Below are 144,179 nucleotides of genomic sequence, written 5' to 3'. Positions count from 1 at the left end.
AATAATAATGTAGAAAAAAAACTTTATTATCAATCTTCGTTTAATTAAATTTTCTCATAGAACACTAATTTGAACGCACCGGAATGTTTTTACCAGTTTCAAGTTTAAGTGTGTACCTAATATTATTATCTAGTCAATTGTTTGTTTTTCTGCTTTTCATACACCGTTACATGTTACATTCCAAAAAATTAGGACTTGTGATTTGAAATTTGTATTAATAGTCCTATAATATTATGTTTAAATATTGATCGTTGCTATTTTCCAGGTAAACCAGTAAAGCACAAGAACACATTAACCCGCTCACTATATCTCAGATTTTAGTTAAAATTCAAATTTAAATGCGCTTCATACAATGTTTTTTTTTAAACAATTAGATGTTTTGAATTTATTTTTTTTATAAATTCTCTACATTTTTTTTTTTTACTAGATAAATATAAAAACGTTTTTTCCAGAAAATGTTCTACATTTTAATCTAAAAAAAAAAAACAAAAATGATTTTTTTATATTATACATAATATATTTATTAACATACGAATTGTTCGATAATATGATTTGAGATAGTTTAAATTTCCAATGCCGCGGTTATTTCGTGTACATCTCAACCGTTACGGGCTTCACGAGCGATAATTAAATTCTTCAGGGAGACTTAATTAAAGCTAGCTTCGCAGTAGACAGCCGGACACGGTTTAGCCACCCGTTCCCCGTAGGATTCGCTTAACGGTATAGACAATCGTTTTCAGCCTTCTGGTCAACAGCGCAGCGGTAAGTCGAGTAGACGTGCGTTACAACAAGACAAATGTATATATATATATATATATATATATATATATTGTATACACAATGTAATAATACATTTTTTATGCTACGAATCCACCGAGCGATCAGACTAAACACCTTACTTGATACTACCCGTGGCTTTTCGTGGTTGTCACTCATTTTCTTTCGTGGCATGCGGAAACCTAAGGCTCTGGATGCGTAATTTATCGCCGTTGGCAAATGCTGAATATGCAAACGGGATTACAATGTTACAAGAGTTTGAGCTTTGGTAAGCATTTGGCGGACGTCAAAAAATTACGCTCAGAACTTTATCGCAGTCGACGGTGGCGTCTGCTCCGGAATATTATTATAATATTTGCTAGTCGGCGGGCGGGCGTATATATTACTCAGGCTATAACCCTGCTGCTGGCATCAAGCCATCCTGGTCTTAACCCTATCCCCGTCTCAACTCTTTCAACACTATATCCTTTATTTTGCTACTCTCCCTCTCCTCTATCCCTCGCTGGTCCGTAATGTAATCACTGTTTTACGTATGCAAAGTCTAGTAAATGGTGCGTGGGACGTATACTGCGGTAGTGTTGTTAACGGTGGTATATAATATAAAACATGTCGATTGTTGGTTTTAGATTTACGTGCAAAATTTATAATTCCCATTTATGGAAAAACGTCGGTTTTTGCTATTTTAAATGAATTTGGTAATAACAAAACTTGATGAACTTTGTTTTAAACAAACATTTAATTAATTTCACCGAAAAAAAAAATAGGAAAATTTGTATTTAAATTATTACAGATGGTTTACTTAAGTTGCATACATAACAAATGTCTAAAGTGAACGTTGATAATAGGATTAATGAGACATCCGACCCAATTCCCATATATATGCCTATTCCTGACTGGCCACTTCGGCCTTGCTCGGGTTAAAAAGTATTTTCCGAAAGAACGAAGTAATAAAATATTTTCGAGTACTTCAACAACTATTTCGACCCGAGAGTTTAATAATTAAACCCTCTCGAAAAATTGAACCGTAGTCATTCCACGAAGTCAACGCTAAACGATACTGATTTAATCACAGACGCCGTTTGTGTAAACGGGTCGCCGATTTTTGAACACAAAGAATGGGAAAAATTTAATTAAACTAATCTAAATTTAATCGTGTCGCACGACCTTTGCACTCTAACCTATATAGGGGTCGTACCGCCGTTATATATTTAGCTGAGTAAGCCTATATACGCCCTCTTATACCGGAGTATTCATTATATTTAAAAAAAAACCCGAAATATTCTCGTCTAGTCGTGTCGCTATGCACGTGTGGGTACATAACTAGCGCGCGGTCAATAAATAATACGATATTTGTACAACGCTAACGAATAATTATTGTATTCGGCACGAAGGTGACAGCCGACGGCCTAGTGGATGTATTATAATATGTGTGTGTGTAGGTGGCGACCAGAAAGTATAGGATGTGATGACGATACATGACAGATAACGGGATGAAGGAACGGGGGGTGGGGCGAAGGGAGAATCGTAACAATAATTTATAGCCTTTCGGTTGCAAAACTCTTGCCTAGGCCGAGGGCCATGCGACACACATAACCGGATTATTGGTCATATCCGCGTGTCGCCCGTCATTTATCACCATATTGTGTGAGTGTGCACGGCTTGTGCTGTGCTGTCTGTCTGTGTTATGTGTGTATGGCGTGTACGACTAACAGTCTCCGCACCCCGTTCCCATCCGGTCGTATCCCCGAACGGTTCAATAGCGTCCTTTTGTTGTTATCTCTGCCGGTCGGGATCGGCGATTTGAATATTTCATTAACACTGTATCGGGGCACCCAAAACGATACACCTACCTATACTCGCCTACCCTCCCTTTGGAAACTTTGTTCCCTCACCGGCTCGTTTTACCGTTATTATGATATTATATACAACCCATACCGTGTAAAACCCACCCCGATTCTCTAGATAATCGTACCCGCTATTGACAGTGGCGAAATATCGTCTCATTTATATATAATTATGTACGCTATCGCAGAGGTCGGTCCATTAAAATATAATATACACGGTGTTATTTATTACGTTCTTGGTGTGGTTTTTAAATAATACATTTTTTAAGGTTTATATTCTCTCTCTCTCTCTCTCTCTCTCTCACTCACTGTTTTTTTTCTTTAGTGGCACCGGCGACAGCGACTTTTCTCAAGAGCCATAGCGCCGCCGGCACAATGGATTTTGATTTACTTGATAATAATCTAAAGTAAATGGACCTTGAATGCTTTAACGGGATAAGGGACGGCACGGCAAAATTTATACCCAACGTGAAATGTGCGTTTGACAATATCAATACCGTTTATTGTTCGAGTAATTAAATTCCGAGTTCTCGCACACACGTACTATACACTTCAGTGTACTATGTATGTTGTAGCCGAGTAAATGGAAAATTCAATTCTGTCCTTTGTCAAGTATAAATTACTCCCGTCACAAGATGCTGTACCGTTATAATTATTATTTACCTGATAAATTTAACATAGGGTTTTTTTTAACAGACTATTACCGTTTGACATATTTGTCACTGACGCGATGGTGTAGAATTTTGAGCTTAAAATCTAGTGTGAACTGATTACAATTGTAATGAAAAGACTTTATTGATAGTTATATTTTTTGCCAGTTCAAAAAATTGATTCATAACGTGTTCAATCCGTTATTTTATTTGTTTATAAAAAAATGTAAAAACTATTGTTACAAAACGTTAAGTAATTGTTCATACATTTTTTGTATTTGGATGGAATTTCACACCCAAATCTCTCTTTCCCGTTGTATCGTCACTGCGATCAGTCGTTGATCCTCATATTAGTTATTATATTTCATACTACGGGTCCAGGGTTCTCAGTAGAAATGCCTATATTGTTATTAGAGGTCTATAGCGATTAAAAGGGATCCGTGGAAATTCTAAGCTACACAGCTTACACAGCCTCGGCTGAATGTATAGTATGCCCGTGTTGCAGCAATGAGATGTGATACACCTAATTGCCAGCTGCAGCCGGTCAGCCGTGGTGAAGATCCACTAAATTACGCAAAAACAATACAAAACGGGCCAACGGTCCCGTACACTATCGAAACCTCGCCGGTTTTATTAATTATAAGCGATTTCGTTTTGGCGGGACTGTTAAAACTGGATTTGCGAAACACCAACAGTGTAATTAAACGGGTGCCGGCAGAAATAGTGGTGTGCTACAATTTATAATATATTGTGTACAGTTATTGCATTTGTAGCTGCGTTGAATTGTTTTAATAATAACACACCGTTTTTCTAATAGCGCGTTCGAAAGATTATCGACATACTTTACGGATAATTCGAAATGCGTTCAAAATATCGTTTCTTCATTATTTTCAATTTTTTTTTAATTTTATGAAAAAACACGTCTTGTCTCATTATGCGCTTAATACTTCACTAAAGTAAAACTCATATAAACCCGAGAGTACAATTTAAACTAAATTGACGAAAGTTTTATTCGTTCAAAACATTCATTATTTTGACAACGGGGTTTTTCACTTTTCGGTGACATTATTTAAAACGACAGGATATCACAAGGATAATTGACACTCTCGGTATACAATTTATTTCTCATGCTCGTGGTCGTTTCTGTAGAGGTGTGATTTATTACCATTGGGTACGTAGAGTGAGGGGAGACAGAAAATAAGAAAGGACTAGGGTTTAAAAAAAAAATACGTGTGGATGTTGTATTATAGTTTCTAGGAGGTAGAATTTGTTTCAAATTATCTAACCTGAGTTTTAGTATGTTTAACGTGGAATTTTTTCGATTTAAAACAGGTTAATACATATTGTATGTTATGTAATATTAGTGTACTATAATAATAATTACAACAATATTTTCATATTATCGTATTTCAACGTGCATGCAGAATGACTTTGAAAAAATATTAGGTTATATAACAAAATCACATAATGAAATGTAAATAAAAAAGATAAAATAACCACCGTCGATGGAAACACAAATGCCATGATTATTTGACATAAATATCACGGTGTCAAGAAAACATTTATGGTTAACCATTGACCCAACTGAAAGGTCAGCTTTTTATAACATGTATATGTTCCATATTATTATATTATTATCAATGTATAATATAACAGTTATTGTAAGAATGGTAAGATCCAAGATGTGTATTTTACACGATGTAAGAATTATTATACTTGGTGAATATAAATAAAATTAAATAGTATATTAGAATTTTTAACTCTAAAATTGGATCATTTATAAAACGTTATAAAATGCTGTTCCGAACGTATTATATTTTAATAACTAATATTATAGTGATTTCCGTTATAAGTGTAAACTTTACATGGTGCATGTTGTAAAATAGTACTATGTATTTTAAAACTTTTAGAGTTATTTGAGGATACTAATTTTATCGAAGTACGTTTTTTTTTTACGAGATACATTTCATTAAAGTCCTTACAAATCATTTAGCCTCATTTATAATAATAATATAATAATCCTCCAAATTTGGATAATCTAAGTTTATACGATACGGATAATTCTATCACTAACAAAAATTGCACATAGTACTCCCAGGCAGCAAAAAATTGCTCTTTTTTAAAAATTATTTTCGATGGTTTTATTGAAAGTTTATTACTATTTTCAAAAAAGTTTTTGTCCCGAGTTTTAAAGTTTCAAACATGAATTTACAAAATATATTTAAAATATAACAATTTTATCAACTTTACTACAACATTTTTTTTTAGAAATATTTTATTTTTTTGAAAAACTATGTTTTATAAAATGTTTTAGCTCAAATACTAACGTTCTTAACTGTTTGATATTATTTAGAAAAAGTAATAATTTTCCAATATTACTGGAATCAATACGCCGGTCTCAGGTATTAGCTATTTTATGGTATTTGTGTCATTTTCAATCAGGGAAAAATTTAATGGCGGCAATATAGATAGAATAATAGCTAGGCGATATTACCGATGGCTCGTAATCGACACTTGCGTCGACCCAGTAACGGCAGCGGCACATAATAATATTATATTATACGGTTGCTAAGAAACAACGTTGGGTATATTACGTTCCCGACACTCGGACTCTTTAATTGAGAACGATATTTTTCACTTGAACATTGTACCTTTTGTCCGCAGCCGACGCCGCGCTGTAGCCTGGGTTTATTTTTATGATGCCAAAATGTAAAACGACCGCGTTGACTAGGTCTCAACAGCTGGACCAAATGACTAGGAAAAACGGTTACAAACCGACAATGTACGAGGCCCACGGCGTGTACAGGGGACACTGGAAAAATGACATGAAAAACGGTAAGACCCGGCCGGCAAAATACACAAAAATACACAATTAAAAACACAAGCAAAATATTAAAATCGTCGACCGTGTTGCAGGCAAAGGAACCATGATCTACAACAACAGCACCGTGTACGTAGGGGATTGGCGGGACAACAAAAGACACGGCGTGGGAGTGCTGACGAAACGGTTAAGTGATTGCGATGTAATGATCTACGAGGGAGAATGGTTTAACAATCAATTCGTACGTATGAAATCCGTAAAAAATCTAAAAAGGCTATTGCCGTTTGTGCGCTATATCCATTGGTTCTTTGGTAACTTGGAAATCTTTTGGCAAACGACGACACCTCACAGCAGTGCTTAAGTATCTAATTCGAGATTAATTTCTGGCAATACTGCGGGTCAACAACTTTGCGAATACACAATCAAATTTATAGCGGCGCCTCACTGCATCGAGCCAAAAACTGTAAACAATTTATTAATTATTACACTGCCGTCATAAACTCTTAAAACAATTACTGTTAGACGCATTGAGAATTTGGCACGTTGTCAACTGAAAATTAATTTCGCTCGCCCAAAATTATGCACGCTACTGGTACTCTATCTAATTCGTCCTGTAAGTCAATACAGGACAATTCGATGCGATGATAACATTTTTCGCAAACTTGATGACCGTAGATTGATTTTTTTATCGTTTCATTATTATTGTTTCTAAAAGTGAACTTGTATAAAACAAACTTCCTCGGATCGGGTTGTCCTCGACGTTATACATTTTCAATTTATTGTTCTCACGCGATATAAAAAAGTAACTTTTTTCCGAGGTCAATTAATTGAAAATGCAGACTATTGTTAGAAACTTTTTTATTTAAATAAAATAGGTCAGTATTGTAAAAAAAAAAACAATATATCACAACACAATGTCTTATAACGTAACATGATTACAGGAAAGGGTTTTTATACTATACAAAACTATTTGTTTTATTAATAAAAAATACTTTTTAAAATAGATTAAAGGTCGGTGGTATGGCAAAAATGGAATTTACGAAGGAGAGTACATGCCAGGGACAAAATTAAAATGTGGTTACGGGACAATGAGATGGAACGATGGGTCTGTGTACAGCGGATTTTGGAGTAATAATAAATACCACGGGAAAGGACTGTTGGTGGAAGGTTGGGCTGCCCTCTTATCAGTTAGTCTCTTAAATATAAAAATATATTTTTTAAGATGTCTTTAGCTAATGGAAACTACTATGATGGATATTGGAACTACGGGTTGAAACACGGAAAAGGGATTTACATGTATAGGAACAGAGGACAAAAAATGGACGGTGTTTGGGTTGACGGAGTGCCCAAAGTCAGCACAATAATAGATTTTCAAAGACAAAACGCTCTTATATTGCCGACCATTTACCCAATACCTAAGGTAATGATAATATAAATTCAGTTTAGTATCAATATATTATAGATTTATTTATTATTTTTTATGTATAATAGATATCCTCTTGTGACTTGGAAGTTCTAGATAATATGTATAAAACCGTACAATCCAATGTTCTTGATCTACTGTAAGAAGACTTTCTTGTTCATCGTTACAGTATAAAGCTATAAAGGTTACCATATTATAATATATCAAATGTTATTTTATTTTCTCACTTAACGTTATAAATTATTACATTAATAATTTTAACAACATTTCTTATTGTATAAAAAATACTATATTAATATTTAATAGGATCCCACTACAGGTTATTATTTAACATCAAAATACAGGTAATATATACATATTTGAACAAAAAGCTATTTCAAATATTGAATTTTGATGATATCATCATTTTTAGGTCTAGTTTTAATAGCCTGCTCACCAGAAGATAAAATTATTTTAAACATACATAATTTTTTATGTGTAATACATTTTTGTTTTGCGAGGAAGACTTTCTACAGTGCGCATTAATCTTAATTTTAGATTACCGTTAAATTACACCAACAATTTTAATGAAATCGTGTAGTATTCAAAATTGTATTTACGACATAATATAAAAAATGGATTTTTGAAACTCAGAGATCAATTTGACCTGTAGGTTCTTTCACACAAATAAATCATAATTAAAGTCCAAACTCTACAAGGCAATATCCTTATGACACATTTTCGAGAGAAATAAACCCATCGACATCCGAACCCCTTTTATTGAAATTTTAGCACAAAGAAAACTATACTATACCTAACACATAGTAATTTATAACTGTAAATATTTTCAAACAAAATAATTGGAATTAAGTAATTAGTGGAAAATATAAAAAGTATTATATGATCTAAAAATGTTGTATTTCCTTCCAAAAATATGAAGTAAAAATTGTTTAATGAAATATTATGTTTGTTGTTGGGTGGATAAGTAGCAGCAGAAGGCTTTTTTGAATTTATATTTAAGACCATGTAGGTATGGCGTTCTCTAAAAATAATTTGTATTTTTATTAACATTTTTTTCTTTATTTACAATCTATACAAAATATGTATAATTATCAAGTCTAATGACAAAGATACAGTAACAATAATGTAAGAATAGGAAGGCTCTCAGCAGTGCCACCTGACCAGAATAAAAAATAATTTATAATATCTTTTTGGATTGAAATAATATTTATTTTAATGTTGCACAAATATTTTTATAATATTTAAATATTTTTTAAAATAAAATATTTTTAAAATCTGATACAACTTTGGGATACGATTATAAAACAAATTTTTCTACTGACTAGGAATGGAGAGACGCTGTTTGGCTAACTATTGCTAAAATGTTATAAATTGGTTGAAGTTTATATAGGACTTTTTGAAATATTTATGCAGTTTACAGTTACACCTATACTTAAAAATCGGCCTTTATGTTTAGAAGGAGAGCAGAGAAGAGGCAGACAAATATTTATCCTATATTTGAAAAAAAATAATCTTGTTTTGTACGGTATTATAAAATATTAATATATTTAATATATATATATATATATATACTAATTCTACTATAACAATTTTGTCAATATGTGCAACTTGACGAGAGTTTTTGTTAATGTTGTATTGACATATTAAAGTCCACCGTAGAAACGATTACTACACTATTGCAAAGATATGATTTTACTTGGGTTGATGCTGGAGGACGGAGACTCGATTAATACTATATGTAGTACAAAATATTACGTATCGTAAAAGAAGAAGTAATATACTGGTTATGAAAGTTCGAAGGGAGCAAATTAAGCTACAAACCCGGCGCTCACCCGTTCGGGGCAGATTTAGTCGACAGAAGTTACGCTATAAAATATACGTCCGAACCGCAGTGTGCACATCCGAAATCCCCTAAAGTATACAAGCGTTTGCCGTGTAATCCCTCAGAATTGTACTTATTGTCTACGGCCAAATTAGTATTGTTACACATATATTCATAATGCAATAGGAATGTGACCCTGGATTTGGCTGTTGGCTTGCGCTATATTATTTATGGCCACCTTATATAGATGGCACTTATATATAAATACCTTTACCGTGGCTACAAGATAAGGGCGCGGGACACTGTATATAAAGGACAATGCGGGCTAGCGGAGTACGCGACGGTGCAACGAAAATCCAGATAAAAGCTGAAATATTAAGGCCGACGCGTTTCTGAAACGTTCGAAATTAATAAATAAACGTTATTTATAATACCACCACGTCAAAACGAAATCCCCTCGTGTATCCCCACATTATAACAACACTGGGTGGTATTAATTATTAAATAGCCACTTATTTTTCGGTGAATCCGAAAGAAATTAAATGCAAATCACGTGCGCTGTAAACTCAAAATCGGTAAAACACCGATGCCGGAACGACGACGATAAAAATTAATACGGAAGGGTTAACGCTATCGTGTTTTAGAGGTAGCAGCTGTTAGTAGCCTGTATCGTCCACAGAATAATATTATATATAAAATTCGGAAACAACAAAAAAAAAACCTCTATCACCTTAATGTGAAATTTAAATAGTTACCACTCTAAGTTCTGGAAAAAGAAACTACAACGTACACAAAATATAGCCTATAAATAATGCTGAATTTGTATGAACTATATGCACTATAATATATTAACAATATGTACACCATTAAATCCGGCACCACGTTATATAGTACATATTATTATAGTCTTCATGCGTGTAAAACTTTTAGTGATAAGTAAGCGTTTTTCTTTTATTACAGTACGAGTACACTGTACAACATTAATATATTAGGAAAACGGTCCATTTGTCTGTTTACTTCATAAACAAGATAATGTACACACACCACAATAGTCGCATCTCTCCTTTAAATATGTACTAAAAAAAGAAAAATGTCTGCTTTCTGCAGCAATGAGTAAGCGAACATCTTCATGTGTGTAGCATTAGTACAAACGACTGTGCATAAATGTCGAAACCAGAAATGGTTCAAGAAATTAGCCAAAATTGTACTAAGGGTTTCAGAACAGCTATTTGCCACTTGAACTTACAATTAGTTGACCAAAATGTAGTTCGTACGAATGAGTTTTATGGGTATCAGCATAGGACATGGCCATCCGTAAATAAAATATACTTTTCGACCATTTATAAAATAAGACTCAAGTATTTTTATAGTTTATTAGGATACGGATATATGTGTAATATAATATATAAATATAGTTTAAAAAAACTAAAAAACACGCTTATAAATAGTAAAATAAACTAAAAAGTAGAAAATAATTTTCAATATAGAAATCAATTAATAAAAAATAAAGGCGCTTTTCAAGAACTGATATATGTATTACCCCACGCTTTTTTCACAATAATACTATTTATTTTTTATTAATTGATTTCTATATTGAAAATTATTTTCTACTTTTTAGTTTATTTTACTATTTAAGCGTGTTTTTTAGATTTTTTAAACTATATTTATTTATTTTCCACTTTTTAGTTCGATGTGCTTTAAAATCGTGTGTTTTTAATTCTAGTACATACGTGTCACTATTACTTGAAAACTTCAGGTAAACAACAATGAATACACGCATGTACGTTCGGTTGCCTATCTCTTTTAGTTACATAGTTACATAGTTACATACAAACATACATACAAGTGAAGCTAATATAAGCGTGTTAAAAATATTTGTATCATACAACACAATAGGTCCTAAACGTTGTATGGTTTTTAATTAATAAATACCCGTTACTGATCGTATGCAAACGGAATGGCACGTATATGCTTAATGCTTATGTATATATGTTTTAGTAATGTAATAAATAATTCTTAAGGGCCGGGATGGTTTGTCATTAAACTTGTCAGAGAAGCACGGACAGTTTCAATCATTCGCAATACTTTTTTTTTAATTCCTCCCAATTATTCATTGTTGATACCATTTAAAAATTAAGGACGAAAAATAGCTTTTCGTCACGTCCGTGCGCTTAAGTCAATTAATCATTTACGATTTGCCGAAAGCGAAAAATAAATCGCTCTTCAATAACCGTTTACCAAGACATTTCCCGTCCCCTTCTTCCACACTCTCTCCCACGCTTTGGCGAGATAACCAATTAATTTCAAAAAAACGTTGACGAAATCCCGAGGCGCCATTGTGTTTTCCTCCGTTTTATAATTAGTTTTAACGGTCCGCAGAAGTTTTAATTAAATTAGATTTCCTATCGGGAGGTGAAGTGTGTACTATGAATGTGTTGTGTATATGTACAGCAAATACGGAATTTACCTTTAGCCAGAATTTTACCCCCAAACTGTGATAAACAATAACAAAAACAATGTAGTAGCCGACAGCTATGTTATTTTAGAAGATCCTTTATTTTTCCTCTAAATTATTTGCCCAATAGCTATTAGTTACGAGTTTAATTCGGTTCTTGCGCTTTCATATTGTTTTCAATAACCATCGCATCGGAGGGCCAACAGAGCAGCATACAAAACTTAGGTTTATAATATGTATGTAGACGATATAGATGTATGGACAGAGTACTTGTTTGTCTGTGTTGTAACTTGTACATTGGTTTGGGTTTAATATGTAAACCCTCTAACCAAATTAGGTTTTCATCTTACTTATTCTTAATGGCCTAATTTAATTTTTATGTTGTGTTTTCCCGTATTATTTATTCAAACGACTGTATTTAACTAAAAAAAAAACAAAGCAATTCAACGTATTTATCGCTATTCTAGATCTCTCTATGGTTATACGGACGAAATCTACAATTATGCCCGATTTCTTGATTTTACTTGAATAACTATATGATACGATTTGACATAATATTATTTATGTTAATTATTGTTATAGTTCAATATAACAAGCCTATATATATGTGTGTGTCTAATAATGCGGAAGGAAATAATATTTTGTAGCCGGTATGTGGGCGTGTCAATAGTAATTGTTTTTATACTTCAAATTCATACAGTTGATATTATCGGAAATAGATGACCTAACCTAATCTAACCTATGCATTATGGTAAATAAATTAATTGTTTACTGGAGTGCACAAAATAGTATTATTACAGCCCGTCAGTATATATCTATGATCTCGGCATATGTGGCATCTGTGGCATATCGAGCCAATTAAATTATGTCTGCGTATGGATTGCGATGCATCATTTGTGTTCATCCTATGTATATTGTACGCATTATGCACTAGGTTATACCCAAGTTGATAGTACATTATATGAGAAATACCTAATTAAAAATCTACACACATAACCCGGTATGCTCGCGTTCGAATTGATTCTCATCATTACATTGTCCGCCATCGCAAACACAAGTGTTATTGTGGTACACAGCAAATTACAGAGCGGAAATAATTTACAACCATAATTCGGAACAGGATAGTATTTACCAAAGACAATCTGCCGCATAATAGTGTTGCTAATTGATAACACACAACCCACACGGAAATGTATGGAGTTACAGCACAATAATAGTGCTGTATTTATTCAATGTACATTGTTACTGCAATAAGAATACAATTATTGTAAATAGAGTTAGCTTTGTTAATAATATATAATAAAAATAAATAAATAAATTTAGTAAAGTGTCACCTTAGAAATATAAGCGTTTTTTTTTTTAGTTAATTTAGAATTGTTAATTAGAATTTAATTAAGAAATATATATATACATATATCTGGGTTTAACAGTACAGTTCTTGTCTCTAACATGTTTGGACGTTTCGCTTGTATGCGGTCGTTACTCGCTTATCTCTATATAGTTGCCATTATTTGTAATTTTAATTTCGTGTATGAAGTTCAATAATAATCTTTTACTTGACATATCGTGCGTTTTTTTGAATATTACACATTATTTACCTTCTCTGATCATGACCGTATCTCGTCAATTAAATATGCCCAAACATGTGGCTCGAATAGCAATTCTACAAATTACTATTTTCTTAAAAATGTTATTCAAAACGGCAATAATAAATTGCCGTAGACACAAGGATTTACTGATTGCATTTCCAAAATAACAAACAAATTAAAAATAAAAACGGTAAATAAATCAAATATATTATATTATAATATTAGATCATTATTACGAAGTCAGAAATATAAAATACCAGAAATGCAAATATCAGGTGTATATGAAATCCCGCATGTGTATGTGACAAGTCTATAGTAGCCGAATATACAGAAAAAATATAACATTAAGTTTGATAAGGCAAAAATATTAAACAAAGAAGCTAACTTCGGAAAAAGGATGGTTAATGAAGCAATAGAAATTTAAAAATGTTCATAAAATTTCAATATAGAAGATGATTGGAAAATGAGCAATACATGAAAATCAATTAACAGAAAATAAGAAAGAGAGAAATCAAATTCAACCGATCATTGTTGAAATAAATAAAAATTGCAGATGTAGAGTAAAGTCACGACAGTAGTACGGTGACAATCGCTCCGAAGATTGAGTCTGGACGAATCCGAAACGTCAGCACAAATTTGGGGACATGGAAATTACCCACATAATTTTTTTATCCATTAAAACAATTACACATTTATTAAGTATTGGATTTTTGCAATACAACGACAACCGCGAAAAAACATACCAGGGGGATTGAGATATGAATTTTTACTTGACCGACCCAGGGGTGTACTTCCAGGTTTATGACTCTTATACATGGTCCGCTGCTCGGGACAAACTTAATGAGGGTCAGTTTTTATGTCATGTACGCATAACGATATAAGTAAATATATATAGACCACATACATGCAAATATAAGATATGTATATATAGATATGTTGTATATGGTTTCATTGACCTGTACTTTCGATGCAACCTTGCGTGTACATATCAACGTCGTTTGTCGCAGACGTAATTTCGTCGTGTGTCGTCCACGTGAACGCATTGTCAAAATATTTTTCCTTATGAAATTTTGCCCGCTAATTTAAAGTGATTCGATCAGTGAACAGGAAAAAAGAAACGCGAAAGTTGTTGGCGAAGACGAGCCGAAAATATGTCCTTTTTATGTTGCTCGTATGTGTACGTATATATATGTACAGAACATTCTTGCATTCCCCTTCCCCACCCCCTTTACATACAACGGCTTTCGAACGGTCGTACAACGGTTTTCAATAGGCACTGGTGCTGTCGGACAAAAAAAAAAATAAATATATATATATATATATATTTATTTATTTCTCGTCTCATTCACTCGAATCAGTGGACTGTAAACACATTGTCCCCTATCTGATGCATTCCATCCTGGATCTGTAGTGCCACCGGGAAATACTTTCCCGGGGGATATACCAAATTTTATCTTATTCGCATAGACCGGTCTTGGTTTGGCCACATTTCCCAAATTGAGTTGTTCCGGTCAACCGAAGAGTTTTTTTTTCGAATAAAAATAACAGCATTAGCATAAGGATTTCTTTTATTTATATGTCAATATAGTTTTACTTTTTATTTTTCGAAAATAGGTTATTTATTACTCGTATTATTTATTTTATTTCAATATATCGACGGTTAAATGGCAAAAGGGTTTAAGCGATAGTTTTTATAGTTTTCAGACTTAAAAATCGTTTTTGATGATTTTATTATTTATTTTTCCAAATAGCAATAACCTGAATAAAACCTAATATTGTTCATTGTATGTATTAAAAAACAAATAAATCCTAATATTGTCGTTTAGACCCTATATTTTGATCAGGAAAAGTATAAAGTATTGTTTATACCGCAAACTTAAAATTCAAATTATTTGTCAAATAATGTTCACAGCTTTTTTTGCGTATGCGCATTGGCTGAATACAACAAATTTTTCTCCATCCAATAGTATGCGCAATGCTTTTGACCCTTTTGTCGTTTATAACCGTCGATGTATGATTACCATTTTTTTTTTAATACAACACTATTATTTATAATCTATAATACATTTGTACCGTGTTAAATTATTGTACCATTCTCATTGGACAAGTATGTTTGGGTTATCCCAAGAGCATGATATACACTCGTAATCATTTGTCCGCGAAAAATGGTTTTGTGGAGGACAAGTATGCGGGGACGGTATTAACAGTAACCGTATAACATTTGTATAATGGATAGAGAAGAACTTAAGTTTTTTGATAACTTAAACACAATCAAAATTATTCATTCATAAAGATTCATTTTTTCCTCTTTTTTTATTTGTTTATAAAAAAATATTAAGTATAAATACCAAAAAGAAATAAAAAAACTACGGCATAAATTATATTTACTGTTAATATTAGATTCACATACTTGTCCCGCGCAAAGCAGTTTTAATTGTATTTATCTTAAAGAAATGATTGGGATTGTCTAAATTAAGTTCTAAATTAAGATTTTGCGAACAATTGCCTATTCTTTACTCCTTAGAAATGGCCGGTGTGGCGTCCTCTTAAGATATGGTAGCTACGTTTTTTATTTCTATTACCGTAAATAGTTTTGTGTCGATCAAGTGATTTTCCAGTTGAGGCGATTGTTTGTAGACACATTTTACTTTTCTTTCATGTATTCCTTTGTCAGCCTGTTGGCAAACATTCAAGACATTACGTCCGTTTCAAATAAAAAGTACCTACTGTCACTTCTGTAATGTAATTTGTTGGTTTACTTTTACAACTTGGCAAACGAATTCCCTTCGATTTTTGATTTTTTGATTTCAAAAATATTAAAAAAACGACGTTTTTGACAAGCCAAACTAACCTGGTGTTGGGGGGACTTTAGACGAAAATAAAATAATAACGGTGTTTAAGAACATAACGCAGCAGCAGAAGAAACTAGTTACTTATTACCTATAAGACATATTGTTATAAAATAACTGTTGTTGTTTGGTCAAAATTGGTCTTTGTTTAAAATATAAAATTGTAAATAAATCTTTTCGAATTTTCAGTAATGGATGTTAGTGCAATACTGACTTATAATTTAAATATATTTAACGTTAGTAGTTTAAAAACAATTATTTAAACGATTTCGGGGTAAAAGTGCAGGTTAAAATAATCTATACAATAAGATTAGATTTAAATTAAATAAACTAAAAATATTGGTTCGAGAAAGTTGAATTTTCGAATTATAATAGTTTTTTTTTATTTAATACATTCACTGCAAACATTATTTGAAGTTCAAAAACAAATGCGTTCATTTTAAATGTGTATTTATTTACCATTTCATCGATAATGGGAAAAAGAGATTTGTTTTTGAAGTAAAATGTTAATTTAGAAAATACATAACGATTGTAATTTATTTAATCTCTGCTATGTTGTAAAACATAATATTGAGACAAGAAATAAATTGTAGTTTTTAGAAATTTGTTTAAAATATATATTTATATAAAAGTTGAAGTTAAATATTAATACACATTTGAGTAAATGTATTTTGTAATAGTAATATGGTTTTCTTAGAAACTAATATTTTATTTGCTCGATAACAACATTAATTATTATATTGTCAACAGTGGAACTATATATGTATACTTTTAATACATAATGTATAATGGGCGATATTCAATAGAGCTGTCCTAGAATCAAACACAGGGGTTAAAATCCAGAAAAATACAGCAGTAACCATAGTGGTATAATATGCTGATGATATTATGATCGCAGCTAAATCAGAAGCAAATTTAAAAACGATAACATCAGACTTGATAGAAAAAAGTAAGGATATGGGATTAATAATCAATGAAAGTACAACAAAGTACATGATATTATCACGCAGAACCCACAACCAAACGGAATTAGTAGTAGGACAAATGCGGTTTGAAAGAGTAGAAACTTTTAAGTACCTTGAGTAGGACTGGACGCCACCAATGGTGGACACAATGAAGTACAAAGAAGAGTAACTGCAACTAATAGATGTTTTGGAATGCTAAAACCCCTTTTTAAATCTAGAATCCTCTCAAAAAAGTTAAAAATAACAATGTATAAAGTACTTGTTAGGCCTATTGCGTTGTACGCATGTAAGGCATGACCCTCAACAAAAAATGATGAAAAAAAGTTAGCAATATTTGAAAGGAAAGCACTAAGACAAATATTCGGCCCTAAAAAGAATGAGGAAACCAATGCATATGAACGTAGAACTAATGATGACTTAAATGAACTGTACAACCAACCGGGCATAGTAGCAGTAATGAAGAGCAAAAGAATTGGATGGGCAGGACATGTCTGGCGCGCTGAAGAAAAACTATTAAATAAAATAACCTCATGGAAACCAAACAAAACGAGACCCCTGGGCCGACCGAGACAACGATGGCGTGACCGAGTATCAAGACCTAAGGTTGATAGGAGTAGAGAATCTGGAAGAGATGGCAAGAGATAGAGAACGGTAGGGGGAGGTGGAAGTTGCGGCAAAGGGCCATAATGGCCTATATTAAGCACAAAAAAAAAATTCAATAGAGAGGGTTTTTGTACTTGTATAGAAAACCCACCATTAATGTAAATACACAAATAATGCGATGTATTGTATTTTTTTATCAGTTATTAGAGTCTTCAATACGGTATTTTGTAAGAAATTATACAATATATTTTTTATTTTACAACTGTATAATGACATGATTATAATCATACTAAATGTTATACTTACTATTTCCTCAGAAGTCAAATTCTAGGTTAAGTTCTGGGATACTAGGAATATCGCAGTGATAATATATAAGTATTTTAACAGTCGTTTTAAAATTTACTTTGATATTAAAAAAAATTATACGTTTTTATTCCGAAAATCTTGCAAAATCAATCATATTCATTTACTTGAGAAAACAGGATTTCAGCCTTATCCAATTGTAAATAAGTTGAAAAAATGTAAAAAAAGTCAAAACTATGTATACGTGTATATTTTCTACGATGATTTTATACTACCTTTAATAATCTCTCTTCGGTAACGTTTTGTATATTTTAATGATGATAAAAATCATGGGGATATTAATATCGAAGACTTTTTGACTGTGCGTCAAATTTCAATCTTAAAAAGTAATAGAAATTTAAAAAATATAACACGATTTACATTACACGCTGTTAGTTTTTTCCCCACTCGAAAACCACCCTCTAAAATAGTATATTTTTATGACGACGGGGTTTTCGAGGGACACAAGTGCCGGATGAACAGAATTCGCCAAAAAGCACGTGCATTGTGGAAACGGCAAGCCGTCAACAGGGCACACGTTCGTCACCTTACGGCTTTGCCCAGAAGTCTGTTTGTGTGAATATATTTCTCCGACGCATCTGTATCATCTCGATTTCGCTCAAGATAGTTTCCGACAGCACTTTACTCGGTAGACCGCTGAGTCAAATGTTGTTACACTTGTAACATGGTGTTTATGCTGTACTTACTTTATAACGTTTGGTAAGTGTAACTACTGGAAAAGCAAAACCGACTCGACGGTGAACAACAATGTAAAACCGGATTATGCGCGTTATAATATAATATTGAGATACGTCCCATGCAAGTATTGTTGAGTGCCGAGTATTATAAATATTTGACTTACAGATTGAATACGTGTTATTTATTTATTATAGGTTCTCGGGAAAGTCTCTGATGCGCGCTCACGCGTCTACATGAGTTCAATAATGAAATTCTCGTAGGCTCGAGGCGCCTGGAAATAAATAAACGGAAATAAATCTCCTAACCGTAGTGAGGAAAACCCCCGTAATCTACCTCCGAACTTCCAGTGATGAGATCAATCTCGGCGTTGCGATGCAGAACACGTGCTGTGTGTAAATCAAATTGCAGGCTAGTAAACAATGATAATAATTATTGTCATCGTCGAAGCGCATCTCAATCGACGCAGAGCTCTGATTGTCGTTGCTATTAAAGTACAAGCGGTAATCGGTAGGAAGGGTACCTATATTACCCCGCGGCTGTCTTCTGGGCCGCAGGTATGCGAAAAAGGTATAATAACAATAATGATCGCGTTTCTTTAACAGCCGCACAACGGTTTGGAGTGCGCGTGACACGAATAATTTCCGAGTAGAAAGCATTAGCAATATTATTTTATACATGCTAAAGAGCGGACATTTTAATCCGGCCCCTGCCCGCCAAAATACCCCATCGAGCGGGTTAGAACGGATTTGGAATTTAAAAAAAAAACAGTATGGCCTGCAACACGTGTAAACCATCCGACCACGAAAAACTCCTCCTCTCTCATATCATTTTTATTGTGATTTTTGCGCGTGAACTGCTTTCTCAAATCTCTATTCCCAACAAGTTTCCTATTACTTTTAAACTCCATGTTAGAACCGTTAGAAACGCGCTCACAGAATGGATTACCACAATTGTATAACAATATACTTTGGGTTTAAACGTTTAATTTTAATAATAACTTTCAAATTGGTTTTCACGACAGCAGTTTAAAAAAAAAAAATTATAAAACATGATTTGATATAGTACTTAGGTATCAAATTAAATCTACTAAAACAACAACGACCAAATTAAACGCGGTATGTTTTGATAGAACAACTAGAATTGTGTCACTAGATATTAAAATATTCTCCAAGAATGCTTAAATATTGTGTAATTTCCCTTCCACGCCATGATTGGTTGTTTCATACGTACTTTTAAGTAATATATAGTTGAACCATTTTTAGCGAGAAATATAAACATTTATACTAGTGTGGCTTTGATTTTTTTGGCAATGTTTTTATTTTAAGTTTGAACTAAAAAAACTTGCCATTTTTGTAAAAAAGTGTTTTAGAACTTTTAACAGATATTGTTATTGTAAATTCAAACAAGCGGGTTTCTAAAGTTATAAATTATTAAAAAGGCAATATTTGTTTTCTCACATTCTTTTTCTATTTTGACAGTACATACCTATGTAATACTGGATACGATCCAAGATGTTTATGACAGATATTTTTTATTAAAAGGCATATCAACAACTGCCGACCAAGTTTTCTTAACTTTCAAAGTTTTCACTTGACAGCATTTCGTTAAAAAATTACGATCGAGTTGAAAAATTATTTTTGATTCACGTAGATGGTGTTTTGTATTGACAAACAAAAGAAAACATTATAGATTGAATGTATATTTTAATTTTGAATGTATATTCTAATTTCGAGTTGTTAGGAAATAGTAATTATATATGCTATTATGGTGTTAATGAATTTTCATTCTAAACTATATTAGATATCTGATTTATGTTGAACATTGTTAGAAATATTTATTAAAACCGTTTTACCGCTATTCATGTTTTAATTTTTGGAATAATAATATAATTTTTAACATAGTGATTTATATGACTGGAATCCATTGTTAATTTATTAATTTATTGACGTGGTGTCCAATGCCACAAAATATATAATTATTGAAAAATTGTCTCCCGTGGCTTCTCGTTTGGCGAGCCCATAAATCATACTATCGTTAAAGTTTCATTGCTACAGCCTAGATATACAAGTATACATAATTAAATTGCTATCAACATAATTATACTAAGCATAGAAGCGAAATTTCATATATACTGTTGAAACATTTCAAAATATTTTGGACAAATAAATCTTAAAAAAAAATTTAAATCTATTTATTTTATTTTACGAAGTAAGATAAATTTCTATAGCCACTAAAACAACATAAAGGAAACACTAAAATACCGTTATTTAGTAAATTGGTGCAATTCAATAAATTGGACACAATGTAATTAGTAATAAATGCAATCAGAAAAATATTATTTTTTAAATGTATATACTGCTTGTAGCTTTTATAGGCTTTATTATAAAAATAATATTATTACAACCCGAGGTTATCATCGAAACTGAATTATAAAGATTGCGGTATTTGTTAAAAATTGAAAATTCAACAAACTGACTTGTGGCTTATAAATTATATATTATAAATTATAATATATTAAAAACGGAATTTATTTTGGTATTCAAAAACTTGATTTTTATTTTTTTAAACTCATGGAAAGTTATAATTTCTCATTTTAAGAACATTCAAGTTTATACATTTTGCAACTAAAGTAAAGACGTATGTTAAAGAGTTGAGTGATTGACGATTTCATAGACAGAGCAGATATTATATATTTTTGTATTGTTATCGATTTAATTATTTATGACCATACACGGTAGATGGATACACAAAGAAGAGTTAATTAATTATTTAGAATCTCGGACAAGAAGTCTGATTGAAACGCTTGAGGGAAATTCCGAATGTAGTTAGGAAAGGCTAAGCCACATTAAGACATTAGATTAAACCCTTATTTTTGTCATTGTTTTTTAATAATATATATATATATATATATATATATATATATTTTCGCCCTCTCTTACGTTCCAAACTTAATCTTAAACTCAAAACACTCATCTACAAAACTCTTCTCTTTCCACTATGGTATTACGGTATCCAAATCTGGGGCTGTGCCGCTCCATCTAACATCCAAAAAATCCAGTCATTTCAATCCATTTGCCTACGCACACTCACAAACTCCCCTTGGTATGTTTCTAATAAAACCCTTCATTCTGATCTCCAAATCAGTTATGTAAACAATATCGCCAAAACTGCCTACCAAAAACTTCATAATAAATTCATCTCTCACCCTAACCCTAATATACGCTACCTCTATTCTAATCATATCCCTGATAATCCACCAAGAAGATTAAAAAGGAAATGGTGTAGAGACCTCCTATAAATTATAAAATAAAAAAAATTCAAAATAAAAATTAGATAAACTAACTGAAAATTTAAAGTAGGGTAGCTCCATTGGGTGCCCCCCTACTGCATGTTATTCAAGCTATACTATTAATTTTCTTTTTGTACTGTTCACCCATTGACTGTTGTGCATATATTTTGTATAGATGTAAATATAATATAATAAAGACATTTTCTAAAAAAAAAAAAATATATTTATTTTTTTTATGCATATTGTGCTTTAACATACGCATTTTTTATAATGACAGTAACGCTAGTCGGAAATTAAAACTTCTATTAGATAAAACAGACATTTAGACTCGCCATGTAAACGTTAAAGTGCTTGGAATCTATAAATTTACATTACAATGAATAAAGTTAATGAATAGGTAGTGGAAAAAACCGGGATTGGTTTTTAACGAAAAAGAATGGCTCGAGTCGACGCGACGGTGATGTTTACATTTCGAGTATTATTTGTACCGACCGTTCATGAGCTTTAACGCGTGTGTCTATGTTTGCTCTTACATTAAGAGTAAGCACATATTATATATATTAAAAAAAAAACGTCAAAGTCAAACAACAATCATTGAAATTGGAATAGACCGTCCGTAAGAAAACAATATACTCCGCTTTACATTATAATAATATACGTCTCATAAAACATCAATGAGACAAAATGATTGTATTTTCATTTTCTCGTTTGCCTTATTTGTGCCGACCGAATGACTAAGCTTTGTATTACAATAATAAGAAGTCGAGATGCTCATTGTATAGGTACACCTAAGATCTTTTTGTTTAATAATATATAAATGCACGTGTACACTGCGTTTTTCAATTTTTAATATTTTTTCAATTAGCAAAGTATTTTTTTCTTTTTACCTCTAAAAGACGATGACAATCACTTCGAAAATGGACTCCGGAATGAGTCCGAAACGTTAGCACAAATTTGAATACACGGGTTCATCTTAAAATGATCCACATATTTTAATGAAGACATAAAATATTAATTAGTTATTTTACTTTTTAGCTCAAATTAAATACGTAATTTGATTAATCACCAGGAGATGTGTTAAATTTAAATAGTCTATCCATTAAAAATCAATAAGCATTGATATGTATTTGTTTTTAAAGAAATGTTCGACAAATTGCATTCAGCCATGAATGGTTGTTCACATAATAAATTGGATTTTGGTCTCCGGTTGAACTAAGTATTGTTTCGTTTCTTTTTTTAAAATATAAAATAAATTCAATTTTTTTAAAGAACTTCGTAAAACAAAAAACTAAAATGAACGTAAATTACAAATTTGTCGATAATTGGAAAATATAAAATATTACTGAAACAATATTATAACTGTTGACTGTTATTTACTTTTTGAATGCTAAAACTATAACCGCAAGGACAATGGTATAGAATTCGGGTTTGTTTTATTGAATGCCAAACATATATCATTTCTTGTAATCTAATATGCATTATATTATGTTAAAGTTGCATACTTTCGGAATAAATGAATATATCTGTATCTGTTTCTGCAGAATGCAAATCCATGAAATGAGCTTTAAGGTTAGCCGTTCAGCTAGCGTGAGTGTAAGGATTTAAAGGTCCCTATTAATAGCCAGAACGTTCACAGATATTGTTATATAGTATTGTATAGTATTGTTGGTGGCTGATGAGGTGGGACAAGTTGAATTTTGTGGTCAATCGTTTAACGCAGTTTTGGTTATCCTCGTGGTTACGGCAGACGTAATCCTAACGGTCGCAGTAATCTTGTCTTTAGAGCAGTCGCAAAAGTTTAGCATTTAAATTAACGTTTCGGATGATCAATTAAAACTTTCAGAACTCTGTATTAAAATTAACTGTGAGTGCCATCTTCTAAAGGTTTTCATTTTCAATTTTCGAGTTAGCTAACTGACAAACAAACAAACAAACTAGTTTGAGATTTTTTTTTTGGTATATTATCGCAAATGTCAGATTTAATAATATTATGCTTATTAAAAAAAATAATGTTACCTTAGGAAAGCCACGGGTTTATGGTATAAATATATCTCACAGTTTAATCAAAACCTAAATATGTATTAATACAAGTATCCAAGAATTGTACGCCATATTGCCTATCGATAACAGATCCATGTGAGGTCTACATAATAATATACTCAAGTACGACGATCATTATGAAGTACCACTTAGTACCCTTTATACAATATGAGATGCGTGTTGGTATCGCATATTCGAATCTCCATATCTTTAATCATGAACTTAGCAAAAACGCTTGCTAGTGATCCTACCAACGAATATTATAGTATGTACAAATATTGTTGATAATAAAAGTCTACCACCTCATTCCTTGGTAACTTCATTCATCAAGTAGTTATCGAGTATTTAAAATTTAATTAAAACTATTACTAATACAAGGCGATGTAAATTGTATATATCCATCGTAGTCATTTTGGATCCCTTTAGATTATATTCACTAACTCATAGAGAGAGAGAACTGAAACGAGACATCGTGTATAACAATACAGTAATGTGATCACTAACACCGGCTTAGGGGAGGGGGCGATTGCCAATTTAAAAAATCAATTTATGTGAAACGGAGAACAACAGCAACTTACTATGACAAGAAAGGCAAAAAAAAAGGGCTGTTTTTTATTTAATTTTTTTCGCACCATGGTTCATCAGCGGGAGGAGTTTTGTTTCATCCAAAAGAAGACTCTCCGAGCTTTATGCAATTTATATATAAGCCACGTCAGACTTAAGTAAGCACATCTCTGTTTAGATTGAGTTACATTTGCATTATCAACAGATCCGTTTTGATGTATTTGTTTTAAACCATCCAATTTTCCACGTCTAACGCCCGGCTAAAGACCGGTATTGTTAAAATAATACCGAGATAATTAAATTTTTGTTTGAAAATAAAAAAATGTAAATTTTATAAATAAATAAAATCACTATATTACATAAGTCCATCTTAAATATTTTCTTTTAGTATACAATTGGTATTATATATTTTATATTGTTTCAGTTATATATATGTATATATATAATTATGATATTTATGTATGTATATTCGAATGTATATATTTTTTTTATCCTGGTGTCATCATCAGGTCGACGAAGTATTTTGCACTCAGTCGTTCACTCGCTTCTTTTTGTTTGGCCATAGTCACTTCTCTGGAATCATTACGTGCGACAATTGTACGCCCTGAAAACATATAATAAACTTTATTAGAAAAAAACAGTGTGCTTTGCATAATGTTCTTCAAGAAAATGTATAAGAGTTCAAGGGATAATAAAATATCGCAAATTAGTTTATGTAACAGACAGTTTTTTTTGTTGTTATTTAAATGTATTCCGGAGAAAATATAGTAATTTTATAGTTAATAAAAACTACTATACGTGTTGTCGGCAAACAAGTTCAGAGAATCGACAAATCTAAAATCAAAGCATTGGTTTCTTTTATTTTGAAACTGTTTCGATTATGATGTGTTGATTTTTGTCTGGGATTCGTTTGCCTTGGACGTTAAACGCTTAACTAGGTAGGTATCAATGATGAACGGAACAACGGCTTTTATCAAAATCTAGACACGACTCAGACTCGGTAACAATTATTGCAGATGCAGTTTGGCTGAACTCGGAAATCCGTGCTGGGAACTGCTGGGAATTGAGATTTTGATTGGTAATCGTCAAAACGTGTTTCGAGCGATAAACTGTGAAAAATTACGATTGGCCGCGTTAATCGGAAACAACTGAGTCGCCACCGCAGTCGTTAGTGAGAGTTTGTGTATGCTGTGTGGTGTGTACGATGAGAATTGACTTCAGCCTATTCAATTCTCCTGTCTGCCTTCGGCCCCTTTGTTTATCTCTCTAGCTTTTTCCCCGTCAGTTGTGATATTTTCTCGTGCACGACACACGTTAAAGACGACCATAATGGCTGATAATCGAATTTGAAACTGACTTGAAACGAAAATATTATTTTTTTTTTCCATTTACTATGGGATTTTGTATTATTTGCACGAGCTGATTTCCTTTGTACGACTGCAATCACAGACAAAGGTAAATTACTTCAAACAAAACACTCGCGTAACGTATAATAATTAGGTATGTTATTATTGTATAGTGTAGATAGTAAAGGAAAAACGTCTATCCTTAGACAATATACCTAATTGAAATTCGTGCAAAATTTTTCATATAATAATAATGATAATAATGGACAATGGCGAAGAAACATTTTGGATATACATTTTATTTTTGGGAAAAAACCATAAAATAAAATGATAGCTGTGAACCAAAAGAGTATAAGTATTTTCGTTTTAAGTACAAATCTCGGCCATATCATTAAATATGCGAAATACTTTAATCGTATAAAGAGGTTAAATGTTTGCTCTCAATGTCGGGCTATTTGATTTATTAAATTTGATGTCAAAGCCGTTAAAATGATAAAAAAACTAATGGTAGAACTTTAATTTACCGATTTTATACACATTTTTTCTTTTCTGATAAAAAATCGTACAATAATTATTAGATAAAGGGACTAATAACAAAAATAATTATTAGTCTTCAAGCGCTGTATTTTAATGCGATTTTTATAAGGCGAGTTAATATATTATGTAAATCTAATGGAATGTTGTTGGATCAGAGACAGCAGTGTACAGTTGGTGGCCCAAATGTTTACAAGACTTTTCACTTAACGTTTTTTCCCCTCAAAACATAGGCTCACGTATAAGTACTTTTATTTTTGCGTCATCAACTAAATAATGCATTTGTCTTGCGGAGTAGGTCCGTGATATAATATTTTAAGACTCTCCGCCATATATATACCAGTCCTATAGGAGTATTAATACACAAATCAAGACCGATAAGCAAGTATGTGCTCATATTATCTGTCACGTACTTCGATGTACATCATAGAAGTAATATTACAAAAAATGATTGCGAGCAGTCGATATGGCAAAGTGCACATTTTTTAAAGTGTATATCTCGTTCGACGATCGTATACGAACGCATCTCATGCGCTGAACACGTGTTGGTGGTGTGAGCTTAAGACGATTTTCACTTAGGATGTGGGGACTTATAGGTTTATTGCCTCGCAAAGTGACTAATGAGAGTGGGAATCGTTGTTGTGTGCGAGCCAGCGATGAGCTTGCCCGGCAAAGGTTTTTGTCATGAATGCTTAAGCTTCTTAGGCCTGTCCTATATATGGAGTAAGAGTATTATACTTTTTCGCTGGGGTTTTATGGAAATTACTCGACCGACGACCAAAAGAAATAAAAGATAAATAAGAAAAAATAACGAACGAATTTTGGTCCTAGTGCGCGCGAGTTTGACGTCGCTTTGCTGTACACGGCGATGTAAAAAGAACGTTAGGTAATATGTCATTATAATATGTATATTTTATAATATATATCATGAATTCATTACGAGCCTTATTCCCATAATTCATTTTTAACAACCCCAGGCCTTGGCGTTGGCTCTATAAATCGTGTCTTTTAATCCTTTTAAGGCCATATTTTTTGTTGTTAATGGTGAAAAGGGTCGGAAGAGCGGACCAATGGTAAAGCCGTAAAAAAATAATAACAGCTCAAAAAGAACACTTGTTAAATTATCCGTTAAGAAACCGTTTTAGTATTGATATATTTTATCCACTGTATGAACTACTACACGACGATTATCAAAATTAAAATTTGTTATCACATACAATATACTAATTGTATAAGACCGGAGAATAGTATCAACGAAACCGTTATATTATTTTATTTGGGGTTATATTATTAGCCCCAAAGTTAATAATATAATATTATCTTATTCGTAACTATAAAACGCGGTCGTTAAACTTTCTTTAAGTTAATATTGGCTATATATTTGTGTTGAGCCCGTTGATATGTTATTAATGCTGTTATATAGTTTTAATATTTGTATGACATCGTTATATTCTTCGCGAAAACAACGAATATTGTACTCTGATCATTGGCATTTGACATGTTTTATGTTTTCGACACGACTATATTGGACGTGACCGTTTGTTTTATTTTTTTTAATATTATTTCACCGAGGCGGGGATTAAAAAAACTAAACAATGCGTCTGCTTTCCGTACTTGAAACTGACAGGCAAACCGTACCTAGAAATTCAATTTCAATAGCCGACGGGAGACCGTCGTCGCGCTTCGGGAGCATTATATTATTTTAGTCTCGACTGCGACTGAGCTTTTAAAAACGAGATGGCGGTAAGTACGGCAAGGAGCGATGGCGAAACATAAAATCACAGTTACATTAGCGTCTAAGCAGAAAATTCACGTCACGTGCACAGGTACTTGTGTCAATATTCAAAGCTCGACCGTGTCGCCTCTCCGGCAACACCAATACGCCTTAAAAAAAAAAACCCGTCATCAGTATTCAACGACCGACGACGGTGGCGGTGGCGGTGCCGTAGAAGAGACCCAACCCTCATAAAAAGACCAAAAGAAATATCACCGCGAAACGTATGGGGTTGGGTTGTTGACGGGCTCGGGATAGTGGTTACACAAAAAGGATGTATATTTGTCCTGTGCATACATTTTTTTTTTATCACGTCTGTAAGCCTAGCGATGTCCGAAGACTTTGCGTTTGGGATAATAAAAATTCCGTTTACATAGTATCGCATCTGAAAACTCGGTCACGTCACTCGGCTACGTAATTCTGATTTATGGACGAGACGATAGGCGTCGGTGTAATGACGGTTCCAAGTGAACGGCGTGGGCAAAGTGGGGAAGGTGAAGCCGAAAGTGGGGAGGGCAAACGATAGAGCGTTTCCGAATATGCCAAGGTTCGAAGGTTATTATTTGGCCCGCGACTTTATGCGAACATCTCTTTTTCCTCCTCGTGTCAAACTGCCACGGGGTAAAACAATAACGCACACGTGGTCTATGCAATTTCCAGGAGATAAATAATGATGCTACACGGTGTTGTAAACTACGGGACGGGAAACTATACACACATCAGACGGCAACGATAATAGTAGCACGGTTAAAATTGAACGTTCGGTGAAAGTTGATTTTCTCTACGAATATGTTTTCAATTATTATACCCTCGAGATAACTTCAAAGGTACACAATGTTGATTTTCCTAAGGAATATCGTCGGACCTCTGCTAAAAGTTTATTGGCGAGTGTCGTTTGAATGTGAAAACGCGGTGTGTCAAGAAGGTGGCTTTCGGTTGGTGTATAACGGTCAAAGACTAAATTTACAAGTTAAGGATTTGGGTATTTAGTTTTAAACGATTCTTGTTTAGTTTCTCACATTCAAATATAGTGTGACGGGGATTAGAAAGTTTTCGGGGTTCGAGAAGAAATTGTTGGGAGTATTTTGATCCTAGGCGATTAAACTTCTTTATTCAGCATTACTAAGGTCACTGATAAAGTATGGTCCGCAAGTTTGAATCCCCATCATAAAGGTGTAACCGTTCGAATGAAACATATTTAAAGCCTCTCTCTGCTTAATTTGTTGTGTAGAAGGTGGGATTTGGACTTACTCGGGTTTTGTTATTTTAATAGGAGAGTTAATAAAGTTTGAATCGCTTAGTAGTTTAGTAGTAGTAAAAGTTTACCAATGATCTTTACATTTCAAAGTTACCATACGATGAAATGAATTTGTTAGAATCTTCACAATGGCTACTGCACTTCCACCTTAACATTTATTCAAGTACCTGATCCCTTAAATTATAAGTTACAATAGGTTTTGTTTATAAAAAAAAACATTGGTATTAAAATAATGCTTAATGGAATTTATGAATGCATGTAGATTTTATTTAATTTCGAGTATCATGTTAAATCATTTATTAAACAGATCGTTTTTTATTAAAGCTAATAAATAAATTTAAAAACCTTATATTTTTGGTCGAATCATTTTGTTACATACTATCATCTGTTTAAAAGCTATACATAAAGTGACTTTATTTTACAATCTAATTAATATTTATAACGCAATTGTTTTATTGAACCTATATTTATATACATTTGACCAGAAATTAATTTTCACTGTTACAAGAAATATGTCCAATAAATCAACATGCATAATATTTTTAAAAATTTTAAAGTGATGCTATATTGTTAATATAAACAGTTATTTAAAAGTTTTCCAAGAATTGTCTTATATTTTGAATACTTGCAAGTACCAAATGATTATGGTGGTCAGGATGATGATGTATACCGAAAGTTCAATCGAAATACTTTTAGCAGAGTCAACGCTATCTCGAGGGACTGGGTATCGTTTGACGATCAAAACATGTAATATGTTTAGAGACGCTTCCATGCAGTTCGGTGAACGCTATCGAGTAGATAAAAAAGACACGCGAAATGGTTCGTAACCATTGCAATGCCTCGAAAAGCCAAACCGAGCTACTTAAGTGTGTTGACAAACTACGGTAAAAAGAAAATCTAATGTTAGTAAAACCGCTTACTGTCCCTAATATCCAATTTTTAGATTTATTTATTTTTCATCGGCTAATTTGTTAACTGAGTAGTATACAACTTGAAAAACTTTTTTAGCACGCCTTTGAGAAACCCAACAAATAAAGTGTGAAAGTAGTATGGCAATTGGCCCGATGATTCTGGCAAAAAACCTTTCAGTCAAGTATAGACCACAAGCTAAAGGAAATATTCCTATGAATCGAACGGAGTTAATATGTGAGTGTCCTGTGCATACACTTTCTTTGGTATTAAACATGATTAGTACCAAATTTGGTTTTCTTTGGACCAAATCTAACCGTAGTGATATTTAAAGACTTTGTCGGCCATTTAGGAAAATAATAATCCCGTAATAAAATAATATTAATAATGTGATTTCAAATAAACTACTTAAAGGTTTTATTTAGTGATCTTTATTTCGATCATACATAAATAAACCACATTACATATAATGTACCATTTATTATATGACAGCCATAATTATTATCATAAGGGTTAAAACTGATATTCTTTCGCCAAAGAAAGTAACGCGAAAGCCTAACTACCGAAACTACTTAGTTTACTTAAGCTACCACAGCGAATTGTCGACAATATAGAACGCACAAAAGAAATGGCTGTGTAATAAATTTTCTATCTGAAATATGCCACTAACATTGTATTTCGCCACAATGGAATTTAACTTCATCTACAACGAAATGAAATAAATCGACTCCAAAATAAAAACAAAATAAACTTGCCAAATACATTGTGATTTAATTGCGAAATGGATGTAGAATTTCTCAGTTATATACGAATCGTAGTGCACATGTCATGATAGTTATTAAAATGTCTTGAAGTTGTAGACTCGACTGTGTTATTACAATGAATTGTATTTCCTGATTGTGTGTCGCGGAAAGCCGCTGTCGTGTACATTCGAAAGCTGGTGGACGAATAACATGCATTTGCGTGTCCCACCCATTCGATGTCCAATTTAGAATCCCACGTCGAATGAAGGTAAGTAATTCAAACGCTGCTGGGTCGATAACAATAAATTATTTAAATTTTCCTATACGTTGTGACCAAAATCAAGGGTTAACACAGGGTTTTGTTGAAATTACAACATTAGTTGACTGTTTTCGGCATTTGTATTTTTCGTTCAGGAAAAAACAATTCAACGTTATATTTATAATGATACAGTGTAATAGTTAGTGTAGTATATTATTATTTGTTTTTTTTTTTTCAAACAGGTGATCTTTTATGGAAATTATATTTTATGTGACGGTTCATTTTTTAAACGAAAAAATTAATCCGTTCCGTGTGAAGAAACGTCCCCCCCTCACTGTCTCTCTCTGTAACGACGCACAGATTCGTCTGGGGATTACGTCTAAGGATTAGTTCCGTCTAATTAAACATCCCGCTTGTTAATTGAAAAATAAAATAAATAATCGTTGAAAACACTACGGGATATCCCCCACCTAGAAAAAATATTTAGTTAAAAAAATTAGCTGCTCGTTAATAGTATATTTTACGGGTGATTTTAGATTTATTTTGAATTTTTTTACTTATTAACTCTTAGAAGGAAACACTCTTAATAGAATATGATATTATATTATCTTTTGTGTTTGCTATACCGATAGTCAATGAATTAGTCTTTAGAGAATATTAGCGCTTGAGCTTATGTGCGAGTGTGTAAACAGCACACACGGACAAATAACCAAAAATACATCCGAAGGGTAAAGAGGGAAAAAAAAATATATATAAGAAGAAGAAAATCGTAAGAATCAACCCTAAAATGTAATCGAGGTTGGCTGCGGGTAAAGATTTAACCGGAAAATAAAAGTAAAAGTACAAGTTTATCGCAACGGTAGGAAACAAAACTCAATTTCGAGATTTTAGTTATTGATTTTTGTTTTTCTTTTAGCCTTTATCATTTCTTATTAGATTAACGTCCATGTGCCGCACGCAGCACGATAAAAGTGCACTTCAAAAATTGCAGGTTTCTTACATCTGTTCGGTATTTTTCCTTTTACTTTTGTAATTTTAACCGAAAACCCAATCGTACAGAAGTTTATGTTTTTTTTGTTTATACAACAAGATCTCGAAGAAAATAACCAGTCATTGTTTTTACTTTTTTTAACAGTTTAAATCTTTTTCTCGGGACTAAGATTGTTTCCAGGTTTTATCATTGTTATTCACAGAAAATTAAACTGGTAAAATACCTCTGTAATAAAACATATATTACACTTATTTTTGTTTTACTCGTGCCTTATAAAAAAATATGTTTTCGATTAAAAACGAAAGTATTCAATTTTTTTTACATTTTTATAAAACAATATTTCATTTGCAAGCAGAACAATCTCAAAATAACAATGTCGAGACTAAAACACTTTGGTCGGAAAATGAAAAGTAAATAATATGATATCTTCTTTGATGTTGTTTTTAACGTTTAATATTATTTTAATCCAATACAAAACTGGGAACAGCATTGCTTGTTAAAGAACAATATATTATTTTGCGTTATTCATACAAGAGTACTGCGAATAAACATTCACTCTATACTAATATTGTAATACGGCACCTTTTTTTTTAAATTGTATTTCTTGTAACTTGGAAATAATAACGAATGTCGTTAGTATCGAAAACGATCCCCCCCAACACATAATTATTATTAGCGTTGAGTTACCAGTCGCTGTTTTAGCGCATTTCAATTCCACGTGCCTGTCTAGTAATATAGTATTCAAACGTGTGAAGCTACACGATCAGGTTACATGAAAATAATGATGAACCAAAAAAAAAAAAAAAATGAAAACTGAACCATCTCGTCTTCACTGTAGAAAAATTACTAAATAAAATATCTGACGGTGGCTGTGAGTATGTACATCTGTCAATATACATAAACAAGGTAGGCACGCGGCAGACAAACGCAATATTGTCACACGAATGCTGTGCAGAAAACAATATGAGTAATAAATTCGAAATATTACATTTTGTGACGAATTTAGTCATGCAAAGCACGAGAACGTTGTCGAACATCAATATTATACTTCAAAAGCTTTCAGTTGCGGAAAAATGAAATTCATAAAATACATCTCTAGAATATGACATTGTATTTATCGTTGATAATATTGTATAAGAGGGTTTTTTATACAATAATGTTTTATTAGCGCGGGGAAACACTCCGTTTCTGATTAATGTCAGATACGCGGTCTGGTGTCGTTTCCAATAAAAATGGTAGCATTGAAAATAAAAATCGGTTTAGTACCTATACGGAAAAGCTAATATCTTTATATTGGGTTGAATATAAATGATTTATATGCGCGCAACCTCTGTCATACCTAATGGCGGTTTGTCTTGTGAAAGTAATACAAGTATTATTATTATGTACAGCGACACCAGCAGAGTTACTAACAGCTAATATTTTTAAGTTTACCGCAAAAACATATTACCGCGAATATATCACTATATTTGCATAAAGATTTTGAATTCAATTATTTTAAGATAAACATGTGGTGTTAATTGTTATATGCAAATTACTGCACTCAGAGAATTAAACTAGAAGACGGTTGACGCTTTCATATGCCCAGAGTCAAGCTGCAGTAGGAAAAGTGTTATGTTTAATTTTCTGTGTGAATTAACCACAATATCGAATTTCTCAACGCATAGCAAGTAGAGACGACGAGACTAGGCATTTATTTTAATGTAGAGTCCAGTCTAATATAACTGACACCCTAATACCCATAGCTATCATAGACAGTTCGCATAGACATTGAGATTTGAAGGTTAATTACATTTTACATAACAATAATATTTTAAAAAAACGATAATATTTTCTAACTTTTATCACAATATCTTTGAAGCTGTCAAAATATTAGTATACTTGATTTCGGTGGGAAATAAAACACAAGTGTTTTAATAATATTTTCCAATTATTATTCATGAATTACTTTCAACAATACATACAAATATTATACTCGTAAGAAGTCATTTTGGCCAAAACTAAATTAAATAACATTTCGAAAATATTAATATTTTTAAACTGCTAAATGAGATACATTTCGAATTCGAGAGGTACATGCGGTCTTTGTTTAATATTAATGCCTATGCGTATATTAAATATAAATTGGCTTTTTCTAATATCTCTATTTTAATCGTAGTCAGATATTAAAGATTACAATTATTTCTATACCAAAATATATTAATACATTTGAAAATCATAAATTGTATAATTTCATAAATAACGCAATTGTATTACAAGGAAATGTGTTTAGTATGAATATTTTAAATTTGTATGTTCATAAATATTAATCTTTATTGTTAAAAAATACGATCGGTTGTCTTAATCTCAAGGGAAGAATAATTTTTATGCGTAGATATCGCTTTAGCTGTATGTGGCTCGACGGAGAGACAGCTGTCTTGTTTGATCGTCCCCGTGGACCTTTTTGAATGTAAAGGTACTCTTTTATTGACATTAAATAATAAAAGTTAAGATACACTTATTTAAAAAGTTATAATAGATGCGTATTATATTTTTTGGGCTATAAATAAGATAAAAAGATAAAAACCAACCCAGAAAAGTTAGTACTTAGTTAAAAAAAAGGAAGAAATTTATGAATAAAATAAATAATGAATAAACTTTTGGGATAATTAACTAACAAAAAAAAAAAAATGAATTAGTATAAGCAATTGTGTTGGTGCGTTAAAAATTAAACCATCGAGTAAATATTTTAATCCATTTACTCTCAATCTCATTTTCTTTAACTAAAATCTGTACCTGCTTAAAAATTACTTAAAAACTAAAATCATTAAAAAAAAGTGTTTATTATTCTGTTGAACTATTGAAACCGTACAAACATATTATATTAAAAAACTTGTTATTAGACCTTAGAGAATTATTATTGAACATTATAATATTATATTGCATTACAAATCCATTTGATTTTCGGGTTTATTTCCATGACAGAAACACAACGTTTGGTTTTATCAATATAAATACCTATATTATATAGCAAGATATTATTCTGTACATTTTAGATCACATCATTATATTTTATATTCGACGATGAATCTCATCCATATGAATAATTGCATAACATATTATTTTATACAGAAATTATGTTTGTAGTGTGATTTATGGAGGAAGGTATAATTCATAATGTATGATTGAAAAAAGGAAAATAAATAAATCGTGGTCGGTCTATGCGAATGTCTGATTCAGAATTATGTTTTATGTTCAATCGATGTACTACTTACATTGCACATGGCGATTTTTCCGTCAGCGTTGCATCGCTGCGTTGTGTCGCCTGTAGAAGGTAACGGTGCTGTTGTCTGTCCCTGTTTGTACAGCTGCCATCCTTTGACGTAAAGGTCGCCGGCAAACACAATTCGACCGCCACCCTGTACCGAGTGTCTACGCCTGATCATCTGCCACCTGCCAAAGCACAAGCATACAATTTTAGCTAGATCTGCTAAACATAGTAATAAATATAAAGCAGAAAAAACTCAGTATTGTTATATTCAATGAAAGACAAAAAAGTTATAGTAAATTAGAATTAGAATATGACATGTTGCATGCATAGGTGTGGACTGTAGTAAGTGACGTTTTTTTAAGCAACTGAGTTATGTATACTTAATATGTGCAATTAGGCATATGAATACTTAAAATCGAATATTTAAATACTGCTACAGACACAGTGGGTACAAAAAACGAGTTGTCCGAACAAATAAAAACCGTTTTAAGACCCAAAAACGGAGGAAACTCCGAAAAAACTGACTATGGTTTCAGACCCTTAAACTGAAACCCAAACGCAATTTCACACCGGTAAAATCCAGAAACCGTTTTCTATCCTGAACTCCAACCTTAAAAATATTATTCCCCGCTTTGACTCTCTGTAGGACAAGTCAAGTTTGTTAAATTCATAGGTTAATTATGTCGCATTATGCATTTATAAACTCTTTTCCTGTGAAATTGTAATAAAGTACACTATGCCGTTGATATAGCAATGAAGTTAACACGAATCAAATTCGTATGATAATCCTGTACAATTTTTGGGCATAAACCTCAAGACAAAAAAACAGTTTAAGCTAAAACGTTGTTTTTACTAGGTATTCTATAAGAGGAGTTTTAGATAAATGTGGATAATTTTCCATCCACTAAAATCTGATAATTTAAAAATTTATATGTTTGGTGATTGTTATTTTACCACGTGATGAGCCTGTATACTCTGGATTTTTGTCCTTGATCTCTGAGTACTCTGGCTAGACCCAGGACCGACTCCCTGTGTTCCATTTTGACCGCCATAGCTCTTTTGAAATAAAACAACGCTTCGGTCGTACGATCTGAAAAATAACATATAATGATATTACAACACTAATAGATTTCAAAATTATATTATAAATCAAGAACTTATTAAGATTGAGTAATTTGTCTTATATTTCTTGTTGATGCAATTTTACTTAAAAATTTAAAAGAAAAAGTGTACATCATTTCTTTTAAGATTTAGTATTCTTAAAAATCAAGTAAATGCATATATGCTATAATATATCAACCGACCGGTTAGGTATTAATATATTATATTTTCATATGGTTTAATTGAATAATTTAAACTTTGCTTAGCTTTAAAGCTTTTAATGTTAATTCTATTTTTTTTCAGTTGAATATTTATAAACTATGAATCACTACATAGATATCGATTTTGGTAGAAATCTACGGGGAGAACAAGATGGCGACCATATAGTTTTTTTTAATCATGATACGACGTGATCTTCAAACAAATTTTCGCTTGGTAGTCTGACGCAAGCTCTACATTATATATTATTTAGAAACCGTATAGTAAAGGTTTTCTCGGAAAAGATAATAGTAACCCTCGGAACAAAACAAGTAGGTAGTGTGTATATACAGCAAACGGTATTCACTGTCATTGGATTCGCATCATGTTCAAAGTAATAAGGCTCAATCGTGGGAGAACAGAGGAATACGCAAACATTGAATTTTAAACTATTATGTATATGTGCACTGTGTAAATACCATAGTGAAATTCAACGGTGAAATTTAACTTTATCAATATCGCTGAGGCAATATTGTTAACTAAGAATCATTAATGTTTAATATTGAGTTGGAAACACAAGTTAACAGTTCCGGTTACTGTAACAGTAGTGTGGGCACAAAATGACTAACTTAAAACAAATTCTGTAACTTTAATGCACCATGAGAGATCCATTGATACTGGTATCATTATAAGGAAGTCATAGTAAGTATGTCAAAGCAAAATATATATTTTCATACGTTTAGTGATTTCTGTTAATTAAAAATGTAGGTTTTTATTTTAATGATGCTATTATGCTGCTTTAAAAACGTTGTTTTTTAAATTTAAGTTGAATTAAGTGTAATTATTAATCGAATCGGTTATTAAATCATTTTTTAAATGTAGCATATTATTATGTTATTACTCTCATAACCATATTGAAATCGATACGAAAATACAACATGAAGTAATTGTAGCAAATAAAAGGAAATAAGGGGAAACCAGTAAATAAGAGATAGAGAATAGTGATTGATAGGTAAGAAATACAGTAAATCAAGATAAGAGATATTTGATCATAATGTACTATGAATACAGCTACGCTATACAAAGCATTGTGTCCACCATGTATGAGATCAAAGACCGAGCAAACTTACTTTTTTGTATTCTTGTGCATGCTCATTGCTCGATAACTAGTGCGCAGGTGTGGGTACTGCAAGCACAAGCGTAATAGTACAACTAATGTAAGTTTTCTCGACCACTGATCTCATAGATGGTGGATTTAAGGCTTAGTACAGAATAGCACTATGGTCTGAGGATTAGGAATAGCTGCAAAACACATTCTATGTTTTCTTTATTTCAGATGCATACTGGCGCTTATTATTATTTTTTTTCAATATTATACTTACGGTTGTCGTGAAGCCATTGAGCGTAGCGAGCTTGATGGTCGGGGTTTTTGGGATGGTAAGTCGCTACGAACTGCAACAGTCGCCCGGTTTGGGTTCCAGTGTGCATTTTGGCCAGCAACAAATAAGCGGCGGTGTAACCACTGTTCAACTTCAGGCACCGTTCCAGCATGGCTACCGCGTCTTTGGTGCGATTCATTAACCTATAAAGATAATAATAGTTGACATGGTTTATTCGCGGACTAACACTCTGCAGTAATATTGATAATACGAACCTGTAAACCTGACCCAAGTTGTAATGTGCATTAACGTGACCCGGAGAGTAGCGAATAGCTGATAAGAAATGATGTTCAGCATCTTTGGATCTCTCCATCAATGTCCCCAAATTGTTGTGCGCGCTAGCGTAAGATGGCCACAGTCTAAATAACAAACAATAATCGAAGTGTGAATAAAAAATACTTATTTTTGATGATAACCAAAAATAATAAAATAGAAATACAAAATAATAATAATTATTAATCTGGTCTTTTTTCCAAGTAGGTAAATTGGCTTGTATTTTAAGATTTAACACAAGTAAACAACTAGAGGACGCTTCTCTCTTTTATTACTACTTAATGAAATACATATTTAATGTGATGCTTTTTTTACTTAGTCTAATAACACGTTTTCAAAAAAAAATGTGTTTATAATAAATTATTAACTGCTGACACTAGGTTATAAATTATACTTTATAATAAATTCTCAGCGGGTATAAATATTACATTCCAATTACGGCTAGGAGGTCGGTATGACTACAGATTTGCCAAGTAGGTATTATGACAGGTTGTCTACTACACCTGACACGAGTTAACTTAAAAAAGTAAGAGAAAGCGTAAGGTCCCTCGAGAGAGGGCAACAACGTGCCGAGATTTCGTTCGCGTATCGTTCAAATGAGATTTTTTATTTTTTTTAATTCAAATATAACGCGTTGGAGTTTTTTCTTCGAATTTTATAATTATATTTATTTAACTTTTTTTTAGCAATTTTTGAAAGTTATCGCACGAACGCAAGATACTTCATTATTATGTAATTGGGTTCGGTCGTGCGGATCAAAGGGGATTTAAGCTAAGAGTACTAAACATCCAATAGCTTAATTTATTATTAAGTGACTCTTGCAGGCATATTGCCTCGAAGGTGTGAAAATTGTTAATGTGGTATAACATAAGAACGTGGTATATTTTACCACGATAATCTTTACAGGCGACTGTGTATCCTCTTCCCTAACGTTGCAATAATTATTGAAAACAATTTCCCTTTCTCTATGGCGACCCGGTCGTTATTAAATGCCTTAAAAATCATAGTATGTACGGTTATGATAGTGAAAATGGTGACATGTTTTTTATTTGAAACAATTATCCCTCAAAAGGTATTATTTTAGATTTTGTTTTAATATATATTAAATTAAATTTATTCAATTAAAAATTGAAAATTAACTAAGATTCCGTTTATAATATATTAATCCACTATTGATTGGTTTGGATAAGAGGGCCGATAGGGGAGCGGAGCTATAGTGGTTTAGTGGGTTTTGTGTGTACACACTTCGGAGTTGATTTGTGCTATGTCGACAAACATTTTCTACGTGATAATAATTACAGTTTACCGTATTGTTTGTTCATAATTTTCTATATATTTTTTTAAATATAACGAGCCGTCACGATGATAAAATATGCAACGTCAAAGGAATAAATAATAATAAAAAAAAAAGAATAAAATAACAGAGAGGTCTGCATTCAACACTTTACTTTAGTCGCAGTACACGCGGACAAGTTGACAACTCGAAGAAAATCGATTTGTCTCGCTGTTTGTCCCTCCTAATGGAAAAAGTGTCATCGGCGGAATCCAATTTTGGGCTCGTCACAATACTGTACTGTTTTTTTACCGCCACCGTATGTTGACACACTTCTTCGCGGTGAAAAAAAAAAGAAAATATATAAAAAAAATTTACCTCTTTACACTTGTTTGCATAACCGCAGTGTGTGTCACACCAATTCGACTATCGTTTTTTGATCTCCTCCGCGCGAACGAGTGGCGTTAAGGGACGTTGTAAAATTAAACTCTCTTTTTCATTTCTTCCCCCTTTGCACTGACGGCATACGCTACAGGCCGGGGCACACATGTCCCATTCATATTGGTTTTCTTTGGCCATAATATAATCAGTTGAACGACAAGACGTAGCAACGTCGTTACTATGATAAGTGACAGTGACGCGGCGAAGGGTATAATCCAATATCAGCGGCGCATTTCGATGGCCGACTATATGTGTGTACTGTACCTATATATACATGGCCCGAGTTCGAACGTCGTGTAAGGTGTTTGGAAAATGCCCGCTCCTCTACGCCAGGTACTTCACGCTCGGCCGACGTTTCAGGTTTTAACGCAAAGCTTTTTGCTTATTTATTATTATTATTACTTTTTTTCATCACCGCGAGAGTGATGGATGACGCACGGCAATTTCAAAGGCTAACTCATAATACGAGTAAGTCTTTTTTTATTTATATATATATATTTTTTTTTACGCTTCTTCGAGTCGATATACATGCTACTAGGTACGATGCGCGTTGACTGAACGCTTTCACGTACACACTCCCGTGAACACGATGAATAAACAGTCCGGTAATATGTTTATAATGTAAGTGCGTATGTGTGTGTGTCTGACCTACACCAGTTGGTCCTTTTGGTGTGGGAAGGGGAGGGATTCATGGATTGGTTTTTTATACCGAAAAATATTGCTAAAAAACCCGTTTCGAATAGCGTCCATTAAATGTATTCGATTTGAGAATATTCGATACGCTGTGGCTATTATTTTCTTCTAAATTAAAATCCTTTTCTAGATTAAATAGATTACATGTTGTTTCGAATGTAAACACCAGAATATGATAAATCTTATTTATCCGTCAAAGGTTAGAAACTTAAATAATCGGGTTAAAATATTATTTTTATGTTAATACAACTTGATCCTGTATCATATTATCAAACTATGACTATATAACGCATAAAACATGTATTAAACTTACACAATTTTTTGAATTTCATGCGCTCACATTATTCATGGAAAAGAAAATAATTACTTATGGCTTAATAATTAGTGTAAAGACTTGAACTAAAATCTAAAAATCATACGTTTCACTCACTTACAATCAGTTGTTAATATTTATTTTTATTTGTATGGCTTATTATGGGCTGCCTATACATTTTGGATAGCTTAACTAAAACGAAAGAAGTCTTATTTTAATAATGCTTTTCAACTTTTAATGAGTTTTGGGAAAATCAAATATGTTTAAAGTGTTTAGTTAATATTTATCCGATGAATAAAAAATGAAAACATAAAAGACTTCGTGGTTAAAATTGCTTTTTTTATTACAATCTTTTTTACGTATTATACAGGGTATATTACAATGATCTAAACATTTATAAAATCTTCAGATCATACATCCTATATAGTTTAGAAGAACTAAAACTTACTAGTTCAATGACGATATGGTTACCTGTACGAAATTATATTTTGTGTTTTAATCAATTAATTAATATAATTGGATTATCAAAAATGTATAATAATAAAAAGAAATTAATTCAATACGTATTATTTGAATAAATGGAAATACGATATATTAGAGAAATGAAAATAACTACTTGTAATACATACAAATGTACTGTAAAATGTAATCAGTGTAGTCGTGCAAGCGTTTTTAAATATGTATTTGTCGCTGGTTATGTTGTATAACTGATTACATAAAGTTTTGCCAGTCGGCTTAAAATATAAAAAACTGCGCCTGTAATATATTCGTTTTCTTCGCAAATGATAAAAAAAGGCCGGTTTTTAGAGAAAAATTATAATATTTCATATATATATGTATATATTAAATGGAAATTGTATGCGTAATAATATATCCATGGGGATCTATTTTGTCTCTCTTTTAAGTATTTCCAGTCAAATACTATTCAGTTATTTTTTTTGTTTCATAACAACACACAGAACACCACCCATTTCTGTGGTATAGTAAAAAGTTGGAAGTGGTAAATGTAAAAATATTTTTTAGCTCAAGTGTGTTTTTTCACGTTTTTCGATTTTCGCACATATCAATACACTTTAAAACAAAAACACTGTTGTTGCCGCTTTACACTTACGATATACGTTTTTGCCCTAGTACTTTGACTTTTTACTACACGCCATCAAAACGGTTAGAAATTCATTGTCAACCTCTCAGCCCTCGCAATGTGCTTTGTGCACTTTACCGGTATTTGCATAATTGAAACAATTTGCCGGCAATATAAAAATTATTCACAGGTTTTTTTTTTGTTCGGTTATCACAAAATACAAAATTAAAATTCTTTGAAAAAAAATAAAATTCTCTGTATGTTAACAATAAGCCGTTTTTGGGAGAAATTACATAACTATTAGAAAGCCTGAAAACAGAAGAGTGGTAAAATTTGAGATTATAGGAACATGAAAGTAAAAAAAAAATTGAATTGTATAATAATAATGCTGTAAGCTATGTACAATATAGAGTAAAAATATTATTTAACTATAGACAAATTTAAGAAAAATGTATTTTTTAAATCTTATAGTATTCTAAGGTGTTAAAATGAAAAAAAAAGCTTGTCAGAACTTATAAGAGTTGTACGTTTTAATATTTTGGTATTAAATTACAAATTAGCTGAAATAAGATAAAATTACAATTACCGTCTAGGCACAATAGTTAACCTTCGAGCGGGCGCGCGGGCAGTTTTTACACCGCACATTTGAAAAATTCGCGCCCATTCGTTAATAGTTCCATTCAGCTAACCTAACTCGTTAGGTATTCTCTAATTACTTATTTAGACGTAAGATAGTGCAATCGTTACAATTTTAATGCATTCGGGCCAGTTGCTGTTTAGCTTTAAACTTGAGTGTCCAAGTGCGGTGTAAATACCGCCACGCGCCTATTGTTGTTTGAAACTAAACAGTAGCTGGCCCAAACGTGTTGAAACTACAACGACTGCACTATCTTTCGTCCAAAATAAGTAATTAAAGAATACCTATTGGTTAGGTTAGTTTTATGGAATTATTAATGAATGTGCGCCAATTTTTCAAATGTGCGGTGTAAAAACCGCCGCGCGCCCGCTCGAAGGTGAGACAATAGCTGTGATCCTTCAATATTATTTAAACATGTTCTATAACTTTTTTATTCATAACTAAGGTATTATTAATATAGTTTATTGAAAAAACTATAAGGTTTACGTAATATAAATATTAATAAATAAAAAAGTTATCTTTCCTATTTTTTTTTGTTATAAAATCTAATACGCCGTCCATTTATCCCTTATAATATTATTTATGCTTTACAATATAATATGTAGTTTGATTAGAAGTTTTTACGAACAACGTCGCTGTTTAGCTTTTTTCCATTTAAAGTATATTATTGAAGTAATGGCATTACTTGCCGATACTGGAAAAGCAAAACAAACATCCAGTTGAACTTGTATTCGGCGTTTAAGGAAGGGAAGTTAATCTTACTGCCAGAGGTTTTTTTTGTACATATACTCTGGTATAAATCTTGCGTGAGCTGTCTGCTCGTGAATTTTAAGTAGTAGGGTTTCCCTGCATTGACTTAAATTTAAGTTAAAAAGCCGTGTTGATCTATTGGAAATCGTATAAAACTCATGAACTGTATTTACGTGTTGTGTTTTAAAACAGTCAAAAGTAATATAAATGCAAATATATATTATTACATCGAATCGGAAAAAACGATATTAAATAAATTGTAAAATAAAAAAAATTCCCAACAAATAATTTGTCATCATTATTTCTCGACTAGTATATGCTTGTTCCGATGGCAGTATCATCTTCATTCTTCATTCGGATGTCGTATGAACCTACTATACATGCTTCAATTTGGTGCTTGATGATTTATAAAGATTATATACATAAATGTTATATCCTTGTGGGTAGGGGAGAAAGAATACTACCAAGGTCTTCGCTCCTGTCGTAAAAGGCAACTAACGCGACGCGACGTAGAGCCCTTCGACAAGTGGCCTTCTGACAGGTCACTTCTTCTTGTGACACACCTTCTCCGGCCCCCAATTAGCACCCAGTGATACTAGTCGGTTCGCAGTCGTAGGGGATCCCCTTCGGGGCTAACCACTAAAGCCAAGGAACATACATAAATGTCAGAAAATGTATAGACAATGTAACGGGTACACTTGACACCCTGTTACCACTGGCCCTAAAACATGCTTACTGAGCATTTGTCAATAAGACAATAGGTAGGAGAGACAGAGAACACACAGGACAATAGCCTCCGCGTTGACCCCGACAATCAGTTGAGACCTGACCATCACTGAACCGTGATCGACTACAAATTAGCCCTCATATAACTTACATAGTTTTATCACGCTTTGACGCCGTTTACTCTTATCCCTCATCGTGTGTGTTCGCTCAACTACGCTTCTCCAGAACTGGCTGACAATCTCTATAGTTTTACCCTATAAATAAATAGTTATAGTTGCTTACTTAAGAGTTACGTCATTTAAAGGTACGACCGCTCGTTTAGCCCCTCGTGCGGTACATATAAATTTTTAAAGGGGACTTTGGGTTTTATTTAAGCGTAGACACGGGTAAGCTTCCCGTTCTCGATCCGAGATCCGCTCATTTAATCCTAATTCCTATCGGCGACCGTCCAGTCTAGTTTAGCCAACTAGGCGAGCAGGCTCGTTAATCCACACTTTTGTATGAGTGTCCTTCTCTTTTTTATATGTTACTACCTGATGTCATTGCGGCAATGTGTCGAATATAGTCTATATCCGATGGTGTCACCGGACAGTTTATACATGTTTGCACCAATATGAATAAGTATCTGGTATAGTAATAGCGCAGTGGCGGAAATAAGGAATCTAGTAGTCAACAAACAAGAATGGAAACAAGTTATCGAACCTAATAAATCTGCAGGATATGACCAACAGTTAAACTCTAAAAAAACGAAAACCTGGAAGCTAACATTTTCGAGAATAAAATACTGCCTAAATTCCTATTTTGGCTTTTATAAAAACAATTGTGTTATACATAACCCTGTAATATTGTATGCGGGCCATTAAGAGACCCGATCACCCGAGTACCAGGATGATTGGTTCACTGACAATACGTTCATTTTGTATAAGGTCGAGATATTTTAATGGCACATGGTCGATGGCCTTGAATGATTATAGAATTTTGGACATATCGCCTAGGCACCGATTATTGAGTTAATAACTTAGTCGAAACACTCAAGTGATTTATTTCGGCTTCGAGCTGTGTTTTATAACTGCTTCGGTTTTGCACGGCTGTAATATTGTGTTTTGGACGTCTTAAACCTTGGTTTGCGCGGCTTTGAAATCCACCGAAACGGATTAATTAAAATCGTGATAATTTCTTTGTATCCGCGCGTTCCGTCTCGAGTGAAATACATTTGAAAATAGAAAATTCCCGACGATTATTATTTCCTCGACAAATTCCATTTCCTCTAAAACGCGAAAAAGCACGCACTGAGCGTACTATGCCGTCAGATATACACACACACACAGGCACATACATTTATATATATAGTTTACGCATAGTTGACAAGTAAAACGAGCAAGGCAGTAAACAAAGTTTAGACGGTGGCGGCGTGCATTCTATTTCATCGTCTTGACGTGTGTAGCCGAGACCGTGGCATGTTGCGAAATGACACGTAATTTTAAGCATGAACGCTCTTTCCATTTTACAATAACCTCCTCGTTTCCCGACGTGCTTCTGAGCTTTGGCCTCACCGTGCTTTTACACAGCACCGAGAGCTGCATTATAGCTGTAGTATAGTCTGCGACAATAATTAAACACCACGGGTACCTTGATAGACAATAGCAACAGCCCCACAGCTTCTTTGCAGTTACATTTTAAAAAACATACAACCAGACGCAATCTAAAAACCCAATGTAACATATTATAAAACTTGACTTTCTGTGCGCGCGCAAGTCTCGTTATGAAAGCTTATTGTAACAAGGCGCAACGCATAGTGCAATACTGCTAGTACCGCTGAAATAAGTACTACAATCTAGCTTGTAATACTTATACAAGTAAACGCTACTATTGCTCGAGTTGACGTGAATGTAGTTACACTACACGTTTTATGTTTATCATACACTTTGATACAACGAACATAATGTTATTGGCGTAAGGGAATCGTTCAAAAGTAATTCGTTTGATCACGGGGCAGTTGTAAACCAAGTGCGTTGAGTGCACAGTTTAATCAATTATTAACAAGTCGAGGCAATTCTATGCAATTGTGTATTTATAACATTTGATTGGTAGCGATAGGATTCGTAGCATTTGATTGGTATTCAGTGTAACAAAAGAGGCGCAGGTGTGTTACACATCAGAGGCAGAGTCCGAATAAAGCGACATTTGCAGGGCGAACGTAGCGTTTAATAAGTGGTCGGCTTCGTCGGCGGGTCGGTTCATGAAATCTCATCGATCGGGATGCACCGTGTTTTGTCCAATCAACCCTGGTAAGTTTGTGTGTGGATAAAGAAAGTTTCGCGAGATTCGGGCGTGGCGAAGATTGAGTTGCTATTAAGTTGATGATAGGCCACAAACCCGGTGTAACGACCTGACGAGCACTTAACATCTGGTGGCTAATGAAGACTCCGACCATCAGCGCCGCCGCCGCCACTATTCCTTCTACTCCTCTCCCACGGGGACCTGTACTCTATATTTACTTAAATCAACACGAGACCGTATAAATCATTCCGGGGCGCTATATACTTTTAATCCCATAGATACGCACGTCCGGAAATTGTATGTACGACGTTCTCTAATAATGTGTGTATAGAAGGATATTCGATAGATCCGTCGTCGTTTTTTTACCGCGTGTCTGTACGAATAGAAAAAAGAAAATAAATACCAAAAATCCGGCCGACGTCCGCGACTGTGTCAAAAGTAAAAACTCATCTAAGGGCACGAAAAAAGTATTTTCAAAAGTAAAAAATAATAATGGAAAAAAAATAAGAAGAAAGGGAAAATAATGAAATGGGTGTGACATTTTCCCAAACAAAGTTTCGCTTCTTTCAATTACTCGGTAATTTGAAATGTAAAATATGTATAATATATTTATATAATATAACTATATATCATATATAATGAAATACGTTGTAAGAAGTTAACATTACCAGAGAAACAATTTGACACACAAGGACCGAGAACAAGGTAAATCTAGTGACTATTTCACCAAAAACGAATTTATATCGTGCATTCTTTTCCAATGATAACTTTTCCTATTTGTTCTTGGTTTAAAATTGTTATTTAACTTTTTAAGGTGATTTAAAAAAAAACTAATGAACATCCCTTACAAGTACACTTGGAAATACAATTTCGGTATCTTATAGTTAAAATAAATTGTGGTTTGTACCAATTTGTAAGTTTTGATATAAACACCCAATAACTTCGCAGAAAGTTATCGCATCATGTCAATATTTGTATTGACACTTATTTAAAGTGCGCTTATGGTTAAATTATAAGATTTTGTACGTTTATAGATTTCTTAATTTTGTTTTCTTACTTATGCTTCTTTGGCTTAGTAAAATGTAATACTAATATAAAACTCTAAATCAATGACACAAAAAACATAAAATAGTTTGACATCTATTGAAGTCTTAAACAAAAAAAAAAAAATCCAGACGTTTATCTTAGCTTCGATGCGAAGCTGAAAAGTAATTGGTTTTACAACGTGTTTTTTTTTTATCAACTTATATACACAAGATTTTTGAAATTAAAATCCTATTAGACGGTTGGCATTATCGACTTCGCGAGCAGCTTTATGCCACCGTGTGGTGTGAAACAAACTTATGTGATAACTGATAATGTTTAACGGGTCTGAAAAAAATGGAGGCGAAACAGTATTGCATTGACTTGAAGGTATTATTTGATATTTATCCATTTTTTATTACATAATATCATCTTTGTAAAAAGCGGACTAACCAATTATTAATAAAAACGTTTAGAAAATATAATGACAATCGACGATAAAAACTAGACAATTGTTTTATGTGAAACGGTCGGTTTTTAATGAGGGTTTGGAGAAATGTTTAAGATAGCAGCCAAAACGGTCTGCGGTGGTTTATGTCTGTCAGTGAAAACTTTCCTCTTTTTCTCGCTGTATTTATTTTTAAGTGGCTTCTAATGGATTTCTCTTGCTTTTCCGGAACAACCGTTTCATCAACAAAACATTAGGTCTTGAATGTTTTTCTCCGGCACAACGTACATTTCGCGGGCCGAATACGATATCGACCTCGAGGTTTTTATCCGTTTCCGGTGAACTATGGCAGTGACAGGAAGATGAGATGTAGCTGGAAGGTTTTAAAAAGCATCACGCGGCGACCCGAGTTATTTGGTACGATTTTCTTTGTTTCGTTTGTCTTAAACGTGCAGCTATGGCCGTCGTAATACGTGTACATGTACATATATTCCTAGACCCGGGTAGTAGTATCATTTACATATTCGTATTTACATTTATGACACGGGTGCCAGGTGTACGGCAGAACATCGTTACGGGTTTGTTATGCAGCATGCCCGCCTCGCAGTCGTGGCACGGCCCAGTCGAACAGTGTATAAAATATTACCCGGATTAGAATTTCAAACGGAATGGCTTTAACCTCGCTCCGGTTAACCTTAACCTAACCACGTCGACCGTTCGCCGAAAAGTATGCACACAAATGAAGGGTCCGATGTAAGAACTGGCTTATCTTCATATTTTGAAGTTGTTCAGGACGGCCAAAAGAAAATCCATTTACCCCTATTGGCGGGAGGAAATGCGTTTTTTAATATCTTTGCAGGTTTTGATAAAAAGTGGAGATGCCGTCTCTTGCACCGGACACTTCAAGTTGTCGGCGTTATTTATTAAAATATTTCAACGTTTTGGCTTCGATGAGGTTTTTGTATGAAATTATATACAAAAACGTGGGACTACATTAACCAGCTGGACGTTTGATACAACGGAATTGAAACCGAAATATTGTACAACCGCCTAAATGTATGTAAATTTTTCGATCTGCAAACTAACGCAAAAAAATATTAACAAAATAAAAGCTTTGCTTGAGTTGTGTGACGAACAGTTAACCAACATATGCTAACCTTTATATCGAGCCGTCTAGTTTTAAAACTAGCTAAAAACAATTTTTGAAAATTTTTACAAACAACAAATAATTTCTTCGGGCGGGTGACTTTAAAACCAATCAAGATTTCCCAACACAGTTTGAGTTAGTTACAATCTTTATTTGATATTCATTAATAATAATTTTACAAAACATGTAATATAGTGTAACCACTTAAAAAAACACGTTTTCAAAATGTCTTTTAGCTGGTTTTAAAACTACCAAAAATTCAATACCCGATCAACATACATAACAAAACTCAATACCGCTTGTCAGTTGTCAAAATAACTAGACAAATTGACTGTTAATTGTATAGTACATATTGGAAGTTTTTTTTAGCCAATATTATTTTTGTCTCCTCTTTCTTTTATAGTAGCGTAAGAGCATTTAACCTTCAAAAACAACGGTATACTATAAACGATAGTTATACCATCTCGCTATCGGTGTCGTACGGTGCTTAATTGTACAAAAAAAACCAACCCGACGAACGACGATGGCCGGAAGTTTTAAAAACCGTTTTGTAAATATTTAAAACTTTATATATAAAAAAAAACATATTAGAAAAGTTTCGGTATTGCAAACCGAAGCGTTTAATAATCAAGCGGAATCCGTCTCTATTGTTCGGACGTTTTTATGGTCAGTTAACTCGGAGGACGAGAAGGAGAAACTTTTATATTGAAAAATCGGATGGCGGTCTTTGATTGTGATTAAGAGCTGTTTTTTTGCCCTCTTTTCGCTAACGTTTATATTAAATAAATCCAAACAGCCCCGGGGATGAAGGGAGGAACTCAGACGTCCGTGACTTGGGCGAGGTAAATGTAAAAAGGAACTCTTCATCAAAAATAAACGAACCGTTTCGGGTTATGGCCCGTAGTGATCGTTTAAATTCTCGACGAGACGACAAAACCGACTTGGGGGTAAAGACGGCGGCATAAAGTAAATGAAAGTTTGAATAACTGACGGCAAAGTAACGAAGGTCGTGTCGTCGACCTGAACATTTAAAATTACAGCCGATAGCCCTGTTACACAGCTACCGCACGTGACGAGCAACGTCCATAGCGATTGTTTGGCCAACCGACTTAAAGTATACACAAAAATCGTGTAACTTTTTCACAGCTTCATAACATTTTAGGGACAAACGTGGCACGTTAAACAACCAACCGACGTTAGACGGCGTTCGTTAAAATGTTTGGGAATATTTTATAAGCAGTCATCAGGATTTTGACAGGATCCGGTCTGGTCACGCATAGAGACATGAGCGATAACTAATAAGAACTGTTAAAGATCCGATTAAAAAAAAAAACATAACATTGGCTGCGCTTAAAATTGGAAAAAAAAAATATTTAAGCAGTGGAGCGAAATACAGTAGATAGATATAACAGATTATAGGAAATTGGTTTGGAGAGCAGTTCTCGAGAAAACAGAAACACACTAGAAAAATAAGAAAAAGAATAGGTATTTATGTATATTTTGGTTTGTATGTATGCGAATCAACGTTGTAACAACAAATTAAAAATGGAATCTGCTCTTATGTATTAATAAGTTGAAATACCGAATGCCGCAATTGCGGTGTGAGTGTTGTATAAAGCCTATCTCACAATGATATTATAGATTTCTTAATTTTTTTTCTCTTTTGCCTTTGATCCGTTTTTTTGGAAAAACCGTGGGCGCTTTGTCTGTTAGAAATAATTAGCATGCCGTCTATATTATATATTATTATAATATAGTAGTTAATAGTATACTGTTATTTTTATAGCTAATGGCGACAGCTCGGCGATGGTGTTAATATAATTATTGTCTATATTATACTTAAGTTCTACGCTGCCGCTACATTTTTATGATGGTGCGCATCTAAAAACGCTTTTGTTTTTTGGCTGACCCTAATAATAATATGTTTTACCACCACAAAAAAAAAAAAATAAAGGCTCGTCGAACTTTTATGTATTTTCCGTCAACCCTCTGAAAACAAAGTATACAGGGTGATATTTTTTAAAGTGGTCAAACTCAATATGTGTTTTCATACAATTTGATCTCAATTTTTCACAAACTTTTATAAATTTGACTCCATCCAAAATTAATTATTTGTATATTAGCTTTTGGAACTTGTAGTAGTGTATAGGATTAGTTTTATCTGCTCGCACTAATCAACCACACTTCCCCTTGTCATGACTTTCAAAATAACTATCCAAAACTGGTTGTCGACCATTCAACATTTTCAGTAAATTATTCTTAACTTGAATAGTTTTTAAACTATACACGTTAGGTACCATTCAAGTTTTAAAAGTTGATATAAAAATACAATTAATTTGAAAGGTAGTTAAAAACATAAAAGTTTGTGAAAATTTGAGATAACGTTGTAAAAAATTTCAAATTAAATCTTACAAGATATCGAATGAACCGCTTTAAAAATTCTACCCTGTATACAATCTACATGCTTACAGCTACAATAAAAAAAACAGCACTGCAATGGCGCAATATCCGGCTATATTGCACCTATACATGTATACATAAACGCTAAAATGTTATTGTTATTATTATTCATACGCCCGCGCTATTTATAATGTATGTTTGTATGTGTATTTTTTTTTATGTTCCAATTTTTTTATTGTAGGTATAAGCATACTATTATTGATCAATACCATAATATTAATGGTTAAAAATGTTGCATACCGACCGCCGAGTGTTCGGAAATTCATCATCTCTCGGCCAACTACAATTTGTTTTGTACCTGCCGTGTACTCATAACATACCTACATTGTGGTAACTAGTAAGTATTGAACATATTATAATAATTGTTATTATTATACTTTTTACGTTGGAGCGGCGATTGCGGCGGTTTAGCAGCGACTCCCGCCGGTTTTTGATAGCCCGGGTAATAAAAAATAAAAATAATATTTATAACTTGGATTTGCCTACTTTCGGCTGCCATACTACTTATACACCTTACTAACACTTATACAATATAGTGTGTATACTAAAGTACACAGGACGTAAACGAGAAAATTGCTCGTTCGCGTTATGATCGGAAAAATAAAACCGTTAAGAAAATAACCTATTTCGGATTATGTCGCGTTTGAAATAGGTACCTATTGCATATAAAATGTATATTGTGTATCGACCTCGACTAACGCAAAAACTTTATTATTTTTATTTTTATTAAAATTTATATTGTGTCTGGTAAAAATGATTTTCGGGAATGTATCTCCGAGACTGGTAAAAATGTTTATAAAATACCTACTATATATTATTATGTAGGTACAATATATTTGTTGACATTATAATATGGTATTATTTTATATGCACCGTGGTAGTCGTTATTATATATTTTTCTCAAACTATCTATTCGAAATACGTTTATAACAGTATTATACAATGTTTAAATTTGATTCAGGGACCGTTTACTCGGTCTCTTATACTCCATTTGGCACAATGTAATAATGCGTCGATTCAATTTACGTGAAAATATTTGTAAGTATTAAAGAATTTTAGTTATTTGTATTACACAAAAGCCAGGAAACCAGCAAGAATGTACATTTTTTTATTTTGCGTAGATAAAATAGTTTTAACGGTAACAGTATTATATTATGTCTCGGTGCATTATCTAAATTCCGTCTTAGCCCTGAGACGGGTTTTTTGATGAGAGATACCGTTCAATTTGTCAAACCGTTTAAACGGAGTTGACATATTCATTTCAAAACTTACACACGTGTATAATATTATTACCGTGTAAAATTATTCCCCCTTTTTTTATCATGTACCTGCAAATAGGATTTCTTCTGATTTATTACAGCGGTGACGGCGGCGGCAGGGAAGTTGACAGAGAGAATGAAATAACACTGAAGCACGAGTGTCAAAAAAAAAAGAAAAAGAATATCGGTTGACGTCCGTTGCGCCGGTTGTTCGCATGCAATGTTTTAAAATACAAACTTGCCTGATGTGTATGAATTTCTATTTCATTTGCCCTCTTGAAAACACACACACACATTTATATATTATAGTACTGTACAATTGTATAGTAAACCCGGCGGAAAAGAATAATTGTTTTCGGGACTCTCACTGAATACTGATGTGTAAAAGCGTAGGAACGAAAACGAAAATCATGAGATCCAATATGAGATAATAATATTATTATAGATATAAAATACCGTTAAATCTCTAAAAACAGTTACAGTGTATTTTTAGAAAAATAATTAAAAATAATATACAAATTTGCTAATAACTGTATTATAAAAAAAATAATACAACAATAATGGTTCTGGATCGATTACTTTTTAATAATGTACAATTGCTTCTGTAATGATTTTATTTTCAGGATAAGAGATTATTTTTCAAAAAAAATGTATTGCTATTCGTTACTAAAATAATTAAAACAAAAAAAAGCTCTAAATAAAATCACCAAGTGAAAATGTGTTAATATATTCAGTAGTTGAAGTACATTTTTGCAGTTTTTGCCCATCATTAAATAATTTAATGGTTGACAAAGTTATAATTATCCTTTTTATATTTTGAAAGAAATGCCGTTACTCTTATGGTATATGATACCAAAAAAAAAAAAAATGAAAAAAGTTAAAATAAGAACCACCCTAGTTTATAAATATACCTATGTACCTAACCGGTCATAATCGGACACACGCGTTATTACAAACTCATGATTTCTTTTTTGTTTACTTAAAAAAAAGGTTGTTTATTGTTTTATACAAATATGATAGTATACCGGTGTGATCCGAATAAAAATAATATAAATATATTTAAAGTTTTGTTTAGAAGTTTCCTAACGGTTTAAACTAATGGTTTGGATAAAGTGAACAAATATAAACTTTAGGATTTGCCCGGCGAATATCAGATAGACCATTAGAATATGTCGCTGGATAACAAATGTACACATAAGCCATCACTGAAATATAGTAGAAAGCGTTCTGATAAAGGTACATCATGTAAATTTGAAAGAAGTAAAAATAATAGTAGGTAGACATTTCCATTCCCTAAAAAAAGGATAAAATGACATTCCATACTAATATCGCTCGGATCGTGTGTATTAGAATAAGAATTATAATATAACTCATCAGCTATAGTTTTAAAATAATTGTGTATTGTACACATAATATTATACTATATTATATGCACATTGCACTTATTAATGTTTACAGTGCATTTGTAAAGGAAACATTATACTGCGTTAAGTGCAGTCCGTATTAAATGCATAATATATAAGTTAGTTCAGCCACACAAACCGTAGCTGTGTACATCAGATTTGTGTCTAGGTTATTATTATACGAAGTATACAGCAATAACGTTACGATGCTTAAGTATATATTTTGCACACGTACTATGGCGCAGATAACACACACATTCAGAATGTACGAATAATATTCATGCCAATTATACAGGCTTAACTCGATTTCCTTTTACCGCAGACACGACCCTTATTACAAAAGTGTTTTCAATTAATTATTATAGTATATATAATATAAATTTAGGTAAGTGAGCCGAGTAGGTACGTTTGAAAATCTACTTTCAAAAACATAGTAGATATAATGCGCAATGGGTTAATTGAATTTATTGTAATTTAATTATGTTGCCATAATAGTCGGTAAATAATAATATTATTATTATGATGCGGGAAATTTAATTATAGAATACTAAATTAACGAACACGATTTTATTAATTTGTCCAAGCAAACGGGTCAACCCTCGACACTATAACCGCACCAATAATAAACAACCCTTAATAATATATTAACAATTGATTATCGCAACGCAATTAATCAATTTTTTTTAGTATCTCTAACGTCGCTTTGTCTGTACTGTTACTCAACTCCAATTCAACCAGATTAGTACCCAAACTATTTTGCTTATTCAATTTGTGTAATTCTTTTTAATTAGCTTGTATACTAAACGTTTTTACGATGTCCCTCGTCGAGATAATAATATCACTCGTGAGATAATAAATTTAGGATTTTAATGCCAAAGTTTCCTCGACCCTTTTAGGTACTTCAATGCAATACGTAACATATTATACGTATCGCATGCTGTAATCCATTTGCTAGTTGATAATGGAATACCTATTGTATTGCATCAGACTTTCTATCTCGTAGGTACCTAAAGATTTTCCATAGTCTATCTTACCTCGACTTGATCTCACTCAGATCTTCTATTTGAGGTTTTCTATAATGATCAATGTAAATCCCTTAATACACTTGGCCGCTAATACGTATTGGGAAACGTCTATCAAGTTAAACAATAAATTCCTTCAATACAAATGAATTGGGAATTTCGAAAAAGGCTCATATCGAAAAATAAAAGTTGTTGAGGAAACTCAAAAAACTGATTTTCTTTTTAATTATGTTAAATAGGATGTTTTTTTAATCACAATAGAAAACAGATTTGGGCCTTTTTCGCTCATAAAATATCGATCTATATGTGTAAATGAAGAAAACGCGGAAAAATCAATTTTGATCAAAACTCAAGATGGTCCCTTTTCGAAATGTACAATTCAAATATTTAAAATCAATTATCCGTCCGTGGTAATTGATTTGGAGAGGCTCGAAGTGTGCTAGAGGAATAGTCTACCGACTTTGGAAATTTAGAACTGCGGCTCAAAATTTACATTTGTTGTAAGCTGCTCAAGAATAATCAGGTCGTCAAGTATAACTGCAAAACACGCCGTGTGACAAAAAAATAATAATATTGTTTGTTCACGGTTTACGCACTTCAAAGGTGTAACTATGCATAATTAATCAAAGCAAACAAATAATCCTATTTTCAGCGATGTCGTCAACAAATTGGTCATTAAGCATTAACTTGTCTCGTTCATAATTTCAGTTTATATTTCCCATGTAACTTTTTCCCGTGTACTTTGTAATTTTGTTTCACCGTACTTTTACCACCACTTGCGGGTGTTTCTTGTATTATAAAAAAAAAAAATAAAAAAAATAATTTTTCGTCGCGAGCTTGTTTGTAGCTTCTTTTTTTACAATTTTCTTGTTAAAGAATGCAAAACAAATTTTCTCACATACCACCAAGGAGATCGCTATTGTATGTACATAATAAATATAAATAGAAAAACATGACTAGGCTGACTGTGGTGTCTCGATGCGGAAAACCACTGCACTGCAGGCAGTCAGTGTGCCACGGCGAAGTGTGTTTATGTGTGTATGTGCGTGGTGAAGACGTAGACCGTATCTCGGATGGTCGATAAGGAGATTGTTTGCCAACAGGAAATGAACATTACTTGTGCAGGGAGTGTGTTAAGTTCTCTAGAAGACGGTAGGCGGTAGGCCACCGACGATGAAACTCATATTACATATTATTATTTTTACTCGAATACACTTTTTAGCGGTGGCGCCGAACGCGTGTTTTGCCGTTGTTCCGTTTACGCACAGTTCGTAGGTATTTAAAACAACATCAAGAAGTTATGTAATTTACATACAAATGAAGAACAAACCACTAAAAAACAAACTAACATAATGTCGACACAAGTCAAACATCGCGTGTTCCTCAGTGCTCCTATCCGGTTTTTGACTAATTCTGTAGCAGTGTAGTGTATTCACTGAACAGTGGCGGTTGTGGATAAATAGATTTAAGTACATTCAAGGTGAAGGAGCTGCCAATTTTTAGTGTAATCTTTACCGGGACATAAAAGGATTGTTTTTATGGAAGGTAATGAACTCAAAATATACTACGAGTCACAAAAACGAATAGTCGAGGGAAATACGAGCGAGCATTATTTTTAAAGCATTAACAAGAGAATCCTTTAAGTTTTTTAATTCAATTAGGCTATAAAAACCAAGTACTCTAAATTGAATACGACGCCTTACGAATAGCTGTCAAATTAGGACTAGTTAATACTGATGAAATTATGATTATTGCATGGCCTGTGTCTAAAAAGCAAATCTAAGAAAATTAATTTAATTTAATAACTGCAATATTAATAATTGAATTTGCAATATACACAAGTTCCAAGATAACAGATAAATAAATATATTGTATAAGTATATATTGAGTATACGCGCCATACGGTTTATCGTAGCATTAATACAGCAGTTAGACCCGCCAAATATAAGTTAAAATTTTAATCTTAATTATCCTAAAATATACTCACTACAGAGTACGTTTTGATATAATAAAATTAAATTTTGCCACAAACGCAAAAAAACGTACGTGGTTCTTAATCGGTGACTTTTTTTCTGTCTAAGAAATTCAGTAACCAGAGGATAGAAGAGTAAGAGAGATATATTTCTCCAGGACATAACAAAATTATAATAATATAGTCTAATGACTAGTGCGTTGAGTTCAATGCATTGTTGGCGAATCATTTAAGGTATTTTTAAAGAAAAAAAAAACTGGTATATTTTTTAATTACTTTTCGAGAACAAATAAAACCCAAAGTAAGATGCAAAAACCAAAAACTATTATACTAACTCCTGTGATGAGGAAACCTGAGGTCTAAAAATGTGATTAGCTCCAACCCTTATCGGTCGATCATACTTGTACTTAGTACACAATTTACTAGACACTAGATAGAGGTCTAAATCGTGTTAGGAATTTTATTAAAAATGCAATATTAAGATTAATTTCGTAGTAATGAGTAACGTTGGAATTCGAAACAAATATTTTAAACTTTTCAAAGGGTCGCCGCCCCCCTTCGTCGATTGCACGCGCCGATAAAGCATTCGCAAGGCGGATGTCGGATTGAAAACTATTTACTGACTCTCTTCGGGTAGAAAAGTTACCGAAACTCGATGAACAATCAAGATAACGCGAGACGAATGAGGCCCAATTAAAATATTATCTTTGATATTCATAGTAATTATTATTATACGACGGAGATACGATACGACGACAGGAAACAATTTAACGAATTCCGCAGTCAATAAATCTTGCCGCTCATTTCCGAAGCCATTAGCTGTATTATACTACTTAAACGGCGATCTCGAGAATATAATATAATATAATTATTTTATTTGTGTGCACGCACAATTAGTACAATATTCGCAGCAAAAGTTTAGAAAACGAATATAAATAAAATTCATTTTCTCTAATAAAAAGAAAAACTTTTAAAATCTAGCTTCGTGTCTAGTGTAATTATATGGATTTTGTTCTACTTATTGTTGTCAACCCTACAATTAAACGGAATGTAATATTATGTCGTCAAATTATATAAAATGATTATGATTTCATTTTGTTTTACGAAGACAATAAGGATACTACATTAGAGTTAAATGTATTTTAGATACAAACGTGACATTCTGTGAAATTGTAAATTGTCCTTCAAAAATAACTGTTACGTGTAGTCATATTTTCTAGTCGTTAAATAGAATTTGAAAATATTTCTTCTTTATAAAAAAAAATATATAATATTTGAGTAGTTAATTTAAAAAAAGTAAGTTACCGTTAAGAAAGTTGGAGTTCTGAGTTAGAGTTAAGAAAAAGAAAAATAAGACTTGAAAAAGGGAATAGTTATATTGAAAATATTTTACTTTGATGTTTTTTGAATGTTAAAATAAAAATAAATTGTATTGTATAAAAAAAAAATTCGATTCTTAAACAGTTTATTTTCAAAAATGTGTTTTTTAAAAAACCTACAGATCTGGGAAAAAATGTAGATTATTAAATCGTAATAATCTAGTTACAATTTTTTTAAAAGTAGGATATTATATGACTATACCTAAACCTATTTTTTATCGTAAAATGTTTTAAAGTAAATTTGTTTATCTGTATTTTGATCAGCTCGTAAAGCTATTTAGGATATTGGTATATTTAAGAACGGTGGCCCTCTTTGGCCATAAGCCCATTGTTCTGTAGCAAAATGGCCCAGTCTGACTACTAATCTTAACCTTATCTTATCTTTTATAATATTCATTATCATTATTACTAATATAAATAGTCATTATCCACGGTAGACTAGTAGTAGAACTTTAATTTCTAATACAATCGTTTTCTTTGATCAACTGCTTTGTTGCACGTCTAACAAAAAAATGTAGAATAAGTTCGAACAATACAAACATACTGTCGTGGATTCGAACGAACTACCGTTGTGTCGGTTTTAAATGTTCTAGGTACAATATAATATAGAATATGGTCTTCGCACCGACCGTGTTGTTAATGTACAATACTATAATGCGCGCAGTAATTAATTAGAGACATAACTCTTGAAGTCTGAACTTGTTGCGTTGTTCGGGCCGGGCTCAAGAAAGTTTTATCTCTGTATTCACGCGCCACGGGAAAGCGCAGATCGTTGAATATATAACGGCCATTTGAATAAAAACTATAGTTTGTAAAATAATAATAAAGTTAATAGTGTAAACGATTACACGACACGACGAGGTAGTCGAAGAAAAACGGCGGCTTTTAAAGCAAAACCGCCGAGCTGTGGTGTACTATGTTCTTATTATTATTATAGTGTGTAGGATAAGGGCGAAACAAAAACCGTGTAATTTATACTCGGCGCCGAAGTTTTCGTTAGGTACAATATCATCCCGATGGAGAGCCTATATTTATATTATATTTTAACATGTCACGCATAACAGTGGCAGTTTATCTTGCGCTTTGTGCACGTTTTAACCTTTAACAGAAAAACAAACAATGCTCGGATCCATTGTCATAAATATTGCCTGCCCTCTCGGTGTATCTCGGCAATAAAACTCGCTTTTTTTAATACTCGGCCATCTTTGTGAAAAATAACCAAAGATAAAAACAGAAGGGACGCCGTCGAGATATAACCGCCGTTTACGCTGCGTCTTGCAATAATAATATTAATTGTTTTTTTTTTTCGGAGTCAACAGTTTTTGTAAACGTCACACGTTGTACTTAAAACGGCTTTCGTGGCGGTAACAGGTAGCGGCGCTAAGGCTTTTCGCAAATAAACCCATATTGTACACACGCATATAATAATATTTAACAGCAAAACATGTCACACGGCAAGCAATTATGCAATAGGAAAAATACAGAAACACATTTTGTTGCCCGTCAACGCCCACAGATAGCAGCTTCATGATCCGGTGTTTTCGTCTTTCTTTGCTGTCACGGCAACAAAACTATGTATTCCGGGGTCACTTTGTTAATAACGTTTATTTTAATATTATTATCATTATATTATTACTACCTTTTAACGAGCCCGGTCTCGGTGTGCCTGGCCTGCTTAATTAATACTTTCGGTTAAGGTTTCGGCGTAAACCGCGGTTGGCTCGTGACACGTCTTATCGCTGTCATAAAAAAAACGCGACGACCGAAATACCATTTAATTGGGAAACCGATCTTGTGTAGTAATTAAAATGCAACTCACCTTAGAGCTTCCCTGTAATGGTGTACAGCCGTCTGCGTATCCCCTATATCCCTGCGGTAGTTCGCCCAGTTGTAGTGCATTTTGGCGTTGTGCGGCAACGTTTTCAAACCCGCTCTGAAAAACCACATCGAGCCGATTATACCGCGGACGAAGTCAGATTTTTTAGTTGATAATAACAGTGTTTGCACACTCACTTGATGATCGTCGGCCTTGACAGCCAATCGCTATTTCTCAACACGGTCCTGGCGACGAACGCGGCCAGCGTGAGTCCGACAAGGCATTTGGCCGTCACAAACAGCCAACGGGACGACTTCTTGTTGTTCAACAGTGTTTGAAGACCATAAACACACCATAAGACCAACCCCATGCTGCGAAAAACAATAATATATAAGGCAACGTCAAAACGATTATAATCGATAACGACGAGAGAAAAGTAAAATACTTTGGTGTGCGATACGTGACAGAACGATGACGTTTAGGGTGAAAGTAATATGAATTTTATATATGAAATCGTTGGAGGGCGCAGCAATGATGTATGGACGTCTATGTTAGCGCAATGACTGAGAGCTGTAATTGTTACCTTGGTATGTATAGTATTCTTTCGGCCACTACAAATCCGACAGTGATCAGAAGATTGGAAGCAGGAATATAAGGAACAACGAGAAGAAGTGCGGCCAACACCTGGGCACCGTATTTTTGATTCTGAAAAATATAAAAAGCATACTATTATCATTATGTAATACAAATTGACCATTTACAATTTAATTGGAAAAACACGAACATGTTATATTATAATATAGTTGCTCGTCGTTTTATGTTTACCCGTTCAATAAGTCATGTCAACATGCGAATCAAAAAATGAAAAAAACCTAACAATAGCTTAGAAGGTATTTGTAACTCGAATGGAATGATGAATCAACAAATCTAATATGATACCATGATGATATAAATCCGTAACCGTATTAAAATATAAAATATATAGGTATAATGATGTCGGGTAGTCGGGAGAGCAGAAGGGGACAAAAAATGCAATTTTATGTTCATTGCTGCGTAGTCGATCCGGTGGCTAGATAGTTAGTTTTATTTACTTTTTTTTTTACCAATACTACCTACAGTAATATACTCGTACATCATTTTGTTACCGGCAAACCCGTAAATCTTGTTATTATCCGGATGTGGTATAAAAATAACGTATCGCGCTTGACAAGATAAATAACAAAACATATTTCGCCATTAAAAATTGGTTTGAATCGAATAGTGATATTTATGACGATATTAATTTAATACATTATTATTATTATTATGTGCACTGTATTCAGGAACGGATACGAGATAAATCCGTTAAGCTCGCAACACCACCTTATTCATGTTCGAACCATATTATATATTTCGCTTTATTCGTAAACATTATACTTAATTAAATCCGTAATGTATACAATGATGCCGCGGGTGGCTTCGCCTTATGTGTTATTACATTACATTAACGGTACTAGGTCAAGTTTGTTTACTCTAGTTCGGTATGGCTAAAAAGGTCAGATTCCAATATTACCTACTCAGATACCAGTAAAAATAGTCGAATTTGGTTTTAAAACTAGTGTAATGTATTTAATATTTATGAAAATAATGAAACATAATAAGATATTAACGATTTAGTAAGGACTTACAATTTAATAAAAATTGTACTTCAGTATATCTGCAAACGTTATCGAGCGACCAATCAATGTTTATGAGTTGATGATTACATAAAAATTGTCGGTTAGTAAATTAAAATTGTATAACCGTACTTAATTATATACTATAACATACTACAGTTTAAAACTTTATTTGGCTTATGATCCTAATGCTTTTGGATACTAGCTTAGTCGATTGTCTAAATCAAAATATTAAGAATATAAAGTAGGAAAATAAGGTGTGACAGTGTTCTTAAGGAAGGTCGCTAAATTCTCTGTATCAGTCGCTCTAAGCATGTAACTGTATACAGTCTACAGAATTTAAAAGAAATAACCACTTCATATTTTCTAGCTAGAATCTTAAATGTATTTGTCTAGCATTTGGATAAGTACCAATATTATTTAAAACCGCCAAATCAAAAACAACTTAATATAAATTATGACATAAATGTGCGTGTATACATATATATCCGCGGTTTACAATACGCAATTAAATAATGGTGTATTTTATAAAAAAAAAACCCTGTGTGGCTTTAGAATTAATATTTCATATTCATCGTTTTATACGATACATAATGAAAATATAATTATACACGGTAACAAAAAAAAAAGTGTGGTTTCGATTGGTTAAAAAAAACCGATGGAATAAAAATATTATTATCGAAACGTTCTGCCTCGATGTATGCAATACAATAGGCTTTTTTGTATATTTTTTACCAATTCCATATACAAAAACCGACAATATTATTATAATTTACTGCCTTCGAAAGGTATGTCCCTCGAGTATGGAATTATTATTATTTTATAAAATTATATACCCATATATGTGTAGTAAAATTTTGTACCAAAAACATCACACGACCGCCTTGTGTTCCTAGTAGTAAATATGAGTCATTTGGGAATCGAAACGGGAACGTGGCGATGAAGGCACTCTAATCGAAGAGGGGGGGGGGGTCCAAATGGCATGTGTGTACTGTGAGTGCATGGGTCACCGCCTTTCGCGTTGTCAATAATGAATAAAATACGCGCGTACCACGTACAGTACATATATAATATAAATACATTACTTTTACGCCCACATCACATACATATGGGCTCGATAGCGTGTTGTTCGTTTGTTTAATTACCGCAACTAGGGCCCTGATAATAACATATATACTTAGGAGCTAATACAAACGGTATACAAGGCTATTCGCGGTTCTGTCACTCGCCCAACACGGAATCGAACACGGACCCGTTCGGCTCGATCGTTTATTAAAACATCAGCTAGTACTAACAACATAGTGTACTATGTGACATATGCATTTAGATATTGTACAATATACATGCGAATGTTATGTACGGTCGAGTGGTGACCTATGATGTTTACGCGGGCACTATATCTTTGCCAAAAATGTTTCGGCCAAAATGTTAACGAGCCCCAGTCGACCTTTAGGCTGGCTTATCATCGGCCAAACGGTGTTCAACCTCCAAACCGATTGTGCATAAAATGCCGGTATCCGTGACTTGACCGGCACCGGGAATTTATTATTGGCACCCGGCAGAATCGCCACCGACCAAGGACGGAAGTCATAACTCAAGAGGGTGCAGCACCGTTCCTCCGGCATCTTCGCGGAAATTCCTGTTGGCACTGTTCGTGCGATCACACCCGACATTAATTACGGTCGCATTATCTCAGGCCATCGCTATGATATTAGCGGCTGTAGGACCTAAGTTTGGTTTTTACCCGCCGCCGTAAATCGCATTTTACAGAGGCACACGGACGAGCTTCCTAAAAGTTACCCACTACAGCCTTGGTGCAGATAAGGTGGTGGTATGTATTGTCGGCAATATACGTGAATTCATGGAAGGGTGTTTAATGTCGAGACACCGTGTAATATATTGAAATATACGCACACACACACACACACACACACGATACATACAAACGCACACATACAAATTTTATGTTTTCCGTTACCCGAATATGACCGTTTAGAGACTACATCGAACGTTTATGGATTTTATTTATGACCGTTTACATTTTAATATATTGCTCGGAGTAGGAATATACAATGCGCTATTTTTTTTTATATATCTGTATAATAAATTCATACACACATACATGTATACATATAGAGAGAGAAAGTTTAGACATACACGTTTGTGATCTTAGTGTAACGAGTACTCTTTAACCCTTCGCGATCGAGCCGCGAGCGAAATATAATATAATATTATGTAAGCGTAGTTGATTGAGGGACCTATACACTAGCATTTATAAAGACGCTTTGTTTAGGCATTCTTCAATAAATCTTAACTTAAAAATAAAATTTGACAAATCATATATTAACACAGCAAAGAGCAGGGGCGGTTCTAGGACTCAAATTTCGCATGGGGCAAGAGTATAATTTTGAGTTTGCTGTATTTTCCAATTAAAACTACAATAATAATAAAATAATTAATGTTTATTTAATTAATAATATTAAATTAAATGAGTAATTTTTCATACTGTAATTGAACTAAATAGGTTTGGCTAAATATTGTGTACAATATGTAGGTATAACTTTTTTTATAACTGTAAAATGTTCAAAGGAGAGTGACTTCATACAATAGACTCACTGCGTATACGTCATCGATACGGAAACTCATTGTGATATTATATTTTCCAACTAATAAAAAATGAAAATGACAAAAATAACGAATCGGCGAGCTTGCCGGCGCTTATTGATTTAAATTTTACCTGTATAATGTATTAAACGCAACTATTGTAATGTCCAAATCTCACGCCATAAAATACTTTCAACTAGTCGTTTGTACATAACGTAATTTGTATTGGGCAGCTGGCTATGTTATTTACAAGTTATGTACCTAATAATAGGTAGTACGTATTATAATAAATTGATGCGCTTCGCGATTGTCACGATACCATACACTTGCGTTTCATATTATGTAGTAGTAATATAATTGGTTTTGTTTTATTTTAGTATATACACGGGTTGTTGACGTGTCCGGCAGTAAAAGTCCGGTAAATGGCATAGGTAGATACTTTTAGAAGACAAAAAACGGTCTACTTAGCCGAGTCTATGAATATATGTACTCACGTCCATGTCCATCAGTATCTTGCACGTAACACAAAACAAGAACGCCGCTACAAGACAGGTTCCTAAGTTTCTGACGTCATTCACGGACGTGACCAATGGCAGAGAGTTCATTTGCCAGTCGTGGCTGAGCGCCGACGGACACAACATCAGCCACAAGTTAAACACCGCCACGTAGCTGTAACTCAGGAACCTGAAAAACAGCAAAATTAATAATATTATTAAAAAAATTATTTTTCCGCTACACGGATCAAACTTGATTGATTTTCAAAAATATTCACTCCTTTCCCTCCCTTCCTAACTATATCTGCAATCTCCTAACCACCACTCCATTTATCGCATTTTTTAAATTTATAATGATCCGGTAATAACCTGATAGTCATCTGGTAATAACTACTGGTAGGTATTTATCAAAGCGCATATTTTGAAACAAACGTCAATTTATGAATTTTATAAACTTTTCAAATTAAAATTTATTTTTTAAAAATGTTGACTGGTTAATAACTAAAACACCAAGTTATTAACACAAAAACGTAAAAATTGTAATCTAAAACCGATTATTGACCAGCAAAATATTCTATTAAAAACGTTAAATTAAAAAATTGAATTAACTATTTCTGTTACCATTTCAAGTTCAAAAATCAATATCCTTCTGGAATACCAATAAAAAAAGTTAAACGTTAACTTTAGAAATTGTATAACAACGTAAAATGACATGAGCAAATATGTTTTCAAAATGGAAAATATTTTCCAACAAAATTATTTTGTACAATACTATATTTAGACATATAGTCATTAACAATGGGAATTGTGACTGGACGAATTAGTTTAGTAGTTTAACTTTTATATAATATATTCACAAAACCAGGATCAATCTATATTACGACTTACTAATGAACCGACAAAAAAAGCTAATTTTTGTTTGTGTCGACAGTATAATTTTGCGAGGGAAAATGTCGATACAATCAGAGAAAATGTGAACTCGCAATACTGCCAAAAGGCGTTTAAGCGTTGCGGTAAAAAACGATGTAACGCGGTAAGGTAACGTCTGCACGTTACAACTAGATCCGTAATGCGGTCTAATGGTTAGTGTACTAGGACTTTACTCTTTCGCTCTCTTTATTTTTATTTTCCTACCTCTTCGCCCACTTGACTCACTACACACAATCGTACACACTCCGACGCGCGCATTTACCAATATTCGAGACACGTGCAACAAGATAAGTAATTTCTTACTCTGGTCTGAAGACATTATATAGCGGCGTGTGTAATACATTCGACGAAAATTCAAAGAAAGAGAGAGAAGGTGAGTTGGCAAAAGTCAGCCACCAGACTGCAAAGGAAATTTTTCAGCTTTTAACACGACATAAATTAGGTAGGAAACGTATTTAAAATAAATTGGCTTTTTTTTTTCACTTAAATATTATAGTTTTGTTTGGGATCAACGAAAAGCGAACGCGAGGGCCATGTTTATTTGATCTCAATAGTTTAAGCCATCCCGTCGGCAACTAAAGAAAACGAGCTCGAATCCAATTCCAATTGACCTGTTTCAAAGGCAACGTTTATATTTTAAACATAAGCTGAGCTTTTAAAATAAGTTTACCTTGTGGAGGTACGTCTAAAAAAAAGCACATTTTTTCTTTTATCAGAAAAAGAATACGTTAAGTCTTACTCTTATTGATTCACTTAAAGCTGTCGTTTTAAATATATGTCTACGTTATATCGGTACACTCGTAGCATTAGAAACCAGCGATCTACACTTATCGTCTACGCCAGCAGTCATTTTTCCGATCACTTCCAAGTGACTGCATACAAATTAGTTTACATAAACGTAAAACTGGTATAAATAGTACAGCTTTCTATATTAAAGGGCCTTTATATCTAGGCATTTTTGGCCGAAAACAATTCGTTCTAATTTTAACCGAATTCTGAAACGCGTAATTCGACAACACGTTTTGAAAATACATCAACTTGAATATCATTAAAAAAATCGGTAAAGAACTTTAAAACCCACAATTTTTAAAATCGGAACAGTTATTTAACCAAAAATGTTTTTTTAGAATAGCGCCACGATCGATGACTTGTAAATGTTATGAAGAATTCAAATGTTTTTTTTAAAACTTAAATCGGAGTATTCTTAGGAATTATATTTATTCCTTAATTATATTTAAATAAAGTTTAGAACTTATGATCTTAGTTAAACTAGTTCGCAGTGAATTAAGCTTATTGAAAATGTCAACAGATGTTTTGTCGAAACAAAATTCATTTGAACTGACTCAATTTTTAACGAATTTTTAAGATTGGATCTGATTTAAAAATGTTTAACGTTTTAGTTAGAACTTTTTGACTATTTTACGTTGAATAAATAAAAACCCCACATTAAATTTTTAAAACCCTTATAATTAGTATATGCTATTTTATTTGAGTTTTGAGTTGTAACAATTTCTGTAGTTGAGACTTGAGTAATAGTTTTAATAGTTTGTATTTAATAAATGCATTTTAGAATTTTAAACATGTTTTACTAGCCTTAACTATATTTATTAAAGGGTTAAACAATGTATTTTAATACACTTAATTGCTTAAGTCTCTCTAATTGGGATTTCCCCGAGTGATATTATTTGTACCTTGGGTTTAAATGGTCAATGCGCAGTATACCTACTTTTTAGCCCAACCTCACTAACTTTGGCAATCATTGCCCTTGGCTCGCTCCCAAAATACTAATAGCGTATCCACAAGTCGTTAAGTTGCATTTTTGTCGTTTCGCAAGTAGAGTATTTGGAAAGTTTCGACATAAAATATATAATACCAATTTTCACAATCGGTCCAAACTAGTCGAACCCACAGAAGTCTTGTTGGGTTCGACAAAAAATACTATAAATGTCCTATTGAAATACCATTGATTTATGATCAATTTAATAAATTAACTTTTTTTGATGTAATAGTTTTTAGTGGTTTCCACTTAAATGTTATTTCTTGTTAAAATCATGCACGTGCGAAATGTGTACATTTGGTGTTATTTGCTGTTTATAAAAGTTTGAATACATATTAATAGCTATTCCGAGTATCATTAAAAGTTTATTTGTTGAAGGAATAATATATAAATTATCCAAAACAGAAAATTCGATTGAAACGTTCGTTATGCTAAACATACTTCATAATATGTTGATTCAAAGGCTCGAGTAGGTTTTAACTTTGACACGTTTAGCACGCATGAAAGGTTAAATTCGTAACATAAGTGGAAACTTCTCGTTTTTATTTTATACCAATATTAGGATAAATACGCCAACTAACATCAAGCCTCTTGGTAAGAACAACATGGCCTTTTAGTCATTTGTTTTCAATCTGAAAGACGTACATTTAATAAAAGCCTCAGGATGATTACATGAGTCGCAAGGAATTATTGTATTAGTAAGTGATAAAATCGAATTCAATTATATTAAACATTTCGACGCATAACTGTAGATTGTAAAATATACACGTTATAAAGAATTTAGACCTAATAAAAAGCTACAGTGACGGATAGGGTAGCTCGGAGAGAGAGATTATTTATTTACATAAAAATAGAATTTATTTATTACACTTAGAATGTGATGATCCCAACATGAATAATTATTTTAGTAAGTAATAGAAATGTTTATTATACATTTAATTGTTATATTATTTGTTAATATTGTAAAGTCAATAGTCATAGGACAATACGCGACGTCAAAAACCTCATTAAAACTAACTTTTGTTAATCAAGAGCCTTTTTTCAATTTAATAATCGATCAAATATGAATGAGTACCGCAAATACACCTATGTGATCCGTGTCAACACATTTACCGAAGAAAGTTTTGAACTTTTGGTGGGTTCAAAATAGTTATGTTACGTTTTACGTAGGTACCATAAATTACCTTAGTCATAGTACTGAATAGCAGAAATGTTAATTTCGATGGCGCCAAGGTAACGCATTACTTATGCATACCTGTTCATTTTTTTGATTTCGACAATCGTATTCAAATTGCATTACCCTTAACAAGAGTTTCATCTACTGTACCTAAGGTCTTCAATTAGTATTGTCAATCGGAATTAGATAGACAACAATAGGTTGCAAATTGTATAGGGAAACCCCCTTAACCTATAGTCGAGCATGTATAGCCTCGTGTATTGATGTTGGATAAATTTTGATTTTTTTTAAAGCTAGAAAGACACACATACATTAAAATATTCTGCAATTAAGCGCAAGTCAATTATTAAATGAAAACAATAAATAAATGTTCCACTTATTAAGTTTGCCGCGTTAAATAAGTGTTTAATATAACTTATTTTATGCGATTTTAACTTGTGTAATTTTAACATTTTAATAGGATTATTTAAAAATAAAACAAAAATTAACATGGATAAGCCAAAGGTCTATATAATAATAATAAGTGTTTTTGATAATATGCTCACAGGTGTTTGTGTATTTTATCATATAATAAGATTATCGTTAATTGCGTGACCTAATTAGTGAACTAGACTTTGTAGTAGGCTAAACTTTGTAAGTAGCTTAGTCAAAGTAAAAACGTATAGTGTATATTATTATGACCCCTAATTTAGTTCGCGACCATGAAACTGCAGATTAATTAAGTACTACCTTGATAAGACATGTGCACATTTATTAAAGTTATATTGTGCACATATTTGATGGAAATTAATTTTGATTGGAAAATGATAGTGTAAGCCGTAAGGTAATAATTATTATTTCAACAATAACTGTATCTACAAATAAAGGCCATAAACTTATTTAGTAACGATGATAATGATAATAGTAATATAAATATTTTTAACAAACTATGTATGGAAATACTTTTTTAGGTTTTATCTATTGCACTTTGCAGTCTTCGGCTTCAGAAAGCATGGAACACAAATATATTGCTCATATACATTTTCACTTTACGTATTTTGATTAGAATTCAATTGGCTAAATTTGGGCAAAATATGTTTGATGAACGATTTATGATTTATAGATCCGACTACATGATGATTTCAGGCAACGGTTAAGAAGTAAAATATATAAAAACCGCATTTATTACAAGTCGTGAAATGAATATGTTTTGGTTGCGGCTAATGACTTATTTACAGTTGTTGGTAAAATATTTAGCAACCGATTTGCTCCATTCGAAAACCATTTATAGATAAACTGTTCGGTAAAAACATCACGATCGGTTAGAATAGAAGTGTTAACGGACTGTTTTTTTTTAATGGATCGATGGCGGTCTAAACGACCAGTGGTATTGGGTGTGTGCTTTGCTACGCTCTTTGTCAGTTTCCCTTCTGCTCCGGTGCGAAATAATCGTTTTTTACCGTTTACAAAAACAACCGAGGCCGATATTGTTTAGCATTTAAAACAAAATGCATAATGAATTCGGTCGGCAACCGTGCCGGCGACAGTATAATGGTGCTGCCGGTGTACTGTGTGTGTACACCCGGCAAGTGGCATTTCCGGTTTTTTGGGGGTCGACGTTTACTTTTGCACGAGGTAAATTTACCAGTGTATCAGTAGCTGCTGGCAACGAACAAACAAAATATAACCCCTACGGCGGGCTGGAATTCCCTTGTCGCCTCCACAACCACCGGACAACAATGATAACTGCTAGGGCTGCTCGGTCGGGCCGGCGTTAAATTTATCGGCCGACAGAATATCTCCGTATAAACGGGTTCTAAAATATGTCCGTTTTGAACATTCCAAAACATGGTATAGCGAGATCAAGGCTTGCCGGATGCCCAGCCATAGGGTACATGTCTCCCCTCCTCGCACGCGCTATTTCTTCGCCACCACGACCACCGTTTAATATTAACTACCGCCGTATAGGGGTGAGCTACAAGATATACACTATAAATTATTCGACATCCAGCCATTTAACGGGGCTCGGTCGAAAAGCAAACAATGTAATGTGGTCCTTGCATAGTTTTACCACACCAAAACGATTCGGCACGCCGAAATCCTCCGGACCCCGCCGACACGTTATTATAATATTATGCTGCGACCGAAAATCATTTAACAATTATACCGTTAGTAATTCGCGAATTAGTTACTCCAAACATGTATGGCGTTTAACGACTCGCGATAATGTTAGTTGTACCACCACGAAACGCTCTACCCCGTCTTCTTCTATAATCATATTCGGTCAGTCGCCATACACGGGGAAACACAGGGAGTCAAAACGGGTACAAAACCGAGACCCCATACGTGATTTAAAATGTAATTCTTCAACCAGGCTCTCCACTTGAGAGCTTATTGATGCGTATCGTCACTATAAATATGTCAGCCATATAATAATTTAGGTCACTGAAAGCCAAAAAATTATTAGTATAGGTATGTCCCGAACACGTCTTTTTTTTTTTAAGTTACCTTTTAAAATAATAATAATTATTTTATTGTGAAAAAGTGTTTGTGATTATTTAATATAAGTTATAATAAAGATTTTATTTGAATCATTTTCTGCTAAAACAGCATTTCGGTTATAAATTATCATTAAAAAAAATGTTTAATTAAACAATAAGTCTTGGCAACAAAGGCCATTGACTAACGAGTTAACGAGTTATATTCGGTATTATTAATGGTAATTTTCAAACTATAAATTACAAGTCGATTAGATGATTGTAGTGACCGTCATGCAATCATCATGAATTATAAAAATATATATGTTAGAGCCTCGTGACCGATAATAAATTACAACTTGACGTTGTGTTATGCAAAACGTGTTTGTGTTTTTAATATCGGTGGCCTCCCAATTAAAAAGCAATTAGTAACATTTTTGTAATTTTTTTTTGTAAAATACATGTATAGACTATCATTATATCAAAACATTTTGTGCAATTTGTACGCCGTTATATTATATAACTATAATATTTTATCACATGCCGGAGAATTAAAAATTAAAAACATTTTTTGCACACTAAACTCAATAATAAAGCTGCAATTACTATATATAATATTTTTTTAAATTAATGTAACGCGTTTTTTGTGTACAGTTGTAAAAAAAAAATATTCATAATCATATTAGTATACCGTGTCTTTAGTATGCATTTGACGTTTGCTCATAGATACGAATCCATGTTGGAAGGGTGGTACACTCGAAAAGAGAATACTATACATCACTCGGCCCACCCGTTCTGGCAAATTTAACAGTGTCTGTCCCATTAATTATAATATTATTATGTTCAAGCGGTGCAATGTCGAGTCAATTTCCAAAGCTAATAACGCCGATTCGGTCATAAAGCACTTTTGGATTATTTTCTTTGTTCGCTCACCGGTAACACTACATCTCTTCATATATCCCAACGATTAGGCTGATCGCCGACCTAACCAAACTTGTGGTTCATCCAACGCAACGGTCAAAACACTTTTAACAACAGAGTATAGTAAAACGCCGTTAGCTCGAGCAAAGTGTATTTGAGCGAAGGCCATAAGTCACATACATCGTCCACTTAACAATTATTATGTTATGTTATACACTGGGTGCCTGAAATTGTTTTGGCAACAGATTTTAAATAAGATTTCTATGTAAAAATATTGTCATCGATGCGTGCGACGCTCTGAATATACCGCAGTAATCGAAAAAGCTTACAACAATGTTGCGCTACCATAACGTTCCGCGAATTAACTTGTGGGCGAGGTGAAGTTTTTGAACTTATATATATATACTTATTTACTATAGCTTTATGTGGTTTGTCGGCGGTTTACGTTGCAGACTTTCCACGATTTTGACACGCTCGGTTTGCTGAACCATTTGGCACTTACACCGGTTATACTATGCAACAAATTTTCCTAGAAACTTTTTGGTAAAATTACCGCACCACCCCGCATGACCCTTGGTGAAGGGTTTGTTCTAGGTAGTATACTTTTACATTTTCTTATAATAACATAAAACTATTTTAAAAAGTAAAAAAAACCGCATAGTGAATGAAATCGAAAAATCTTCTGTCCGGATGTTCAATGGAGTCTTAATTACATAATGAAATATAATATTATGTATAACATTTTTTTTTTTTTTAGAAAAAATGATACATAAATAGACTTAATGAAAGTTGGTTAAGTATAAAAAAAGAATAATAATTTAAATATGCACAGTATACGCGTGATTTATTGAAATATTTGTATCAATATTTGGTTTCATGCCCATGCATGATTTTTAAATATTTTTACAATATTAAAAGCATTAAAAAAAGTTTTAGCAATTATTACAACTTACTATTATTGCTTCAAATATACTGATTTGTATGGCTTAAGCACAGTAAGAAATTTGCAATGTATAATGTTGTAAGATTTTTGAGTATAACTATATTTTTAATACATGTATACTTATTTACTTTTTTAATATGATCAATATTAAAATATAATTTTTAGTACTTCATTAGTATATTTTTATAATCCATTTAAGAAAAAATAAATTCATAATTGAAAATCCGCTTATAGGTTAAGTTGATCGGTTTACATCTAAAAAAACCTTATGTATTAAAAAAAATGTTAACTCGAATATGTTTTAACGAGCATGTAACGTATATGAGCTCTCATTATGTTTCAATTTTACATTGTATTCGATATTTTTTTCTTTTTGCATTGTTCGAAAGTCAAACATGATGACGACGTTAATTAAGTGCAAGTATAGAATTAACTTTGTAATTTTGACGGAGCGGTATCAGAACAGTGTTATGAAACATTTTCTTTACTCCTCATCTCACTCTTTATTTTTATATGACTTTTTATTTTTTTATTATGTTATATGACTCAATTAACGATGTACGAGTACTTGGATTGGAGATTAAAAATTAGAATATAGTAATAAAACTATATTCAAAGATAAACTTTTTACTTTTCCAGATTCCTACGCTTACCTGAAATTCACATCAAAGTGTTTGACAATAATTCAATCACTTTGATATCTAATATTTGTTTTGGCCTACTTTGGAAACTTCTTGCTGTTCCCGAGTTGTTCAGCGATACATTTCAAAACCTATCTATACCTCTTATACTTTAATAGCGACTATTTGTAGCAATATTTTATTTACTAGTAACATATTAAAGCTTTTTTGGAAAAAAAATGTATGTGGATTATATAATAATGCGGTTTTTATAGGTAGTAAAAAATGATTTATTACATCTCTATTGCGCTAAACAATGTGGTGTTTGCTAAAATAAACGTTTTTTTTTGTTACGTTATTTAAACATTTATTGGATAACACTTTTTCCCCTCTGTGTAATACTTCATTAGTAATGGGTTGCTCTCTATTACTCCCGTAAATATTTAGTATTTTACGACCATAGCACGCTGCTACTCGGTAAAGTACCTAAAAAACAAATATCACAAAGTTGAACGATAAATTTCCAATTATTAAAAAGGATTTAAACACTAAAAAATGTAATTAGACATTATAAGAGAGCAACTTGTGTAGAAGATCGCTCATGTGACTTTACCAATTATTATAAATAGTGTAGTGTGTATAATTAGCGACGTTTTTTTAAGTTAAATAAAATTAATTATTAGTGTACAGTGTACACTGTACATATTATTATGTTTTATAGTTGAACACTTTACAAAAAGCAATAGCTAAAGAGAGTTTTCTTTGTTATTTAATATAATATTAAAGACTTTGTGGCTTCAATGACATTTAAGGGCTTCTTCCTGGATAAAAAACCACCCTTAGTAGTTTCAACAACATCAAATGAAGGTTTTTTAAATTATTTAACATTATAATATGATATTTTATCTTACGCAATTAACGTAGTCACGTTATTTGTATGAAAACGAACAAAAAGTATTGATTTTTTATGTAACAATATTTTTTTATTGGAATGACAGAAAGTGTCGAGTGTGGTAGTAAACTCCACACAAGTATATTGTGCTTACAGAAAGAAATATATAATATTATATATTATATTATCCTTTTTTATTAAAATGGGGTGTACATCATACCACATCAACTTATCGGTTATGAATTTGTAACCTCATAATGTTAACTCAATACTAATAAAATTCTTGTTTTATGTTTATCGCGTGTTTAAGAAAGCAATTTATAGTTTTCGTTTATACAGTTTTTATGTGACTCCCATAAAAACTGGACATAAAATTACTTTGAAGCGAGATAAAATCAATGAATTAAACATGTGCGCTCACTTGTTTATATATGTATACTCTTGAGTACAGAGTTTTTTTTTCGTAATGTAGCCCTTCGTAAGGGGTTCTATACTATTGATACTTCGTCACTTCACACTTGGGATATCAAGCAATAATACTTGATTTTATTTTTTTAGATTTAGAGGTAGGCATTAGTACTTTTTGATACGAATACAGGGTAATCATATACTTACTTACTTTTTAAATTAAGACAAATTTACTGAACATTTTGAATGGTCGATAAACAGTTTTTGATAATTATTCTTAAAGTCGTTTAAGTTTAATGTTTAGGATGGGAGAAAGGATGGTGAGTAGTACTATTTTTATCTTCACGCATTACCCAACCGCACTTCCCCTCCCGCATTAAACTTAAATAACTTAAAGGATTTATTTTATATTACTTAGAACTATTATTGTTTTGTTTTATATAGTATTTGAAGACAATAAAAGCGTGTACACAGGTACTCACTGAAGTGTAAACTTTAGGGTCGACCGAGCGCGATGCGCAGACTTTATAGAACAATCACGGTACAATATGATTTACTATGATCATTATCATTATCTGTATAGTAAAATAATCACGTTGTGCCGTTTTAATTTTAGTATGTTTCGCTGGAGTTATTCAAAGGAAAATCATATATATTATATTATTATGATAATCTAATTAACGACCGTATGCATTTATATGTAAATCGGGGAGACTGTTAACACACATGTAAGTCTTTTATATAAAGCATCGTACGGTTTTCGAATAGAATAGAAAATAGTATGTGCACACTCATCCCTTTGAATTTATAGTTGTTATCAAAAGCTAATTGGTTTTGCAGAAATTATACAAACAGTTTTTAAAAATGTTTTACAGCGTTAGAACTTAAACATTTTTCCGCTTGACAATTATTATGTGATAAAGTTTTTGTCAGTCATTTAACATTTAAACCAATACTTTTTAACTCAATACCTAGTGGACCAAGAAAAATTGAAAATATTGGTTTATTAAATCAAGTTTTTTAATAAGCTTGTTGGTTTAAACGTTCACGTCCCTAACACATATACCTTGTAGTCATCTTATAATAATTATTCTTTTGTAGTTCAGAAAATTCTACATCACTTATTTTATTTGCGTAATGCTTATGTAAAAAAACAATCCTCGCAGAGCTAAAATCGAAAAATTATCAATGTTAAGGTAAAAAAATCTAACAAATACAGAACATATAAAAATGTATAATGGTTATGTTACAAAAAGTGAGATTGTCCCTTTTAGACCAACTATTTGTAATACATATGTAAAAGACTATTGCAGACTATTAGTCGTGAGATATCATAAATGATTACGTCCAAAAGTCAAAATATAATTTTGAATATTAAATGGGATAAAGTGGTCAGAATACATTGTTGTTAAAGTTTGATCATTATATAACTCATTACGTACAATTTCAATTAGACTTTGCTCGTTTTTTTTCTGATTCATAAAATAACAAGTAATAGGCAACATCAATTTAACGTGGCGAGATTAGTTGAGTGCAGAAAGTATAGCAAATAAAATATGTTATGCTTTTAGCAGATTATAATAATTAATAATATCATCAATAGTACCTGACTCGTGAGCTGTCATGGAATGCGGCGGGATTGTCTGGCTCGGTGAATTTCGGCAAGCTGCCCTGGAGCATGTACAACCGAAACGCCAACAGCACCGCCGTCTGCAAAGTTTTCGGTAAGTAGACGTCAAATTATATTCTGCGACATACTTAGGGAAGAGTATAATAATAATAATAATCACGGACGAGCGGGAAAACGGGCTTGGCGGTGGTGAGAAGTCGTTTCGGCTCAACAATACTATACTTGGACGGGCTTGCCCGCAACAGCCACAGTTTGTCTCAGCGCCTTTTCCACTTGGGAAATGTTATTATAGTGTAATACCGACGTGTTATTATTATTATTATTATGGTCATTGTTGTTAATATACAACATATTTTACAGTCGAGTAAACCGCAAGTTTGATAGAAAAATATTTTGTTTTTAAAATTGTATTTATGTTTTTTTTATTCATAATGAAATACAATATATTATCACTCAATGTGTGTATAATGAAAAATAAATTGATGACTCTATTTTTAAAAAATTATGTATTTCGTCTATAAAGACTACTGTATAATATAAAGGGTCTGCCTGTCAAACAATATAATATAGTACAATACAATCTATACAATACTTACAGCAAATACAGTTTGAGCAGCCCTTTTGGTAAATGATCTATATTCTTCTGTGTGTCTGTGTTCCATAAATGATCTAAACACGGAAAAGAATAAATAGCTTAAAAAATGGTTATGAGTGTAAAGAAGGTTTGGAACGGCTATAAAACTGGATATAATTCCATGGTTTTTAAGAGCATGGAAAAAAATGATCATAGTTCTTCTTATACAATTATTTTATAAATGTTTATTGAAGTATAATTTTTTTAGTCAATTCATGTACCGTAATATTTTTAGATACATTTCCAGAGTGAATTCCATTAATTTTTGTAAAACGATATAAATTTAGAATTTTCCTTTCAAAAACAAACATTTAATTAAAATTTGTAAAACTATTTCACCTTAACCTAAGCTAGTTCAAATTTAATTAAAAAAATACTATGTTCAATTTTCAGCAACAATAATTGTTCGCTGTTTGCACTATCATAAACAATACATATGTCATGTACAAAATTATATATATATATATTTATATATGCAAGTGTAATACTCAGAAACCAGAATATTTAATAAAAATCATTGGTTTTGTTTTGTTGATACGACGATTTAATTATGGTTTGAATGGGTTTAATCTCGCTTTTCAGAATCAATACACGTCTCTATATGCATGTATCATATACTATGGGTATAAACGCATTGTTTAAAATAATTAATATATAAGCGTTCGTATTAACAGACTACAATAAACTATCCAAATTAATCTGGTTAATATAAATCTGCAGAGCTAGGTTACCTAAATTTGATATATTTTCTTTTGTTCAAGAACAACCTAACCTAACCTACCAATACGATTCAATAGGGCCCAATCATTTATTTTCACTAGTGTACAAGCATGATAAGTAAATATACATATTTTGTTGCGTTTTCAAAAACATAAGACTATTCTTTCTCCCGTTTAGTTCTGTTTCAAAATTAAAATAATACATAAAATGTATTCTATACAGCTGTATATCAAATTATTATTGTGTCCATACTTTAATATTAATATGTTATACATTAATATTGTATATTATTTTTAGTCTTATACATTTCACTTAACGATAATATAGAGGAGAACAAAGTATAAACTGTCGAAAGAACTACAATATAAATAAACTACCTTCGACACAATAGGGTTATTGATAGGTAAAAAAAAAAAATGTTGCACTTAAATAAAATCAATAACGTTGAGTCGAATGAAAATATTTGCGAAACTACTTCTGTTGGCCGATACAAAAGCCTTTAGGCCTTAACTGAATGAATCAGCAATATTTAATAAACCCAATTTTAGTACATACTTGTGGAGGAAGTAAAAAAAAACACAAAAGGAGAGAAGTTCCGTCTCGAGTGAAGAGAAAATAGTTGACTTATCGGATTTCACAGGGACAGAATATAATAAAACCGTTGTTACTCATTGTGTATACTTACTTTCTGATGTGACTCCACGACGAATAAACGTCATAAGCCAAGTTTACCAAAAGCACCATCAGTCCCGTTTCCTTAGCTAGCATCGATAATGCTGCAAACGTACAGCTGAGCAGCACTTGTTCTTTGCATTTCCACTGTATACTATAATATGATCACAATTATTAAATTCCATGTATGTGGATACTTCTAGAATAGGTACATATGGAAATAATTTTCATTGAGATTATACCATAACTATGAGTTATGTAAATAATAAATATTAGCTAATGTTGAAAGTATAAAACTAAGACCATCTTATATTTTCAGTTTTATCGAATAAGAACAATATGGGAAAAAAGTGTTCGATTACAAAATGTTAACATATTTATACATTTTATCAAATAATTGTTTTGAATTATGCCCACTACAAAAGTCTTAGCACAAAATATATCTTTACTTCATCAAATATGACTTACTTTATGATGAACAGTAAAACAATAAAAGGTATATTAGGACATAATTTATGAGATGTCCAAGCAGTGAATTAAAAAAGTATGTATCTTATCTTGTATTCTATCGATTTTTCAAAATAATTATTTTCTAGGATAATTAATAGATGAGATTTAAATACAATGTCAGTTCAGGGTAGTCGTTTTCTCGTTTTACTCTGTTTTTATTTAGCTATATTGATTATAGTGTGGCTACTGGCTTTGCGTAATACCTTGTCAGTGTCGAAATACTTCGAACCAACGTATTTTGTTAACTAGAATTTGTTGTAAAAAAATACTATACACACTATAACGCGGCTTACCGCGGTGTTACGGGGGCTCTAGGATTTTCTGGAAACCGCTACGACATTTGCATTTTCCCAAATTCGGTTTGTGCTATACGGTTAGGTTAACTCGAGACCCGACGGCAACAGCTGTGTGCCTGCATGTATATCCTTACCATTTGTTATCGCAAATACCTAAGCGGCGTTTGCGGAATACACCGAACACGAGTGAAGAGAGTGAGCCACCATCAATCATCCGTTTTACCCAAAACCGGGTTTATCCGCGGGCGAAATGGGGCAAGGCGACTACGCAGAGGGAACGGACTAAAAAAATATTGTGCAAGAGTGTGCAGATCTTATGTATGCATATAACGAACAAATACTTAGGGCGTCGGGCTTCCGTTGAGAAACGCTATACACATAAATATATACCATGATTATCCGGCGACCCCGGTGGACACACTAATGATACACGGTAAACGCCACCTCCGCCTCCCCTTAAACGGCTCATTCGCTCTCTCCATCCAGTCTAATCTCCGGCGACCACGATGACAAATGATCATCGGCATATATCCACCTGGTGTACGTCTCACGCGGGCTAAGGAGGCGCTCAAAAATGCTGCTCACTACTTGTTTTGGGCGCTTAAAATAAATGCCCGACAATTTACCGGTACTATAATAATATATTATAAGCGGGCCAGCAGCTGCTAATTCCGCATACCGCGACCAGGCTATCATTCATGTATAATCGTACACGGCGGAGGAGAGACAAGCGAAAAAAAATAATGGCCGTCCTCCGTTTAATTATTCAAATAAAAATAAAATGGAAGGTACCTAGCTTGTTTTGTATGTCAGAGAAAAAAATCGACGTCATCGGGATTAGGCTCACGGTCCCGTTATATTATTATACTATAAAATGGCCGACGTGAAATGCATTACAAAACAAAAAAAAAATGAAAAAAAGGCTAGTTATACGAAACGATTTTTTGCTTTGATATACGCGACACATGGGTACGCGCCCACATAAAAAAAAAAAATTACCTAGCGGAGATCTGTAGAAAAATAATAATAAATGTACGAACCCCGGGATTTTATTTATTTTTATTTTTTACTGTTCAAACAAGGTACATATATAATTAATTGGTGACAGCGAGGTGAAAAATGTACCGGCAAAATAGATTTATGTCCCTATAATATTACCACCCAGTATGCGCCAATCATGCGTTACCGGACCCACAAAACGATTGCCAACCGTTTAAGACATCGAAAATTTGCCTGTCTGCTTGTTTACCGATTATAATTAATTTAGAGAATCTGTTTGAAATGCCACGCATCAAAACACCGAAAATTGTATCGGCTAATATATTCGCACACTATTTTCGCAGGGTAAATCATAATAATCCGACAGAAATGCATATAAACTGTATGTAAATCAGTTAGATCATCACAATATACAATGTATATCGTGTCAGTATGTTATTTATTACTTTTTATAGCGCTCTCTATAAAGTTTCTATACTTTACCATTAAAGACTTGAGATATTTTAGGAGTTATTATCCGATCGACTTTGGACTCGATCAGTATAATATGATTAATTATAGACAGTTTTTTTCCGATCGGTTATACAAGGATCCAGTTCTGGGAAATACAATTGATCACAAACAAGGATTCATTATTGTTCGGCAAACCCAACACGGTATTAATTATGTTAATAACAACTTTGGGGTGTAATCAATTGTAATATGAAGGTTCATCCCTTTATTGTCTCACTTATATATGAAACCGTTAAAATATAAAATATTTCGGTTGCTCGAAGAACGTAATTTTTTTTTCAAAGGCAACACTTTGTTAACAAAACGACTGTGTATTTTAATTAAGTAAATGATATCCCTTTGAAGGTCTTTAAAAAATATACAGGTCCTATTAATTTCTTTTAATTACTTTTTTTTAATGAACACTGTCACCCTGAAAAATATGAAAAGTTTAAAAATAGGACTAACAAGGTACAAAAATGATGGTGATATTTTGTAATTTGTTTTTTTATAATTATTTTTACTCTTGAGTGTAAACCTCGTTTATTTCAAAAACGATTTACTGAATCTATATTTAATAATTCTTTGTGATATCAAATTTTTTTTAACGTCTATGGTTAACTTGAATAATTACCGTTCAACCATTTATTACTAATATTTAATATACTAAATTTTCAATTGTGTATGTTATCGTTTGCATGTTTAACATTCTTTTATATATATATTGGAAATATCTAGACATTATTAAAGCTATATTATAACTGAGCCGTTTAGACGAAGAAAAAAATATTCTTACAATAACATCCAAATATTTTTAATTTTTATAATGGATAGCCGAACAAATACATTTCAGTTTTCACCCACAAACAAGTACGAAAATTAAACACTGTGGTTATGAAATCGTGTTGCGATTCTAATTTAAATATTAAAATTATACAGCAATAATAAGGACTAGAGAGGGCAAATATATGGTAGGCCTAGAATGTTTGAACAATTAAGTCTGCTTAATACTCACTCGTGATAGGTTAAAAACGATAGTAAGAAAAATAAACAGGCCAACACGTCAGCTCTTCCGACGATCCCAGTGACCTGAAACAGTTTAAAGTTGCAATTAATATAGAGACATCTAGTTTTGATTATTAGGTAAATATATTTTGTGCATTATAATTGTATAAGGTTCTGTGTTCCCCAGCAGTACCTATATATTTAATTATTACAACTGCCGCGATTAACGTCCACTAAGTTATTTCTGTTGTAAGTGTTTAGGTAATTTTAATTTGACTACATACTAAACAAAATCGGGTCGTTTACAAGTTTTTTGAAGAAGAACTAGCGCTAAAAACTTAAATTGTTATAACATAAGAAGGAAAATGATAAAATACTTTTGTATACTTATATACCGAACTCAATGCATGTAGACTTCACGACTTTTTTGATTATTATGTTGTAGCGGTTAAGCGTTCGAACTCTGCTTAGGAATTTTGACAAACAATTGGTTTTGAAATTTCTCGAATCGATAAAAATAAAATGCCAGTTATAAAATGTAAAAACTTTAATGGACATAATGAAATGCTCGAGTAAATCATTTTAAAGTATATACACTTATAGTTTGTACTTTTAGGCGAGTTGGTTTTATTTCAAGCAGAAAGTTATGAAGAGTAGAACTAATGGTTGCTCGCCGTCGCCGATAAACTTTGAGCACGACGTCGCGTCAATAACTTTCTTCTAAATTTGATTGATGGCCATCGCTTTCCTTGAACGTCTTCTAATCCCATTGTCAAATCGACGGTTGTGTTTTCGTAGGTTTGCCGTTGTTGTGTTCGGCTCGTTTTTGGCACATATACACACGGATTAAATTCGATGGCCCACGGCCGCGTTAATGTGATTAAACCGTACCGTCGTCCCCTTTCTTATTTCAATCCGCGTCTTTGGGTTTGAGGTTTTCGCGGGCGGCGCGCTCAAGGGAAATCACCGAACGATTCATTGTTAACTTACAAAAGCCGATGAAAATAGAAGAAGACAAGGGGAAAAAACTCATTTTGGAGTGTGTGTTCCGGCGGAGGGGAAACCATGTATGGCGGGGGCAAAGGGACGTACAATTAAAACGATAAACGCCACTGGGGTACCCCACGCTATTCCGTGTCAATACCAAAGGTGGTGGCGGTACTGCTGCTGCCGAAATTATCTTTGCCGTCTCTGTGTGTCTTTACTACTGCAGCAGTTGTTCGTGCTACCGTAGCTTCGAGACAATGGCCGTTGACAATGACGACAACAACTTTTAATTAAACCCACCTCCGGTATATCTACATGCCAACGGTTGACCGGGGGCGAATGTGTATATATTTATTTATATATAACATACGAGCACGTGTAACGATGGATCTTAAGTGCGCGAGTGAGTATAGAAAGCATTTATGTGGGTATCGGATATAATAGACCGTTGTGCCGTTAAGGGGTTGTTTTTAGTAACAAAAAATATACATACGTATAACAGAACAACGTTTTTCAAATGGTCTTAAACATATTATTTCAGCCTATTTTCTCGAACCCTTATCGTCATTGAATTTACAATTTTTACATTAATTAATAATTATAATAGACAATAGTATCATTTGTTTCAATTTCTATAACAATGCAACTTAATTTGTAAAAAAATATAGTCACCTATGACTAAGGTCATATCTATCAGCTGGTAAAATTAAAATACTATTTATGTAAATGTACATTTTAAGTTTATCAGCTGATAGGTCCTTAGTCATAGGTGTGGTATTTTTTTATCGACTAAATTGCTTTGTTATAGAAATTGAAACGAATGATAATATTATAATTATTAATTAATGTAAAAGTTGTAAATTCAATAACGATAAGGATTCGAAACTGTAAAGAATATAATATTAAAATAAATACACAAGGCTAAAGTTGTTTGCTCTACCAAAGATTGTCATGTACCAGAAAAACAAAGGAAATGGACAAAAAGGCCGTAAGCTGACTGGGAAAATAGCAAAGCGGTGTTCGGGTTTCGTAAAACTTTTTGATCATTCATTGTTTTTTATATAAGAACGCAATAAAAAGGTATCAAAAAGCCGGTCAAGTACCCTAGTCGGATGTATATCATTTGAAAGACTTTAAGGTAAACCTTTTTTTTTTCTATAATAATGGCATTACACAAAAACAAAAGCCCATATAAGCTCACATAAATATTAGTATACGTACATTACATTCTGTTGTTTTCATTCGACTTCGCTCATTTGGAAAAAAAATAATTTATTACTAAATTTAGTACTCTGATACTACCATGATCATTAACGACTACTTATAAAAACAATTTTTAATTTTAAATTATGATCTTTTTATCCCGAGATGTCAACAATCAGAGTTTTTAACGCTTCATGGTTGTTTTATAATAAAATAAGTAGATACGAACTGTAGAAATAAATACAAAATTAAATAGGTACATTCAGACGAGCAAATTTGTATAATATTAAAAAAAAATCTTTAGCTTATTTTTTAATACTAACAAAGTACCTGTAAAATTTCTAAAATAAGACTTCTGTTTTTAACAACTAAATACATATATGTTATAACATATGTTATCCAGGGCGATTCGTTAAGGATATATGTGTATATTACAATTTTGTAGTTTGATTTTTATCAATTGGCAACAAAAAAAAAATTAATGTCTTCTTATAAATTAAAGAATCCTAACGTCAAATCGTAAAAAAAAATAACACTTTAAAAATATCGTTTAAAATAAGTGTATTTCATAACTCTTTTCTTTTTTTGTATTTGACATTTTAAAATCGAAATGAAAAACAAAGTTAAGCAAACATAAGCGAGATTACTGATTAACATGTAAACTGCTGTCTTCATTCTCCATGACGGTTCAGTTAAGTTGTTAGTATAATTTCTCGAGTATTTTTAGACGGGTACAGTTGCAAAAATTATCGAACGTGTAATATCACCATTATTATCACCATGTATATTAGACTTAAAATGATATAGTCGAGTTTTACCGTAATATTATCGAGTAAAGTAATACAATAATATAATATTAATGTGTAAGTGGCACATTCAAAATAGATTGTTTCTTCTTATTGAAAAAACTATTATAATATCTGACGTTGTGCTCTGCGGTTAACAACGCTTCGAATTTCTCGAAAACTAATATTGACAATCAGAAACAGCCAACGCCATAACAAGAATATAACGCGTACAGTGGCCCCTCGGATCACGATAGATCTTAGCAACTGTCGAATAGCGTTGGCGCGCATGAAATCAGAAATGTGTAAAACCGATTACATCATGCAAATGCGTTCGCTGCAACGGTCGATATTATATGGAGCGACTGTTGTATGTATTTGCTAATGGCACTGTTGAATATGTATGAAACGCGCAGGGCTCCATTCTTGCTTTGGCGGGTACGAAAAACCATCTCTGATTTATGAATTCATAGAATCATATTATACCCGGTTGGGTTTTCCCCAGAGGACTCTGCCAGTGAGTCCTGTCCGTGTTATCCTGTTCTTGGCCGAGACGGTAAAGTATATACAAGGTGTGTGTGTGTAATTTTTTGGTTTGAATGGCAATAACGAGTAACGATGACTATTATTACTGACACGACTCGTGTCTTTGACTTTTGGAACAATTAACCTTTATCCCTAGACCCGGCCCGAGTTTTTATACTTGTGTTTCTATATTAGTACGATAATTACTACATTGTTAATCGTTTTTTTCTTACCGCTTCGGTGTGTATAGGGTGGACGGCAAACATGACACCGGCCAGTAATCCGTACATGTGTTGTAACCCGGCGACGGATATGCAAAGCCGAGCGAACAGCACACTACACAGCCCGTGAAGGACAACGTTGACCAGATGAAACCACACGGGTTCCAGACCAAACAAATAATGGTTTAACCTGAAACACACAAACAATTATCGGTATTATAGTATATATATATATATACTATTTTTTTGTTTTATATTTTATAAAAATAACATCTGTTATTGAACTTAAAGTCTACAAAGAGTATTAAATATATTTGAATTCCTATACGAACGTAATTTTATTAGGTTAATATTATTTTGTTTAAACCGCATAATATAGATCCTTAACAGCAAATCATAATATAAATGTATCAAAAGAATATAGTAAAAATATTAAATTTTTTGGATGCTGTATTAGGGGTTTGGATTTTATTTAAAATAACTAAAACTTAAAAAATGTTTAATTATAATGCAATTAAATACTAGATAGGTATAATTTAAAATACACATTCTACTTATTGTTAGTTATAAAATATTGTATTTCTCAATAAATATTCACAGAAACAACGCATTAGGCTTTTAATAAAAATAATAATATAATGTTTTATTAGTTTTGCATTTTTTAATTTTGAGTAATTTAATAAAACCTCGACCATATTAATGCAGTATACAAGTTATTAAGTTCTTTGACTCTTGATTATTTCACATTCCATTATCGCTTTAACTACTTATTATAAAAAAGGTCTCGAGTTTATAATTTTTATGCACTCGCTTTTATAATAAAAGCTAGCCTGGTGGAAAAGTAACCCGTAGGATAATCCGACCCAATTTGAGTATGTTTTTATTTGATCGAATTATTATATTACAAATAATTGTCAGTAATTGATTTAACGAAGTTTTGAATAATTATAAACGGGTTTTTTGTTTGTGTCCAACCAAATTACGCGTAATCTGATAAGCTCGATAAGAAGTCGGTGCGCGAAATCTAGGCATGGGTCGCGACCAAGTCACCGGTGCCAAACTTTTTAAACTTATAATTAAAACAGCGAGATTATACTCTCTTTCTCTCTTTGGGAATAATTAAAACCGGGAGTTGTACCCGGAAAAAGCTAAATTCTAGTGGAGGAGTTTTATTCTAACGAGCGATTATCCTCAAGTTAATTTGAATAAACCTTGCGCGAGGAATATAGATTGCACCGAGATCCGCAAGTGCCTGTATTCACTTCTCGGATTTCTTTAATGAAGTCGTTTTAAAACTTTTCCCATCACGTCAACGACGGCCAGCGAACAGCTTTAGCAACAATTCGCTGATAACCATAACATAACACTGCGTATTGCGTAAATCGATTATTTCACCGGATACCTTTTCCTTTAGTGTAGTAACTGGTTAAGTTGGTCGGTTATATCTGAGCACTGATTTTGTAGACCAATATTTACTATCGGGTCGCTTTGGTTTAAATTAAATCTTCATTGTTAACCTATCACTATCATCGTTTTATTCATGATGACCTGGGGGTAATGTAATATATTACATAATATAATAGTAATAAGTTGTAGCACATTAAAGTTGTGCAGAATTCAAAATACCCATAGATCATGTGGTTTCTGTTAAACTGCAGTATTTTATTTTTATAATAATTCTGATTTTATAATTTTATTAGTATTTAAAAAAACAACAACTTATGTTAATCACGTGGAATTACATTTTTAGTTAAAAAATAATCAGCAGTTTGGCTATTTTATTTTATAATTTGGGATATCAAATCAGAGCGTTAAGCTGTTATTTCTGTTATAACAGAGTGTGAATAGTTCTATACCTTATACCTTTAGGCTTTATGATTCTCCAATGCATGACAATTTAAAATTAAACGTCAACAATAAAGATAAAGTATACATTATTAAATTATTAATATTTTAATTTTTCTTACACGTTATAATATTTTAACTTTAATACGAAGCTTAAAAATACTAGATGGAAACGAGAACGAGCTACTCGGCATTTACAGATACGATCAAGAGTTCAACGTGTACATTATTTACGGGAAAATCTTGGTATTTTACAAATCTGTTTTACCTACAATTGGCTAACTAGTAATAACTCGAATTTTTATCATAAGTAATTAAATTGAACCAAGCGAAGCTGATCAAAAACTATTTTTTTGTGCTTTGTTTATCACTTCATTTACTTATCGTAAATATTTTTACAACTTAATGTTTGTTTTACCAATCTCGTTTTATTTAACATAAGCGGGAGCCTGGATTCTGGAAAAGGGGATTCGAAGTGCGACTGTTTTCCGTTGCTTACCGTGCCAGACGGGTAGCCATTTCTTTAAGCAAATGTTTGCAAATACGTTTTTTAGAAAGGTTCAATACTCTATATTGTAGACATAGGATGAGGTCATGTGTGCTTAAGGCGTTTCTACAAAACTCGTACGTTCGATTTATAATTGTGTCGACCCAACCGGTCTGCTGTTTGCTCGTGTCCGGATAGCTTTGAAGTTTTCTCTACATATGCGATGGCTATTTGTTAAGAGGGCGTCACGTCACTATTGACGTCCCGGGAAATGCACTTTCCCGGCAAAACTAAGCGGTTCTAGCACATGTGTACCAATAAATAGAATTAAACATAAAAAGAATATAATATACATGTTTACATAAGTGATTTTCGATGAAATATTTTACAACGAAAACGTAAGCTTTTGAAATAGAAAGGTCAACGTCCTATAGCTTGGTTCTGCACAACAAATTCTTTATCTCCTCTTTTGGCTCTTGGTTAGGTCGAAGCTGTTCAGTTTCCCGGTAACGTACATCTTAAGAAACACATGTTTCCGACGTACGACCTTTTTCTAAACGACTTCTCGGTAAACTATCGAAATCTGCCATCGGTTTATCTTAGCTTTTTATTTAAACGGACGTAAACATTTTAGTTCGATGTCGAGTTTTATCGAATAATTTCCTATGCTTTACCCATTCTCGTTATAAATACCACGTTAGGATTTAAAATATGTTTTTCACATGACCTTATGATCGGAATTTGTAATGGTATTACGTTGTGTCAGAATATTTATATTGAATAAGTTTTCATAAACTAAATATTATTAGGTATAAAGTCTCGAAGACATTGATGACTACCATATTATAATATTATCACACACGACCGTGATCGCGTTTTTCTTTGATCCAAGTCAATAAACCGCTTCGGTGGCACTTTACACACACAGCGATCGTTTAGTATAATAATAATAATATAACTGTACTTAAATTTCCATCCGTCGAAAGTTGAAGAATTATTTTTACCGCATTCGTGTGTGGGCTTTTGTTCGTTGTCTTTACAATTACTGTTATTATTATTATTATTTCGTCGGGGTTTGCCGGCGCGTTTATCATGTTAATACAGGCATTCGTGAGTTGCCCACCACGATCCACGTACTACTATCCCACTGCGATGATTGTTCGGCACGCAATTACCCAAAACCAAAGGCGCAGTTAAACTTTGAACGTTATTATACGGTTCGTGACTATGATGCATAAAAATAATATATAATTCAGATACTTATATATACAGGTATTTGAGTAAACAAAATTTTTTTCCGTTTACCGAACGCATTTGTATAACGACGAACCATGTTAACGAGAAGTGAATTTACTAAAATATTATTTAGTACCGTAATAATTAAAGGTGAGGTGAGGTGAGCATGTACTGATGTATTCCGTATCAGTGCCATCGGTGTTTATGTGATATTCGAGTGGAAGAATTTTCCTTTGTACATCGACAGACACATATTTTTTCTGTTTTCTGCCGGCGAATTTTCTCACATTCGCCTAACAAGATTTGACCGGCCGCCCGCAAAGTAGCCGTGCACTTTTAAAACACAAAAATATATTATATTTGTATATACTTATACATGTACAGATAGATACTGTTCGTATATAGGATAATATAATAATAAAAGCGACGGCCACCGGCGGTATAATCTGATTAGTCGGACATGTCGGCGACCGCCTTGCGACGTGCGTGTTAGTGGGCAATTCCCAAATGCGACCTCTGTCGGAGTTTCGAGAGCCCAAACTCAATTATTATCAATTTTCCACGTGTGTCTCTTTCTCGTGTTTGGATCGGCTCTCGCTTTTATTTTATTTTTTAGTTACTCGGTCGAAGATATGCGGCAGGACGACTTCCGGACGCGTATTGCGGCTAAAAAAAAACAAAAAGAAAACTACCGTCGGTGAGGAGAGCTGAGTCCGGACGAGGAGGGTTAAAATAAAATAAAAATACCTAGGTATCCTAAGAGCTGAGTTAGAACGTGTAGCGACGACCGGTGGGAGGTGGGAAAGGGATGACAGACGACAAAGTAAGGTGAAAATATATATTACAACAGAATTCCGAAGTTTCGCCGTGCGTTTAATCATATTACACAACAATGCCGGAGCGCCCGCTAGGAATGCCCGTGCTTTGTAATAATTATGAAGTTAGCAGCGAGCTAAGTAAATTAGCCGTAATGAAATTTGATTTAGGTGAATGCGATGTCACGCCACTGTGTCTCTGCGCCTACCGGAAACGGAATAGTAATTATCGTTCCAATATGTAGAAATGAGAATAATATATAATATACCTACAATTTATACATAACCGAACGATCACGGCGCAACGGCTTTACGGGAATTTTTAAAAAAAATGAATAATAATCAACCGCGTGTAGGTAAGTACGTATATAGGTCATTAATTAGGAAAATGTCCACAGGTCCGATAGTCGTCACCGGACGAGTTCGATGAAATAAAAAATAAATTAAAAAAAAAAACGTAACGCGCTGCAGTAATTTCCGGCGTATGAAAAAAAATCGAAGTGGGAAAAAAATGTCGTCGTCGTAGAAATATCCGTATAGTATACCGCACGTACTTGTCTGTATGGGCCTATGTATGTATATACATGTACGAGTATACAGCTCACATAAGGGTAAAACCCTGTGTCTGACCGCGGACGTCAGAGGTATATGACAGACAGGCATGTCGATCGCCGTGACTATTTGCATATTATATTCGCTGTAAACATTATTAAACACGGTGTGTGCTTGTACAGAAATGCGTTTGGGCGTATACTTACTTACATTCCAACCGGTGAGGACACACTATATTATTATATAGTGTTGTGTAAAAAATGTCAAATATATCCGAGTTCGAATAGCGCGTTTGTGAGAAAAGAGTTTAACTAATCAAGTCTGAACGTAATATTAAAAAATTAAAAATGCCTACATTTTTAAAATTAAGAAATCAACGAATCGACGATTAAGAACAATACTACTGCGGCACCTTTAAAAAATCGAAATACGGAAAACGGTCATCGAATCGGCTGATAAGAAATAAGATGGTAACAAGAATGCTTGTAGAAAATAAAACTACTGGTTAGAGAAATCAAAGTGATAAAGAACGATGATTAACAATAATAATAGACTAGCTGATAAAAGGTGTGATAGTTGTAATTATGACAAAGTTAATATTGAATATATTTTGTGAGGGCTACACGCACATTTGGGTAGTAGTAACTGTAATAATACTCATCACAACAATCGAGAAGATAAAGATTTCCTTTATCGGCTTTTACAACAGTTTCGAAAAATGCTTTATTTTATTAATTTTAATTTTTTGTAATGTACATATTATGTACAATACATAGCCCATACACGGTACACTGGGTTTTGTTTGTATGAGCAGAAAAACGTTATATCTTATTGGAAAACACAATACTTTTGGACGCGCTGCCTGAATATTGTTCGTTGTTTTTTATTTTAATATTATTTTTGGTTAGCGTTCGGTTTTAACGATAAACGAAATCGCCAGTAATCGTTTTTGCATAGACAGACCGGTGCGAATGTAATTTACTATATAATACAACGACATTAGTGTGGCTCTCGCAGTTTCCCACCATTTTGTTGTTAATTCGTCATGATTATCGCCGGAGCTATTATCGGATCAAGCACGCCCCGAGAAATATTTCACTGCCATTGTTATGCAAACTAACAAAGAAAATTATTATTATTTTTTTTTTTTGGCCTTCCGTTTCTTCAATAATAATTCATTGATAAAAATATTTGGTCCGTACTGGATAAATACGGTTACAAAAAAAAAAAAAACACCATTAAGTCAGATCAAAACCGCAAGTATACGTCTGTCAGGTTTGGTACATACGTTTTGAATGTTTAATGATGACGAGTCCGCCAAATGTTTTCGAATATAACTTAAAACCGAGTTTATTCAACATTTAGCTTTTCTATATCTGTATATATATATAAATACAGATATAGATATACAAAATACATAATATTATTGTTGTTATTGTTAAAAAGTAAATCCGCACTGACCGTGTTAACAATACACAATAGGTATTATATTATATTTTGAACGGTGGTTTTTCTGCCATTGTGTAATATGATTGAGCTTCTCTGTCTGCTATATCTTGTTGTAGTGAAAATTGAAAAACTACTTTTGTTTCTAAATAATAATGTTATACACAAACATATTATTTTACCACCGCGAACACGGAAGTTTATTCGTGTTCTGATCCTATTACATAAGTTTTAATGATTCGTATTCCAACTCCCAACTCAATAATTTCTGAAAACTTATCTCTCTCCGTCTTCCTTGTCTGAGAGGTTGTCCCCTTAAAAGTTCTGAAGAGCATTGTTTTTAAATTTCTGACCTACTCGTTCTCGGTTTTTAGCTTTATTTTTTAAACTAATTCAGCCCACTTTTGCCTCTCTTTTTATCTCATTACTCGGCGTAACCCAAAACTTGCTATTCGTTCTAACTGGTGTTACTCACGTTTTTTCCCACTTGAAGAAAGACAAATTTACAAATAATCCAAAGTATTAACAACAACTGTTTGGTATTAACAATAAAAATCCACCCAAAATCATCATAACTCTTGTCATAACGTCATCATTCGATTTATTTTAGGCGCTGGCTTTTCTATTTAATTAATACCTATAAAATAGTATAATGGTTGATCCATAACATTTTTCAATAAAATCTAATAATATTAAACAAAAAATAATAACCCTATTTTATACATTAAAAAAAAAATACATTGCTTAGAGCTAAATAAATCGCAATAATGGTAATTAGTAAAATAATTAGTTTATATAATTTAATGTCGGGTGAGTGACATTTCTATACTATTTGAACATTTTTTTTGTTTTCGAATTATTACAAAAGTTATATAACTCGTTAGCTGTTCATTAACACTTTGTACGATTCGCGCCACCGATAAAATTTGCATCGACTTTTTCTGCGCTACTTTGTTGTAAACTTGTAAATAGTTGCTTGCTAAACAAGTTTCTTTGATCACTCGTACAACTATTATGTAATTTCTCGGACGTCTGTTGCAAAATCTAATCAATTTTGACTTTTACTTTTTACATCATATAAAAATATTGATATTTTAACGTTTACTTAATTTTATGTTTTCTATGTTTATATTATTATGTTTTGTAGCTGTACTGTTTTATAAACGCGCATGTAATAATGTTTTTCAAATGTAAACCAATTGAGAGTTATTGCCAAGTAAATATTTATAATATTATTAAGTTTTATTGGTACTTTTTTATTTGAAAAAAAACACTCAGAATTTGTTTGATTATGGAAATTAATGCAATGATTTTAATTCAAGGTTATAACAAGTTATAACAAACAAGTTATATTATTATAATTGATAATATTTTTAGTAGGTAAAATAACAGTTTACTACGCTTATGCATGGTTTTATAGACATGCATGTACCGATATTGCATAACTAAAGTGCCGTATTTCAAAGGTTATATAAATAAACTGCTTTTTTAACACGCTTATATTAGCTTCACTTGTATGTATGTATGTCTGTTTGTATGTTTGTATGTTTGTATGTAACTATGTAACTAAAAGAGATAGGTAACTGAACGTACATGCGTGTATTCATTGTTGTTTACCTGAAGTTTTCAAGTAATAGAGACACGTATGTACTAGAATTAAAAAACACGATTTTAAAGCACATCGAACTAAAAAGTGGAAAATAAAAAAAACATAGTTTAAAAAAACTAAAAAACACGCTTAAATATTAAAATAAACTAAAAAGTAGAAAATAATTTTCAATATAGAAATCAATTAATAAAAAATAAATAGTATTATTGTGAAAAAAGTGTGGGGCACTTTTCAAGAACTGATATATGTAGCACCCCACGCTTTTTTCACAATAATACTATTTATTTTTTATTAATTGATTTCTATATTGAAAATTATTTTCTACTTTTTAGTTTATTTTAATATTTAAGCGTGTTTTTTAGTTTTTTTAAACTATATTTTTTTTTTATTTATACTCAAATAAATCATAATCAAAAACGTTTTTTTATTATAAAAACGTTAAAATCATAACTCGAGATTTAAACATGAGCTTTATTAATGGATTGAAACATCCTAAACTAAAAATATTTTAAGTTAGTTAGTCTAAAACTATAACATTTACAGTAATATTTAAAAAAACAATATAAGCAAATATTCAAATATTAAATTGAATTACAGAACCGATAAGCTTGTTATTATTAACTTTTTTGATTTTACTAGTCGACATATCCGAACCGACCACTGATGGATGTGCTGAAGGTTTTCTATTTTGATTATACAAAAAAACTGTTGTAAAATATTGTCAATACATTAAATTATACACTTTGCCAGATGTGTGTACATAATTCATTGGTTCTTGCACTTTATTAACCATGCGAGGGTCATTTTGTGTATTCACTTTGTATGAAACGTCAGAATGTCCTTTTATTCAAAATAAACAATTTTTTTAATATTAAACTCAGGGCCTATATAATGTGAAACGTATGCAACTTATTATTATTGTGTCTGATTTATAAAGTACCTAACCTTTCCACAACAGTGTTTAATGTTTATTGTGGATTATTACTTAATATCATTTATCGATTAGCCAATTATAATATTGTTAACCCAATTTTTTTTAACGGAATCAAATTTTTAATCTGACGTTTAAATACTTTACTCAACACATTAAGGATAATAAATGAATAAAATAAGAATAACTAAAATCAATAACAACTATACTCAATGGTCATTCTATTGAATGTGTATTATACAATGTATAATAACAGAATATTAGCACTCATCTGTGTACAGAATACCTTTTGACAGACATCTAAGTCCCTAATGATGAGTAATGATTATTTTGAAATTACACAATTTGTATTTTTACAAAAAGCTTTTGGATGAAATAAAATATTCTACAAAGTCTATCCGTAATGTTACCTAAATACTGTCTAATATTAATAAATATATACTTCTGTCCTGTAAGCACTTTTTTGTAAGAGTAGTTATATCAATACTATTATAGCACCATATGAATTAATCGATTGTAGGTATGAAATAATAATAAAAGAAGGGAAAATGTATAGTATTTATAAAAATATTCGTACTGAACTTAACCTGAACCAGGAAACTATTTTAAAAATATTTTACCAGAACCAATACGGAACCGAAACCTAATATAGATATATATATTTTTCCAACTCCTAATTGAAACTGGAACCGAATTAACTTGGAAATGCAACTCCCATTTTGAGTCCAGCTTGTAAACATAAACCCCCGTGTAATTGAAAGCAAAACATATTTTTGCCTTTGCCATGATCATTAGAGGTAAAAAGGCTTTGGGTTTCAAAGCGATTCGTCTAAGTAATCCGAAGCGAACGTTAACGGGCAGTTGCAAATTACGTTAAACCACACCTTGTCGTGCTGTGTTTGGTCGTCGGACATTCCAAACGGCTTAATTGTACGGATTCGTTACTATTTTTATTTTTTCCCCGGAGAACTCACGTTTCGTTTTCACGGTAATTAAATTGCGAGTCTTAAGCGAGACGCAGAAGGAACAAAAAATAAAACGCCATAACAATAGTACTCGTTATTTTCGTCAAGTCAATTTTTTGACAATGACACGACGGTTTGTGACCGTTTCGTTTTAATTAAAAAATAATAATAATAAAAAACACCGCCCCCGGGCACCATAGCCTGTGTACCGCACCTGCAGTGGGCAGGACCCGCATAATATATACAAACAGAACGTTGCGGACGTCTGGAAACGTAATGGAAGGAAATAGTTGATAAGAAAAATAAAAAATAAAAACGGTTTTATTTCAATACCGACCGTGACAAGGCGTCAAAAAGCTTTTTCCGTTATTACAATAATTATAATTATTACTTTCCTCCTCCCTGCCGGGGCATCGGTTTCGGTTTTATTCCCTTTGGTCTCTTAACGACGCTATCCGAACGGACGGTTGTCAAAGGACGTTTTAAACGACTATTGGGATTGCCTCGTGAAAATCATTATGGCGCAGTGTTTTTATTACACTTAGTGCTCGCGTGGGCGCTTTCGATGTACTTAAAAATCTGTTTAATCGGTTACGACACTTTGGTGCGATACGGCGTGGCGCGGCGACGTCACCGTTGAATAAATAACAAGTACAAGACTTACCGTTGGCACTGTGTGCTACTTCTATTTCTTATATATTGTTGTACAGCAAAGCATTGTACTGGGTTAGACCTAGTAGAAATCGGGTTGTTGACAATAAATAACACGGCACGTTCGTTTAACCGTAAACCATAAAATTAATTCAATTGTTTTTTTTTTGTTGATCATTTTACACATCTACTTTAAGTGATACTGAATTCAATTATACACAGTTAAAATGTTTTCCCTTGACTATCGTCTTAAGCCGATATGGAAAGCCATTCTGTTCGTACCTATAACATAATCACTCAACAGTATTAACAGCTTTATCTTCTTGACCATTACAAAGGCCTATGAAACTAAAACAAAGTATATGTCGAGGCTTATAAGCGAGTGTGTATATGTGTAGTGTAACGAACGAGTTTTCAGTGATTCGTCAAGGGTTAGAGAAACTTGTTTTCTCTATTAAAGTACAAGCTTAAAAGGGACTCCATGCCAAGGATACGCTGATGGTAAGTGTTGGCAGACAAAAAAGTACTAGCGGATAACCGTTTGTAGAAATGTTGGAGCTAACAACGTGTAGAAATTAATGGAAGCGATAAAAATAAATGAACATTAATAGGACATTTAAAAATTGATATTGCGTACCTACACTCCCGTCTGTATAAAAAAAACTGTTTAATATAATTTGTTCAACAATATAATTGTTTCATACACAGTTTTAAATGTAAGTACGTTAAAATCGCAGGATACAACTATTGACTTTTTAGTGATTTTTTATATTAACATAATATGCCTTTAGCAAATAATGAGTTCGTGTCGGTTTGTTTTTGCGCGGAGTATTGTCGTCTACTACACAACACATATGTAATAAATGTAGACATTTAAATTTTTGCTATAGGCTAAACAGGTCATGAATTACTATGGAAAAACATTTCATCGTTATGGTTTTAATTACGGCAGTAGGGTTATGCATGGAAAATGATACAATCCATCAGGTCGACTTTTTATGGAAAGAACAACACGGAAATTAACCAAGAATTCACGGTCCATGCTAAGTCATTTAGGGATATTTTGGACACTACCTGTGAACCACAACACTATCATCAAACAAGAGGAATTAATAAATGCATATGGAAAGCAAAAAAACATAAATGTCTTCCACGATTTTTATATATAGGTACAGATTAGATTCTTCCATGAAATTCATAATAGAACATTTGCTCTATATTGGATTTCATTACATTCACGTTGTATTTTCAATAGGAATAATTAAATTTAGTAATTATTTTTTGGTTTGATAATTTCTCATTTTTAAAGTAATCATGATATTGAACGTTAACACTTGAACTTTAACAAAAAATAATATTATTTATTATTACAATATTATTCTATTCAATATTTGCTGATGATATAAAATTATTTTTGTGTATTAAATAGCCGACTGTGTATCTCTACAAAATTCATTCAACTCACTAGTAGACTGGTGCAACTCAGTCGGTTGTAATTTAGCTATTTATAAATGTAAAATTATGTCATTATTTGGACACCGAACTTGCATCAAGTATAATTATACTATTAATAATATTATTTTAGAACGAGTAGATAAAATTGATGATCTAGGCTTCACTTACTCGCCTTCGCTGTCATTTAGGCTTCATATCGATAATATAGTAAGCAAAGCGTTACGAATATTGGGGTTTATTAGACGGTATGCTAGAACAGTCATGTCAGCCCGCACTATGGGATTGGTTCATAACCAGCATGACTATCTACCAGTACTTAATACGCTTAATCTATCGACTCTAGAGAATCGGACAGAGGTCATGGATCAAAAATGCTTAGGCAATTTGTTATCAGGTATCACTGACTCCCATACACTTTTGGCTCGAATTGGTTTTTGGGTTCCTAGGCTTAATGCAAGACCTAGAGATCCGTTCTATATAGCTCCAATCAGAAGTGTGTTTTTGGAGGGTGCCCCACTAAGAAGACCTATGTCTCGTGAGAATACTAAATCCTAATTTTATTAAGTTATATTGAATTATGTAATTTTTATTAAGTGTATTAGTTTCTATGTTATTATGTATTATTCATTGTTCTATTATTATAATTGTGTATTAAAAAAAACCGCAAGATGTTTATTATTATAAATAAATAAAAAAATATTGAATAGAATTTAGAAAGTTAATAGACAGATTAACAATGGTTCGCAACATACAAACACACATACATGAACATACTAAAATGCATACACACACTAAAATATAATTTCTTGTTTTTGAAATTAAACAACTACCGGTGTGTTGTATATGTCTATGTAAATTACAAAACTTGTACTAGCGGAAAGTTTATATTTATTCCATATTTAATGTTTGTGTTCTTCGGCGATAAGCGATACAATCTTAATATGGAACTTTTACACATACAACCTGTGCTCGACAACAAAGTTTTGTGCACAAGGTAATTAAAAACATTTCCGACTACATAAGTGGCAGGCGTGTGGTTTGAAATTCCTAGGGGATTTGACTTTTATTATTATTTTACTATAATGTCAAACAAAAGGGTAAAATAACTTACTCAAGAAATTTCAGGAGCAAAATCTTTTCATTAATAACTCTTTTGTTCGTTTTAAAAGGCCCTGGAAAGTGTACGACACCACAATGGCGGCAAAAAATATAGCCTGGTAATGTAAAATATCTCTGCGCGTTATCATAGCTCACAATGCGCACAATAAACTTTCGCCCTTTGTGCCGAGGTGCTGAAACAGTTGGCTGTATTATGTCTACTGGAAAAAACGTCCCTGCCCACTTAACCGCCCGTGAATGTATTTTCAATCCCTAAATAAGTTCGTATCGATGATTTTACACTTTTCCCAAAATGTACATGTAAACTGCATACACCACCGCCACCACAACGTTCTGCTGGCTTTCGGTCTGCAAGTTGTAGTCCGGTTGCATTGATCAATGGGCGATCCTAATTTATGTTCATTTACAATACAGAATTGCGAGTCAAAAAGTATCCACATTGCATGCTTCCAAACAACTCGTTTAAGTTAATACTAATTGTTATATGTATCCAAGCGCTTCGGTTAATAATTTTTATTGATTTATTTAAGTGTAACAATTTATCTAAGTGTCAACCAATAAGGGAAACGTGTGTAGCCGTTATGAATTCTCATTTTGACGCGTTGGAACGATGTAGAGACGTGTCAACTTTCACGTTATCCCGGAAGAACGATATGTCATATGAATTAATATAATATAATATGTAGTTTTGTATAAAATATGTTCATGTCCACGCGAGGGTGGTGTTTTGTTTTTATCAAACGCAATTAAAACATCAGGGGATGGCGTGTTGAAATCAAATCGGCCATTTAGCTTGTATATTGTATTGTGTACACCTGTTATAGTTTCGGTGCAACTGTTTTATCGTGTATGTTAATCGCGTGCGGACGCGTCGTTCAGCATAAATTAGATTTGTATCTTTTAATGCGAAGAAAAAAAACATTATATACATAAATATAAATATTGTACGCGCAACACTGCAATGGATTAAGCGAGAGCACGAGTAACAAACAAAATAAGTTTTATTGAATATATATATATATACATAAATATATTTTTTTTTGTCAGCGGCAGTGCATCAAAGTTATTTCCAATAAACGAGAAAGTTTTTTTTATACATTTTCTCTCATCCTTCCTTACACGTTTTTTGCCTATAAAAGTGTAACCGCGGCTCAAAGTTTATTTCGTCGGAATAGCGGACGATTCGAAGACCGGCGAAAACGGGGGTGGGGGGGGGAGAGTGGAGGGGAGATGGATGAATACTTCTGACGAATTTAGTATGTACATATATTTTCAAGGGATACACGACCGTAATGAGTGAATCCCCAAAGTTTAAAAAATATTGTAATCGGACCACGCCTGTTCAATATTCCGGTCGAGACCTCGTCGAATTTTCCTCGGTGAAAATATTAACCTCGCTCGGCTAGCACGTGCGTTATATTTTGGTGTTTTTTTATTTATTAGCTCGGCAGTCGTTCTTTGGGAAATTTAAAATTTTATTATTCCGTTCGGCCGGGCGTTTAGACGTTGTTGTTATTGTTTTTTGTTTCTTTGTGTTGTCGTTTTCCTTTTCTCCTATAATAGACATAGCGAAACGTCGAGAATCCGTTTACCCCCTTTCGTAAACATAATAATATATTTATTATTTACTTTGAACAATATTAGCACCCCGATTTGGTAATGGACAAAATATATCCCTCTGATCGCAACAATAAGGATTAATTTTGACATGAATAATAGGTACATACGCATAAATGGTTATAAACTTGTACCAATAATTTATTAAGATGCCATAATCTTAAAATATCTGAGAATCTTAGGGTCTGAAGGTATATGATTTAAACATCGCAACGAAGTTACGGTTGTTATAAAATTATTAAAGTAGTCCCTATGTATAATAGAACACAGACTGGAATGCATTGGCATGGGAGCTAAAACGACATCAACGAGACTATATAAAGATGATGTAAATTAGTAGAGTTACCAAGATGGAAAAAAAACTAAAATTAAAATAAATATTCACCCTTTGGTGAGCTATCTCATAGTGTGTGCGATTCGTATAATAACGATAAAACATATTTCTTTTCACTAACCTAATCATAAATAACGCAAATGTGACACTTACGATCTCCATTTGGTTTGGACACCTCAAGCAATAATATGTTTTGTATCGATACATATTTTAGAAAAGTCTCATAAATCGCTGGAAACATTCGATTTAATGCAGTTTTTTTTCGTACATTCTTTATGGGACTTAAGTATATACTTTCCAACAAAGAAGAAAAAAAATGAGAAAACTCTATAGACGCGTTGACATATTCACGAAGAATAAAAAATAAAGAACGTTACACCTTTTTACTTGGGCTAGCACTTTTTTTCTAAAGAAAACTTTTTACTCGTCTAGAGTCGTATTTTATGACTGTGAAAAAACTTTTTTGGTAAAATATTTTGTTTTACATCCATCTCACTAGTGGATGTGTATGCATGTAAATATATTTATATATATATATATATATACTTAAAAAATGTCTTAAAAAACAAATAAATGCGACAAGTATCACGAAAACAAATGAACAGTATTATTACATTATAACCGGCATACGTTGCGTTGTCGCGACAAAAGTGAGTACTTAATGTATTGTTTTACTTTTCGGTGATCCTAACAACAGCTGTAATTATCCGGAAGTGTAGGCTTGAGTTTACTTAGGTCGGTCGTACTATGGTACTCGAAGGCTCTTGTCGTAGGGTTGTCGTACAACAAACGCAAAGGCCACTCCAGCTTGTTGATACCTACTGTCGCGCAATGGGTGTAGTTAATTTGAAACCAATGCTATGTTTAATAATTTCTAGAGCGTATAAAACATACAGATAACGTTGTTTGTCATTAAAAAAAAAATTAACAGAAATAGCATGTAATTCGACTCTGATTGCGGTGAAAAGAACACGAATTCGAAAAAGCAAAATGAATGCCCTCAGGCCAGCCTGCTACGGCGATGTAGTACCTATATGAAAATAATTAATCTTGTTTATCTACAACGCCGGAATGGCGTGGCACGGTGCAAACACGCTAAAACTACATTTAAAAGTACTGTCCTCATTAGGGGGCAGGGAGGGGGGGGGGTAAAAGTGGATAAATATTTTGATGCGATTTACCGGTCGGATCGTCGCCATCATCGTCATGGGCATACGTATGGACTTCTAACAATGTGTATAATATTATATAGTGTGACGACAACGTTGTATGTATGTACCCACCTTGTGTGATACTAAATCCTACGTCGTTGTATTATCAATAGGCATGTCCAGTATTCACGCAGTAGGTGTACGGGGGCCGAAGCTTAGTGTTTTGACAAAATTAACCGTCTACGTTGTCGCGTGCAACATACATTTTACATTGCACTTCGTGGCTAAGTCCCTGCGCGTTCTCTACTATATTCGGTCATAAATACGTCCGGTTAATGCGGTCCCCAGAGAAATTATGGGAAAAAGTTCAAGAGCGCTTCACCTATTCCGGCGGGCCGACTCCGCAGATAGATAACTCAGCGAACACATATTGCGGTAAGGTCGGGCGAAACGCGACTATTACAAAGTATAGAACAGTATAATATATTATATTATGAAATGTGTATAAATTTGTCGAGAACGTCTAGCGTGATGCGGATTACTTGTGACTAAAAATTGTGTTTATGGACAAGTATAGCACAAACATGTTAATCAATTAAAGCGATTACTAATATCGTTTACTAGCAAAACAAGGAAAATAGTTTTGGAGGAAACACGTCGACGACAACCGTCTTGTAACAGTACCACATTAATGGAAAACAATGACATACCAACAAAAAAAATAGTGACGTTTACCTCGTTAGTCATTAATAGAAAACTTTCTAATTATTATTATGTTTAACCCTTCAGTGCCCATAATTGTAGCAAAAATGCAACTTGTTTACTACATCATTTTTATTTTGTTAAAAAAAATACATTAAATTTAGGTGACGCAATACAGTTATTACAGAAATTACTATATGTACCAGATGTTATAAACGTAATTTTCTTAAGTATTTACTTTTCCGCTTTTTTTTTTCCAAATTCCTGATAAATTAATCTATATAAAATAATTGTACATTATAAAATTAAAACAAATTGAAGGGTTAAAAATAGTGTAGGAAAAGTTATTAATAATATATTAGCATTGGGCAAGTCATTTGGTTCTCGTTTTCTCGGTACAGTTTGACATTTTCGATAGTAATATTTGATCCCCTATCGCCAGAGCTTGTCCCAAATGGTTGTGTATATGTAGCTGAATTAATTATATGTGACGAGTTTGTTTCGTTCATCGATTTTAAAGGGTTCGTACGTTTTTGAAGTATGCTATTCCTTTTAACGTACATCAGATAATTAAAAATTAAATAATTAATCTATATAATATTCAGTATCTCATAGGATTCTTTATGTTATTATTCTCTTATTAACCGATTATTATTTAAATAATTTATAAATAATTTTTTTTTTTTTAGTTAGTGAGGTATTATTATTGAGTTAGTATTTACTTAATAAGGAACGAGGTCAAAAGACACTTACTAAACGTACTAACTTTTGATCTGGGTTTATAGTCTATTAACGACATAAATTTTTTATAGCTTTAAGATAAGTAATACAAATGATATTATTAAATAAATTTACTATAATTTAAGCGAGGTTTTATCAATATACAGTACTATTATAATATATTTTAACATATGCGATATAATATTATTAAGTAAATTTTGTAAGTATTATTAAATTATTATTTATTACATGAATGAATTTCAATAAAACCCATTTCTATAAGTAATTTACAAAATTTTCATTGTTTTTTGAAATGGGTATTAAAAAAAATCTAATGATTATCTCCCTTAGAAAAAACAATTATAATTTTGCTGTGCTGTAATATTTGATAAAAATCACCTACACTTTTGGTTCTCACATTAATTGTTCATATTTCTTAATAGATCTCGTTCAGCGAATTAATAGGATCACGATCACTTTTAACAGATTTGCTATTTAATTAAAAGAATTCCTATAGACGACGGTGACTAAAATATATTATACATCTGTGTATAAATTACATGAAAATGAATGGCGTATGGATGATATTCGGAAGAGAACTATGTGACAGGATGTGCGTGGAAGACACGGTAGAGATGTCGTCGTCAGCGGTGGAGCTCTCAATGACGGGAAGTCCTATAACGCCGCGCCGTGGGATATTAGCGGTTAATTAAGATATCTGCGACACAGTAATTAGTCGGCCATAATATCAAAACGGTTCATAATCACCAGACTTCCGGCTTTGTCTGCCGATAACCTCACAAACAAGAGCAGCGGTCGGTTAAATTAATTACTCGGCCAACGTTTTTGCCACGGGACAAGCGCGTTTATTGTACGCTCGTCGACTATAGTATATGATTATGAATCACTGTCTGTCACTATACTTAGGACTTACACTTGGCGAGTCCAAAGGTTCTCACTTTCACAAACTTGTGATGCACATTGATACGATAAAAACAAAAAATTGTCTCACGCGCGAAACGTAATATTGTTCACAGTGAAGTAATTATTATAGTTAAATGCCAGTATCCTGTGAATGGGCACAATACAAAGCAGACGGCAACGACCGACTGGGGTGTGATTTGATTTAATTATTTAAAGGACAGTAAAATAATATCGTTGCGAGTTTTCCCGGCTATGTCCCGGCCCGGAGCAGAGTGGGTACACGTGTAAAAGGAAACCGTATGAAATTGCTGGTCGGCACGCGAGTCGACGATTAGAAAAAGTGTTTCTCCTCCGGATGGTAGATAATAATAATTATAAGTTATAGCCGTTAAGTCTAAAGATTGAATTACAACAAAAATCGTTGAGCACAGCAATAATTTGCATAGAGGGCGAGAGCAAAACGGCTTAGCGCATCGTACCTATAACAGCTAAACAGTGTACCTGTATATTAAATTATTATAATAATATTTAATCGAATCGAAACGGTCGATGGTACATACGAATGCATATAACGTGGCCGCCGGCGTCGAAAAGTTAATTCAAGTGAACATACGTTTAAATAACAGTAAATTTTACAGACGAATTTGTACGAGATGATTTTGTAACGGATATTAATATTATTTTTATTTGTCGACATCACCGACAGTGTGAAAATCGCAAAAAAAATTAAACTTGAAAAGAATAATTAATAAGGAATGCCTAATAAAAACATTCAGAGATATTTACCAGAACTATAATAAGTTGATAACATCATTATAGTAGATAATAAATTAACTATCAATAACATATCAGTTATGTATGCGTTTCTTTTGGATTTTCATTTTTATTGCAAAATTTGTATTTTTATTGTTAGCATATCGGTTAAAAGACAACTGTACGATTCGTTAATGCCCAAATAGTTATTTTATGGAAAAAAATTAATACCCACGACTGCGTGCACCTCGAGTGGATTAATTTATTTAATCCCATTCCTACTCACCGACGCGGTATAAAGAGATTATAAAACAATTTTTTTTTAATTAAACCCAAGCAGAGTAGTCAATTTATTAACGAAAGCATACATTTTTCAATCATTAAAATATTATTAGGCATGTTAAGCTTCATTTCTCGATTTGAATTGAAAATTCAGTTATAAAGTCAAAGCGTAGACAGGGATTTTTTAAGAATAGCTCTTTTTTATCAATCTAAGTGGGTTGATAATTAGTATAAAAAAAAAATTGTTGTGAATCAATATTTAGTACCATTAAAATCTATAAAAAAAACATTTCTGAAGAGAGAAACAATCTTTATTTTAATTTTAAAGCAAACCTAAGGCGTTGCCAGTATGGCATAGCACATATATTTATTAGATGGTAGACTTGATATTGTGGTTCCAATGTGTTGTATAAAAGTCTAAAAAAGTATACAAATTTTATTTGAAACATAATTATATACAAGTTATACAAAATATATATTATCACGGATTGTATTTGTATAAATACTTAATTATGCTGTAATACTAATAATACTTAGTGACTCTGATTACTGTGCGGCAAATTATTTTGAAGTTTCTTTTTAACTCTAGTCGGTAAATAGTTATGCGAAAGTTAATAGATTTTTTTTTTATTTTAACGCTAGTCGCGGGTTCGTTTTTGATCAAAATCCTAATGGCTTAGGAAAATATTATAATACTATTTGTGTGTTAATGTTACTACAGAACTTCGCACTTATCCCGCATTGGTTTTTTATGGAAAATTCAAATTTAACCGACACCGCACAAACCGACCGCTGATAAATAAAACATTTAAAACTGATTTTTTTTTTTTATTCAAAATAGCGCATGAATTATGTATGTTGAATGCGATTGATTATAACTACAACGAAAAACCAGCCTGTGTGACTTTTGTTTGTCTTTCCGCATGAAATAATAATAATTGAGTAATAATTTCCGCGTTGATAATAATTGATAAAATATTGTATTAGGTCGAGCGTTGGATTGACTTTGGAGTTAGTATCCACACAACGAGTGACTTTTTAACCACGCGTTATGCGTTTTTTGGTAAAAAAATATGAATTGCATGTAAAAAATAATGCGAGATAAATAATAACGATAACGCGCAAACAAAAAAAAACCTTGACACATTTGTCAAAACCGCGGGAGTACTGCATTATTGAATTGACGAACCTATCGCATTAAGCGTTTATCATAACTATGTTCATTTTATCATGTTTATCATAAATATGTTATATAAAATACTTCAAACTTTGAAAGCCACTGCGGTACATGTCATATAATGTGTATTTTAATGTACAACATATTATTTTGAACACACAATAATAGCGTCCCTACTGTTTTGGGAAATAAAATCTATTGGGTATTTCGATGTGAACTCTATATTAAGCCAGTGATGATTTCAGACTAGGGTGGTCATTTTTTTTTACACATTTTCTCTACATCTTTATATAGCCGTCACCGGCGAGAAGACTAAATATATTATTCTATACCGCCGCGCCACTCTATTATTCATGACTACCGAAAATGTCAGAAACATAATTTGTGCAGTGCTTACTATGGTTTTAAATTAAAAGAAAAAAACTCCAGTATACAAGAAACGAATTTGTTTAGGTTACTTCAGAAAATAGAAACGTTTCAATACTCATAAGTCAAAAATATTTTACACACATCAAAACAACAACGAACATGAAGTGTCTATGAAAAATTTAAAACCAACAAATTGTACTAAAATAATTTTAAAAGATAAAATATTACCTAAATTCCTACTTTGGTACATTTTAAACTAAACTTGCCTAAATACAAATACATATTGTGATTTTTTTTAACATTGTGATTTTATAACGATTAAATATATAAAAAAAAATGGTGAATTACATTAAAATGTATAATATAATACTGTTATCCAAGTAGATTTATGAACAGTATAGCTTTATCGTAGGAACGCGCTTGTATAATGTATAATATATTGTTCTACCGACTGATCCTAATGCATTAATAAATGCTGATATTCCATATAATTCGAATGTACACAAAACAATTTTACTCCGTCACAGCGTTTCGGAATTAAACGATAAAATTTGCATTGCAAATTAAAAACAAACAAAACGTCTAGTAATTAATAATTTAGAATTGGTGTTTTGGCGTAGGTATCGAACACCAGTTGTTGTAAGTTATAAGTACATAATACTTGTCGAAGTGACGGCTGTAGTAAAATTTCGCAGAATTTAATAAACATTAATAAATACTTACGCTTAATATATATGTATATCAAATATGTTGCTGGAATGGTATTTATTTTGTTCAATGTTTTTTGCCAACTTAACCTAACCAACCCACCACATGACACAATATTATTGATGTCTTCTTTTGTACACAGCATCCTAACTCCTAATATTCTACAGTGCAGGTACTCAATCTTAGTAAAGAAACTTTACCCGTATGGCGTATAGGGTTATTAAATTATAACAAAATGGAGTTTCGTGAAATGCGTGGTAGGTATTCATGAAGCTTAGAGTGTATTTTAATAATGACTAAATGTTCGTTTAGTTATTTTACATAAAATTTGCTATAATAGTTTCTATTATAGGGTCTTTTGACTAGCTTTAAATATATATAGAGCTGGTTCAAAATCTTAATTGGGTCATTAAGGAATAAATATATTTTCATTAAAACAAATTGCACGCTTCTTTTAGTCATAAACAGTATAGATTCAATTTTGTAATTTAAAAAAATAATTGCTATAGAGTTATAAACAATAGTTTATAGTTTAAACTATCTAAGACAAAAAACGAGTAATTTAAGTCAATTTTTTAATTTATAAATGGAAAAGCTATTAATAAACTAAATAATTTGTATTTTTCATTATAATTATTTTGGCCACTGCGTTTTACCATTACGATACATACATTTTTTTTTTAAATTCTTGTTGAAAAATGTGACAACAATTTTTCGATATCATAATGTATCATAACTTTAACTTATTTGCTTGAAAAACAAAAATAAACATTTTTGACATCACTCCGCGCAATAACTAAGACAAAAAAATGTCTATTCGGTTCTTATGTTTATTTGGTGCTGGCTAGTGGTACAAAAAAAACCCCACGTGGGCAAGTACCTGAACGTGAGCGTCGTCAGTGGCCTGTAAGACTTGTGGCTATTTGGGTCGGCCATCGGGGTGCCCCAAAAATCGTTGACGGCCACGTGCGACAGCGGACTGGTGCCCAACACGTCGGCGTTCATCGTGATGGCCGGTATGTCGTCGTGCACGAAGTCACCACTCAGGCCGTTCCAGTAGCACAAGGTGACGGCCGCGGATATGGTCAGGTACACGGTGGCCGCGGCGTCCGACCATCCGTGTCGCCGACCGACGGCCTGGTGTTTGCGGCCACCGTTGTTGTTCTGATGGCGATGGTGGTGATGATGGTGATGGTGATGTTGCGGTGGCCACTTCATGGTAGTCGTTCGTCGTCCATCGGGCACATCAAGTCACGACGACACCGTCCATGTATGAAATAAAATAGGATTATCAAAATTTTTCTCCAACGACAAAATCTATAATATGCACTATTCTCGTAGAATTAATGTAAACATAAAATCATTTTTCAATTTTTTACTGCATTTTATTACAGACAGTGATATTTGCGCGAAACGAGTTCGGGGCACGTGCAACGTTTATGAACGCGGCGGAAAGAGTAACGGGACCGAACGTCGTCGTTAACGGACGTGGCACTGGTCGGACCATCGCGGAACTGACGCACCGCCGGCGATGGCCACACGAATTGGCGCGCACCCTATAACCTTAAGGTCCGTCCGTCGACAGAGGGCGAACCATCGGGCCGTCAAAAATCTACTCGGTTAAGTACACATACCTATTGCACAGAATAAATGAAATCAGAAAAGACAGTTTCAATGTAAACAAAAAAAAGGGCACGAACATGTTTAAACCTTCTATAATCATAATAAATTATATCTAAACGCAACAGCTAAAAATAATAATGTATAGATATAACATATTTTGTAGTGGTGGTGTAGATTGAAGAAGATGGCCACCGCGTTTTCGAGTGATAAGTATCTTCCCCGTGTTAATTGTTATCAGTCTCTGGGGTTGCTTATTCGACTCAACACAAATGATGGGTTATGTCTTGATAATTAGTAAAAAAATATTATGTTTCTATCGAGCGTAGAATAGATCCGTTTTACCTACGATGGACAGAAAGCCGCCGAAAAGTATTAAAGGGGAAATCTGGTATCTGTTTTTTAAAATCAAAATATTAAAACTAGTGTTGTAATAATTCTACCAAGAACTTAAATTTTTGGGTGTGCGTCAAAAGGAGTTCAGTCACTATTTTGTGAAAAATGTATTATGTACACAAAAAAGTTTTTTCACCGGTCGGCTAAAGTATACCAAGTCGTGGTTAGCGGGTTGTGCATTTTGCAAAATGTATCAAATAAACAGCACCAAAACAGCCCTTCTAATGGCATTAGCCCAATTATCGATCAAGTGGTCCCTAGAGAGCAAGTCGGGTCAATTTGATGGTGTACAGATCAAGTATCAGCCCTTACAACTGTGTTAGTTGATCTGACTGCTACTACAATATGGTCTGGCCAACGGGTCTCCTAACAAAACATATGGAGTTATTTCCTTGTCTATCACTATATTATACAACAAAGTACTCAGTAACCGTACGTTCATAGTTTATCTAGGAGGCACACACAGTAAAATATGATAATTGATCGATGGGTTACCCCGGGGATCAATCCTTGCACCGGCCTTGTTCTGTGTAGAGACATATGTGACTTACCAAACACAATAACACGAAAATGTATATACGCTGGTAATATCACACTGTTCAAAACAAAGTTCGAAACCACGGATTAAATACTAATAAAAAATTTAAGAACAATCTCAGAGTATCTACACAGAAGCTGACTCAAACCTAACTTATTGTTCGATAAAACTACGGCAACAACTTTTCATTTCAACACACCGTTACAATGAACGACAGCATTTTATTAGCATCAAAATATATGAAGATTATTAATACGTTATGTTCTTTGCTAACATGTTGTTATATCTACATTTATGGCTCAAGTAGTTCCGTTGTCGGACGGATGTCGAGGTAATTATAGTCTGTTCGGGATCTTAGTGGCCCCTAAGGAGGAAGGTTAATCCCACCGAGTGGAACAATGTGTGTATAATTTCTAACTGATTTTGGCTGACGAAAATTGCATTAAATCAGATTGTGTGTAGTGGCACGCGTTCGTGGTGCTATATGTTATACAATAAGCCCCGGTGGTGGACTACTGTTCATAACTACATTATGCGTCTAAAAGGCTATAAGATAAATTACAATACGTGTAGTTTTTGAGAACCAATTAACTAGGATTAAATTAAAATTACAAAAAAATGACTGTTTGAATTAAACTGTACACATAAGTAATGACATTTGAGAATAAAGAGTTGATAACAAAGTTGTTAGTAACAAAGAGTTGATATAAAAATACAATAGTACATATTATGTATTTGTACTATTGTTTTTTTTTTAAATAATTATTTTCTCTTTATTTCCTATAAAAGCCTTAAAACGGATCTATAAAATAATACTTTTTGTTTTACAACTATACATTTTTTAATTAAAAAAAAGAAATATGTATTTTGTTTAAAGTTATTATATTTTGTAAAAGGGATAGATACCGATCTATTCGTAGTATGTAATTATTTTCTATATATTTTGTATAGGAGTATCCTGCGTTATTCCACTTCGAAGAGTATTAATAGTAACAGAATATACCTATACCGATATAATTGAACAGCGTTATTAACCGGGACTACACATACCTAGACGTTGTTAGACTGATAATTATCATTGTAAAAAGTAGGTACATACGTGATGACTATAATTTTGAATGAATAATTTAGTAATGAATACTTAAAATATGAAAGCCGTACTATTCCCACTGCTTATGGAACGAACTCCTATTTTTAATTATATATTTTGTGCAGTTGAGAACTTTACACCGGTCTGTAAAGGATGCATTTTTAATAATAGAACCCATTATAAATTCACCGGTAGTAAAAACAAAAAGGCTTTTCTAATAAACAATAGTCCACAATACTAATTACAATTATTACTGTGGATAAAATATATTATAAGAAGTGAAATAGTACTTGTTTGACTTAACTTTTAGTCGATTAAGAATACTCAATGATATAAAACGGGCTGTGGAAATCGGAGAGCGCTAACGTGAAGATTCGATCAAGTAAGCCAGGTGGCCTGTGTAGGCAGTTGTCTACTTATTTTTATGTTATTATGTTTACAACTCGAATTCAAAATTCTCCAATTGTCGAAAAACAAAGATCGATACAATAATAATGTCAACGTTGTACAATTATATATTATGTTTAATATGAGATCAGGCTATGCAGGGGCCCTTGTGCACGCAGAGTTTGGGGGCCTTTTAAGAAAAACCAAACAAAAACGTAATGCTGTAAATTGTATTATGCGCGGCCCTCATCAGGCTGGAATTTATGTGGGAGCCATCTTGCCCTTAGGGTAAAAACGGAACTGTATGAGGCCTGTATGTTTTTTGTAATTCTTACAAGACTATAAAAAACCTATTATTGTTATAACAGATAACTTTACACTGAAAAAGACAATGTGAACTTTGGTATTTTATCTTGAATGTATAATAGAATACCTTCAACGGTAAGCAGCACTTTTATCGAACCAATTCGTTGTTAAATAATAAATTATGTGTAAATTCCCCTTCTCCTCCGATACACCACCGGTTATTTACTTGAGATTGTAGTAGTTTTACAGTAACGAGAACATTAGCCCTCTCGTAGACATCAAATAATTAGAACAGGCAACAGCCAAAAACGTTGTTTGCTCAAAACTATCTTTATTGTGTGCAACACATATAACGTTTTCCGAGTAGCTGAAACTTTTCGAGCGGCCGACGGTGTTCACATATACAGTTTTAAATAATTGACTAGAGTTCAAATTCTAAGAAACTGTATTAGCAGACTACAGTTTCATAGAAGTAAAGAAAGTTTAAATTTACCAATACGTGTATATATTTCATAAACAAGCCATTATGATGTAATTAATGTTTCGGAAATAAGGTCAAATATTGAAGTGTAGAAAAAAATTGGACAAGAAAAAAGATAAGGTATTTTTTACCTATATTATTTTTGTTTTGAAACTTGATTTTTATAAATGAAAACAAAAAGTTAATATTATACATTTTTCGCAGCATCATAAAAAATACAACAACAAATATAATTATTTTTACGAAATTCAATATTGTTACCTGTTGATATTAACTTATTGAATTTTTTGTTGATACTTGTTTTTTTCCCGGTGATCAATTAAACGTAAACCAAGTTATTTTCCGGAAACAAACATATTGAAAAAAGTTATGGAAATGTACCCCTTTTACTTAAAAATAAAGAAACATACCATAACGTAAGCGTGTTTACCCATTTTCAATTTAAAAATACGCTATAACTTTTTTGAAACTAGTAAAGTAATTTTCGAATTCGAAGGAGATATTTCTCACATATAAAACTACAACCGAAAGCCAACAAAATATCACCAAACCTTTCACCTAAAAGTGGTTAAAACTTTTCTTCATTTAGATTTTTTCCAAGTATTTTTCGTATAATTTTGCAAAATTCTAATATTTTTACCATCTACAGTTTCGAAGTTTTATTTTTTCAAGTGATTTTTATCATTTTTAACTATAACACTAGCCGAAGACTTGCGACTTCCCACCGTCCTCGCTGTGTATCGTTTACTTTGGTGTTTTTTTTTATATGTTTAAAGTGTACAACACAACAGTACTTGTTTTACCAACCAGACAAAGTTTCTACGCGCCGACACCTGTGTTTATTAGTCGACCCTTTTGAATTAGGAGCGAATAAATAAAGGAGTGCGGCCAATAAATGAAGACGGATCTGCGGGTCGAGTGGAAACAATGAGACCGATGGCGGTGGAGAAGAGATCGCATATATAACATTATAACAGCGGGTCGTTGCAAATGTTCGGCGTTGGTTGTGTTGGTGGACACCGTAGCAATATACAGCCGTAGTGGCGGTACAACAACCAAGTTATCGTTTTGCACCGTCCTCAAAAGCTTTTCGCTATCAAATACATATATATATATATATATATACTTGCCGTGTACACAACAGTGCTTGTATCCGTTGTATATATTACATAATATGTACTATGTGTTTGTGTGTACACGAGTACGGTTATAATAATATGCGAAGCGCACAATATGCGATCATCAAATATTTACGCCGGCCAACTGCCGCGAGAGAGGAGAATATTAGAGAAAATTACTGAAGAACATCAACGGTGGTGCATTCGCGAAAACCCGATACGTACACATGTTCAAGAAACGGCTTTGAGTCCGACATCGTGTTTCTTTTGCAACATGCAAGCGCAAGTTGGGCAATGACACCGAACACGTGCCTATTGTCGTTATTGTGAAAAATTTAAAACGAAATCATTCGCTTGAACCGACTAAATATAACGTGTGAGCATATTACACATACATCCACACATTAATCGTACATTATTCCGAAGGTTGTTACTTTTAATGCGATGCAAAATAATTATATCTGAAAATAACGAATCTGCTGTTTGATATTTTTCTCTTTAAATACAACCGCGTTTTATTGTTATTTATCGAGGTTTTGACTTCTGCGCTGTCATTTGGCTATTGGTCTATAATTTACAAAATATTAACAATTCGTTTACTTAGAATGCTTTTGACAAAATGTTATTTATTATTAGGTAATAATTTAGTGTTATTTGCTTCATTAATAGATCAGTGTTACTTCGACTAACCTATTAGTTGAGAACCAATCACTTTTATAGAATTTGTGTCGTGAATATTTTTTTTTTTTTTGGTTCACTTTGTGGTGTTCGGTTTTGAAGTACATCTAATCTTTTGCTTCTTTTATAACTTACAATCTCAGTCACTCTACTTGTGAATTGGAGGATTGCATTAATATTGTATGTCTTTTATTAGAATAGGGTAGGTAATGGATTTAATTTCCTGGAAGTGAAAGGGAAATCTGTGCCTTCAGCCTTCTTGAAAACGTACAATGTGCTGACTAAACATATCTTAAAAATTGACTAGAACCTTTTGAGATTTCACGGTATTCCAAAATGTCGAAAACCAATGATGAAGATGTATAATACCTGTCAACTATAAACTTATTAATACTTGACGATAAGTCAAGGCGATTAAACATTTATTGTTCTTTGTTTATAAGTTATATTACCCTTACAATGGTATTGGTGAAATCCTAATAAATAAATTGTTGGAATAACTAAATAAATAGTTTTTTTAACTAATCATTTAGTTGGTCGATTTATTTAATAATTTCTGTAATTTTAGTTAACCCAAGCATATATTTTTTCAGATTATTGACTTGGCTGCTTTGTAGTTGTGATTTTTTTTTTATTAACTCCAAAAAATGTTTTAACAAATAATACAAATAACAAGACCTAAAACAAAAGCGTTTTTTTTTTATTTACATAACATTCTTTTTAGTTTTTAATTGGTCGAACAATTTTATAAATTTCTTTTGAAATATACAAAAAGAGTGCGTATATGAGCAGATAATATATTTTTTAAGAAAATTAGCAATTTTTAAAGCTCTGTAACCTAAATTACTTAATGTACACCTAAGCAGACTGATGTAATATAAATAAATGAGATCTTATTATTAGTTAACAATTTGTATACCTCGTTTAGTACTATAGAATCACTTTTATTGCGATATGCACTTGTACACATATACTACCTATAAATAATGTGTCAGTATTCACTGTTCAATTATAATTCGTACATTGAATCTTGGAGGAAGAGATACAGAATATACGCATTGTCGCATTCCAATCAACATAATAAAATACATTTCTACTAATAATAAACATGACAAGCAATACGGTTCTTCCGTAGCGATCCATATTTTTCTCTCTTCTTATAATGTTGCCGAACGATATAAGTTAACGTTATCAAACAAGAGCCAATTTTAAACAAAAGTTTAGGTATTTCGTTATTTTCATAAATAGCATGTAACTATTTTCTTGTCCTGAGTTGAAGCGTTTGACGGTATTATATAATAATTACCGTTACTTAAATGAGTATATGTATAAATGTATATATATATGAAATCAATAACAACATAAACGTATATTATTATATTTTGATAAAAAAAAAACGTTTTAATGGAAAAAAATGCATACAAACAGTGAACGAGATTACAACATCAACAATCGCAGGAACTGTGTTCTAAGCAGAAACCGGTACAGACGCTGGCAGAGGAAATCCTTCAACGTGGAAACCATCCTTGCCGGCTCTGTAGTTCATTTTCACCTCGACGCCCTCGGGAGTGATAAACGAGTAGCTTCCTTTCTGTTCCATGACGTAGCCGGTGCCTTCGTCGTTCACCACCAGAGCTCCTTGTTTCGCTTGGGTGATACCGTCGGCACTCTTGTACCTGAAAGTCAAAAGAAAATCGGTCGATTACCATATTATAATCTGTCTACAGACTCGACGAGCGTCGTTTGAACTCACAGCAGAGAGAATTGACCGGCATCGTCTCGGATGTGGTCGTTTTGGATAAACGGCACCGATGCGGCTGGCGAGGGTGCGGCAGAGCAGAGGCCGGCCAACACAACGGAAACAGCTAAAAACTGTAAAAAAACAAAACATACATAGTATTGTATTTTCGTAAGAACAAGCCTTTCGGTTGGTAACACAACTAAATAGGCATAAACACTTACGGCGAACATGTTGCAAGTTGAATTTTCGGTCGGTGTATTAAGACGTGTATGCGCTGTCGGTGGCTAACAACTGTTGACTGACTACCTAACGCGGCACTTGGCCTTTTTATTTAAAAAAAAACAATTTAACTATTTATTAAAACATATATTATACTCCTTTTTGCGGTACCTGCACTTAAAAAATCATTAGTAACAATATTATATTGTAGGAATTTAAACAATTCGTAGGTAATCTAGTTAGTGGAGGCATTTCTGTTGGGAAGAATCCAGGCTTGTGCAACTGTACTGTTTAATGTAACCATATACATATTAACTAAGGTCATTTAATGTTGCAATCGTATAGACTTTTAGGTACCTCTGTAAACGGTAGTGTATAAAATACTATACATCGTCACCCGTAGGTCTTTTTTGTGGTAAATATAGATATTTAGTGAACAATAGTGTTATAAAAATTGTTCCAACGATTTATTTTTACCTATTATTTAACAAATAGGGCCACAAATTAAAAAACACAAGGTTTTCCTAAAATAGTCAATCTCTTTTAAAAGGGTTTACATATTTTTTTAATAATAAAAAATGTAATAAAATCTTTGGAACAAACACGTAACAGCAGATAATAATACTATATTCCACCTTTCCTCCTGCCCTAAGCTTAAAACTTCAAGAACTTCAAAAATAGTTATTCATTTTGTAGAAAATTGAAATCACATTATATAAAAACAATATAAAAATTCAATTATAAATTAAACCTAATGAGATATTGAGTGGTTCACAATAAAATGATCATCCTGTATACCTTAAACGTCTGTAATAAAACAATTTTTTAATATGGAAAATTCTTAACAAAAAAACATTGCCCAGGTTAATTATTACCGATGCGTCAAAAATAAATTATAATTCAAATTATTGTTATCTATGACCCGTAACGCGTTATGCAAGATTAATTTCATCAAGTCTTAAAAAAACCTCCGAGACATTTATTACACAGTACACTCGACATCACCTTTGAACCCTTTGTTTGCCCACCCCGATTAAAAATCGTAATTCTTATATATTTCCCGTAGAAAGCAGTTTATAACGCTTTCAAGTTTTAATTAACGCCTAACCATGTTTACTTATTTCGTTGCCTCAGTGTTCTCGTTTAATCGCTCGTCTTAAATTACATTAACCTTTTTATGGGAACGACAAAGGCGCCGGAAGAGCCCTTAAAATATTTTTCCCGTAATTAAAACGGCCCAATCCAATGCGTTTCCAGTATCAAAACCGTTTTTCTGCTCTCAGAACGGATCTACGACCGTGCAATTATTTCTCACCGAATTACATATTAAGCTTAATCGGACTGGAATAATTTATATCGCTAAATGATATACAACCGCGGCACTGTAAAACACAACGAAACTCGGGGAAACACATGTAAGCATTTATAACAGTTAGTTTGCTTATCAATACCCAGAACCGTACGCTAAGCCGTTGTATATTTTACCTGTATACCTGGTACCTGTACCAAGAGATTCGGTTAAAATTCTTTTTACTCGATGGAGCAAAGCACGTTACCCAAACGAAACGTAAATAGTGCGTAAAATGCACATTTTTTAAAAATAAGATCTGTTGTGTTTTGATAAATTTTGTGTTAAAAATGGTCAAGTTGGTTTTATCCTGTTCCTCCGTCGGAGTCGTAAATTTAAATAATGACAATTCACAAGTGTGAAGCACATGATGAGCTGTGTGTTCATCGAACAACGCTTATTGAATTTAATTGGTTTATTATGTACTACTACAGTGATTTGAACGGTACAGACGGATCGTTTAAAGTACTCGGACACAATATTGTGTATAGTCTATATTCGATCATACGAGTATATTATTATTAATATCAGCAGATGTAACGATGGCAATTTTCACAAAGGCGGTAACGTGAAATCAAATGCAGTTACACTCATTTGACACAACAATATCCGCTTTCCATTCGTCCGGCAGGTACCTAATTCGTCCATTCACTGGCCGACAGTATTGCTGGCAATTGATGTGTTCACCATCATATTTTACCTTTATAATATAATATAATATATATATTCCACCGGAAGGTACTATCGAATAATTACTGTATATTAAAAAACGTCGGTGCGTCACAAATTTTGTATTTTCCGCACAGAGAACAATAGGAAGAGCAAAAAAAAGAAAACATTTCCGCTTGGGCAAGACTGTTCAGTACACATCACCCTCGTGTATCTACCTCTTTTACATTATCCCTTTGCCCCCTCCCAAAAAAAAAAAAAACCTTAGCGTTAAATATTTTCCACGTCAAGACACCCGTTGATGTTGACGGGTTTTTCAACCTTTTTTCTTTTTTCGCTGTATATATATATATGTCTAGTTGCCGCTATCGTATAACGCTATTGTTCTACGGCGAGACAAATACCTCACAGACATATTGTGTGATAATTTAAAAGAAAGTCGAAGCTTAGCGTTTTTCCAAAACCACCTGACCCCGAAACGAACGCGACAAAAAATGCATACTTGAATAAAACGAAAAAAATTCTTTATAATGCATACGTTACTTTTAAGTACATACCGGTTCACGGCGTATCTGAACCAGCTTAAAACAAACTAAAAAAGCACTCGAGTATTTTATCATCCTCGAAAATAGTGTAGAAATACATTTTCAATAAAATCGGTAGAGTCGTTGTCCATAACATTGCTTTTAAGGATTAAATATAGTTATTTTATTGTTTAAATACAAATCTGTTTAGTTCGAATATTTTTTATAACTTTTTTTGTATTCGAGTAATGAACTGGGCAACATAATAAGAAACAATTACTATTTCAAAGTACATTTCGTCAAATACATTTTGTAAATCTAATTCTACTTGAGGAAATATAGCAAGTAGGTGACAAATTTTTAATTTACAACATTAGGCAAATAAATAATATTTAATCAATTCATTTTTATGATTAAATAAACCTTGATTTATAAAAAAAAAATTTTAAATAATAAAAAACGACCCTTTGCCCTTAAAAACTACTTATAATGAGAACGGTTCCTCCGTTTTTGCTTAAATCGTATTTTGAGGTCCTAAAATAAACTGATAAGCAAAAATTAGAGTGCTTTTTTAGTTTGTTTAAAGTTTGCTTAGACACACAGTAAATAGTTTGATTTTGTTTCCATTCTATGTATACTGTAGAGTATAATAGTTAAATAATGCAAACAGCAAACGTGTAGCAGTATCTGCCTATCGCATGCTTGATATTATATATTACACGTGGAAAAATGACTTTAGTGCGTCATTTATGTATTTTCGGTTATTAAGACAGTATTTTACAAAGAAAAATATCTTTAACAATTCCGCCCTTGAAAATATTATATCGAATAATAATTTATAGACTATTTTTTATGATGCATATTTTTATGTGTCTAGTGATTTAAGCGGTCGATTTACATTTAAACGTGGCTGGATGTTGGCCATATTACACACATAATATTATAGTAACGTTGTGGTACTGTTGTATAATTTTTAAATAAATCGTCTAGCGCCAAATCAATGTAAATAAACGACTTGATATAAAAAGTTTAAGATATATTTTGCACAGGAAAGGCGTAACCCGATATGATCTGATTCGATTATAAATACACTTATTGCCTTGCTCCTCTATTGTATGTCTGTTTTAGTTAAAGGAAAAAAAATATACTTAATGTCCAGTTTATGTTATATACATATTAAACAACATAACGTTATAATATTATTTAGGGTAAATCCATCAAAACATTTTTGTTTTTGTAAAATAATACTTAATTGATTTTTAAATTATTATGTCACTGTCGTAGAAAATAAATAAAATATACAAATGTATATATTTTAATTATTTTCCATTCTATAGTTGCCCGATTTTAACATTAATATATTAGCCGTTTGTCTCGAAAGCAATCAAATGTTACGTAAGACAATTTTTTTTTCTCAAGTCGACGAGTTATTAAACTAGAAAATTTAAGGTTTTTTTTTCGCAAAATAAAATTTGTCTGAATGAAACTTACTTTATGTCATTAAGAATTACTAACTAAGGTAATTATTGACAGCATCTTTTGAGTAGAAAACCATCTCAAATAACAAATTGATAGATGTTATGAAAATAATGATTATTTAAGCTTTCCTAGATTGGGCTAGAAGTATCTTGTGAAGGTCAGCATGTCTTTTCCAAGAACGATATAATTCAAATAATATTTTGTATTAATACATACCAGTTTAATTACCCTAATTAGCGCAACTAAATGCACAAGGAGATCTTTCATCATAATATATCTTTGTGACCAAAAAGCAAGAGTACAATAAATATTTGCGGTTCACTGTCAATTTTTGTTCGGATATATGTATACTATTATTATATTTTCATACTTTGATGTACTAGAGGGATTTCCAAATCCTTGTAGAACACACCCTGCGCGTATGATATGTAGGTTTCGATTTGACCGAATGTACTTTTGGGTTGTTCGAACTGACTTTCTAGACAGACATCACATTCAATAAAATATTACTACTCTCGGTAGTCGAGAGTCAAGGGGCCCAAATGAAAATCTTGTTCGGCGCGTTGTCCCGAGTTGTTTTTCGAGATTTCTAACAACAATAAATATATATGTAATATAACATCACCGCACGTGACTTTTATTACATACTCGATTTTATGTGAACCGACGTAACGGCCAAACTCGATGTCTAGCACGAATGACGTATAACCTTATATAATATATTGTGGTTCGTGTATCAATAGCGAAAACAATGATGGAATATTCGCAGGAGTGTCTTGAAGGAGTTCGCTCGCAGTGACCGAGCAAAGCCACAAAAATTTCTCAAACTAGTACATTGGACTAACAATAATTAATCCGGATTCGTTTGTTTGTTTAAATAAAATAATAATAATAGCCACAAAACCGCAACTTTTGATGGTGTTTTTTTTTTAGTATTATTTAATTTTTTTTGTCATATCTGTTTTTATGTTTATAAGTTCGCGTTATTACTTACACATTCCTATATAATAAAAAAAATAATTATTTGGCCACCGCCTACACTATCGATCGCATACTATACTCTATATACATGATGTGTATCATTCATTAATGCGGGGACGCGCGTTCTTCCGGTCTCGTTTGACACCCTAGTTCACTGTTATCGGCCTTGTTCTTTTACATAATAATTCCATAAATAAGTGCAGTAAGCGGACAAGTGTGTTTAAAAAAAAGCAGTGATGTTTAAAGACTGTCAGAGTGACAGACCAGAATAAATGTATTTTGAAAAATCAATTTTTTATAGAGAACAATATAGAATTCACGTGAGAACTTAATGTTATTATACTATTATAATAAGAAGGCACAAACAAAGAATATTTACAAAGAAGATATTTTTTACAAATTACATTTTAAGTTAGACTTTAGCGTGCAAACAACCAAGGAACTTAACGAGGTTATGGAGTTGTTTCATACTCCGTAGAAACATCACTTAGTCATTTGAAGGTGTTTGAAAGTTATCTAGTTTTTCTTTACCTCGTTTTTAGGAACATAATATTATGTTGTAATTATGTTATAATGCCAGTTTACTGTTCTTTTTCTCATAATTTACACGAAACTATGTAAAATAATTATATTTTAGCGTGTTTTCCTTGTAAATTGATGATGTAGCTAGTTAGAAAAAAATAAAATAAAACTGCTGCTGAACCCGTTTTGAATACCTTACTACATTTGAGTGTATGTTCGCTGTAATATCTTCTTCATTATTCTGCCTTACATCTAAAACTTTAAATTTAAATTCTATGTTTAAATAACAATTATGGTTTTATAATCAGAAAATTTAATTTAAAAATACGACCTTTTCTAGTCTAAATAACAGTTCCCACGAAACGGCAACTCGGATAGACAATTTTACAACTTACCTGCCGTACAATAGAGCCGAATAAAATTAAAATTTAAATCAAGACCTTTTCTCTGTTAGTTTAAAATTCAGGAAATTACTAAAAAAAGTAATTATTATTTTTTTTATTATTAAAAAAAAAGGCATCAACGACGTTTGTTAATAGCCTAAAAAGTAATTATTGTATAATTTTTTTTCGTGGTAAATATAAAACACCACATTAAACGAATTAATTAGACTAAAAAATAGCTAATCAATTTGGAAAAAAAATCATTAGTTAAAATGTACATATAAATAAAATAGTTGAAACATAAGTATAAGTGTATTTTAAAAAAGAACAAAACCCTGTTAATGAACTTTTTCATGGAGTAAATTGATTAATTGCAAATATATTTACCACCTTCAAACCTGTTAACTGGCTGTAAACTCAACTATGTGAATTTTTATGAGATGGATTCAGAACTACAACGGCTGATTGCCAACCTAATAATCCAATCAAATTTAGGATAAAGGAAGACGAAGAGGAGGGTGTAGCAGGTGATGTTAACGGATTGTTCCATCCTTATATTATCTTATATGTTGTTATAGCCTAAGCTCATAGTTTTTAAATAATATTTTAAATACTTATAGTATGGGGCTAATAGGTAAATTCAAAAGTAGATTTGTTTTTTAAGACTTTTTCCTGCCTGGTTTTTTTATTTGATTAAGCCAAAGAGTGCTTATAATTGTTTTTGAAAAAAAAAACAGTCCACTTATTAGTCCATAATAATATTGCAGTCGTTGTACCGATGTGGCGTACGGTGAACAAACAGGCCAAACGTTATTAGTGAACGTCGGGAAAGCTTTGAAAACTATTGTATGAAAACAATAGACGGACAAATTAAATAGGATTTGAGCTTGTGCAAATTAAACGTGTACACACATATCCTATAATATGCGTGTAGGTATATAGCTTTAGAACTTACTTATTACGAATACACCTATATAATATTATATACATACTATTATAAATTATTATTATAATGGGAAAACGCATTAACGTTTTCCTTGCACTCTTCACGCGTTCCGCTTATAGGTCTCATTTACAAGTCACAAAAAAAAATTACTCGACTTTTTCATACACATTGCACGTATACATTTGCGCGATATATAAGAATAATAACAAAGGTCGAACACACTCGCACAATGGTTTTATTTTTTTCCTCAGTACCGTGTTGTTGGGTCGATTAACGAGTGGGTTTTTAGCAGGTATAGTTTTTAATGACGACAGTCGGCCGGGGACTGGTACCGGGGGTGTATTTTCTCTTGCCGCTACCCCGGCGGAACCCATTTAGATGCTTTAAGCGCGCTTAAATGCCCGTCTCGCGAAACCACAAATAAAACGAATAAAACACACACACATAACCACCTTTGGACGACGTTACCTACTGTTCATTAGTCAAGAATAATTGAAAACCGCGAGGCGAGCAAATGACACTTTGGCATGATTGTTAAGTTAGACGACGGTACATGGCCGGCTATTAGCGTACAGAAAGGCAATGAAAGGGACTTCGTGTAATATTGTACCAACAAACACACCATGTTAGTTCGGTGTAAGAGTTAGACAAGTAAAAATACAATTAAAAACGCAACACACGCTGTCTTAAAAATGTGATATAAAAAATTGGAACGAAGTAAATATAGGTACTATATTTGGAACCCCTTGTCTTTGCCAACAAACAAAACTACGTCTACATATTGTATCAAGTCTGTAAGTCAAATCTGGAGGTGCAAAATTGTCTTTGAGTTTCAGTCTTTTGATTATTCAACTAATCAAATCGAAAGTTACATATAGTATAAGCTGCACAACTTATCCGATGATATCATGTACGTATTTAAAAATATTAAAATTGTATACAGCAGTTAGCACACAATCATTGGTCGACCAAAATCAAAATACTAAAATTTTAAATAATAATTCTCTGCACTAAGTATGGTATAGATGGTCTGCGGTCGAATTTAAGGTCATATCTGTATAGTGTCTCTGTGTAATAATTTTGAAAAGTCTATCCGTGAAAAATGTTTACCAGCCAAATCATTCAACGCACGATAATAAATATTCTACTTGCATTTTTTATGTAGTTGACAAACATAATTTCAACACACCTGTCCTTTAAACAATATAAGCGCTACGTTTTGATTAACGGCGTTGATTTTTCAAAAACACGGTCTTGTTTGATTTCCTTAAAAAATTAAAGCAGCCTTATTACTCGTTGATATTTCATAAACCTTAATATAGAAGATTGAAAATTGAATTATAAAAAAGTATTTACCCGTAAGGACAAAAAAAACCTTTAAGCTAAAAAACAGTCATAAACAATTTACCATTTGTGGACATTGTACTGTAGTGTAAACACGGACCCAGCGCATTGTGAATCAAAAATTCGGTTTCATTCGATCAGAAAGTCAACAAAACCCGAAACACGGTGACTTTACAAGTGGACATTTTAATATAACTAAACTAAAAAAAAACCTGTCAAAATTAATCATGCGATATCGGAAATTGAAATTCCCTGTACCTGTGTTGCACGGTGTTGCTGTATCTACATTTTATTATTTTTAAATAAAATACACAGGATACAGAGAAATAAGAGGAAAGTGGCAACCAAGATTGAAATTATTGTAATCATCCGGTTCAAACCGTTTTAGATTTATTTCCAATTTCAGTGCATTATAGATGTGAATGTAACATACATTCATAATTGATTAGTCCTAGTCAGTTTCCATTGGACACCATAATAAATTATACGATAATACATATATAACTCTTATCTACTTCTACCTATTAAAAATAGGTAAAAGACGTTTTGTATAATCGACTAAAATACATTGGATTACAATGGAATATTGAACTTGTCTAACAAGCCAACCCCAATGTATTAATAATATATTCTTATAACACTAATCACTATTCATTAGGACCTAGGTATATTAATATTTTTAGGCTAGGACTACATTATGCGTTTCGTCGGATCCTGAAACCTGTTTTTGTAAAACCCACGAATAAATAACTTAAAAAATAGTTACAATTTCTATCTAGATTAATTACCTCAGATAACCGATTTGTTTATCTAAATAAGATAATAAGCTGATTTACTTTTTTTTATCTAGATAAGATGTTAATTACAATTTTTTATCTAAATAATTTATCTAGATAATTCCCAACACTGGTTTCCAATGAGTCTATCCAAAAAAATGAAGACAGGTGGCAACTGGTTTTATAGTTAATAAATATACGAGTACAATTGACCAAGTGAAACATTTTCAATTTAAACATTTTAGTAATTTTATCAATTATATTTAAATGATAGATGAAACTATTAGCTTAGGTTAGGTTAATTTGGCACTGCATACTTTTTGAGTATGTGTACTCACTACAGCGTTAATTTTAATATATGAATTGTAATTTAACATATTATCCTTTTTCGTTGTAGTTTTAATTAGCACAAAAACAGTAGCATTAAAAAAAAATAAAAGTAAATTATATACAAAATATTGTGTATTCAAAAAGAGTGTGTAAACTTCGTTAAAAATTAGCTTAGGTACACCAAACCGACTTTCGCATGACAAAAGTTTTGACCGTTAAATAATGTAAATTTAAGCGAATTCGTTAGTTTTTATTCCATAACGGAAGAGGCAAGTTTTAATTAAATTTTTTTTTATACATTGTTTAATTTAGTTTTAATTTTATATATTTTTTTATTGACCTTTTAGTTTAATCAGTTATTTTTACACGTCCTGCGACGTGGTAGTCACTTCAATAAATCAACAGAAACTTTTGGAAAGTGATCACCCACCAGTAAGTTTTCTAATTATCGGAAACAATGTTGACAAGAGCAAATTTATTAGGGCGTGGAATTCGGATGATTTCGATCACAAGTAAAAAAAAAAACAATCCCACTAACACATCCTTATATCATGTGTGTATACATTTATACATAGTTTTTTTACCATAACGGGGTTGGAAAAATTGTAAAAGTTGGTTTGAATTTTCCACAAAACAACAGCGATTCGGATCGCTCGACTGTAAAATACACGACCGTTCCCCTTGAAGTTACTTCAAAACTTATTTGTATATCTAAACACGATATGTTCAGAAATATTTTCAGCCTACACTATTGAATTTATTTTTGTACACAATACAAAAAGCGAACCCGTTGTAGCACACAGCAACCTTCTTTAAAGTGTATTTTACTAGTTTATTTGTCTAACCAGTTAAAAAACAAAACATTAAGTGGTACGAAAATATTTCAGTGTCGTCTAGGGTGTTATAGGATGAAAAAAAGAGCTAAATAACTAAATAAACCAATTTATTTAGAGATAATAGCTAAGCATTAAAAAAAAAACATATTTTAACATTAACGACTAAGGAATTTAGGTGATGTAAAAACCAATCAAAATAAAATAAACGAAATAGCCAAAAACGTTTACATTTATTATAAATTAATTACTGGATTATACTGGTTTAGATATGTAATGGGCAAAATTTACCCGTTTGACATACTAATTTAAAAAAAACACCGTATCGACAAAACTGTTTTTTAGAACATAATTTAAAAAAATGGGTTACCCAGAACAACTTAATTTAAAAGTTAAATGTATTTGAATAATTATAGTTCTAAACAATTTTTATTTACCTCAATGGTGATTTAAAACTTTGGAATCACCGCACTTAGCGGATTCGGTTTTATCATGGGACAATTATTTTTTATTAAATACCTACACATTTGTTTACGGCATAGCCATTACAATTGCTCAATTTGATAATTATACAACACCTCCTATGCCACCGAAGTGCATATCAAGGATTCATTTGTTCTCTGGTATGTGGATATGTAGCTTTGATCAAGGACTTAATGATTTTCTAAAAAAGTAAGTTAAACAGTTTAAACTTTCATTAATTATATTTGTTATTGTAACACATGTCATGCTTAACATAATCAAGTGAAGAATAAAATGTTGAAATAGGTGTCAAGAGATCATGTTTCCAAGTAATTGTTTATTGTACTGTCACTAAAAAAGTATGCTTGTTCGAAAATAGCATTTGTAACATTTCCAACATATGTTTCTTGGTAATTATATATTAAATCTCTTTTCAGCTTTTTTTTGCTAATATATTTATGTTTACTTTTACGACATTTGTTTAAAAAGAAATCATAAAAGTATCGTGCTGTGATAATAGCCTCCCAGTTGTGCGGATCATCTAGTTCCCATTCATAGGCATTTTTTTCTGGGTGAAACTGTAATCCTATGAATGGATATTGTATGCTTTCTATCGTGGAAATAAATTCGAGACCATCTTTATCATTATTTATTGTTATTGCATTCCAAAATGAATCTAAACCTGTAGAAGTCAAGTTTTTTCTCGTCATACACCAACTAACAACAAAGGTGAATAATATTAGTCATAAAACAAATATAAATGTGTGTATATTCATGATTTACTCGTGATGATTTGCTGTAACCGGTTCAGACAGCAATATATCTTTAATATTGTTTGGCATAGTTTGAAATAAAACACTTTTAGCTTCCATGTCTGAAATTAGATTCAATGGCGTATTGAGGTTGTTACATCGACACTTTGTTAGCGGTGATGCTCCATTATTTGAACTTAGTAAGAGAAGTTGAAATCCTTGGCAAATGCCTAGAATAGGAAAGTAATCGCCAGCGGTATTTATCTAAAATATGCTATATTAGTAAAGTATTTAATGTTCATTGATTATATTAAAATATTAAAAATTATTTGCTCTAGCAAAATACAAATGATTTAGACTACTTAAACGTACAATTTATTGACATAAAAATTGACATTTAGAGTAGATAGGTAAATTAAAATTGTTTTATTTTTATTTAATGTAATTAATACTCAATAATACAAATTCGATTAGTTTTAGCCATATAATGCTGTATTATTTGTATGACAAAGAGTAGGAATTATTAATTCATGTAAACAAAATTTTATTTTTTATTTTTTTTAAGTCTACTTTAGATTTTAGTAGTATATTAAAAATAAGTGATCAAGTCAAAATTTTAATAAAATACCAGTACTGTGGGGTCTTTGCTTTACTGGTTGGTTGTGATTGCTTAGAAGCGATAAAACTACTTTCAAAGAAAATCAGAAATGGTTTAATTACTTTTTTTGATTTTTCCCTTTGTACAATAATAAGGAAATTCAGAATTCTACCTTAATTCTTATTTTCAAGACCTTAAATCCACTTCGAAAATACTTCAAGATTTTTTCTTGATATTATATTGAGGTTTAAATGAGAAATTTGTTTATCGATTTGTTTTACCGTGGGGAGGGGGGTAGGTGTCAATTTTTAACCCCTAAAATATTTTCCGTAAATGATTTTTTACCAATAAAAGTACTATTATTAAATGAGTAGGTTCATCAGTTCCCTTTGTATTATGCATAAAAAAAATACTTCAGTGTTACTTACAGTCTTTGCTATTTTGAAAATCATATCCACTGATTTGCCTATCCCATAATCAAAAGTTTCATCGGCACTTCCACCTGGTATTAAAATTCCATTAACTTGCATTACTACTTCGCTACAAAAAAAAAAAAGTATTATAGATGTGTACTTACTTAATCGGGCCTTTTAATGTTAAAGCTAACAAATCTCGATGAAACCCAATTATCACTAACTAGTTGTTAAATATAATTAACAATTAGTTAAATTCTTAACAAATGTTGGTGAAACCGGCTGAATGTGTTGTATAACAAAGAGACCCTGGTCATAATTAAGCTGTAAATAATTTTAACAATTATTTGAACATACATTATAGAAACGTAAAATTTTTGGTCAAAATTTATTTTAACGACATTCTTCAAGTCTCATATTTTAAAAAAAAGTATGAAAATATTGTTTTGCTTTTAAGGGCCACACTGTATTGAACCAAACTCTCTTCGGCGCTTGCAATCTGTGAATTTATTACATATCTAGTGTATTGTGCAAACACTATAAAAAGGTACTCTGACCTATTATTTAATCATCATGTCGTATGCTATGTTGCCAATCATTTCGTTTTCCTAGTCTAGTATTGCCAATAGCTAGTTTTAAATCTCAAAAGCTTCAAAAAATTAGTTGTTGCAAACTGGGCTAAAATATTTTTTTTATAAGGAAAAAACAAAAAAATAATACCATATATTATAATGGGTTTTCGTTAAATTAAATATTTGTCACGACAACAAATTGCTTGCCATGTATTGTGTGCAACAATAATCGGAGGCCCCGAAAAATCATAAAAGCCAAAAACGATTAATAACCCATCTACCTTTTAAATTTATATTTTTAGGACATTTTCATGTCTTAGCTCTAGCACATAACCGAAAAAAGCGGTCTTTACAAAAGCGTTTTCAAAAACGTATAACGAAAAAAGCGTTACCACACGGAGATGGGGTTGGAGGTGGGAATTAGCTGTGATACATAACCGAAAAAAGCGTTCGTTACAAAAGCGTTACAGGGGGTAGAAGCTAAGGTGGGAGATAGGGGCAGGAGACATGGGGTGGGAGATAGGGGGTAGGAGATCCGGGTAAGAGATAAGGGTAAGAGATAAGAGATATGTTGTACGTTCAACGTTCAAATTAGAACTGAATGATAAATTCAAAAATAGTTTAAGGGCCTAAATTCTCTATGAATTGTTTTAAGCCAGATGTTAAACACTACAATATTAACCAGAAACTTGATGTTTTAATATACCAGCTTGTTACTGCTTCTTAATATACTATATCATTATCTATAATTCCACTACTACTCTAAATATATTCGGTACTTCAACGAGACGTGAAAATGCTCTTTCGTGGTTGCAGACTTGGCTGAAAACTTTTTTTATGGATTTATATTAAAAAAAAAATCTAAAATACCCAAACCACCAAATATTACGTAAAATATGTCTAACTATTATTTCGGCGCTTATGGTAATGATATGTATGTACTTACGTATAATACATTAGTGACTTATTGGTGAAAACCGGAATCACTCGACCTCCTGAGGCTTCCACAGACTTAATGTACGAAGAAGCTATGTAAGTCGTGCTAAGTGGTAATTCAGGGTAGCTTTTACTTAATACTGACCATTTGATTTCTTGAGTCAAAATTCCGACTATCGGCTGGTCGTTGCCATTCTTTTGCGACGATAATAATTGCAATGCAGATAATAGAACAATTGCCCGAAAAACAGTCGTCAAACACGTCATTATTAAGAAGCGTCTATTTTTTTTACGTCTAAAATGTGTATAAAACAATAATAATAATACCAGCGGCGTATTACAATATACAAAAAACAAGTGTACGTAGGCCTGTCAAAACTGCGCGTTAACTATTTTTTATAGATCCCAATACAGTGTCTTTGGCATTGAACTAAACAGATAGGCCTATTGCACCGCAATACTAAAATTTGAATTTTTTACAGGATATTTATATAGAACTAATTACATCAATTACAAATGTAATATGCATTGCTATATCATATACAAATATAATAACCACGTGAACCAGATAGATAAAATCATTACGAGTATGGTCGGATAATTATACATCTCTTATCTAAAAAAAAGTATTTCTATTATTTAATATTAATCTTATACACAACTTAATGGGATTATGTTAATAATAATAACATAATTAATTAACATTTATTTATTATGCATATTGTAATGTCTTATGAATTTTTTAGTTACATTTATAAGCCATCTGGCGATTATGCGGACAACGTGAGACTAAGAATGAAGATTTTTATATCGTTTATGTGCTTTGTTTTCGTATTTATTTGGCGCGGTCTGTCTTGGGATGTTTTCTTATGGACCGTATTTAACTACGTTGCAATTACAATAGAAACGTTGACAAGATATACTGAAAAACCAACGTTTTATTTGCAACACGTTAAATTTAATTTTATAATATTATGTTCTATGATTTATGTATAATAGCTATTAACGAAAAGTATATTATTTTGAGAATCTGAATTTTTGAACTTAATAAAATATTATTTCTTGACATATTAGGTTTTGCTATTATTATATTCTAGCAAACTTACAGATATTTAAAATAGATTATAATTTTTTTTTTTAAATATATTTCTCTGGGTTTTCAATAAAGGGAATTAGAAAGAATTAAAATTTAAAAATTAAAGCGACAACAGATGCAGTGGTAGGTACAGCCAGAATGTATTTTGAGATATGATATTGGACTCCGATAAGTACCACTGAATCCATTATTAACAATGAAATAATATAACCAAACCGCATGAATAATAAATAAATATTTGAACTGTATATAAAGAAGACGAACTAAGCTTATAACACGCTGTACGCAAATTTGTATTATACGCTCATGTGGATTCGTGTGGTTAGGTATTAAGCTTGAACCGAATATAAAATACTAAAGTATACATTTTTTTTTTATAACAATAAACTGTGCATTACATAATATCAATAACATTACCCCGAGGGTATCATATAAGTAGGAGTAGTAATCCTCCGTTCGACATAATTTAATGTTTTAACAAGGATGTAGGTATCGTATACTGTTTTTGCTGTATACATACATATATATATATTTATTTACAAGCATACAAAAATGTATAACCAGCTAAGCCGAAATGTTATTTTTATTTTATCCTCGTATTATATGCTTGTTTGTTCCCATACGGGTTCGGCACCCTTTGCGAAAATAAAAGTTCATGCGATACGGCTCGTCCGACGTGCTCGGGTAAGTTGTATCTGAACTCCAGAATCGGATTACATGATATTATTCGGAAATATCCGGACGAGAAACACAAAATTATAATAAAAATAAAAAACCTTACCGCGTAATCCACGGTTTGAAGAAGACTCGCAGTACATGATCGGTCGGTCGCGTTGGGTTTCAACTTTTACGGACAAAAAAAAATAAAAAATAAATGTTTTTTTTTCCATACCCTTAAAAAAAGGTTATTCGACGGTCGCCAAAGTCGAAAATTGAAATAAAAAAATACACGTTATCGTCGCGTGTGTGTGTGTGTGTGTTAGACTCGCGGTATACACGTGTAAACGGACGGTTCATATATGTATATATAAACATATATAATAGTATTAAGTACGGAGTCGGAAGGATATGTCAAAATTAAGGCGTACACGGATGTAATGAATAATTATTATTACGGTTTATCGTACATATGTATGTGTATATAGTATATAAAGCGTTAATAGATTTTGGCACAGCCGGGCTCGTGTAAGCTGCCCGTTTTAGAGCAAGTGTACCGCGGCCGGGATGCGATCGTGACGATTATAATAATTATTAATAACGAACGGGTTAAACGATCGCTTTTCGCACACGGCCGTGCGTGAAAGTAGAAAATAATAATATCATGCCCGGACTTGGGCACATACGTCAAATAAAACACGGCGTTTTGATGGATAAACCGTGTCGATGGTTGTACGCGCGTTACACGTATATTAATAATATTTAAACGATGCGATGGTCCATGAGTCAGAGTTTATAATAATATGCAAATAGAAGTTAATCTCGGGCCCAAAACGTCATTAGAACTCGCGGTAGTACATAATAATATTATTATTATAATTTTGTAACTGACTACTGGCCCGGATCTAAAAGCGGGCTATTGTCGATTTTTTGCAAAAATTAACTCAAGTCGAAAAACTAACTAAAAAAAAAAAAAATGGCACAACTTATATCTTTATGATTTGATGATAATCAAACTGCGGTTGTCGGACGAATGGTATTAGTTATTTCTTTCTAGTTCCCTTTTTTGAAAACCCAGAGAAATATATTAAAAAGAAAAAAATATAAGCGATTGTAAATAGCTGTAAGTTTGCTAGAAAATAATAATAACAATACCTAATATGTAAAGAAATAATATTTTATTAGGTTCAAAAATTCAGATTCTCAAAATAATATACTTTTCTTTAATATCTATTATACATAATTCATAAAGCATAAAACATAATATGACACACCCGTGATACTTCTGGCATGTGTATAGTTTGAACTCTAGACCCAAGTTTAATAATTAATAACGTTAAATACATTATATATTTATAGTGGAATGAGTAGGCATTATAGTTTTGAATGGCTAATTCATTATCTTGATTTTTTAATGGTTATTCACGTCCTATCTAATTCGTGGAACTTTCAAAAATGTCAAAACTAAAAACTCAAAGTTACTTTCAAAAAAGTTTTTAGTTTTGGTAATTTTTACACCACAAAATAATATTCATATATTTTTTATTATTTCGTATTGTAATAATCACATACCTACAGATCAAATATTTATAACTATATAATACTCATAAAACTTACACAAACTTATTTGCATTAATTAATAACCTATAAATTATTTAGAAAATAATTTTTACATACAACTGGCTGTTGGACGTTTCTCAGTCTTGTTATTAGTCTTATTACAGTACTTTTATTTTTTCTTAATGAAACACTTATAACTGAATTATATAAACTATTTATGTAATATTTGTATAATCCAACACCCGAGACTCTTAAAAGTCAATTTTAAAAAAAATGTTACGTTAATAAATATATTAAGTTTATTTGAAATAATACTCCTGTAGTCAAAAAATATATCATTTTGAAAACATTTATAAACTATCCAATTACAATACTTTCCAGAAGACCTGATGTTATTTTAATTATATAAAAACACACAAATAATTCAAATAACTTTCAAGTTTTAAAGCCATAGCTTTAAAAAAATGTCTTTCTAGTTCTTTACTATATAAATTAAATACATTTGATGTTTTAATTGTTTTATACTTAGTAATTCCTTTTCCTCTGAATACTATGTACACAGACATTTTTACCGAATTCCGTTCATAGCTGAAGATTGAGGTGAGTTATACTCTAGTTAGCACATTTATGAATCAAACCACGAAAACAATAACGAAATAGTCGTTTTTAAGCAAAACTTAATTTTGTAAATCTACCAATATTTTCTCGGCTCCGGTATCATAACATAAGCTAACGCGTTTACTTGATTTTTTGTAAACTTAATATGTAAAAATAATTATAACCGTGGCGACTGCTGTTGCCTGACTATATTATAATCGGTATACAACAGAAACTAATAACAACGCTACAGGAATTACTCGTGGGAAAGGGTAGCATGCCGTGATTGTAACAGTTTAGGTAAATAGAGTAATATTCGTGAAACGTTTAATTGGCACACACTTCTATATCTGTACTGCAGTACTATCGTCCCATCCTCGGCCTCCCTCGACCCACTTCCAGTTTCCACCCCAACCGCTACACCGCCGGTCGTTGTATAAGCATAACACCCAACACTTAAAGCCGGTGAGAAATGGCAAACATAGTGCAACACGCAAAAATAATCGCTTAAATGAATATTATGTATATAATAATATACACCCGGTAGTTAAAATTTCATTATATTACTATCATTCTATTTTGCCTTAAAGGTAGGTACGTGGAAATTGATTTTTGATTGTAATATATTTATTTACAACACACGGTTTAACGGACTTAATATGATTATTGAGGTCGGACTGGGTTAAGACAAATCCACTATCATGGGACCGTTCCATATTTTAGTTTTATAGATCGGTACTATACATATATTATTCTCATAAGTCTCATTAGAAAATATTTTTAAAAATGCAATTTGTTAAAATTTGTGAACCGCTCTATGTTAGATACGTGTACAATAAATGGCCCTCGACTGGATTTTTTTCCTTAAATTAAATCATTGTACTTTATCATTTTATGACGACAGTTATAAAAAAAATAGTTTGTTTTAATAATTGACTTTGTAAATTAGGATCAAATATTGGTGTACCTAACTATGTTATCTAATGTAAACGTAACCGTTTATGTTATCCACTTCAACTGTAACACCGATTAGTGAAATTATATATTATTATATAATTATATACTATTATATATTATTATCATTTTTTTCTACTGCGTCTATACGTTGAAAAATAATAGCCTACTTCGAGCTGTCAAACGTTTTTTTAAACGGTCCAACATATGAGTTACAACTATAATTTGTAACAGCACGAAAATGTACAGTATATATATATATATATTTAACAATATATTTATTTAGTCATAATATTATTTATTTTATACTATATACATACAAAATTTGTAACGAGCAAAGAAATATGCGGGATGCCGGGATTACTCCTGTACAGCATACAATTATTACATCAATATTGGCTGTGTATAAATTAATTTTGTAATATATTTTAGTAGCATTATAGGTTGAATAGATATTCGTTGGTGAACCATAGTATAGTATTGTGCGTGCACATATAACAAAACCGTTCCGTTGCAATCACAAGAGTCTATGATATTATGCATACATGCGAATGAATAGAAAACCCAAGTTTTATTTGAGAAGTCTTCAATTTAGACGTCGTATGTCGTTGCCGGATCTCGTCTGTATTGCATTTCCGTTTTGCCATAACGAGTGCAAATAAAATGACAAGCAGACTTAGGCTCGTCGGAGGAGAACCGGATGAATTTAAAATGTAAGAAATAAATAATTTTCTATCGGCGTAGAAATTGTTTCTATTCGAAACGTCGTCGAGCGAGTGCCGCCGATACAATTCCTTTGGCGGTTCAAAATTCGATAGCTATACGGGAATAGGCAAGGGCCGTTGGACGCCTCAAGCCACAGAACTAATAAGAATAAATAAACAAAACGGAAAATCTTCGGGGGGTTTACAATTTCACTTTTGGGTCCGATCACGTGGAAACAAAACCACCGCACACAAAATTCACAAAGTATCTGGTTTTATTATGGCTTATATATATTTCGTTTGTTTTCTGACTACGTACGGCTTTTGAAAAGAGCAGCGAAAAGACCAAGATTTGAAAAACCCAATAATACGACTCGGATAAAACGTAGTAGGTAATAACTTTTTCAAGAAACCGCTATTTCAGCTAGAACCAAACGGGTGATATGCTGTAATTGTTCATCTAAAGTAATTTAAACAATTGACGAATGCAAAGCAAAAAATAAATGACTCATTCGATTACATTTCTTTTTTACAATTTCTATATAATTGTATAACAAATGCACGTTTATATGTTGGCTTTTGAAAGGGGAAACCGTTCCGTCAGATGTGCAATGTCATATCTGGTTACATTTGGTCGTGTTAACTTCTTGCACACTTACTTGCTGCAAGACTGGTATCGTAAAAATGATAAATTGCACAACGTCTAGAATGACGATATTAAATGTAGGTTTTGATCTTAAGCGATAATGTCGGTTTACAAATAAATGGTCTATGACAATACACGGTTTGCATACAGTTGGTTGTTTTTCGTATGATCGTTGATCAACACGCACACAGTCGAACATAAAAAACTTCATTACCGCCAAAGAGGGAGATGGATTTAAATACCAAACTAGTAACAACAACAAAAATAATGTCATTTTCTCAAACCCGAGTAATATTAGAAATATGTCTGTACTTAATTAACGCTTGTCATATAATGTAGAAACACTCGTTAATGATTGATAAAATAGTATCAGTCATAGGTTTTTTTTTAATTTTATGTTTTCACAGCGATATGTTTTCCGAAATAATTGCTATAATATAACATTATATTGTATAAAAGAAAAAAAACCCGCATATCCATTGATCCTGCAGCGTACAACAACATTTGAACTCGCAAGTTTATAGCGTGAGATTTAAGTCTACAGAACGACATTTGTGTATACTGTATAGTGTATAGGTATATATTATGTATTATTCAAATTGTTTTTCACATATTATTATTTTAACGGCAGCGGCAAAGGATTTGGCTAAATCTCTTGGACTTTGTATGCATTTGTGGGGAACTTTAGGTACGTAACAAATGTATGAGCGTGGTTTGACAAATGAAGATAATATTTTTTGCATTACCCACCTTGGATATGACGTTAGACCAGCGTCATAATTTAGTATGGTTTTTCGCGCGTAATCAAGATTGAGTGCGTTCATAACCCGGACAACGACATGAGTTCCATTTACAATCATAGGGTATATTCTGATCTTGTTGTTATATTATAAACTCAAACTTTACCTAATTTAAACTTAACGCTCAAAGTTATGTACATATATCACCTATCTGCTACTTTGCAAGTAGTTTTCATTTAACATCCGGTTTTAATCCTATATACAAGTTCAGCATTAACTGAGTGTTGTAGATCATTTTTCACTAGTTATTTATAATACCTACCCTAGCGTTTTGCATTAAGATATCATGTGGCTGTAATTTATGTGCTAGGTATAAAGATACATACTATAACTCACTAACCGCCAGCGTACTAAGACGGTTTAAATAGATTTAAAAGTTTTAATAACAATAACAATAATAAGTACATAATATAATATAAAAATAAAAATCGTTAAGTTCATGTAGGACACTAACCATTTGTGGTACACTTCAATGTGATTTCAATCTTACAATATTGATATGTACACACACAATTATTCACAAACCAGTTAATAAGTACAATAAATAAAACAAGCGATACGATATAGGTAATCTTAGTTTTAAGAAGAAAACATTTTATATTTGGATTATTGTAAATTATAACGTTCTAAATGGGGTTTTATAGTGTTTAAATGTTAATAAATAAACTTGTTTATTTTTGTTTTGGATATTTATATTTCATAGATTAAAATAATTAAGCAATAACAAAACAAATTATTTAATTTATAATAATTAATTACACAATTAAAAAATTATTATTCTATTTGGTACCAATAGTAACGATATTTGTTAAATAAAATGGAAAAATGAACTTTAGAAATTATTCCATTAGTCGCAACGTAAAGCCCTTGTTAAATGAAATTTCCTAAACTGTTACTTTAATTAAAATTTTTAATCCCAGTGGTATACACAAGTGTATGTCAAATAGAGTTTAAATGTATAGTGAATTATTTAAATAAACTTAACATGCAAACATTGAAAACAAGTTAATTAAATAACGGTTTAATCAATAGTAGAGTGCAGACCAAATGAAATAAAGTAGGAATATTTTGATCAGTAAAGTAGATACGGTTTCTTTATTATCCTTAAATTCTTTGTTACTGAAAATGACTCTTTTGACCTTCAAGTGCATTTTTATTTATTTTTAAAAGGGTATACTTTTTTAATCTATTCGTCTAGTACCTATCTAATATATACGACGGAATAGCGGTAAAAATTGTTTGGTTATTGAATCTAAAACTTTATCGGACTTTCAAAGCTCTTGAAATGTAATACTCATAAATAAGTTTTCGCAGTGCACTAATACGCAAGATAATATGTATATGCAGTATATCGTTATAAGACAAACCGTTTTGAAAAATATTTGTTATGCTTATTAGTTGTATTACTTTTGTTAAAATAAAATGTGACTATATGCACACCGATTTTAAAAAACGTTGTATCAAAAATATTAAAATTTTAAGCCATTTGTATTTTCTTACATTAGTACAAGTACAAAACAACCATTTTGAATAACACATCTACTAAAAATGTGTATAAAACTATTATATGAGTTTGTTTTTATTTTGTAAAGTACCTTATTTTATTTTAAATAAATATTTTTTGTGTTATTTGTGGGTTTCAATACATGTAAAGTGATTGAGTGTTTAGGTACGCCAACTAATTGTAAGCTAAACAGATTACAATCGGTGAAAAATTATTAAGATATTATATTTTTATTTAATACACAATAATATCGTATAATACCAAAAAAATCATTTTTTTTAAATTTTACTTCGATTTGCTATATTATTGTGATCAGCTGTAGCACTTTTAAGTAGTTAATTAAAAACCACTGTATTATATACTTGTGGTTTTGATGTTTATTATTGATAAAAAAAATGCTTGAACTTTAAATGTATATTATTTTGTAAAATAAGGAAGTCGTACGTCTCCTCTCCATGACGTAAAATCAATGGACTGATTATATACATTGTGCGTTAATCTGTGTTAAGCTCTAGAATTAATTAATGTGTTTTGGGTACGGTTTTTAAGTCCCTCGTCGATGATAGGTTATCAATAATGTAAATGGTTTGGACACGATATTGACGTGTCCGTAATAAAAACGTCCAAATGAATATAATTATTGTATGCAAAATGCATTTTATGGTCTCGTAAAAACGAGTTTTTTTAATTTTGTATATTACACTACAGACTATGAGTACAATACCTTTTTTAAATATAATAATGCAAATTATATAACGTGTAAAAAACAATATATTATTTTTATAGGTTTTATTATTTTTTTAAAAAAACGTATAGCCTATAGCTGTAATCACTTCATTGTTATCTCTAAAAACAAAATCCATATTACAAACATTTATTTAATTTTTTAAATAAATATTCTATGGTATTTAAAAAAATCAAATTGGCTATATTAGTCATTACCAGCTCAGACTTCTTATATATTATATTTAGTTAACAAACTTATTAGTATTTGTATTAGATTAGATAATGTATTTACAAAATGTTAATGTGTAAAAATTATGTTATAATAGGTCGTTTTAAACTTTAAATTACAGCAAAAATATCACATTTAAATTTTCTTTCGTTCACCGGACTTATGACTAACGTTGAATGGCATTTAAATGGCAAGTAATACAAATTTTATATATATTTATGTCCCCACACAAATTATTTTGTATTTCACTAACTACAAGTTAAAACTCATAGCGTCACCATAATATTTTATCAGCAAGGCTGAGATTCGATTTTTCGTGTTGGTTGTATAAATTATATAATGTCCAAATTGTTGAGTAAATTAAATTTAACGTCTCATGCAATACACTTAGAAATGTATATTAGTTCACTTAAATACAAAAATACACTGATTCTGGATTGCGTGAAAATTTTATAAATTTATTAGATCATTAATACTTAATGGACAAATCACAGTGCACTAAATGATTCACTAAATGGTGTCTATTGAATCATTGAATCTTTAATGTACGTTCTCAAGCAACCCGGTTAAGGTTCATTACAACGTTTGACACATTGAATATATAATTTAATTTAAGGAAGATCTAATTTGTAAAAGTAAAAATATATAAAACGCTTGATCATCTTCACTTCAGTAAATTCATTGAAGGACAACTAATTACCTAGAGTATCTCGGGTCTGTCGTACAAGTCGTCGGTAAATTTTACTGGTGTAGTCTATAATATATGTAATTAATTACTTCCCCCGGTAGCTATCTAAGCTAATAGTCGGGACATATTTACACAATATATGTCAGTCTCATCTGTCCGACGTAACAGATTCGTAGGGTACTGCGGGATTCCTCAATTTAATTAACAATATTGTCTACTTGAGTTTCGCTAATCTCTTAAACCTTCCTTCGCACACACTTCTGTACCGTGTACCATATTATTCTAACGAGTCCTACTTTATTACCGGCACGGCACATAAACTTTAGATCCCAACCAGCATGTGTGGTCTGTGATTTGCATACCGCGGTAACCTCGTTACCGAAATCGAATGCTGTTGTTGGTATCATATTTTTTTTTGTCGCGTGTCTATTGATGTTTCGAACTAACACGTCGCTAACGAACTTGCGCATAATCAAGTTGAAATTAAACATAAGGGCACGGAGACTCGCTGTTATCACAACTGAAACATTTAGACATTGTTTTATTCAAAACGTTATTGTAGATTTTTTTATTTTTGAGACACGGTTATTTTATAATATTCGACAATACTCAATTTTTTTTTTAAAACTTCATAAACTTTTAAAACTCAGATAGAACTGTAAATATTTAATTAGATACCTTTTATTAAGATTAAAACTAAAAGAAAACTGATATTAAGAATTATTTGTTAAACATTTTGACTGGTCAATAATCAGTTTAAAACAATTACTTATAAAGTTACTAAATCTTAAAATTTAGGATGGGACGTGGAGTGCGGTAGAGTAACACGCGCGGATAAAAATAATACTATACTTTACCCTTCCTTCCGTTCTAAATTTAAAACTTATCGACATTAAAAGTATTATTTATTGTTTTTTTTATAGCCTTTATTAATTAAATATGATGGCTCAGACATTAAAAGAAAATATTCAAAACTGTTTATCGACCAGTCAACATTTTCAGTAAATTATTCTTAATTTAAAAACTTCATTAAACGTATATGTTATCGTTTGAGTTTCAACTTTGGTAGATCTCTGGAAATTACTTAAAGAAGTAAACGTTTAGTAATTAAAAAATATATTAAAAAAAAATTATAACATATTGATTATTTTCCGAGAAAATGACTGGCTTGCGATTGATCACCCTGTATTATTATCAATAAAAACATTAGGCGTTCTTGGTAAAACTCAAGTGCTTTGCATTCGGTTTTTTGAGACACGGAAAAATATTAATTTTCTAAACTGATATAGCACTTTTAGTTTTTTCAGATCTTACTAATATGAGTTCATTTGTTTGCATTTAATAAACTCTCGACATTAATAATAGCTTAAATCATTGCTTAAAATACTGACTTGTCTAGATACTTAAACCGATAGAGGGTCTGATCAATATAGAGGTCAGTAAAGTTAAATTACGCATGCACAAAACTATCAACACAAAGTCAAGACACAATGTAAATAATGTTTGTTATATTGTCATTTAACAAGAGTTGAATTTATAATACGTATTCTATCTTATCTTAAACTATGTTAATCGATATTTCAACTATTTTACAGGCTTTAACTATACTGCAACATTATAAGGCTAAATGAATGTTTAGATGAGATTATTACCATTCTTCAGTTTATTTATTACATGCATTAGTTTATCACTGTTTAGTATGAGAAAGCAAGAAAATATACCTCTATTATACAAAGAACTTTATGAGTAAAAAAAATGGATAGAAATTTATCTTATTTTATTATCAACAGTGTCCATCGCTTAGATGGAAGGTCGTATTTTATTAGTAAGCTGAAAAGTTTTTCATTTTCTTGAGCCGGACATATCCAAAAAGAAAATATATATACATTTATTTATTCTAAAGAGTAAATCTACAAACAGAAATGTCGTATAATATAGCTGCTTTTTTTTATTACTCCAATAGAAGTAATGTTATATAGCCACGATCTTTAACTTTTACTACAAAACTCGGTTTAAATTGATTTCTCTGGTGTTTTTCACACTAAAATATCTTGGCAATAAAAAATCTTATTTAAGACTATGTACAAGCACAATCAACAAATTAAAAATGAAATTTATATGTCCATTAATAATTAATAATGATACTAAAAAAAGCTGTTCGTTTTTTGATTTCACTATATAAATGAGTAAAGCGTGGATGAAAATAGAAGTCAAGCTCCAATAGATACTTTGTAAACAAATGTGTTATCTGACCATCAATTAAAGCACGACAGTTTTTTTCGCATTATTATGGAAACTAAAATAACCGTAAGAATTAAAAAAAAAATCCAATAAAAATAAAATACTTAATAAGTTCTTGTTAAATTAATACCTAGAGCAGAAATTACGTACACATTTGCTTACCATGTTTATAGATTTAAGCAAAATACATCGGAGAACGAGGAAATATTTTATCTGATATTAGACCAATGGAATTTAAATTAATATTAGCAATCTAGAGTCTCAGGATGGTTTAAAAAACGAAGTTTAATAGTTATTACCTATAAGTTTATTCCTTCCAGGGTAACGTAAAAAGATAGTTTGTTATTTTTTAGTCCTTAAATAAATTTACATTTTATTCGAATCCTGATTTATTTTAAATCAAACAACTAATATAAATGAGAGTTTTCAATAAAACTATTATATTATATGTTGTAACTAACATTCATTAAGTGTTCCAATAGGTTTTATTATTATGATTCGTGTAGCAATAAATTGATATCGGACTTTGTCAATATGGTTGTAATATTAGTAATAATTGTAATAATGCTTAAACATTTCCCATAATAAAGGTGACTTAGTTTGAGATTATCAGCTCGTATTTTCTACAATTAACATAATAAATTTAGATAGTATTTAGTTACTAAGCCTAACTCCAAATGAATTAACCTGAAATAGCGTTTAAATAGTATAAGAATAACAATGTCGATATTCATCTCGTTAACATTTTACAGTAGTTTATTAGATAATACATTTACATTTTTTTGTGTAGGTACTATTGATAATGGTTTAAAGCCTTTCGAAGGATAACATTGCTAATTAAATTTACTTACTGCCGACCTAGAGTATAATTTGTGTTCATGTAAATGAGTTGAATGTGCTAAATATGCCAACGAGTACTTATATTAATAATTAACGAAATAAAATCATTATGTTGCTAAAAAAAGTACATTGAAAAAAAATGTAACTATAATGATCGATCA

The 144,179-nt window shown here is 32.2% G+C and overlaps 4 protein-coding genes across 5 annotated transcripts; 1 reads left to right on the top strand and 3 right to left on the bottom strand.

Moving 5' to 3' along the window:
• Positions 1-5,959: 5,959 nt before the first annotated feature.
• On the top strand, positions 5,960-7,697 carry LOC126833764 (MORN repeat-containing protein 3-like). The gene is made up of 5 exons (XM_050565283.1): positions 5,960-6,106; positions 6,188-6,333; positions 7,097-7,259; positions 7,325-7,512; positions 7,584-7,697. The coding sequence occupies exons 1-5, from the start codon at positions 5,968-5,970 to the stop codon at positions 7,656-7,658; spliced, it is 711 nt and encodes a 236-aa protein (XP_050421240.1). The 5' UTR covers positions 5,960-5,967; the 3' UTR covers positions 7,659-7,697.
• Positions 7,698-25,061: 17,364 nt separating this feature from the next.
• On the bottom strand, positions 25,062-109,832 carry LOC126833720 (protein O-mannosyl-transferase TMTC1-like). Its single transcript, XM_050565220.1, has 15 exons — positions 109,215-109,832; positions 86,499-86,676; positions 82,776-82,849; positions 79,477-79,617; positions 78,034-78,106; positions 77,414-77,517; positions 65,684-65,873; positions 61,514-61,635; positions 61,128-61,301; positions 60,934-61,047; positions 38,750-38,893; positions 38,478-38,677; positions 36,751-36,886; positions 35,801-35,978; positions 25,062-25,336 (listed from the first exon to the last, which is right to left on the bottom strand). Exons 1-15 carry the CDS (start codon positions 109,550-109,552, stop codon positions 25,298-25,300), a joined length of 2,205 nt encoding a protein of 734 aa, XP_050421177.1. The 5' UTR covers positions 109,553-109,832; the 3' UTR covers positions 25,062-25,297.
• Positions 109,833-116,416: 6,584 nt separating this feature from the next.
• On the bottom strand, positions 116,417-116,919 carry LOC126833848 (cuticle protein CP14.6). The gene is made up of 3 exons (XM_050565409.1): positions 116,911-116,919; positions 116,702-116,820; positions 116,417-116,624 (listed from the first exon to the last, which is right to left on the bottom strand). The coding sequence occupies exons 1-3, from the start codon at positions 116,917-116,919 to the stop codon at positions 116,417-116,419; spliced, it is 336 nt and encodes a 111-aa protein (XP_050421366.1).
• A 10,469-nt stretch (positions 116,920-127,388) lies between these two features.
• On the bottom strand, positions 127,389-131,223 carry LOC126833724 (gamma-glutamyl hydrolase B-like). 2 transcript variants are annotated; one of them, XM_050565228.1, is made up of 5 exons: positions 130,787-131,223; positions 129,284-129,395; positions 128,289-128,521; positions 127,775-128,222; positions 127,389-127,707 (listed from the first exon to the last, which is right to left on the bottom strand). In XM_050565228.1, the coding sequence occupies exons 1-4, from the start codon at positions 131,041-131,043 to the stop codon at positions 127,823-127,825; spliced, it is 1,002 nt and encodes a 333-aa protein (XP_050421185.1). In that variant the 5' UTR covers positions 131,044-131,223; the 3' UTR covers positions 127,389-127,707; positions 127,775-127,822. The 2 variants fall into 2 exon arrangements, with proteins under 2 accessions (XP_050421185.1, XP_050421186.1); XM_050565229.1 differs by lacking the exons at positions 127,389-127,707; positions 127,775-128,222 and having other exon boundaries at positions 128,340-128,487.
• Positions 131,224-144,179: the final 12,956 nt, after the last annotated feature.

Source organism: Adelges cooleyi, unplaced genomic scaffold, assembly GCF_023614345.1.
Source record: "Adelges cooleyi isolate 19-005CV unplaced genomic scaffold, UGA_ACOO_1.1 ACOO_flye_CR_arks_rails_tigmint_CR_PRNA_2, whole genome shotgun sequence".
Lineage (NCBI taxonomy): Eukaryota > Metazoa > Arthropoda > Insecta > Hemiptera > Adelgidae > Adelges > Adelges cooleyi.
This window is presented reverse-complemented; position numbering and strand designations above follow the sequence as displayed.

What these genes read in the sequence shown, in the direction of transcription:
- LOC126833764 (XM_050565283.1), top strand. Translation starts at nt 5,968, where the DNA reads ATGATGCCAAAATGTAAAACGACCGCGTTGACTAGGTCTCAACAGCTG. An exon ending in GAAAAATGACATGAAAAACG is followed by an intron (nt 6,107 to 6,187) that starts GTAAGACCCGGC and finishes ACCGTGTTGCAG; the next exon opens with GCAAAGGAACCATGATCTAC. An exon ending in AATGGTTTAACAATCAATTC is followed by an intron (nt 6,334 to 7,096) that starts GTACGTATGAAA and finishes TTTTTAAAATAG; the next exon opens with ATTAAAGGTCGGTGGTATGG.
- LOC126833720 (XM_050565220.1), bottom strand. Translation starts at nt 109,552, where the DNA reads ATGAAGTGGCCACCGCAACATCACCATCACCATCATCACCACCATCGC. An exon ending in TCGTTTTTAACCTATCACGA is followed by an intron (nt 79,618 to 82,775) that starts GTGAGTATTAAG and finishes ATCATATTATAG; the next exon opens with TATACAGTGGAAATGCAAAG. An exon ending in CATTACAGGGAAGCTCTAAG is followed by an intron (nt 38,894 to 60,933) that starts GTGAGTTGCATT and finishes TTTGTTATTTAG; the next exon opens with ACTGTGGCCATCTTACGCTA.
- LOC126833848 (XM_050565409.1), bottom strand. An exon ending in GCCGGTCAATTCTCTCTGCT is followed by an intron (nt 116,625 to 116,701) that starts GTGAGTTCAAAC and finishes TTTGACTTTCAG; the next exon opens with GTACAAGAGTGCCGACGGTA.
- LOC126833724 (XM_050565228.1), bottom strand. Translation starts at nt 131,043, where the DNA reads ATGACGTGTTTGACGACTGTTTTTCGGGCAATTGTTCTATTATCTGCA. An exon ending in AAGTCACTAATGTATTATAC is followed by an intron (nt 129,396 to 130,786) that starts GTAAGTACATAC and finishes TTTTTTTTGTAG; the next exon opens with CGAAGTAGTAATGCAAGTTA. An exon ending in GTTACAGCAAATCATCACGA is followed by an intron (nt 128,223 to 128,288) that starts GTAAATCATGAA and finishes CTTTGTTGTTAG; the next exon opens with TTGGTGTATGACGAGAAAAA.